At 47.7% G+C, this 144179-nt stretch overlaps 1 protein-coding gene across 1 annotated transcript; it reads left to right on the top strand.

The window, feature by feature from the left end:
* Positions 1-9438: 9438 nt before the first annotated feature.
* CFAP70 (cilia and flagella associated protein 70) lies at positions 9439-98233 on the top strand. The gene is made up of 28 exons (XM_066576725.1): positions 9439-9544; positions 31213-31300; positions 33007-33193; positions 33470-33568; positions 35029-35108; positions 36623-36790; positions 37821-38003; positions 38465-38559; positions 41354-41453; positions 42910-43044; positions 45071-45235; positions 64806-64892; positions 65693-65784; positions 66554-66614; positions 66697-66888; positions 71695-71826; positions 72315-72440; positions 77398-77531; positions 78741-78856; positions 80529-80693; positions 80828-80992; positions 83199-83293; positions 85380-85532; positions 85608-85769; positions 94837-94926; positions 95114-95215; positions 95653-95700; positions 97906-98233. The coding sequence occupies exons 2-28, from the start codon at positions 31223-31225 to the stop codon at positions 97984-97986; spliced, it is 3291 nt and encodes a 1096-aa protein (XP_066432822.1). The 5' UTR covers positions 9439-9544; positions 31213-31222; the 3' UTR covers positions 97987-98233.
* Positions 98234-144179: the final 45946 nt, after the last annotated feature.

The raw sequence follows: 144179 nt of genomic DNA on the forward strand, positions 1-144179 counted from the left end.
TAATATCTTCTGCTTGTCCAGGCGGCCTATAATAAATGCCTACAATGGTGTCCTTTCTGTTGTTCTCTCCTTGTATTCTTACCCAAACAGTTTCTACAGAACTACCATGTTCGGAAGCTTGAATCTCTGTGTTTTCCTAACATACAACATAATACTTCCTCCCCATTTATTAGTTCTTTTTCTTATAAATAAGTTGTATCCTTCAAGCTTTGTATCCCAATCATGTGAATCATTCCACCAAGTTTCCATGATGTCTATGACATCATATTTCTCTTCCAGTGTTAGGAGCTCCAGTTCTCCTCTTTTGTTTCCCATGATCTGTGCATTTGTGTAAAAACATTTAGTTTGTGATCGGTGTCTCTTGCTCCTCTACTTTCCTTCAGAATTTTTTGTCTCTTCTTTTTTTCCATTTCTAATAGCAAGGATCTCAATTGCATTCATTAGCTGTATATTTTTGCCTGGCATTTCACTTCCCTTCCCATATTGTTCATGTTTAAAGGTCTTCTGATGAGTGTAGCTAAGTGCCTTTCAAATATATGCTTACTTGCTTTTGTAAGATGCCACCCGTCTCTAGCAAGAAGTCTATCATATAGGTAATTCACTTCATGGTCTAGAAATCCAAATCTTTGTTGATGGCACCATCGACGTAGCCAGTTGTTCACCTCTAGAATCCTGTTCCATCTCCTTATTCCATGGCCTTCCCCTAGAAGGATGGATGAGAAGACCACCTCTGCTCCTAGTTCCTTCATCTTCTTTCCGAGGTCTTCAAAGTCTCTGCAGATAATTGCAAAGTTCTTTTTTGCAGTGTCATTTGTTCCTACATGTATTAGTAGGAATGGGTGGTGTTCTGTAGGACTGAAGAGTCTTGACAGCCTATCAGACACATGATTTGTGCCCCTGGAAGACAGCACACCTCTCATGAGGTTATGTCAGGTGTGCAGACAGCGGCCTCTGTTCCTCTCAATAGGGAATTCCCCACAACCACTACCCTTCTCTTCTTCTTCACAACAGCACTCCTTTTTCTCCATCGAAGAGGATTCTGAGTGCTTACTAGACAGTTCTTTGTGAATAAAGCCATTTCTTGCTGTATCTCTTCATTGTTCTCCTGTGTGTGTCTGGTACCGGTTCTTGAGCAGTATGGTTGCTGGCTGACTCCTGATCCTCCTTCTTTGGGTCACATGCTTCCATTCCTCAGCTTCTGCAGGTTCACTGAAAATTTATTTTCATTCAATATTCTGAAGAGTCATTTCTGCTCTGTCAAGGAAATCTTCAATTTCCTTAATGAGTTTCAATATAGCTATTCTCTCCTGAAGACTTTGCACCTTTTCCTCCAATAGACACAAAAGTTTGCATTTCTGGCAGGTATAGTTTGACTTTTCCTCTGGTAGGTCCGTAAACATATAGCATACATTGCAGCTCACCATATGGCTACTCTACCCTCCCGTGTTGATATCCACTTCCGAACTTCTAAAAGAAATCTTGTTATAATATATAACCTATAACATGTTACTAAGTGTCACCCAAGCAGCCAGACCCGACTAAGTAATCGTCCCACTTACAGCGACTCTTTGCTTTTCCTAGAATGCACCGGCGGGAATATGCAAATTACCTTCCTGGAGTTCAAATGGCATCTAGCCCCTTGGCATAAGCTTTGCAAACATGCCTCATTTTCTGGACTACGTGAACATTTGTTTGTAGCCCCTTTGGTTGTGTTGATGTTTTTTGTTGCACTTTTGAACCATAATTAAAAAACACATTTAAAAAAGTGATTGCGATATTCAAAAACCACATGCATTTTTATCTGCATACACTATTAAAAACTGCATGTGGATTTAAACAACACATACATTTTTTAAACCGAATGCAGGTTTTTGATGCATTTTTTAATTGTGTATGAAATGTGCAACCATATATAGGAGATGCCCAGGTTATACCAGCATGGTGTATAACACTGTATAAAGGATGTAGAACTTATACCAACTTTACATATATAATTATATCCAGGGGATACCCAAGTTATACCATCATAGTTTATATCACTAGAGGAGATACCCAGCTGATCCCAGTGTGAGGGAAACTACCCTGTTTCCCTGAAAATAAGACGCATCTTATATTAATTTTTGCTCCCAAATATGCGCTACGTCTTATTTTCAGGGGGTGTCTTATTTCGCCGCGGCAAATCCATCTGTGGCCGCTAATCCCTCAATTGGCCAGCTTTGTGGACACATGGGACAGCAAATCTGTCACGGCAAAGCTGGGAGAAGCCGGTGTTGTGGTGCGGATTCACCGGCCACAGAAACGGAAAAGCGTGCAGCCAGGTCGCTTCAAAAACAAGCGGCTGAGTGCCGTGGGTTTTGAAGCAGCACATTACCGGCGGAAATCTCGCTGTTTATCGCTGTGGCCAAACTGCGAGATTTCCGCTGGAAATACACTGTGTGAGAACCCAGCCTTAAGAATCACACACAGGTTGCCTGACTCACACACAGAGCCATAAAAAAATAAGGGCTGTAAAGTAACGTACCTGTCTGCAGACAGAAGTTCCTGTACCACTTGTAAGCAGGGATGGTATTGCAGCTTCCGGCCACCAGGGGAGCTCATCCCAGCAGACATGTACAGCAGGAACAGAACGTACAGTATGGACCTTTCCAGCCAGCAAGGGGAGCTCACAACAGCACACTCGTACAGCACAGCAGGGACAGGATAACAGCAGACTGTCTGCAGATCTACCTATACATCTGGAGGTAGGAGACAACGGGGATGGTAGCAGGGGACAGGCCTCTTGACTTGCCTGCACACTTTACTATGCCTTACTATCGGGGGGTGCCTTATATTTGGGACTTCTAAAAATTTCAGGGGTGCCTTATTTTCAGGGAAACACGGTATAAGATTTCCTGTACTCCATTTTGTGTTGTAACCTGCTCTTCTTACAGCTATTCATTGTCTTTCTTTAGCTCATATTACGGTTATAAGAATGTGAGGCCATCTTCAAGGCCATTTTACAGAGAAATAGTTCTAATCAGCCTGAGAGAAGTCCTGCCGCAAACTAAGATGTCATTGTTCTTGTTGAATTTTAATAACCAATTATAATAAATTATAATTCTTACTAGTTAAAGCTGCGTTTCAAATGCCTATATATATATATATATATATATATATATATATATATATATATATATATACTTCTGCTTCTTAATTGAATAAACAGATGACTTCAAATCACATCCAATGTGCGTGTGATTTGTAAGCTTCCTCGATGCTCGAGTATGAACTAACTGAATTTGGATACCTGAAAACATACCAATTAGTAATATTTCACTAACACCAGCATGCTCAAGATAAGTATATACAAGGAGATGTATAACGTATACCAGCTGTAGATAATTATAAACAGGAGGTACCCAGGTTGTACCAGCATGGTGCATATCACTATGTACAGGAGATGTACAACTTATACTGCAGCGTCCAAGGAGCAGGCCCACAGCCGAGGAGATGGCGGGGTAGAAAAGGATTATTATGTCATGGTGGCTCTACCATCTCCGCTGGGGGTAGCTCGGGACCCATTCAAGTTACTGCTGGGGAGGTCTCAGGGAAAAGCAGCTGGAAGCTACATTGAGTCTCTTTTGTCACTCGTGATGCTACCGTTCCGTACTCTGCAGTGAAACTGGATGTGTAGTGTCCTAGAATGTCATCCTGGTCCCCTGCATAAGTGTCATACAATGTCTGTCTCATGTGAATGCACGGTGCAAAACTGTCGTGTCTATTTTCTGTATGTATGTTGCACAGCTGCGGCATCTGAAGGGTTAACTTCCCTAAAATCATTGCCTGTCAGCTCTGCTGCTGAATGTATCTATCCTACTATGTCATGTGGTACAAGTGGGGTTATAAACGTGAGTGTCTGAGAGCGGGAAGAAGTCTTCTTCAATCTGTGTTAGAGTAGGGTTCCATCTTACCTGCTATGGGGACTAACACAGAGCCGCATGGAAGCACATCTAGCTAACAAGTTAGTGAAGATGGAGATAGAGGAACGACTACCCGTAGCGCATGGAGAGTGGATGTAATAGGAGTGAGTCCATGCCAGAGAGAGCGCACTAAAACAAGTACCCTGCAATACAGGCATTGTTTTTCCTGTGTGGCCGTCCGCCATTAGGATCACCACACAGAGGTACGTGATTGTGACACCTATGCTGAGAATGTGCGGGGTGCTTCTAGGCTAAGCCTTTTTCTTCAGTAATTTTCTTGCCAAAGACTATGTGAAGTGATTCCTGTCTTCTACCTCCTCCGGAGTATAGTTAATGTCCAGGACCGGTGACATATAGATAACGTGGACTATAGAGCTGTATTGATCGTGTGTATTTTTCCTCCTAACCTCTGAGCTTTTGCCTGTAACTGCTACCGTGAATGATACCTGTAATTACCTGTTTATTCAAGTTTTTCTAAGCAAAGTTTACCGGGTCTCAACCGTTCCTGAGGTCCCGAGGTACGATACACAAGTCTCAGTGTTTATTACTCTGCCCTATAGAGTAATGGTGTGGGAACGGTGGTGTCATGACGTGATATATGTATATACTTCCATAAACATTCCCCCTCGTGTTACCACTTGGCTACACTGTGACAAGGACTAGGCCTCCGGCCATACCCAAGTCCTGTGTTCATAATCCCACAGCATTACAAGATTTGGCGTCTCTCGCAGGACATTACAGATGTTGTCATAAAACAGTCAACACACACAGGGAAACTTTCATGGACAAACAAGGAACGGACAGTAATGTCTGTTTACTTTAACTTCTTGAAAATAACAATTTAACACAACAGTTCTGTACAAAGGAAGCGTGACAGCAGTGGAGGCTCTTGGGGCATGCATACAATCCACAGTCCCAGTTATCTGTGTGATCACGTTCTCCCGGCACAAATCTCTCTACACTGTAAAATCACTCACTTTTTCCTTACTCGCTATGACGCAGTTCCATTCTCTCGGCACTCAGAAGTAGCACCGAGGATCCTGGGGGTTTTCACTGGCCCTGGCTTAGCATCAGACAATCGCTTGCTCTCTTCCAATCTCCACACACAGACCGATCAGTGTCTGTAGTGTGGCTTTCTAAGACTTTTGCAAGGCTACTCTAGACTAGACTAACTTCCATCCACCTAGCAAACACATATATAAATCACAGTCACATGACACACAGCATGATACATTTCTCTGACATAACCCAGACATTAACCGATTCAGTGTTGCATAAGTGCATTACACATCAAATGCACACTACAAATAAGACACTGACAAGACAGTTAGCACGAGACAGACATATAACATTATGGAGGGGCCCCACTAACTCTGAGCCAGTACAATACCAGCTGTACATATATAATTATATACAGCATGTTCTATATCACTATATACAGGATGCATAATTTATACCAGCTGTACATATATAATTATATACAGTAGATACCCAAGTTATACCAGCATGGTTTATATCACAATGTATAGAGAATGTATAACTTATACCAGAGGTACATATATAATTATATACAGGAGATACCCAGATTATACCAGCATGCTCAATATCACATTTATGTCAGAATCTCTAGTCGGAGGTTTTGTCACTGATCCGACTCAAAATAGAAAAAGTGCTAAAAAATATGTATAGCTGGTAAAGGTTATATATCTCCCTGTATATTGTGATATGGACCATACTCGTATAACCTGGGTATCTAATGTATGTAATTATAAATGTACAGCTGCTATAAGTTATACATCTCCCTGTTAAGGCCCCCTGTCCATGGCCGTTGCGGAATATTGCCTGCAATATTCCGACGAGGGGGGAGCGCTGACAGGTCTTAGCGGTGAGCCTATGTAACAGATAGGCTCACCGCGGAGAATCGCAGCAAATTGCGGCATGCCCCGATTTAGATCCCGCAAGCAGAGAATCACTATGATTCTCCACTCGTGGACGCCGCAGCTGCACTTTTCATAGCAACGCTATGCAAAGCTTCACACAGCGTGATTTGCCAGCGATGGACATGCAGCCTAATACTGATATGGAGCATGCTGGTATACCATGGGTATCTTCTGTATATAAATATATATGTATAGCTGCTATAAGTTATACATCTCACATTTAATACTTATATGGAGCATGCTGGTATACCATGGATATCTTCTGTATATAATTATATATGTACAGCTGGCATAAGTTATACATTCTGTATATAGGGATATGGACCATGCTGGTATAACCTGGACATCTTCTCTATATAATCATATATGTATAGCTGATGAAAGTTATACATCTCCCTGTATATAGTGATATGGACCATGCTGGTATAACCTGGATATCTCCTTATACAATTATATATGTACAGCTGGTATAAGTTATACATCTCCCTGTATAAAGTGATATGGACCATGCCGGTATAACCTGGATATCTCCTTATATCATTATATATATACAGCTGGTATAAATTATATATTCTGTATATAGTTATATAGACCATACTGGTATAGCCTGGGTATCTCCTGTATAAAATGTTATATATACAGCTGCTATAAGTCATACAGTACAATTTACAACAGATACATCTATAATTATGTACAGAAAATACCCAGGTTATACCAGCATGCTTCATGTAACTATATACAGGATGTATAGCTTATACCAGTTGTACATATATAATTATATACAGGAGATACCCAGATTATACCAGCATGCTCCATATCACTATATACAGGAGATGTATAACTTATACCAGCTATACATATATAATTATATACAGGAGATACCCATGTTATACCAGCATGCTCCATATCACTATATACAGGAGATGTATAACTTATACCAGCTATACATATATAATTATACATCCCCTTGTATATAGTGATATGAACGATGCTGTTAAAACTTGGGTATCGCCTGTATATAATTATATATGTATAGCTGATATAACACACCATCTATACATGTATAAATATATGCGGTACATGCCTCGTTACACCGCTTGGTCCACTCTCCTCCTTCGCTATCATACACCACTGGCTGAACCAATCACACAGCTGGCAGTGCACTAATAAATTGCACTTGTGACGAATCGCAACTGCAGTCTCCCAATGGAAGGGAGGACCTAGATCCGGGGGAGTCTGCAGCATGGCTGCCAGCTGCCATGGGTAAGAACCCTCCTGTTCCTTAGTGTTACCCATAACCGGCCTTGATGACATATATGGCAGTGATGACATATATGGTGAGGGACCTTGGGCCCCCGTTCGCTAAGGGTTTGGGTCGCAATTGTGACCCCTGCATCTCCTAGTAGCATGCCAGTGGGAGAAAGGGAGCCTTACACAGTTCTCATTGAACTCAATGGCTGGTCGGTGCCCAGTCCTCCAGAGTGAGAGGCGCTGTGTCTAGATGGAGGTGGAGATGACGGGGTAGATAAGGATTATTATGTCACGATGGCTCTACCATCACCTCCCCTGGGGGTAGCTCGGGACCCATCCAAGTAACTGCTGGGAGAGGTCACAGGGAACAGCAACTGGAAGCTACCTTGAGTCTCTTTTGTCATTCGTGACGCCACCATTCCTTACACAGTTCTCACTGAACTCAATGTCTGGTCGGTGCCCAGTCCTCCAGAGTGAGAGGCGCTGTGTCTGGATGGAGGTCGCCATCACACTTGTTTACAGACTTGGGTTCAGTGACATCTTATGGTCCAGAGTTCTGTCCTGCTACAGAGATTGGACGATGATTATACATAATGTTACATCACTATGGCAGAGTTCCCCCATAACAGGCCTAACAAGAGTGCCCAGCTGAGTATTGCCAATGTTCCCCCATCATTATTCAATCAGAGTGCCCCCATTAATTATACCGGTCAGAGTGCCCCCATTATGGGAACCAGTCCTAGTGACCCTCAGATTATAACCGCCAAAGATTTATCATTACTATTCCAGCGGGATGCGCCGTGAAACTGAAATAAGACAGGAAGAAAATGGATGTTTTTTATTTTCCCATTGATTTCAGTGGTATTTCAAAAAAATGGAAAGCAAGCAGAAAGGCTTCAGTTTTATTCGATTTCGTCAGGATAACTTTTTTTTTTTTTTTTACAGAAAAATGGCGCAGTCTGCAGCATTTTTTTCTGCTAAAAGAAACACGAAAACCTGACGGCGTGGAAACAAACGGAAGTCTTCCTGGTTGCTTTTGGTTTTTTTCAAGCTCCATTGAAATCCGTAGAGAAAAAAACAAAACAGATCGGCTTTATTTCAGTATCCCTGAACTGACCCGACGCAGGTGTGAGAGGGGCCTTATCCGGTAACATGCTGGAGGGCGTGACAGCAGCAGGACGGACCCACGATAGTCAGTAGGGTCTGTCCGGCGCCTGACTCCGTCATTCCGTTGTTAATGCATCCGTAACAGAGCAGGTAAGCGGACTGGCGGTGATGTGAGCGCAACCTCATTGTTTGTCGCCATATTACCCTAAGGTCGGCTTCACACAAACGTGACGGGCTCCGCCGCGTAATATTCCGCAGTGAAGCCCGTCACGGCGCCCCCCAGAGACCCCATACTTACCAGCGGAAGATAGCGTGAAGACGCTTCCCTGCCCACCGCCGTCACGTCATGTGACACGCCCACCGCGTCACGTGACGCGGCCGGCCGTGTCACGTGACGCGCCGGCGGTAGGCGGGGAAGCGTTTTCACGCTATCTTCCGCTCGTTACAGCGGGAGATAGCTTGAACGGACGGCTTCCATTGACTGCAATGGAAGCCGTCAGCGCGTACACCCGCGGCAAATAGAGCATGCCGCGGGTGAGGACGGGAGATTTCACGGTGCGGAATTCCGCGGTGGAAGTAGGCATCGTGAGCATTGTGCTATTAGGTTCAATAGAACCTAATAGCAGGGGGCAACGCAGTGGATTTTTGCCGCGAATTTACGCGGCGTAAATCCGTTCGTGGGAAGGAGGCCTAAGGCCTATTAAGGGAAGGCAGATAAGGGTCTGCAATCATATCTGGCGCTGGAATGAAATTTGTATTTATTTGTAAAATTGTTCCACTTTTATTAAAACAATATCTGCAGAATTGTGGATCGCGGCTACAACAGCGACTCAACCGTGAGAAGACGCATCCGATGAGCTGTCGCCTGGAGGCACAGATATGGGTATAGGAGGTCAGCACAAGCTGAGAGCGAAGAGGAGGACAGACACCGGTATCATCCACAGTCACCCACTCGCAGTTGCCTGATTCACGGTGATTGGTTGTTTTGGGTTGGCGAAGTGAGGAGTAAAAAGCTAATATGCCACCCACTCTAACAGCCAACTTCACATCGGACTACAAGTCCCAGAACTCCTCACTCTGAGTCTGGAGGAGGAAGGCTTCTGGGAAATGTAGTCTAATGTGAAGCTGGCTGTGCTTCGGATAAGGAAGTGCAGGGTAACCCTAGCAACCAGCAGTGCGGCCACTAAGCATTCTGGGAAAGCAGAGCTGGTTGCCAGGAGACAAGAACGCTTTACTGTACAGAGAGGGAGATCTACAGGGCAGAAGTCCAATCCACAGAGACATCAGGTTGGTGCATAGGAGCAGTAAACAGGGGGAGAGCGGCGGACATAACTGCTGTGTGATCCTGGAGCATAGGAGAGCTGTGTGCTTCCTTTATTTATCATGTATTATACTGCAGAGCTGCACTCACTATGCTGCTGGTGGAGTCACTGTGTACATACATTACTTATCCTGTACTGATCCTGAGGTACATCCTGTATTATACTCCAGAGCTGCACTCACTATGCTGCTGGTGGAGTCACTGTGCACATACATTACTTATCCTGTACTGATCCTGAGGTACATCCTGTATTATACCCCTGAGCTGCACTCACTATTCTGCTGGAGGAGTCACTGTGTACATACATTACTTATCCTGTACTGATCCTGAGTTACATCCTGTATTATACTCCAGAGCTGCACTCACTATTCTGCTGGTGGGGTTACTGTGTACATACATTACTTATCCTGTACTGATCCTGAGGTACATCCTGTATTATACTCCAGAGCTGCACTCACTATGCTGCTGGTGGAGTCACTGTGCACATACATTACTTATCCTGTACTGATCCTGAGGTACATCCTGTATTATACCCCTGAGCTGTACTCACTATTCTGCTGGTGGAGTCACTGTGTACATACATTACTTATCCTGTACTGATCCTGAGTTACATCCTGTATTATACTCCAGAGCTGCACTCACTATTCTGCTGGTGGGGTTACTGTGTACATACATTACTTATCCTGTACTGATCCTGAGGTACATCCTGTAGATCTTTTATTATAAAAGTAAAAAACACAACAAAGACAAACTGTAACAATAAGAATAACCATATAAAGCAATATAAGGCCCTTCCCCCACAGTCCGTGATCCATAAACAAAGTAAAAGTCCATATCCGGGCTTCCCCCGCCGTACACACCCACACACATACACACTCTACATATAACACAATATACGACTATAACACAATATACACGTATATACCTAAAATATAAAACAAAGGAAACTAACTACATAAACCCTGTAAACTATAACTCCAGGTCCAGCCGTGTCGCACTGTACCCACACAGAACAAAACTTAAGCAATAACATAAACAGCATAAATAACTGAAATAGCAACATAAATAACCAAATTCAAACAGAAAGACCGAGCCAACTGGCATAAAAAACTAACTAAAAATATATATATTTTTTTTTTTTGTTTTTTTTTTTTTTGGTCCCCAGTGCAGCTTGGGGGCCAAGCCTGCTCCACCAGTCCGTACCCAGAGTTCTTAGTTCAGGACGTGCCAAGCCACACCAGGGTTTTCTTTTTTTATTAATACCACACTGTGCCCGCCGCAGCCTGGGGGCCATGCCCGCTCCACCAGTCCGTGCCCAGAGTTCAATGTTCGGGACGTGCCAGGCTACGGCTCAAGGCGTGAATCCCACTCCCCCCAACTCCCCACCCAACCTACCTACCACCCAAAACGTGAATATATACAATATACAATATATACAATAACCATAATACACTCCAATACCAACATACATAATATATACTATATACATAACCCGAAAGCCTAAGGTCGGCTCACCTGCAGCCCTACTTCATTCCATTTTGCCCAAATCAAAACAAAAAGCTTCATGGTGCCCTCACAGCCCCCCACCAGGATTGGAGGTAATAAGCCGGGCACAGACATCACAATGTTCTATCCCTTTAATTTAAAAAAAAGGTCTCCCTATTCTCTCCCTAATTTGCACTAGACTGTCCTTAATCTGCCCCTCAGTCTGACCCTTCATGGAAAACTGTCCCTGCCCTATCCCTCCTCTCTCCCTATCCTGTCCCTCCTCTCTCCTTACTCTGCCCCTAGAAGATTAAGAAAAGACTGTCCCTAATGAAAAACAAGCCCTCTCCATAGGAGAGAAGCCTTAGATGTGCCCAGCCTCTCATACTCCAAAGAACGCACCTTCACCAGGTCACCCAGGATGTTCCTACATACCGTATCCACGGGGAGGACTTTCAGTTCCGTCGAAATCAGGCACCGTGCACTCCAGATGTGGAACCTGACCACTAGGCTAACTAGAAATAAAGTGCAGCGGTCCCTGCCACCAAGGCCTCTGAAGGCTCCATAAGCCCACTCCGCATAGGAGAGGTGTGCCAGCTGACGCCAGCCTATGGAGACCCCTACCCGTTGGTATACCTCTGTATTAACCCCTTAACGACCAATGACGTACCTGGTACGTCATGGAGCGTCGGGGTATGTATGAAGAGAGGTTGCGATGCAACCTCTCTTCATACAGTGCGGGTATCAGCTGTTTATAACAGCTGACATCCGCGGGCAATAGCCGCGAGCGGCCGCGCGGCCGATCGCGGCTATTAACCATTTAAATGCCGCTGTCAATTCTGACAGCGGCATTTAAATCCCCCGAACGATGTTCGGGGGTCCCGCACGGCCCCCCCGCGGTGAGATCGGGAGAGCCGTGCATGTGTCATGGCAGCCGGGGGCCTAATGAAAGGCCCCAGGGCTGCCTTAGCAGACTGCCTATCAAGCCGTCCCCGTGGGGTGGCTTCATAGGTTGCCTGTCAAAAAGCAATATGACGTAATGCTATAGCATTACGTCATACTGCAGGAGCGATCAAAGCATCGCATCTTAAAGTCCCCCAGGGGGACTTCAAAGTAAAGTAAAAAAAAAAATCAATAAAGTTTTTTTTTAATTGAAAAAAAAAAAAAGTTGTAAAAGTTTAAATCACCCCCCTTTTGCCATATCTATTATTAAAAAATCTAAATAATAAATTAAAAATATGTATTTGGTATCACCGCGTCCGTAAAAGTCCGAACTATCAAAGTACCACATAATTTTCCCCGCACGGTGAACGTCGTTCGAAAAAAGAAATGAAGAACGCCAGAAATGCATTTTTTTAGTTACCCTGTCTCCCAGAAAAAACGCAATAAAAAGCGATCAAAAAGTCGTATGTATTCCAAAACGGTACTATCAGAAACTACAGGACATCCCGCAAAAAATGCAACCTTGCTCAACTACGTTGACAGAAAAATAAAAAAGTTATTGTGCGCACAAAATGACCGCAGAAAATAATTGAAAAAATTTTTATGTCTTTAAAAAAAAAAAAGAGGAGTATAGTAAAAAAAATCTATACAAGTTTGGCATCGTAGTAATCGTACCGACCCATAGAATAAAGTTATCATGTCGTTTTTGTTGCCATTTGTGCGCCGTAGAAGCAAGACGCACTAAAAGATGGCAAAATGTCATTTTTTTTTCATTTTACTCCACTTAGAATTTTTTAAAAGTTTTTCAGTACATTATATGGTACTTTAAATAGCACCATTGAAAAATACAACTCGTCCCGCAAAAAACAAGCCCTCATACAGCGACGTGGATGGATAAATAAAGGAGTTATGATTTTTTTAAAGGGGGGAGGAAAAAACGAAAATGGAAAAAGAAAAATGCCCGCGTCATTAAGGGGTTAAAGGGGCACTGAAGCAGGAAATGTTCCATGCTTTCCAGCACATTGCTGCACTCCTGACGGGGGCAACCCCTGTCAATCAGAGGCCTGCTCTTCAAGTTACCCCTTACATACAGTCTCCCGTGAAAGCAGCGCCAAGCCAAGTCCCAAAACTTCAAGGGGACCCGGGTTGAATTCAGTAAACGTAACCCTCCCTCCAGGTCCCGACTTGGGCAGTCCTTGAGCGCCAGGGGCTTCTGGAAACGGGTCAACAGGACTCTTTCGTCGAGGAGCCTCCTCGTCAGAGTCCTGATCTCCCACATCCCCAGACCCCACCGGCGTATCACCTTCAGAACCAAGGTAGCGTAAGCCGGGAGATATCCATGCTGCGTGCGAAGGTCCTTCACTCGCCCTCCTGTCTCCCATTCCTGGAAGAAGGGCCGAAACCATCCCCGGCAGGAGTAGACCCACAGAGGAGCCCTTTCTTGCCAGAGGTTGCCTATGTTGATCTTAAAAAAGGTGTCTACAAGAAACACCACGGGGTTGACCATAGATAACCCCCCTAGTCTCCTCGTGCGGTATGTAACATCTCTCCTGATCAGGTTCAACCTATTCCCCCACAACATTAGGAAGAACAGGTTGTAGACCCGGGTCCAGAGAGGTTCTGGCAAAATGCATACGCTGCCCAGGTAGATGAATAAAGGGAGCAGGTATGTTTTGATCAGGCTAACTCTTTCCCGAAGGGTCAAAGACCAACCCTTCCACTGGTTTACCTTCTGAGTGGCACCATCCAGCCTGTCTACCCAATTTTGCATGGGGTAATCCCCCTGGCCAAATTTGATGCCAAGAACTTTTGCTGAAGTCTGGGGCACCGGAAGAGTGTCCGGGAGATCAAACACAGGATCCCCCCTTCCTAACCAGAGACTTTCGCACTTATCCCAGTTGACTCTGGACCCGAATGCCTCTGAGTAGGCATCCACCTCCGACACCACAAACTCCGCCTCCTCCCTTGAGGATACGAAGAGCGTGACATCATCGGCGTATGCCACTGCCCTCAGGGTAGCCTCCGGCACCGCCCGGTCCATCCCGACCCCTGCTATAGGTCCACGATCAACCCTCCTAAGAAAGGGATCTATCGCAAACACATACAACAGGGGACTTAGAGGACAGCCCTGACGGACGCCGGACCCCACCTCAAAAGGGCGGCCAAGCCAACCGTTCACCAGCGGGAAAGTCTCAGCCCCTGCATACAATGTTCGCAGCCAATCAACAAACCCCACTGGCAGGCCATATCTCAGAAGGACTGACCAGAGGTACTCGTGATTAACCCGATCAAACGCTTTGGCCTGATCCAAGGACAGCAAGTACCCCTCCCAGTGACCAGCCCTACCCTGCTCCACTGCCTCCCGGACACCAAGAACAGCGCTAAAGGTGCTACGGCCTGGAACAGAGCAATGCTGGGCCCCCGAGAGGAGCTGGGGTGCAAACTTGACCAACCGATTAAACAGCACTTTTGCCAGAACCTTCCTGTCCGTATTGAGAAGTGCTATGGGACGCCAGTTCTCAATACGGCTCGAGTCTTTACCCTTTGACAGAAGGATCAAAGCTGACCTCCTCATTGACTTTGGCAGAGTGCCCGAGGAAAGACACTCATTTAATACTTCCGTCAAGAGGGGACTCAAGAGGTCCTTGAAGGTCTTATAATACTCGGATGTTAGTCCATCCGGTCCTGGCGATTTTTTGAGCCGGAGCCCATCAATCGCCAGTTTAACTTCCTCTATTCTGATCTCTCCTGTCAAAACATCGAGAGGTGTCTACCCCCGGCTCAGGGACAGTTTTAGCCAGGAAAGCCGACATCACTTCCGAATCTAGATCCCTCTTTCCCAACAGTTGCGAGTAGTAGGATCTGACGACCTCCAGAATCCCTGATCTGGATCGATTCAGGGATCCTGTACTATCGATCAGTCCAGTGACCACTTTACTATTCACTGACATCCTACAGTTTCTGTAAGGGTCGGGCGAGCGGTACTTCCCGAAATCCCTCTCAAAAACCAAGGATGCGTGTCTATCGTACTGGCACTTCTTGAGCAAAGATTTCACTCTGGAGATCTCCTCGCGGCTACCTCCAGTCGAAACGAGATGTTCGAGTTTCCTCCTCAGGCCGTTGTACAGGCGGTACCTGTCCAGGCATCTGAGGTTGGAGAGCTCTCGGAAGAACCTTGCCACCCTCCTCTTGAACATCTCCCACCACTCTGACTTACTGCTACAGAGATCCAGTAATGGTACCTGGCTCTGCAGAAAATCCTCAAAGGACTGTCTTATCTCTGCTTCCTCCAGGAGTGATGAATTCAGTCTCCAAAAACCTCTGCCCATCCGGGGGGTTTCTGCAACATTCAGAGAAAACAATATTAGACAGTGATCGGAGAATTCCACCTCAACAACGGACACTGGTGAAGAGATGGCTTCCTCCTTCAAATAAAACCTGTCTATTCTAGACCTGCTCTGACCTCTATAATAGGTGAACCCCTCGTGGCCTGGGGTGTGCCGGATGTGGACATCCACCAGGCGAGCCTCGCTAGCTATACTATTAAGTGCTACGCTGTCAAAAGTCAACCGCCTGTCTCCAGAGCCTCCCCTATCGCGGGCTCTTGTGACTGCATTAAAGTCACCTCCAAAGACAACTTGGCGGCTGGTAAAAAGGTAGGGCTTGATCCTCATAAAGAGACTCTTCCTGTCCTTTTTTGACTGGGGACCATAGATGTTGACAAGTCTTAATTCTTGTCCCTTCATGAGGACATCTAAGATCAGGCACCTTCCCATTTCTAATTCAATAACTCGTCGGCATTCAACCGCTGCGGTAAAAAGTACCGCCACTCCACTATACGGCTCGGCCGCAAGAGACCAGTAGGAAGGGCCTGACCTCCACTCCCTTTTTGCCTTATGTATGGCTGCCAAATCAGACAGCCTGGTCTCCTGCAAAAATAAAATGTCGGCTTCAACGCGGCCGAGAAAATCAAAGGCCGCAAATCTAGCCGTATCAGACTTAATGCTGGCAACGTTAATTGATGCCAGAGTCAGCGGAGTGGGTGCCGCCATCATGAGTGATTAAATTAGACGGCTTTCTTCCTCACACCCGCTTCCTCGGGGTCAGAGGAAAGCCCCTTGCTTCTTTTTTTGGACACAGATGTGTCCATAGCAGGGGATCCCCTGACCCCGTCGTCCTTGTTTCCAGGTTCCAGAGTAGCCTCCACCCCGGAAGGAACTATGCCTTCACGAGGTGAAGACTCAGCGCCCCCTGTTGACCCTTCCTTTGCCCTAGGAACCTTGCCCTCCGCCTCCCCCTCAGAAGAGGAGGAAGAGATGTCTCGGAGGGCTCGGAACCTATTGGAGAGTCCAACTGGAGGTGAGCAGGCTTTTCCTTCCAGTACTTGGCCCGGGGTGGGAGAAGATCTTGAATCCCCCCTTCGTTTCCTCCTCGTGGCACCTAGCTTACGCCGTTTCTCTAGCCACCTCTTGCCTTCCTCATCCACACTTTCGCAGTGAGAGGAATCTGCAGAGTTGGTCTCCTCCCTCTGGATCCTCCTGTCCTCCTCATCTAAATCGCTGTCCCTCAAAGCCTCAGCCGCGAGATTTGCTTCTGGAACAGGGGCCACCATTGACCCACCTGCTGTGGGTGCTCCTGTCAGCTCCCTGCTCCGTCGGCGTTTCTCCTGACGCCTCTGCTCCGCAGGCGTCTTTTGCCGGTTCTTCCCTGGCTCCTGAGCTCCTCCACCTCTGCTGGTCCCCTCACCCCCGGAGGCCACATCATGACCCCCATCCGTAGGTGCTGAGACCGCATTGGCAAAGGAGCGCGGACAGCGACTAAATGGGTGACCGAGGTCACCACACAGGTTACACCTAATCTCCGCACAGGAGGTGGCTAGATGACCCAGACCCCCACACAGGGCGCACTTCAAGGTCTTACAAGCGGCGCTCAAGTGTGAGGGGTCGCCGCACCTGTGGCAGAGCTTCGGCTGCCCCTGGTAAAAGGCCAAGATACGATCCCTGCTGAGGAAGGCTGCAGAAGGTATGTGTGCCACTGAGTTACCTGAACGTTTCAGCTGGACCATGAACGTCCAGGCCCCAGACCATATGCCGTGCTCATCCCTGTTCTTTTTTGGCATCTCCGTCACCTCTCCATACCTACTGAGCCACGTCATGATGTCAAAGCAAGAAAGTGACTCGTTACGAGTCAAAACGGTCACCTTCTTGATACCGTTCTGGCGAGACACCACCTGGATGGCAAAGTCTCGCCAGCCGGGCTCGTTTTTCACCAGCTCGTAATTCCCCCAGAAGATTTCTAAGCCCTCTGGGCGAACGAAGCTGATGTCAAACTCAGACGTGCCGTAAGGATGGATCAGGGCAAAGATGTCAACTGCCCTGAAGCCCATCTTCAGCAGAAGCTCCACTACCCTTGCCCTCGGGGGGGCATGTATCATTGCCTCTCCAACGAAGACGGACCACATTCCTACGACCTGCGTCCTGCCCGGGTGTCGGTAGGGACCATATGGTCTCCCCCCTTTGCTCTCGGAAGGCACCCAAGCCATGTCTCTCTTTCCAGAGAGATAGATCCACCTCTCTTCCTCCAACTGTGATTGTACTCTCCCCCATCCGTAAAGCCTCCAGGAGACGCTGTTGCAAAGCGCCCTCCCTAGAGTCTGGAGACAAGGAGGACCCCTCCCCTCCAGCGGCGACACTGGCATAACTCCTGCCAGTTGTTGTCGCCACTGGAGGGGCGACTGGAACCTGTGACCCCCCTGGCCTATCCACCTTATCCCCTGGGCCTCCAGATCCCCGGCTGCCAGGGGGGCCCGAGGTGCCCGAAGGCCCAGAACCTGCAGAGAATTGTTTACTCTCGGCGTTGTCCCTCACATCCACCACACGCTCTCGCACATCCATACCCGGATCTACCACTTTTTTCCTTGGATCATGTGGTCCGTGGGTCCTGGCCTCTCCGGAGGTAGATGGTAAAGCCTCCGGACTTTTGCTTGTGTTTTTACTTTTTCCTTTTTTCTTTTTTGCCTCCGCATCACTGGAGGCGCGGGATCCGGCCTGACTTACTCCCAGATTATGGGAGACCCCTGATTTTAGGTCCGCAGGCCCCTCCGCATCACAGGCAGCACTTGCTGCATTAGTGCCACCCTCCTTGCTGTTACCGCGACCTGCATCTGTACTGGCCTTTACTGCGCCTTTCTTACTGACCTCCTTGCTCCTGTTACCAACTAACACAGGGACAGGGGGTCTGACCAGCTGGGCCCTTTTCTCCCCAACTCCCTGCTCCAGGCCCACCACAGAGTCCGAGCCAGGGGGGTTTTTGGGGTCAGAACTCTGATCCGACTTTGCAGCCAGGTCAGTCCTCACGGGAATTTTGACAAACACAAGCTTTTCCTGCAGCTTAACAGGTTTCTTTTTCTTTTTCTTTATCTCTACATCCTCCTCCGGCATCTCATTGCCAAACATGAAGCCCCAAATATGCAGAGAGGCTTCTGGCTGTGGGGTCTTCTGCACTTGTAGCCTTCCTGCGTTTCCCTCCACCTCTGATTCCCCTGAGGTAGATGGCAGTCCAATTTCCTCAGGCAACAGCTCTCTGGAACTTGTAGTGCCACTGGGTGTTGGTACTAGCTCTTGTGAGCATACGGGCTGCTCCTCCAGGGTCTCCTGCACATCCTCAAACAATTCCTCATCTGAGGCTTCATCATTGCTTGACTCGCTTTGCTCCTGGCCACTGCACCTTGCCGCCATCTTTGCAAACCGGTCATCATTTATTATTTTTTCCTTAAAGGGACCGCTCTCCTCCAGTATTTTCTCCCTCACCGCTTCCCACATTCTAATGCAGTCCTTGCATTTCTTTATTGCCCTTCTGGCTTCTGCCTTTCTGTCCTTAGAAGCATTTTGCTCCATGATCAGCTTGGCATCGCGCACCTTCCCTTTTTGCATGACCAACATTTTTCCAGCAAAGTTATAGTCATTAATACTCTTAGCCAGCCTGGAGGCCAGCTCAATCACTGATTCCTCCTTCTTTCTTTCGCTCCACTTACCCATACTTGCCAGGGTCTGCTGCTCACCTGCTCTCCTGCGGGTCTGGCTGCGGGTCACAATCTCACTCCCTGCGCTATCAGAAGCCGCCGTGCTGACAAATGGTGCCACGCTGCTGCAGCCACGACCAGGTCCAAGTCTCTTCTTACCTCCAGCAGAAGCTCCTGTTTTCCTGCGTGCTGCTGGCTTCTCCGGCACCAGTGGCAAACTTTCTTTCGGCATTGCTGATGCCAGCAATGCCTTCACTTCCCTCCCTCCCCCCGAGTGGCCCCGGGGGGAGGAGGTGCGGGACTCCATATCCAACAAAGCCCAGAAAAGTGCACCTTCTCTGGGATCCAAGCTCAGCAAACCTTCCTTCTCAGACCACACCCTGGAAGTTGCAGAGCTTAACCAGCACACACCCAACTCCAGAAGCTGCACTCACTATGCTGCTGGTGGAGTCACTGTGCACATACATTACTTATCCTGTACTGATCCTGAGGTACATCCTGTATTATACTCCAGAGCTGCACTCACTATTCTGCTGGAGGAGTCACTGTGTACATACATTACTTATACTGTACTGATCCTGAGGTACATCCTGTACTATACTCCAGAGCTGTACTCACTATTCTGCTGGTGGAGTCACTGTATACATACATTACTTATCCTGTACTGATCCTGAGTTACATCCTGTATTATACTCCAGAGCTGCACTCACTATTCTGCTGGTGGAGTCACTGCGTACATACAGTACTTAGCCTGTACTGATGCTGAGTTACATCCTGTATTATACTCTAGAGCTGTACTCACTATTCTGCTGGTGGAGTCACTGTATACATTACTTATCCTGTACTGATCGTGAGTTACATTGTGCATTATACTCCAGAGCTGCACTCACTATGCTGCTGGTGGAGTCACTGTGCACATACATTACTTATCCTGTACTGATCCTGAGGTACATCCTGTATTATACTCCAGAGCTGCACTCACTATTCTGCTGGAGGAGTCACTGTGTACATACATTACTTATACTGTACTGATCCTGAGGTACATCCTGTACTATACTCCAGAGCTGTACTCACTATTCTGCTGGTGGAGTCACTGTATACATACATTACTTATCCTGTACTGATCCTGAGTTACATCCTGTATTATACTCCAGAGCTGCACTCACTATTCTGCTGGTGGAGTCACTGTGCACATACATGACTTATCCTGTACTGATCCTGAGTTACATCCTGTATTATACTCCAGAGCTGCGCTCACTATTCTGCTGGTGGAGTCACTGTGTACATACATTCCTTATCCTGTAGTTATTCTCAGTTACATCCTGTATTATACTGCAGAGCTGCACTCACTATTCTGCTGGTGGAGTCACTGTGTACATACATTACTTATCCTGTACTGATACTGAGTTACATCCTCTGTTGTGCTCCAGAGCTGCACTCACTATTCTGCTGGTGGAGTCACTGTGTACATACATTACTTATCCTGTACTGATCCTGAGTTACATCCTGTATTATACTCCAGAGCTGCACTCACTATTCTGCTGGTGGAGTCACTGTGTACATACATTACTTATCCTGTACTGCTCCTGAGTTACATCCTGTATTATACTCCAGAGCTGCACTCACTCTTCTGGTGGTGGAGTCACTGTGTACATACGTTACTTATCCTGTACTGATCCTGAGTTACATCCTGTAGATCTTTTATTATAAAAGTAAAAAACACAACAAAGACAAACTGTAACAATAAGAATAACCATATAAAGCAATATAAGGCCCTTCCCCCACAGTCCGTGATCCATAAACAAAGTAAATGTCCATATCCGGGTTTCCTCCCCGCCGTACACACCCACACACATACACACTCAGCATATAGCACAATATACAAGTATATACCTAAAATATAAAACTAAGGAAACTATAACTACATAAACCCTGTAAACTATAACTCCAGGTCCAGCCGTACCGCACTGTACCCACACAGAACAAATGGAAGCAATAACATAAACAGCATAAATAACTGAAATAGCAACATAAATAAGCAAATTCAAACAGAAAGACTGAGCCAACTGGCATAAAACTAACTAAAAAATTTTTTTTTTTTTTTTGGGTCCCCAGTGCAGCTTGGGGGCCAAGCCTGCTCCATCAGTCCGTGCCCAGAGTTCTAAAGTTCAGGACGTGCCAAGCCACACCAGGGTTTTTTTTTTTTTTTTTTTAATAAATACCACACAGTGCCCGCCGCAGCCTGGGGGCCATGCCCGCTCCACCAGTCCGTGCCCAGAGTTCAATGTTCGAGACGTGCCAGGCTACGGCTCAAGGCGTGAATCCCACTCCCCCCAACTCCCCCACCCAACCTACCTACCACCCAAAACGTGAATATATACAATATATACAAAACCATAATACACTACAATAACTAACATACATAATATATACTATATACATAACCCGAAAGCCTAAGGTCGGCTCTCCTGCAGCCCTACTTCATTCCATTTTGCCCAAATCAAAACAAAAAGCTTCATGGTGCACTCACAGCCCGCCACCGGGATTGGAGGTGATAAGCCGGGCACAGACATCACAATGTACTATCCCTTGCATTTTCTCCCTATTCTCTCCCTAATTTGCCCTACACTGTCCTTAGTCTGCCCCTCAGTCTGACCCTTCATGGAAACCTGTCCCTGCCCTATCCCTCCTCTCTCCCTATCCTGTCCCTTCTCTCTCCCTACTCTTCCCCTAGAAAATTAAGAAAACACTGTCCCTAACGAAATACAAGCCCTCTCCATAGGAGAGAAGCCTTAGATGTGCCCAGCCTCTCATACTCCAAAGAACGCACCTTCACCAGGTCACCCAGGATGTTCCTACATACCGTATCCACGGGGAGGACTTTCAGCTCCGTCGAGATTAGACACCGTGCACTCCAGATGTGGAACCTGACCACTAGGCTAACTAGGAATAAAGTGCAGCGGTCCCTGCCACCAAGGCCTCTGAAGGCTCCATAAGCCCACTCCGCATAGGAGAGGTGTGCCAGCTGAGGCCAGCCTATGGAGACCCCTACCCGTTGATATACCTCTGTATTAAAGGGGCACTGAAGCAGGAAATGCTCCATGCTTTCCAGCACGTCGCTGCACTCCTGACGGTGGCAACCCCTGTCAATCAGAGGCCTGCTCTTCAAGTTACCCCTTACATACAGTCTCCCGTGAAAGCAGCGCCAAGCCAAGTCCCAAAACTTCACGGGGACCCGGGTTGAATTCAGTAAACGTAACCCTCCCTCCAGGTCCCGACTTGGGCAGTCCTTGAGCGCCAGGGGCTTCTGGAAACGGGTCAACAGGACTCTTTCGTCGAGGAGCCTCCTCGTCAGAGTCCTGATCTCCCACATCCCCAGACCCCACCGGCGTATCACCTTCAGAACCAAGGTAGCGTAAGCCGGGAGATATCCATGCTGCGTGCGAAGGTCCTTCACTCGCCCTCCTGTCTCCCATTCCTGGAAGAAGGGCCGAAACCATCCCCGGCAGGAGTAGACCCACAGAGGAGCCCTTTCTTGCCAGAGGTTGCCTATGTTGATCTTAAAAAAGGTGTCTACAAGAAACACCACGGGGTTGACCATAGATAACCCCCCTAGTCTCCTCGTGCGGTATGTAACATCTCTCCTGATCAGGTTCAACCTATTCCCCCACAACATTAGGAAGAACAGGTTGTAGACCCGGGTCCAGAGAGGTTCTGGCAAAATGCATACGCTGCCCAGGTAGATGAATAACGGGAGCAGGTATGTTTTGATCAGGCTAACTCTTTCCCGAAGGGTCAAAGACCAACCCTTCCACTGGTTTACCTTCTGAGTGGCACCATCCAGCCTGTCTACCCAATTTTGCATGGGGTAATCCCCCTGGCCAAATTTGATGCCAAGAACTTTTGCTGAAGTCTGGGGCACCGGAAGAGTGTCCGGGAGATCAAACACAGGATCCCCCCTTCCTAACCAGAGACTTTCGCACTTATCCCAGTTGACTCTGGACCCGGATGCCTCTGAGTAGGCATCCACCTCCGACACCACAAACTCCGCCTCCTCCCTTGAGGATACGAAGAGCGTGACATCATCGGCGTATGCCACTGCCCTCAGGGTAGCCTCCGGCACCGCCCGGTCCATCCCGACCCCTGCTATAGGTCCACGATCAACCCTCCTAAGAAAGGGATCTATCGCAAACACGTACAACAGGGGACTTAGAGGACAGCCCTGACGGACACCGGAACCCACCTCAAAAGGGCGGCCAAGCCAACCGTTCACCAGCGGGAAAGTCTCAGCCCCTGCATACAATGTTCGCAGCCAATCAACAAACCCCACTGGCAGGCCATATCTCAGAAGGACTGACCAGAGGTACTCGTGATTAACCCGATCAAACGCTTTGGCCTGATCCAAGGACAGCAAGTACCCCTCCCAGTGACCAGCCCTACCCTGCTCCACTGCCTCCCGGACACCAAGAACAGCGCTAAAGGTGCTACGGCCTGGAACAGAGCAATGCTGGGCCCCCGAGAGGAGCTGGGGTGCAAACTTGACCAACCGATTAAACAGCACTTTTGCCAGAACCTTCCTGTCCGTATTGAGAAGTGCTATGGGACGCCAGTTCTCAATACGGCTCGAGTCTTTACCCTTTGACAGAAGGATCAAAGCTGACCTCCTCATTGACTTTGGCAGAGTGCCCGAGGAAAGACACTCATTTAATACCTCCGTCAAGAGGGGACTCAAGAGGTCCTTGAAGGTCTTATAATACTCGGATGTTAGTCCATCCGGTCCTGGCGATTTTTTGAGCCGGAGCCCATCAATCGCCAGTTTAACTTCCTCTATTCTGATCTCTCCTGTCAAAACATCAAGAGAGGTGTCTACCCCCGGCTCAGGGACAGTTTCAGCCAGGAAAGCCGACATCACTTCCGAATCTAAATCCCTCTTTCCCAAGAGTTGCGAGTAGTAGGATCTGACGACCTCCAGAATCCCTGATCTGGATCGATTCAGGGATCCTGTACTGTCGATCAGTCCAGTGACCACTTTACTATTCACTGACATCCTACAGTTTCTGTAAGGGTCGGGCGAGCGGTACTTCCCGAAATCCCTCTCAAAAACCAAGGATGCGTGTCTATCGTACTGGCACTTCTTGAGCAAAGATTTCACTCTGGAGATCTCCTCGCGGCTACCTCCAGTCGAAACGAGATGTTCGAGTTTCCTCCTCAGGCCGTTGTACAGGCGGTACCTGTCCAGGCATCTGAGGTTGGAGAGCTCTCGGAAGAACCTTGCCACCCTCCTCTTGAACATCTCCCACCACTCTGACTTACTGCTACAGAGATCCAGTAATGGTACCTGGCTCTGCAGAAAATCCTCAAAGGACTGTCTTATCTCTGCTTCCTCCAGGAGTGATGAATTCAGTCTCCACAAACCTCTGCCCATCCGGGGGGTCTCTGCAACATTCAGAGAAAACAATATTAGACAGTGATCGGAGAATTCCACCTCAACAACGGACACTGGTGAAGAGATGGCTTCCTCCTTCAAATAAAACCTGTCTATTCTAGACCTGCTCTGACCTCTATAATAGGTGAACCCCTCGTGGCCTGGGGTGTGCCGGATGTGGACATCCACCAGGCGAGCCTCGCTAGCTATACTATTAAGTGCGACGCTGTCAAAAGTCAACCGCCTGTCTCCAGAGCCTCCCCTATCGCGGGCTCTTGTGACTGCATTAAAGTCACCTCCAAAGACAACTTGGCGGCTGGTAAAAAGGTAGGGCTTGATCCTCATAAAGAGACTCTTCCTGTCCTTTTTTGACTGGGGACCATAGATGTTGACAAGTCTTAATTCTTGTCCCTTCATGAGGACATCTAAGATCAGGCACCTTCCCATTTCTAATTCAATAACTCGTCGGCATTCAACCGCTGCGGTAAAAAGTACCGCCACTCCACTATACGGCTCGGCCGCAAGAGACCAGTAGGAAGGGCCTGACCTCCACTCCCTTTTTGCCTTATGTATGGCTGCCAAATCAGACAGCCTGGTCTCCTGCAAAAATAAAATGTCGGCTTCAACGCGGCCGAGAAAATCAAAGGCCGCAAATCTAGCCGTATCAGACTTAATGCTGGCAACGTTAATTGATGCCAGAGTCAGCGGAGTGGGTGCCGCCATCATGAGTGATTAAATTAGACGGCTTTCTTCCTCACACCCGCTTCCTCGGGGTCAGAGGAAAGCCCCTTGCTTCTTTTTTTGGACACAGATGTGTCCATAGCAGGGGATCCCCTGACCCCGTCGTCCTTGTTTCCAGGTTCCAGAGTAGCCTCCACCCCGGAAGGAACTATGCCTTCACGAGGTGGAGACTCAGCGCCCCCTGTTGACCCTTCCTTTGCCCTAGGAACCTTGCCCTCCGCCTCCGCCTCAGAAGAGGAGGAAGAGATGTCTCGGAGGGCTCGGAACCTATTGGAGAGTCCAACTGGAGGTGAGCAGGCTTTTCCTTCCAGTACTTGGCCCGGGGTGGGAGAAGATCTTGAATCCCCCCTTCGTTTCCTCCTCGTGGCACCTAGCTTACGCCGTTTCTCTAGCCACCTCTTGCCTTCCTCATCCACACTTTCGCAGTGAGAGGAATCTGCAGAGTTGGTCTCCTCCCTCTGGATCCTCCTGTCCTCCTCATCTAAATCGCTGTCCCTCAAAGCCTCAGCCGCGAGATTTGCTTCTGGAACAGGGGCCACCATCGACCCACCTGCTGTGGGTGCTCCTGTCAGCTCCCTGCTCCGTCTGCGTTTCTCCTGACGCCTCTGCTCCGCAAACGTCTTTTGCCGGTTCTTCCCTGGCTCCTGAGCTCCTCCACCTCTGCTGGTCCCCTCACCCCCGGAGGCCACATCATGACCCCCATCCGTAGGTGCTGAGACCGCATTGGCAAAGGAGCGCGGACAGCGACTAAATGGGTGACCGAGGTCACCACACAGGTTACACCTAATCTCCGCACAGGAGGCGGCTAGATGACCCAGACCCCCACACAGGGCGCACTTCAAGGTCTTACAAGCGGCGCTCAAGTGTGAGGGGTCGCCGCACCTGTGGCAGAGCTTCGGCTGCCCCTGGTAAAAGGCCAAGATACGATCCCTGCCGAGGAAGGCTGCAGAAGGTATGTGTGCCACTGAGTTACCTGAACGTTTCAGCTGGACCATGAACGTCCAGGCCCCAGACCATATGCCGTGCTCATCCCTGTTCTTTTTTGGCATCTCCGTCTCCTCTCCGTACCTACTGAGCCACGTCATGATGTCAAAGCAAGAAAGTGACTCGTTACGAGTCAAAACGGTCACCTTCTTGATTCCGTTCTGGCGAGACACCACCTGGATGGCAAAGTCTCGCCAGCCGGGCTCGTTTTTCACCAGCTCGTAATTCCCCCAGAAGATTTCTAAGCCCTCTGGGCGAACAAAGCTGATGTCAAACTCAGACGTGCCGTAAGGATGGATCAGGGCAAAGATGTCAACTGCCCTGAAGCCCATCTTCAGCAGAAGCTCCACTACCCTTGCCCTCGGGGGGCATGTATCATTGCCTCTCCAACGAAGACGGACCACATTCCTACGACCTGCGTCCTGCCCGGCTGTCGGTAGGGACCATACGGTCTCCCCCCTTTGCTCTCGGAAGGCACCCAAGCCATGTCTCTCTTTCCAGAGAGATAGATCCACCTCTCTTCCTCCAACTGTGATTGTACTCTCCCCCTTCCGTAAAGCCTCCAGGAGACGCTGTTGCAAAGCGCCCTCCCTAGAGCCTGGAGACAAGGAGGACCCCTCCCCTCCAGCGGCGACACTGGCATAACTCCTGCCAGTTGTTGTCGCCGCTGGAGGGGCGACTGGAACCTGTGACCCCCCCGGCCTATCCACCTTATCCCCTGGGCCTCCAGATCCCCGGCTGCCAGGGGGGCCCGAGGTGCCCGAAGGCCCAGAACCTGCAGAGAATTGTTTACTCTCGGCGTTGTCCCTCACATCCACCACACGCTCTCGCACATCCATACCCGGATCTACCACTTTTATCCTTGGATCATGTGGTCCATGGGTCCTGGCCTCTCCGGAAGTAGATGGTAAAGCCTCCGGACTTTTGCTTGTGTTTTTACTTTTTCCTTTTTTCTTTTTTGCCTCCGCATCACTGGAGGCGCGGGATCCGGCCTGACTTACTCCCAGATTATGGGAGACCCCTGATTTTAGGTCCGCAGCCCCCTCCGCATCACAGGCAGCACTTGCTGCATTAGTGGCACCGCTGCCACCCTCCTTGCTGTTACCGCGACCTGCATCTGTACTGGCCTTTACTGCGCCTTTCTTACTGACCTCCTTGCTCCTGTTACCAACTAACACAGGGACAGGGGGTCTGACCAGCTGGGCCCTTTTCTCCCCAACTCCCTGCTCCAGGCCCACCACAGAGCCCGAGCCAGGGGGGTTTTTGGGGTCAGAACTCTGATCTGACTTTGCAGCCAGATCAGTCCTCACGGGAACTTTGACAAACACAAGCTTTTCCTGCAGCTTAACAGGTTTCTTTTTCTTTTTCTTTATCTCTACATCCTCCTCCGGCATCTCATTGCCAAACATGAAGCCCCCAATATGCAGAGAGGCTTCTGGCTGTGGGGTCTTCTGCACTTGTAGCCTTCCTGCGTTTCCCTCCACCTCTGATTCCCCTGAGGTAGATGGCAGTCCAATTTCCTCAGGCAACAGCTCTCTGGAACTTGTAGTGCCACTGGGTGTTGGTACTAGCTCTTGTGAGCATACGGGCTGCTCCTCCAGGGTCTCCTGCACATCCTCAAACAATTCCTCATCTGAGGCTTCATCATTGCTTGACTCGCTTTGCTCCTGGCCACTGCACCTTGCCGCCATCTTTGCAAACCGGTCATCATTTATGATTTTTTCCTTAAAGGGCCCGCTCTCCTCCAGTATTTTCTCCCTCACCGCTTCCCACATTCTAATGCAGTCCTTGCATTTCTTTATTGCCCTTCTGGCTTCTGCCTTTCTGTCCTTAGAAGCATTTTGCTCCATGATCAGCTTGGCATCGCGCACCTTCCCTTTTTGCATGACTAACATTTTTCCAGCAAAGTTATAGTCATTAATACTCTTCGCCAGCCTGGAGGCCAGCTCAATCACTGATTCCTCCTTCTTTCTTTCGCTCCACTTACCCATACTTGCCAGGGTCTGCGGCTCACCTGCTCTCCTGCGGGTCTGGCTGCGGGTCACAATCTCACTCCCTGCGCTATCAGAAGCCGCCGTGCTGACAAATGGTGCCACGCTGCTGCAGCCACGACCAGGTCCAAGTCTCTTCTTACCTCCAGCAGAAGCTCCTGTTTTCCTGCGTGCTGCTGGCTTCTCCGGCACCAGTGGCAAACTTTCTTTCGGCATTGCTGATGCCAGCAATGCCTTCACTTCCCTCCCTCCCCCCGAGTGGCCCCGGGGAGAGGAGGTGCGGGACTCCATATCCAACAAAGCCCAGAAAAGTGCACCTTCTCTGGGATCCAAGCTCAGCAAACCTTCCTTCTCTGACCACACCCTGGAAGTTGCAGAGCTTAACCAGCACACACCCAACTCCAGAAGCTGCACTCACTCTTCTGGTGGTGGAGTCACTGTGTACATACGTTACTTATCCTGTACTGATCCTGAGTTACATCCTGTATTATACTCCAGAGCTGCGCTCACTATTCTGCTGGTGGAGTCACTGTGCACATACATTACTTATCCTGTACTGATCCTGAGTTACATCCTGTATTATACTTCAGAGCTGCACTCACTATTCTGCTGGTGGAGTCACTGTGTACATACATTACTTATCCTGTACTGACCCTGAGTTACATCCTGTATTATACCCCAGAGCTGTACTCACTATTCTGCTGGTGGAGTCACCGTGTACATACATTACTTATACTGTACTGCTACTGAGTTACATCCTGTGTTATCCTCCAGAGCTGTACTCACTATTCTGTATGACAGCAGACCTTCTCAGTAGATTGTGTAGGGCATGAGTTCTCCTGCTGCGCTAAGGTTGGGATATTGAAAACCGATATATTGAAATATCACTAATGCTTTGGCGATACTGTTCATCAATATTGTTATGTCCGATATATCGGTAATATCGATAGTTTAAGGCGTTATAATATGGATTTTCGTAAAGAAGAGGCGTGTCTTGTGGTCCGGTGACCATGCTTTCTTTCTTTCCTTTGTGTTGTACAGGATGTAGTTTTGCTCGAGGCACTAATGAACTTACAAACAAGTTCTAGAAACTTTTGGAAAGTGTCAGTCAGGTGACTCTTTGTCACCAATAAGGTTTGCTCCAGGCCAAACGACTCTCAGAATAGTGGGGTCTTCGGCCCCTCCTCCACATGCGTTTGTTCATGGCGTTAGACGCAGGCTCTGAACACTTGCATCTAATGGATGGCTGTGGGCGATGCTCTCTAAACGAAAGCATTTCCACATGCAGATGGAGGGCTGCGCTGAACACACGAAGGTCGCGTCCAGAAAAGGAGACGCAACATGTCGTGCGTTCAGCATCTAATACAAACGCAGTGTGCATAGAAAAGATAGGAGATCCATCGAAGGCAATTACAATTGCGTTCGGGGCGCTGCGTTCGTGTTACCAGGTCCTGCATTGTTTACAAGTTGCCATGGAGACCGTTGGTCCCTCAGCGGCAACTTGAAAAAATGTAGGGCACGCAGCCCCACAAACACACACACAGAAAGATCGTGGTCACATCCCGTCAGGATGTGTTGCTTTATTAACCCTCGACCTGTTCTATTTTTATACAGCATTTAAAAAAGTCGAAATATTGAAATATCGATAGTTTCCCACCGATATTTTACAATAATTGATATTTTTGTGTCCATGTCCCAACCCTATGCTACGCTCAGTACTAGCAGTATAGTTTTAATGAGTTTGTCTTCATAAATTATAGCTATCTGCTGCCACCTGGTGTTCATCAGAGATAATGATCAGCTCAGTCAATTAGTGTCCCTGTCATCACGTCTGCTCATAGTGATTCAGTAGGTGCGCTAATTACAGTTCCTCTCATTCCCACAGGCTGTGATGTGCAGCAGTCAGCGTATATCATGCACTGTTGTACAGCGCCCCCTCCTAGAGCACAGGGCTATTACATCCTATAGAAAACTGTCCAGTGATAGATTACCCTTAACCACAGTAGGGAATTGCATTGTGAGCTGCTCCCTACTGTCACCTTATCATTGGAATATCTTTCTTTACAAGTAACCCTGCAGGCAGTGAGGGGCACAACTGATACCCCGCTGCCCTGTGGACATAGGGTAGAGGCTTCTGGATCTCCCTGTTTGGCACATACATAACCTGACAGAATATAGGATTTCCGCACTTTCAGAGCTTGTGTAGGAGACCTGCAATTTCCCCGCAGCCTCGGCTACTATTGGAATAGTTTGCCATGATGTAATTACCCCGCTAGGTCATCCAGTGTAAAAGGATCCTCAGTCATCCAATTGTCTATTACAAGTGACGTGAAATGCGGAAATAAATGTAAATACGGGAAACGGGGGTTTTAAACTTTTTAATATCCTTTATTTTTTACAATAACGGAAAAAAAAAATTTCACTTATGTTTACTTAGTTTTTTTTTTTAGTCCCCATAGGAGAGTTGAACTTGCAATTGTTTGATTGCTTATACAATATACTGCAATACGGAAGTATTGCAGTCTATGGTATTTGTGCAGGCAATCTATTAAGACAGCCCACAGACCTGTTTTAATAGCCAAAAAGGGGCCCTCAGAAGACTTTCAGCTGCCATGACGCCTGGACACAAGCTTGCAATCTCATCATGAGAGGGCTGTTTGGAATCCCCAAATGCCGATCCGGGCATTTAAAGAGTTACCTGCAGCGATCAGTGTGAACGATGAGCCGGATCGGCTTGTGATCTCGCTCCATACTGACCCTGCACACCCAGGACGTAGAAGGGGTTAACGTGCATCCAGTCACTGACTTTCCCGCAGCGCTGCCAAATCACTCTCACTTGTAAAGGGGTCGATGAGAAGGTGATATTAGGGAGTTGCTAGTTCTGCAACACTGGGATAACTGCGAGCTCCTGTATCTGCCCCCATATCCGCGTGTTTGATACATCACGCCTGGCGTTGCTTTTACTATCCCTCTGGTCCACGAGATAAAGTATGATAATAAGTCAGCGGGACTTACATCCTTCATCTCACGCTTATCTCTCCTCAGACCCGTAGCTATGGAGACGGCGCTGGAAGACGTGAAGACTCGACCCCCCGCACCGGTGCACATCACGGTTCTCAGAGCACATGATCTGGTAACACCTCATAAATAGCGCCTCGTCTGATGAGTTAACCATTTGCAGCTTTGAGGTTTTTGTCACGCAGAATAGAAATTAAATCCTGTAGGAGTAGCGAGCCGCGAGCAGGAGATGCAGGGACAGCAGACCTTAGTGCAGCGTGATATTGACATGGCCGGAAAGTCAGCGTTCTTCTCACACCTAAATATGAAAAAAAAAATGTAGTACTCCCCGCCACCTTCTGTAGTCAGGGGCACACCCAGAAATTTTAATGGTAGAGGTATCCTGGGTGTCTAATATTCCTGAGGCTCTAGCATGGCTTAGAGGTTGACCCTGAGTATTCCTGGTGGCCTACTGTAGGATGGCTTAGGTTGGGTCTAACGATAATATTCCAGTAAAATGATGGTGATTTAGAGGTTATTACGGGTCTAAGGGTCTAAGAAGTAGTTAATAGCAATACCACTGATGCTCTAGGGTAAGTGAAGATTTATAGTAGCATCCCTAATGTGCTAGGGGGCTGAAGGGGCTAAGAGTAAGTGCCTTGATTGCCCTAGCTATTGAAAGGGTTAATGGTGATTGAGTAGTGAAGGCTTAAGGGTAACATCCTTGGTGACCTGGTGTTGTGGAGGTGTTAATGACAGTCTTCCTGGTTTTGTAGGGTAGTGTAGGTGTTAATAATAATCTGCCTGGTGGTCTAGGGTTGTGGAGGTGTTAATAATAATCTCCCTGGTGGTCTAGGGTTGTGGATTTGTTAATGATAAGCTCACTGGTTGTCTAGGATAGTGGAGGTGTTATTGTTAATGTGAGGGCGCGGTCACACGAGCGTAGGCGTATTTACGTTCGCACGTGCGCAGCGTTTAATCGCCAGAAAGAACGTTTTTCGGCGATCATGACCAGAGCTAGAAAGCGTATTATCGTTTGTTCCTACTTTGCAAACTATCTTTTCGGCCATCGAATATGCGTTGGCGCGTATTTCGGTCGCATATGTTCCGTGTTTTTTTCGGGTTGCCGTTTTTACGTGCCGTAAAATCGCCCGTGCGAACGAATACATTGGAAACCAATGCCTCAGATGGTCACGTTTATACGATTGGGCGCAAAAACGCGCCGTTTATGCGCTCGTGTGAACGCACCCTTAGGGTAGTGGAGGTTTTAATGACAGTCTTCCTGGTTTTGTAGAGTAGTGAAGGTGTTAATGATAATCTCCCTGGTGGTCTAGGGTTGTGAAGATATTAATGATAATCTCTTTGGTGGTCTAGGGTAGTGAAGATGTTAATGACAGTCTTCCTGGTTTTGCAGAGTAGTGAAAATGTTAATGATAATCTCTTTGGTGGTCTAGGGTTGTGAAGATATTAATGATAATCTCTTTGGTGGTCTAGGGTAGTGAAGATGTTAATGACAGTCTTCCTGGTTTTGTAGAGTAGTCAAGGTGTTAATGATAATCTCCCTGGTGGTCTAGGGTTGTGAAGATATTAATGATAATCTCCTTGGTGGTCTAGGGTAGTGAAGATGTTAATGACAGTCTTCCTGGTTTTGTAGAGTAGTGCTGGTGTTAATGATAATCTCCCTGGTGGTCTAGGGTTGTGAAGATGTTAATGATAATCTCCCTGGTGGTCTGGGGTAGTTCAGCAGATAATTCTTCTACTATAGGGAGGGGTGGCATTGTGCACCCAGTTCGGGGAGCCCTTCCATAGTGTAATGTACTGAATGTCATTTCTCTCTCACAGAAAGGAGTGAAAGGAGACTCCCCGGTCACCTACGTGAGGGCTGAATTTAATAACATCCTCTTGGGAGATTCCCCCAAACTCGAAACGACACCCAATGAGCCCATCGAGTACAACTTCACTGCCAGCTTTGACATTGGTGGTGAAAGTCCTCACAGCCTGGATGATATGGCGCACAGACCCGTCCTATGTAAGTAGTCTCCACCCTGCAGGTGCCCACACAGGGCAGCATTACGGCATGCTTACAAGCGGGGGTGTAGCTATAGTGGGTGCAGGGGTAGTTGATGCCCCCGGGACGTGGTGTCTGAGGCCCTCAGTACTATAAATGGCACATGGTAAGTGGGGCCGTGTTATAGATTTTGCATTAATGTCCAGCAGTTGCAGGTTATGCCTCTTAGTGGCAGACCCCGGTATTGCTGGCTGTGCACAGAATACGTCCCGACCTCTCACTCTTCGCTTTCTCTAGTGACTGTCATCGAGATCTTACCCAAGGAGAAAAAGCAGAAGGAGGAGAAAACCAGCGTCTTGGGGCAAACCGCTGTGGATCTGCTGCCCTTACTGCGAGGTGAGGGGGATTCCTCTGATTGTGGTGACCGCTGCCCTTTAATTCTGAGAGTCTTTTGCTTTTCTGACTATTTTCGGTTCCCAGGAATTGCCCTGACTACATGGCGAGGCTCAGCACTCTTGGCAGGGGTATTTAGCAGGTGATGGAGATTTGGCGGCACTCCTTGTGACCGGACGCTGAACTCTCACCGCTGATCCTCAGATCTGGGATACTTTACAGTCTAGCAGCTGCAGCGCCCCTGCAGAGCAGAAGATTTACCAACCTGCCCGACTTCTGCCCCCCTGTGTGTTTTCTCAGTGTAATCCTTAGTTGGTACATACTGAGAATACAGAGACTTTATAGCAGAGGCTTAAGTGGTTTTATAAACCCCTCACAACGGGATCTTCTGTCCGTTACCGCTTTTCACTCTGCAGATCAGTGAAGACCATTATACACTGATCGGCCACTTTATTAGAGACCCCATCTAGTAACGGGTTTGATTCCTTTGGCCTTCAGAACTGCAGAAATTCGTTAAGGTGAAGATTCTGTCAGGCGATGAAATCCTCCTGCAGAAATATCGGCCCCTGCGGACAGGAAGCTTCTTGTAGTTGCTGCAGATTAGATGAAGGTGCTGACATGTTCCGATCAGCAGACAGGAAGGGGTCATCAGTTCACACTGCTTGCGCCAAATTCTGACCTCCCATCAGCACGGAGCAACAGAAATCTGGATCCATCTGAGCAGGAGATGTTTCTCCGCTGCTCAGGGATACAAGTTTTGTGCTCTTTTGCCCCCGGAGTCTCACCTTTGTTTCTCTTAGACTTAATGGTGCCGGAAGTGATCGTCTGCTGTTATAGTCCATCCGTGCGGAGGAACGTCGAGTTGTGCGTTCAGACATGTTGTATTTGGCTGCTCATGACTGTGCAGTGCCTGTTGGTCAGCATGATTCCTGACATCCTCCTCTGACCCCTTTCAGTGATGAGTTGTTTCCATCCACAGGCTCCCCTTACACTGGATGTTTTCCTTGATCACACCATTCTCTGTATACTCTCCCCACCATTACATGAGAGAACCCCACGCGGTTGGCAGTGACATCCCGGCCCCGACTAGTCTAGTACCGATGACCGAACCGCGTTGGAAGTCACACAGATTGCTGAATCTTCCCAACTAATCTGGATTCACTCTGAAACTGATCCCCATGATTTTACGCTGCACTCCACAGTCATGGAGATAATCTCCATACAGGGCAGCACCAATTATGAGAGGGGCGGGGGCTCCAGTAAAGGCGTCATTTAGGGTAGATGATCATATCGGTGGTGACTTGTTACTTTATCTTCCAGCAACTCAGGTAAACTAGTCGCTCTCCTGTGGGCACTACAAGTGCCAGGCTGCTCTCAGGAAAACTCTGACCTGAAGTCTCTTACAGCTTCATCTTCAGCCTCAGACATTGTCTTCGTTCTACATCCTCCCCTTGTCTCTTTAGGTGAATGTAATTTCGTGGTGACCGTCCCCCTGCACCCGCTCCATGGGTCTCCCCTGGAAACTCTTCACCCAGACGCCAAGGTAGTTATCAAACAAGGGTCTAAAAGTTTTGCGTAAAAAGTTCTGTAACTTTCTAATATACTTTGTATTTCGATTCACGCACATCTCCAAGATCTATGCTTGCTGTCAGTGAATTGGAGCATTATTCTTTACATTCAGACCTATTGCTTTAGGTTTACCAAAAATGCAGTTTTTTTGTTACCATCTATGCAGTTTAGAGGATCCATCCCTCAATCCTGGGGAAGCTGCTAAGGCTACTTGTACACAGGATGACTGTCGCGCTCTTAAGCATCTGACAGCCATCACAACGATTATTGCTTCTGTCCTTTTACACTAGGGTGATAATCTTTCACTAAATGGAGGCGAAGTGCGCCGGAGGTCGCTTCTGCTGGCCTACCGGAGGCCGCCTCTGCTGGGGCCACTGGAGTCCGCCTCTGCCAGGCGGCTGGATGCTGCTTCTGCCGGGCCACCGGAAGCCGCTTCTGCCGGGCTGTCGGAGTAACGGGGGCCATAAGAGCGTCCTTTTGGCATCTATAGGGCAGTATACATCAATACACCATTTTTCCTACATGGAACAGTGCGTCATACTGACTGTTCCATACGGACGCATCCAATTAAAAAGCCGTATGTTGCGCAGTATACATTTTCTCTTTCCAATGGGAGCCTATGGCTAACAGATAAGACCTAACTTGGTATATCCTCCCGCTGTATACCTCCACATGGTGTGACAGTGGCCTCGGGTGGGTTTACATGTGTTGAATCCACTGTAGATTTTCCACAGCGGCAAAATCCGCACAGAAAGTTGCAAATTTTGGTACGGAATCGCCACGGATTTTAATCCCTCACCCGATCTACAATGAAAACCCGCAGCATATACAGACATGTATAGATTTGGGCCATATTCACATGAGCGAGTTTGATCTTGGTCTGTGAAACAGACTGATTTTAATCCCTGTGCGTCCGTGTTGTATCTGTACGTGTTATGTGTGTGTTTTTAAATTCCGCGCGTCATTCAATTTTCTCATGTGCGAAAAAAAAAACGGTAGACTGTCTATTTTTCTCTAGGATTGCTTAGCAATGAACGTACATTATCTAGGTGTGCTCCGTTTTTTTTGCACCCATTGCATTGAATGGGTGACGGTTGTACATGAAATTGGACCAGAATAGGACATTTTTTCCGCAGACCATCGAATCGCCCCAGTGACTGTAATGGAGCACTGTGCAGTCTGTGGCATGCATAGACAACGCACCGATGACAATTACACCCATGTGAATAAGCCCCCACTGTGAGGCAACGTATGCAGCAGATGGACGGGATTTCATGATGTTTCATCTACAATGCCTTTACTGTAAAACGCTGCCGATTTTCCAGGGAACAGGATGTAAGTTAGAATGTTTCCATTCACTGACAGCAAGCAAAGATATGGAGATTGTGAAGCCATTGAACCACAAGCAGTATTAGATAGAGGTAGCTTGCATGTAGATTTATACTATGATGTGACCCTTCATCAGCTCTTCATGTCTGTATTTTTCAGCCGAGGCTGGAGGTGGCAGTGTCCGTCGCGGTGCCCTTACTCACTGAGTCACAGATAAACCAGGGGAACCTGCTCCGAGTGACCATGGAAGCCGCTTACTGTGTCCCCGACTCCTGGACACCCACTGGGCCGCAGTATAATTATGTGGCCAGCCTCCAGATCCCATCGGTAGGAGATAACGCTATACCCAGGGTTAATCCCCAGTCTGTGGAAGCCCCAGTACAGACCCCCAATATGGACCACCGCCTCCCTTCAGAACATCTGAATGGCTGAAAATGGCCAGAGCTTGTACAGATTGTAGATTACACTTAAAGCGACTCTCCACTCCAAGACAAGCCAAGATGGCGGCACCGTTTCTCTGACTTCCTAATGCACACTGCGCATTACTATGCATCGGAAGTCTAACACATGCGTAGCACCGGCCAATCAAAGCAGTGTCTTAACCCCTTAAGGAAGCAGCCTATTTTCAAAAGCCATAACTTTTTTGTTGAAATGGCCGTATGAAGGCTCGTTCTTTGCGTAGGAAAATGTGTTTTTTATTGGTACCATTTTTGGGTACATATAACGCATTGTAAAACTTGAATTCATTTTTTTGGGAGGGGAGGGAGAGAAAACACAACAATTCTGCCAGATTTATTTTCTTTACAGTGTTAATCATGCAGCATAAATGACATGATACATTATTTCTAGTAATTAATAGATTTAAAATTTATTTTTACATTTTTTAGAACTTGTGATCATTTGATCACTCCTGCAGTATAATGTACCGTAATACCCTAGTATTACATTATACCACGATCTGACAGGTATTCCATCAAGCCATGCCACAGGTAGAGCTTGATGGGCAATCAGCCACCGCAGAGCTGGGGGGCTTTCAGGAGGCCACAGGCTGCCATTGCAACCAAATCTCATTTAAGACCCCACAAAACGGATCAGGGGATTAAATTGCTGCCAGTGGCATTTACAAGGTGCGATCAATGTCCGAGTGGTTTGATCTGGGGTCTGAATATATTTAGGGGTTGGATTTGGAACCAATAATAATTCAGGTAGTCTGAATATATCTAGCCTCACCCTTTTATATAAGCCACACCCCTTTGCCGCTCCCATTTTGCCTCAACCCCCTCTTCCCGACTTACTTCCCTGATATATTGTAGCTGCAGATTATCACATAGTGAATCCTGTCCCTCTTTTGGCGTAGAGAGATTCCACGTTGATCTTTTCCAACGGCATTCTGAAAACCGGCGGGGAAAGCGAGCCAGTGCCACGGCAGAGGAGGTGGCCCACGAGCGGTATCTCAGCTCCGGAAGCTCAGCATATCCCAGAATCCTTCATTCTCTCAGGGGCCTATGAAGAAGAAGATGGAGAAATGAATCGGAAAGAGGTAAAATAGCTGCAGGAGTTTCCTGTAGCGGCCAATCAGGTTTCTAGTTTCTTTGTAATGAGCACCAGCCACATGAGAGCCGGATTCTGATTGGTTGTGATGTGGAGTATCACTGGTCTTTCCTGTTAGGCCCCATATCCATGGGGAAAATCAGGCCGGCGCGGACTTCTGCTGCAGATGCACTATAATTGTCTTTTTTTCATGCGGGAAATCAATTGAAATAGAGCTCCCACATCCATGATCTGCGTTAAAATGGAGCATGCCACGTTTTTTTCCCCGCGCAGGAAATCCGCAAATCACTTAAAATACCATCCGCGGCTATTTAATTAACCGCAGATGGACAATACATTCCTATTGGAAACGGATGTGCATTTTTTCTTCTGCGCGGATTTGCTAAATATAATTTCCCCGTGGTCATGAGGCACTTCTGTAATCTGCTCACCCGCCATGTTTTGCTGCAGGACAAGGAGTTCCGCATCGAAGCAGAGACCCACAAAAAGAGAGTGACGTGGGACATAGAGAGACGCTGCTACCTCGATCAATCCGCGCTCATCAGGTGACCAGTAATCTGCAAACGTATTAAACTGTCCCTATAGATATCCAGTATCTGACCAAACGGACACTCCTTGTCAGTGAAGATCCCCCAGAAGAAGTTTTTGTTTTGTGTTTTGCTGCAAAATCCAGCATGCAGTTCCATCTCAGGCAGATATGGCAGTAATTAGTTGGGGTGATTAGATGGACGGCCTTGTCATCGGAGGCCCTAATAGTGGTTCCCCCTTTGGCCTATAAAAGGCTCTCGGAGGCTCCTTGTGTGTAGTGACCCCTTCTTCCACTTGTGTAGAGCTTGTTGACCACTAGACGCCTCTACGATGTAGAGAAGAGATTTCACCCCGTTACCAGAGTCTGAGAAGGGTGCATTATTGGGATGTGAGAAGCTGGATGGTCGTATCGACGAATTGTCCCCTACCAGACGTTCTGACCAGACTGTTAGCAGGTGCTGGGCGCCTCAGTTCTGCCTTTGATGTGGAGGGGCACATTGCCCCCTGCTGGTGTGATGGTCTGGGGGGGGGGGGGCATTGCATACGACCGTCGGTTTCCACTAGTAGCAGTATGATGGTCAATGACAGCTCAGCGATATGTTCAGGACATCCTGCAGCCACGTGTTCCTTTAATGCTCGGCCGCACACACAAGGGGGTCACAGGAAGCCCCCACAACATTGTCACACCTCTGTGGCTGCCCACGAGTTTGCACCATCTAGAGGCTCAGTTACAGCAAATATGGAGTGGTACCATGCAGAACCTGCATGGCGGTCCATATAACATCTTGTATCCAAGCTAGAGGTGGTACAACAGGGTACTAGAGCCTCCATGCCCCCTGTATCACATCTTGTATCTGAGCTAGAGGCAGTACAACAGAGTACTAGAGCCTCCATGCCCGCCCATATCACATCTTGTATCCGAGCTAGAGGTGGTACAACAGGATGCTAGAGCCTCCATGACTGACTGTATCACATCTTACATCCAAGCTAGAGGTGGTACAACAGGGTACTAGAGCCCCCATGCCCTCTTTATCACATCTTGTATCCAAGCTTGAGGCAGTAGAACAGGGTAGTAGAGCCTCCATGCCCATCCATATAACATCTTGTATCCAAACTAGAGGCGGTTCAACAGGGTACTAGAGCCTCCATGCCCCCTCCGTATCACATGTTGTACCTACGCTAAAGCTGTACTACAGGGTACTAGAGCCTCCATACCTGCTGGTATCACATCTTGTATCCAAGGTAGAGGCAGTACTACAGGATACTAGAGCCTCCATACCTCCCCCTATCACAACTTGTATCCAAGCTAGAGGTGGTACAACAGGGTACTAGAGACTCCATGCCTGCCTGTATCACATTTGTAGCCAAGGTAGGGGCGGTACAACAGGGTACTAGAGCTTCCATGCCCACTCGTATCACATCTTGTATCCAAGCTAGAGGCGGTACAACAGGGTACTAGAGCCTCCATGCCCACCTGTATCACATCTTGTATCCAAGCTAGAGGCGGTACAGCAGGGTACTAGAGCCTCCAGCATGCCTATATCACATCTTGTATCCAGACTAGAGGAGGTACAACAGGGTACTAGAGCCTCCCTACAAGGGGTCAGTTCTCCACAATAAATTCTCCTTTTGCTCTGATATTGTAATCTTACTTCTATCGATATTGCAATCACACAGAGAATGTTTCATTCTGACAACTTCTAGGGGAGGGATTTGTTTTGACAAAAAGTGTAATTGGACACCTGAGGAAGAAACAGAAGTAGTATGTTTTTCCATATGTTAATTCTTAGTGGGGCTCCTTTGGCCTTAATGACATCGGATACTCTCTTTGGTACACTTTCTACTAATGTCTGATACACTTCAGCTGGTATTTCCCTTTATTCATCCTGCCAACATCTGGTAAACACTCTCAGAAGATGGATGCTGTTCGTATTTCCTGACCAGACGTTCCAGTTCCTCCCACGGATGTTCAGTTGGGTTCAGGCCAATCATGGTACATCTATAGCCTCAAACCAATGTAAAGCAGCGTTGGATGTGTGACAAGGCACGTTGTCTTGTTGGAAGTATGGCCGACCATTCCCAGAGTATTACCACATTGTCAGCAGCACATTATTGTCAGGGTCACCTCGGTGGTCATGGCTCGTCACTACAACCAACAGACCGAGACCATGCCATGTAACACATCCCCGACCATAACTGAACCTCCGCTGTACTTAACTGTTGGCACAACACAATCGGGCAGAAGGCATTCCTCATCATCCTTCACACCCAGGTACCTCCATCTAAATTGTAGATGTAGCCGCGTGATTCATCACTCCACAGAACATTCTTCCATCGCTCAACTGTCCAATGACAACACTCCTTGCATCATTGCAGATGGCGGATGCATCTTCTTTGAGAGAACCCATTAGATGTTTGCAGGATGAATGGAGGGAAATACCAACTCAAGTGTACTAGACATTAGTAGAAAACATGCCACAGAGGATATTCAATGTCATTAGGGCCAAAGGAGCCCCGCTAAGTATTAACATAAGGAAATAAATACTTTGATTCTTGCTGAGGTGTACAATTACTTTTGGTAGGTCAGTGTATAGTCATAACGTAGGGGGTCTTTCTAGTAGCAGGAACCCCCTCATTCAGCACATGGTGAGGAGCCATATCTAGCAAACAAATGCCCACAAACCAGACTCCCACTAGCTCAGCCAATCAGAAGAACAATTTGCCTCCAGTATATAGTCACAGCAGTAAAACTGCTTGCTGTCATCGTGGTTTGTACTAGTTATGTATCATTAGACCTCTCACTTTCCATAGTTTACAGAAGCGGATTGCAGAGTGCCGTTACTGGCCGGTGGAGATCATGAGAGCACCGATGTCCCTTGCTGGTAAATCTAAGTCAGGAAAAGCAGAAAAGGTAAGTGTGCTGAGCAGTGGGTATATACACTGACTGACCCCTTTAATAGACCCTGGCGCATAATTTCCTGTATGGAAATTAGAGCCATGACCCTGGAGTTCAATATAAAATCACATGGAAGGTTTTTCCCATGGACTTGTGTGGAGAGTATACAGAGAAAACAAGATCCTGTGGATGGAAACAACTCATCAGCAAAAGGGGTCAGAGGAGGATGTCCGGAATGGTTCAGACCAACAGGCAGGGGCAGCTGAATACAACACTGGAGCCCCAACAAAGCTATTTGAGGATACAACTCGCCATTCCTTAGCACGGACGGGCTATAACAGCAGACGACCAGTTTCAGCACCATTATGTCCAAGAGAAACAGAAGATTCCGGGGGGGGGGGGGGGGGGGGGCAAAAGAGGACAAACTAGTATCACTGAGCAGCAGAAAAACATCACCTGGTCAGGTGGATGCAGATTCCTGTTGCCCCATGATGATGGGAGGTCAGAATTTGAAGTAAGCAGCATGAACTGATGACCCCTTCCTGTCATCTGATCACAACATGTCAGCACCTCCATCTAATCTGCAGCGACTACAAGAAGCTTCCTGTCCGCGGAGGCCGATATTCCTGCAGGAGGATTTCATGACCGAGTAGAATCTACACCACAACGAATGACTGCAGTTCTGAACGAGGTCCAACATGCTGCCACATGGGGGGTTCCAATGATGGGGCCAGTCAGTGTATGCACATAACAGCAGGTTAACTACAGATAATCTTAGCACTAGCTCTTCTTTTATTTAAGATAACTCATTTTGTAATTTATCATTGCAGTTTTTTTATCTTTATATACAAAGATCCCCATCCCCCACTTCCCTCAATAGTGCCATAGAGTTAAATAATAAAATGCTCTTTACCTGTGATCACCACTGGGGGGCACTCACTGCATACAAATTCATACAGCTCTCATTGAACCCCATAGTAAATCCATCTGCAGTGATCTGCCTCTAGCAGCAGCTACAATGAGCACAGTTATAGATACTGCATCATGGGGCGCCCCCTAGCAATACTCTAAAGGATTTCAGCTCTGTTTGAACAAGTTTTACATCTTACTCATAGAGGTTGGCTTATGGCAGTATATGTAGGAACAGTCTATGGAGTCACCTGTCTATAGAGCCGCCTCATGAGCACGGCACCTATAAATTCACAATCCACCAGGAGACATCAAGAACTTGCTAATGGTGGGATGTCCGGAGAACATATATTGTGGTGGTCATTACTGGTATGGTAGTCAGAATAAGCCTACTAGAATCATTATCCTCAATTATTTCTATGCCACCATGATATTCTGAATGGAGGGTGCAAGAGCCTTGACCACAAGAGCTTGCAATCTAGATGTAGTGAGTCTATCTATGAGTTTACAGATCTGAGCACCCAGAGCTGAAGCCTTGCCTTTCGTTTCCCCCTTCCTGCAGGGTGACGAGGACACACCGATCTCTTTCCATGGAGTGGCATATATAAACATGGTGCCCCTGCTGTACCCAGGAGTCAAACGCCTGCGCGGCGCCTACCGGGTTCTGGCCTATCAGGACGCAGAGGTGCTGGAGAAGGTAGGACAGGGGGAGCAATAAACTACCCCTTGTGTAGTCAGAACTTTACCCCAAATGAGCCGGCACCTGCTTATCACCCCGGTGTCTTCACATCGCACACTGTAGTTTTGGTTTCTCTAGGGCGTAAGGCTATGTTCACACGTAGAGGACTTTGGTGCAGATCTGCAACAAAATTCGCAGACCATCATAACCTTTTAATTGAATTGGTTGAAGTCTGTTACGGATCCGCGCCAAAATACACAATAATATAAGCCCCGCCCCCTCCCGAACATAAGACACTGTGCCTCTTTTGGGGCAAAAATTAATAAGACATTGTCTTACTTTCGGGGAAACACTGTAGTAACAGTGTGTTAGGCTGAATGAAGACAAATGTCCATGTAGTTCAGCCTGTTTCCAAACCCCCTTACTTGTTGATCCAGAGGAAGGCAAAAAAAAACACAATGAGGCAGAAGCCAATTTGGCCCATGTGGGGGAAAAGATTCCTTCCCGACTCCATGATGGCAGTCAGAATAATCCCTGGATCAACGTTTTGAAAGTGCCTACCTGACTCCGAGACCCGGACCAACAACCCCGCTGGTTATTATCCTGTAATATTTGCCACCGTAGACGTTAAAATGTAACTATTCTGTTAAATAACGTTTAATATTTCATAGTGAAATGTTAGAAGTTTTGATTGATGGCAGTCAGGGTGCTGGGACCACTTCCGTTTGCTAAAGTGAAGGGGCAGAAGTGCTCATCTGAGCACTCTGCCTGATCGTCTCTTCTCTGAGTTGTTTATGGGCTCAGTGGAAAGTCTTTGAGTCCATACACCATTCGTCGATCACAGCCGAAAGGGACAGCACTTGGCTAAACACTTCTGCTCCTTTATTTTAGCAATTGACGGGGGTCTCAGCACCTTGATCCTCACAATCAGGAGGATGAGCTGTGATCTCCTCTATTATTCCTGTATGACAGAAGCCTCTAATCATCAGCAGTAACTGTGGTAGGAGTGTCTGTGTCCTCCTCTAGGCAGGTTCAGTGGTAGATCCACATAACAGCATCAAACACATTGAGAATTTGACTAGAAAATGAATCCATAACGAGTGTTGAGCAATTATTGAAATAATCGGGTCAGAAGTGACCAACCTGATTTTTAAAAAATAATTGTCTCCTGCTTCTGACTTCCATTAAAATCAATAGGAGTAAAAATGGAGTGGTGGAGATCAAGGTTCAAGTCCCCATCAAGGAAAAATTCAAACCGAAAACTCCAGCAGTGCTACGTCAACACACCTGTCCTTTCTGCTCAAAGCAGAAAGACGATATTTTGGTGATTTCTGCTTAAAATCAGATTGGCATGATCCCATCTGATTTAGCAAAAATTTCCCTGATTTCATCATCCGTCCGATCATGACGAACAACACTATCCATAACCCCACTGGATGGATGAAAACTGATAGATGGGTGGCCCGATTGCTGGGACCCTGACCGATCCTGAGAAGGGGGGTCCTCTATCTCCTACCCCCCTCACTTCTATATGGCTCCTCCCACCCACAGTGATGTCATTGAAAGGTGTGCAGTTGGCACTTGCGCAACCCCTGCTCCATTCATTTCAGTGGGATTGACAGATATTGCCGAACCCTTTGTACTCTGCTATGTATGGCAGTTCCATTGAAAATGAATGGGGCAGCACTGTGCAAGCCCAACCTGCACTCCATGCAATATCTATCTCACTGTGGGGACTGGGGCAAGGAGAACAGGGAACACAGGACCACCGTTCTCAGGATTAGTGGGGGTCCCAGTGGATGGATGAAAACTTGAACAAACTTCCTGGAATGCCACTTTTATGCACAGCAAAATGGGAAGGGGCATTTCAATTGGCGCTATTATCATATAATATTAACTATTGCAGGATATGAGCAAACTGAGTTGTCAGAAGATGCTGATGGCGCGACCCCCCCCCCCCCCGAAGATATCTGCAGACATGTCTGGATATAATATTACTTCATTACGTCTTCCATCACTGATCAGCCGGTGTCTCTTCTTCTAGACGAAGTGTCATCACAGCGTCCTGCGTGACGTCGCCCTTCAGAACAGTCTGATGAATAAACCGACAGCGGCCCCGCCGGGCCTCAACTCTGCGTATGTGAAACCAACAGCCAGTCGCTTAGCCAAAGACGAGAAGGGCGCCAAGGACAAAGAGGGCGGCAGACGGGTGAGTGCAGGGCGGTAATGCACATCTGTGACCAATCCCGTCCTATAGTACAGCAGTGGTGTCACCCAGAGTAACCAATCGGGCTGCTGCCTTCATTTACTAACATGCTCTACATGAGTGCTGTAATCTAATTGGTTGCTATTAGTGACGTCACTGTTTATCCAGATTTGTGCAAAGAAAAGATTCTGCAACTCTCCAATGTACTTTGTGTATGAATTTTTCATAGATTCCAAGATCTCTGCTTGCTGTCAGTGAATCGGCGCCTTCTTGTTTATGCTTTGTATGTATAAACCTGTCCTGATGTTTAACTAGCACATGTGGACACAGTGAGAATGGGGTTACAGACATATATGTTCCCATTCACTGATAACTAGCAGAGATCTTGAAACTGGTAAGGAACTGGAACAAAATTATTCCATGACAGCAAACGACTGCAGGCAGAAATATTGATTATCAGAGAATATCATAGAGGTGAAGCAGAGCGAGTCCTCCGTCTCTAGAGGTGGCAGTCATTTAGGTTCTTTATTATCAGGCTCCATGACTTTATATGCATCCTTATAGCTACCAAGAGGAGCCTTCTGAGATGAGAGGTGACTGCTAGACATCAAAGTCAATACATCTATACATTACTTATCCTGCCCTGATTCTGAGTTATATCCTGTAGATCTTTTTATTATAAAAGTGAAAAACATAACAATAAACAGAACATAAATATCGCTCACTTGGCATAAGACAAACATAAACATAAAACCAAAACAGAAACAAATTATCACTTGTGTTATCCGTACTTTGCCTTACTGCAGGACAAAAGCAAAAGGTCCATCTGGTCCAAATAATACACACCGCACACTACACCAACCTGCACTCCAAACTACACTCACTCATCCTCACCAATACATATAACAATATACACTACATACTACATATAACAATATACACACATGTGAGAAAACATCCCTAACTCACAGGATCCAGCCCGAAATCCCCAAAAAGAAGAAAGAAAACGACTAATAACCAAAGCAATTATATAATAACAATAATGCAAATAACAAAAGTAGTAACAATAAGAACAACCCAATACCTTTTTTTTTTCTTGCAAATTTTTTTTTTTTAATTTTTTTTACATTTTTATTTTTAATTTTTTTTTTTTTTTTTTTTTTTTTTTAATGCCCGCCACCTAAAGAATAAAACCTTACATAATCCTAAACTAACCCTATATCCAGACCAAACCACCACACACCCCAAACAACCCCCTACGGTGCAGCCACGGGAGCCACGCCTGCATCCCAAGTCCGTGCTCAATGTCTATGTCCAGGACGAGCCGAGCTGCACCGCATACACACACCCTGCCCGCCGCAGCCTGAGGGCCACGCCCGCACCAACAGTCCGTGCCCAGTGTTCATTGTCCGGGACGTGTCAAGCTACGGCTGAGGCATAAATCCCCCCCCCTCCCCCCAATAAACCCCCACCCAACCTATCTATAACCCCTCACCCTATATACAAAACCAAACATAACATAACATATAACATCTCTTATACTACACAACTACAAACCAACACTACATATTAATACCCGAAAGCCTAAGGTTCAGTTACCTGCAGCCGTACATACTTTATCTTTGACCGAAAAACAAAAAACTCTACTAGTGTCACACACAGCCCTCCACCAGGACTGGATATGATAAGCCGGGCACCGACCAAATAGAAAAACTATCCCTATAGTTAATCTGTCCCTACATTGTCCCTACTCCTTCCCTAAAACTTACCCTCAGAGAAAACTGTCCCTACCTCTCCCTATTCTGTCCCTACAAAGACCCTAACAATAAGAAGACTGTCCCTAACGAAAGACAAACCCTCTCCATAGGAGAGAGGCCTTAGTCGTGCCCAACCTCTCATAATCCAGAGAGCGCACCTTCACCAGGTCACCAAGGATGTTTCTATTCACCTCATCCACGGGGAGGATTTTCTCTTCCGTCGAAACTAGACACCGTGCGTTCCAAATGTGAAACCTGACCACTAGGCTGACTAAGAATAAAGTGCACCGGTCCCTGCCACCAAGGTCCCCGAATGCCCCATAGACCCATTCCGCATACGAGAGGCGTGCCAACCTGGGCCAACCAATGGAGGCTCCCACCCGTTTGTACACCTCTGTATTAAAGGGACACTGAAGCAGGAAATGCTCCATGCTTTCCAGTACGTTGCTGCACTCCTGGCGGGGGCAACCCCTATCCACCAGTGGCCTGCTCTTCAAGTTGCCCCTTACATACAGTCTCCCGTGGAAACAGCGCCAAGTCAAGTCCCAAAACTTCAAGGGGATCCTGTCAGAATTCAATAAACGTAACCCTCCCTCCAGGTCCCGACTTGGGCAGTCCTTGAGCGCCAGGGGCTTCTGGAAATGGGTCAACAGAACCCTCTTATCGAGGAGTTTTCTCGACAGAGTTCTGATCTCCCACATCCCCAGACCCCACCGACGTATCATCTTCAGAACCACGGTAGCGTAAGCCGGAAGATGCCCGTGCGGCGTGCGAAGATCCTTCACTCGCCCTCCTGTCTCCCATTCCTGGAAGAAAGGCCGAAGCCATCCCCAACAGGAGAATACCCACGGAGGAGCCCTCTCTTGCCAGAGGTTGCCTATATTGATCTTAACAAAGGTGTTTACGAGAAACACCACAGGGTTGACCATAGATAACCCCCCTAGTCTCCTCGTGCGGTATGTGACATCTCTCCTAATTAGGTTCAACCTGTTCCCCCACAACATTAGGAAGAACAGGTTGTAGACCCGGGTCCAGAGAGGTTCTGGCAAAATGCATACGCTGCCCAGGTAGATGAATAAAGGGAGCAGGTATGTTTTGATCAGGTTAACCCTTTCCCGAAGGGTCAAAGACCAACCCTTCCACTGGGCCACCTTCTGAGTGGCACCATCGAGCCTGACCACCCAATTTTGCATGGGGTAATCTCCCCGGCCAAATTTGATGCCGAGAACTTTAGCCGAGTCCTGGGGCACTGGAAGAGTGTCCGGGAGACTAAATGTAGGATCTCCCCTTCCTAACCAGAGACTTTCGCACTTATCCCAGTTGATGCCGGACCCGGATGCTTCCGAGTAGCGATCCACCTCTGCCATCACGTACTCTGCCTCCCCCCTCGAGGACACAAAGACGGTGACGTCATCAGCGTACGCTGCCACCCTGAGGGAGGCTTCCGGCACCGCCCGATCCATCCCGACCCCCGCCATAGGCCCACCATCAATCATCCTAAGGAAAGGATCAATGGCAAACACGTACAGCAAGGGGCTCAGAGGACAACCCTGACGGACGCCAGACCCAACCTCAAATGGGTGGCCGACCCAACCGTTCACTAGCGGGAAAGTCTCAGCCCCCGCGTACAATGTCTTGAGCCAATTGACAAACCCCACTGGCAGGCCATATCTCAGAAGAACAGACCAGAGGTACTCGTGATTAACCCGATCAAACGCTTTGGCCTGATCCAAGGACAGCAAGTACCCCTCCCAGTGACCAGCCCTACCCTGCTCCACTGCCTCCCGGACACCTAGAACAGCACTAAAGGTGCTACGGCCTGGAACAGAGCAATGCTGGGCGCCCGAGAGGAGCCGGGGTGCAAACTTGACCAGCCGATTAAACAGCACTTTTGCCAGAACCTTCCTGTCCGCATTGAGAAGCGCTATGGGACGCCAGTTCTCAATACGGCTCGAGTCTTTACCCTTTGACAGAAGGATCAAAGCCGACCTCCTCATTGACTTTGGGAGAGTGTCCGAGGAAAGACACTCATTGAAAACCTCAGTCAAGAGGGGACTCAAGAGGTCCTTAAAGGTCTTATAGTACTCAGATGTTAAGCCATCCGGTCCTGGCGATTTTTTGAGCGCAAGCCCATCAATCGCCAGTTTAACTTCCTCTATGTTGATCTCCTCTGTCAAAACATTAAGGGAGATGTCATCCCCTGGCTCAGGAACAGCTTCAGCCAGGAAAGCCGACATCACATCTCGATCTAGATCCCTCTTTCCCAAAAGGTGCGAGTAGAAGGATCTGATGACTTCCAGAATCCCTGATCTGGACCTGTTCAGAGATCCCGTATCGTCGATCAGTCCAGTGACCACTTTACGATTCACTGACATCTTGCAGTTTCTGTAAGGGTCGGGCGAGTGGTACTTCCCGAAGTCCCTCTCAAAAACCAAAGATGCGTGCCTATTATACTGGCACCCTTTGAGCAAAGACTTCACTCTGGAGATCTCCTCGCGGCTACCTCCAGTCGAGACGAGATGCTCGAGTTTCCTCCTCAGGCCCTGATAAAGACGGTACTTACTCAGGCTCCTGAGGCTAGAGAGCTGGCGGAAGAATCTCGCCGCCCTGATCTTGAACATCTCCCACCACTCTGACTTACTGCTACAAAGATCCAGTAATGGTACCTGGCTCTGCAGAAAATCCTCAAAGGACTGTCTTATCTCTGCTTCCTCCAGGAGTGATGAATTCAGCCTCCATAAGCCTCTACCCATCCGGGGGGTCTCTGCAACATTCAGGGAAAACAAAATCAGACAGTGGTCGGAGAATTCCACCTCAACAACAGAAACTGGTGAAGAGATGGCTTCCTCCTTCAAATAAAACCTATCTATTCTAGACCTGCACTCGCCTCTATAATAGGTGAAACCCGCGTGGCCTGGGGTGTGCCGGATGTGGACATCCACCAGGCGAGCTTCGCTAGCTATGCTATTAAGCGCGACGCTATCATAAGTCAGCTTGCCTAGGGAGCCTCCCCTGTCACGGGTCCTCGTGACTGCGTTAAAGTCACCCCCAAAGATCACCTGCCGACTGGTAAAAAGGTACGGCTTGATCCTCATAAAGAGATCTTTGCGGTCCCGCTTGGTTTGGGGACCGTAGATGTTGATTAGCCGAAGCTCTTGTCCCTTCATGAGAACATCCAGGATCAGGCACCTCCCTATTTCTAACTCGATAACCCGTCGGCATTCAACCGCTGCGGTAAAAAGTACCGCCACTCCGCTATATGGCTCGGCCGCAAGAGACCAGTAAGATGGACCAGACCTCCATTCCCTCCTTGCCTTATGCACAGCTGCCAAATTTGGCAGCCTGGTCTCTTGCAAAAACAAAATGTCAGCTTCAACGCGGCCGAGAAAATCAAAGGCCGCAAATCTAGCCATATCAGATTTAATGCTGGCAACATTAATGGATGCCAGCGTCAACGGAGCGGGTGCCGCCATCATTGGTGATTGAGTTAGATGGCTTTCTTCTTCCCACCCCCCTTCTCATCCGGGTCTGAGGATGACCCCTTGCCACGTTTCTTGGACACTGAAAGGTCCATGGCAAGGGGCTCCTCGACCTCGTCCTCCTTGTCACTGGGCTCTGAGCCAGCCCTCCCCCTGGAGGTCACCAAACCCCCATAAGAGGAAGGCTCAGCACCCCCTGTAGGCCCCACGCTTGTCCTAGGCATCTCTTCCTCCGAGGACGAGAGAGCTTGGTACCTGTTGGAGAGCCCAACAAGAGGAGAGTTTGGATTGCCTTCCTGCACCTGGCCCGTTGCAGGGGAAGATTTCCCTTCCCTTTTTTTCATTTTCTTGGAGCCCTGCTTGCGCTTTTTCTTTTGCCACTCATCCTTGCCCTCACCCACACTTTCATAGTGGGAAGAATCTGAATAAGTGGCATCCTCTTCCCTTTGGATCCTCCTGACCTCCTCATCCAGCTCCCTGTCCCCTGGAGCCTCAGCCACATGATTTGCGTCCGGAGCAGGGGCCAGCATTGACCCACCTGCCACCTGGGTTTCCACCAGCTCCCTGCCCCTTCCGCGCTTCTCTTGGCGCCTTAGCTTGGCTGCCCCAGCATGTTTGTTCTTCCTTGGCTCCTGGGCTCCATCGCCTCTGCTGGTCCCCTCCCCTGCAGAAGCAACCTCACGGCTCTCCTCCGCTGGGGCCCTGACCGCATTGGCAAAAGAGCGTGGACAGCGACTGAATGGGTGACCGAGGTCACCACACAGGTGACACCTAATCTCTGTACAAGATGCCGCAAGATGACCTACCTCGCCACACAGAGCGCACTTGATGACGTTACAGGCTGCACTCAAATGTGTGGGGTCGCCGCACTTGTGACAGAGCTTCGGCTGCCCCTGGTAGAAGGCCAAGATACGATCCCTGCCAAGGAAAGCCGCGGATGGTATGTGGGCCACCGAATTCCCTGAACGCTTAAGTTTCACCATAAACGTCCAGGCTCCGGACCAGATGCCGTGTTCGTCCCGGTTCTTATTGGGCATATCCACCACCTCTCCATACCGACTTATCCAAGTCATGATATCATAACAAGAGAGGGACTCGTTACGAGTCAAAACGGTCACTCTCTTGACTCCAGTCTGGCGGGTTACCACTTGTGCAGCGAAACCGCGCCAGCCGGGCTCGTCCTTCATCAGCTCATAATTCCCCCAGAAGAGCTCCAGGCCCTCCGGGCGAGCAAAGCTGATGTCGAACTCAGACGTGCCATAAGGATGGATCAGGGCATAGATGTCATTTGCCCTGAAACCCATCTTCAGCAGAAGCTCCACCACCTTACTCCTGGATGGGCACGCGTCATTGCCTCTCCACTGAAGACGAGCCACATTCCTACGGCCAATGTCCTGCCCGGTTGTCGGCAGGGACCAGACGGTCTCCCCCCTTTGTTCTCGGAAGGCACCAAGACCATGTCTCTCCACCCAGAGAGACAAATCCACAACTCTGCCCCCTACATTCATCGAGCTCTCCCCCCTCCTCAAGGCTTCCAGGAGGCGCTGTTGCAAAACGCCGTCCCCAGAGCCCAAAGACGAGGAGGACGCATCCCCCCTCCCTCCAGCGGCGACACTGGCATAACTTCTACCAGATGTTGTCGCCGCTGGAGGGGCGACTGGATCCTGACCCACCCCCTGACTACCCTCCAAAGCCCCACCCTCCCGTACAAAAGGTGGCATACCAGCCGGGGAATCGGGGACACCTGTTCCTGCAGGAACAGGGGCAGCAGGAACAGGGGCAGCAGGGGTACCAACAGCCGCATCCATTACCGCACTCACTTCTCCATTCGCTGCTGGACCAGGACCCATGTTACCTTTACTCTTAATTTTCTCTTTATGCCCTGAGGGCAAGTCCATGGCACCTTTGGTGGGTGGCTGAAGATGTACTTCAACATTTCTTTTGACATTGGTGGCTGTAGCTCCGCCCACCTTAGCCACTCTTGGATTTGCAGTTCCCCCAGCTTTCCTTCCAGCAGCAGAAGGATGTTTACCATGTGTGGGAGGATCGGCAGACCCAGCCACCACCCCCTGCACCCCCTCTGCACCGGAAAGGCGCTTTAGGGACACAGGGGGGACAGCTAAGCTACCACCGGTGGGACCTGGCGCCGGATCACGCCCCCCTCCCACTGGGACGTGACCAACAGCGCCAGCACCTCTGGACTGGCCGCGACTCTTCGCTTTCCGAACGCTCTTCTCCACCTCCTTTACTCCTCCATTCCCACTACTAGCACAAGTGGGCTTGGAGTTTTGGGCCGCATTAACCCTCTCTTCCCCAGTCCCCTGCACCGGACCCACCATAGAGCCCGGGACTAGGAGCTCAGGGTTACCACCCTGGTCTGACTTTTCAGCCAAACCAGAGTGCTTGGTGACATAAACAAACTTTTCTTGAATATACGTTTTCTCCTTTTTCCTCCTCTTTTTGCTTGAGGTTTCTGGGGGCAAATCCTTTCCAAAGTAGCAGGATTGTAGCCTCTCTGGGGACTCCTGCAGCTGTATCTGCCGCATTATCAGCGCCCCCTCTCCACTGCTGCTGCAGCTGTCGTCGGTGTCCTCCTGGTCAGATTCGCCTGACGTGGGGGGCAGGCTGACCTGTTCAGCTGGGATGCTGGGCCCAGTAGTCCCACCTGGCAGCGACGATTGCTGCTCACCAGAGCACCCAGCTCGCCCATCCTCAGCACTGTCTGATTCGCCTGTGCTGCTGCTTGAGCACCTGGCAGAGCGCTCTTTAATAGCAGTGCTGCTCACCGACGCCATTTTGCTAAACCTTTCGTCGTTTAACAGTTTTTCTTTGAAAGGCCCGCTTCTTTGCAGAATCCTTTCCCTCTCCTCCTCATAAAACTCAATGGCCTCCTCACAGGCTTCAATCTGCCGCGATATGGCTAACTTCCTGGTGCGGGATCTGGCCCGCTCCGCATCATAGCGGGCAACGTGCAGCTCCTGCTTATATTTATTCAGCTGCCTCCCGACATGCCCAAAGTCCTTCATATACTTGGCAATGCGTGATGCCACATCCGTTACAGACTCGCCCTCCTTGCGATCAGCCCAACTTGCCTGCAAACGTTGTTTTGCCGCATGGTCCTCCACTCTCTTCCTCTGGCTGCGGGTCCTCTTGGGCTCCTCCAGGGGAGTCAGGGTGACATTGCTGCCACTCCGACCAGGTGTTCTCCCCTCCTGGGGTGCAGTCCTCCCTCCCCCCGACCGAGGCCAGAGGGAGGAGGTCTGGGACTCCATGGCTGGAGCAAGCCCAGCACCTGTAGACTTGGCTGGGTAAGCTTTCCTCTTACTGGTGACCACACCCTGGATCCTGCAGAGCTCTCACACACCCAACCTTCTCCAGAGATGCACTCACTATTCTGCTGGTGAAGTCACTGTGTACATACATTACTTATCCTGCCCTGATCCTGAGTTATATCCTGTATTATACTCCAGAGCTGCACTCACTATTCTGCTGGTGGAGTCACTGTGTACATACATTACTTATCCTGCCCTGATCCTGAGTTATATCCTGTATTATACTCCAGAGCTGCACTCACTATTCTGCTGGTGGAGTCACTGTGTACATACATTACTTATCCTGTACTGATCCTGAGTTACATCCTGTATTATACTCCAGAGCTGCACTCACTATTCTGCTGATGGAGTCACTGTGTACATACATTACTTATCCTGCCCTGATCCTGAGTTATATCCTGTATTATACTCCAGAGCTGCACTCACTATTCTGCTGGTGGAGTCACTGTGTACATACATTACTTATCCTGTACTGATCCTGAGTTACATCCTGTATTATACTCCAGGGCTGCACTCACCATTCTGCTGGTGGAGTCACTGTGTACATACATTACCTATGCTGTACTGATCCTGAGTTACATCCTGTATTATACCCCAGAGCTGCACTCACTATTTTTCTGGTGGAATCACTGTGTACATACAGTACTTATCGTGTACTGATCCTGAGTTACATCCTGTATTATACCCCAGAGCTGTACTCACTATTCTGCTGGTGGAATCACTGTGTACATACATTACTTATCCTGTACTGATCCTGAGTTACATCCTGTATTATACTCCAGAGCTGCGCTCACTATTCTGCTGGTGGAGTCACTGTGTACATACATTACTTATCCTGTACTGATCCTGAGTTACATCCTGTATTATACTCCAGAGCTGCACTCACTATTCTGCTGGCGGAGTCACTGTGTACATACATTACTTATCCTGTACTGATCCCCAGATTCATCCTGTATTATACTCCAGAGCTGCACTCACTATTCTGCTGGCGGAGTCACTGTGTACATACATTACTTATCCTGTACTGCTCCTGTGTTACATCCTGTATTATACTACAGAGCTGCACTCACTATTCTGCTGGTGGAGTCACTATGTACATACATTACTTATCCTTTACTGATCCCGAGTTATATCCTGTATTGTACTCCAGAGCTGCACTCACTATTCTGCTGGTGGAGTCACTGTGTACATACATTACTTATCCTGTACTGATCCTGAGTTACATCCTGTATTATACTCCAGGGCTGCACTCACCATTCTGCTGGTGGAGTCACTGTGTACATACATTACCTATGCTGTACTGATCCTGAGTTACATCCTGTATTATACCCCAGAGCTGCACTCACTATTTTTCTGGTGGAATCACTGTGTACATACAGTACTTATCGTGTACTGATCCTGAGTTACATCCTGTATTATACCCCAGAGCTGTACTCACTATTCTGCTGGTGGAATCACTGTGTACATACATTACTTATCCTGTACTGATCCTGAGTTACATCCTGTATTATACTCCAGAGCTGCGCTCACTATTCTGCTGGTGGAGTCACTGTGTACATACATTACTTATCCTGTACTGATCCTGAGTTACATCCTGTATTATACTCCAGAGCTGCACTCACTATTCTGCTGGCGGAGTCACTGTGTACATACATTACTTATTCTGTACTGATCCCGAGATACATCCTGTATTATACTCCAGAGCTGCACTCACTATTCTGCTGGCGGAGTCACTGTGTACATACATTACTTATCCTGTACTGATCCCGAGATACATCCTGTATTATACTCCAGAGCTGCACTCACTATTCTGCTGGTGGAGTCACTGTGTACATACATTACTTATCCTGTACTGCTCCTGTGTTACATCCTGTATTATACTACAGAGCTGCACTCACTATTCTGCTGGTGGAGTCACTGTGTACATACATTACTTATCCTGTACTGCTCCTGAGTTATATCCTGTATTATACTCCAGAGCTGCACTCACTATTCTGCTGGTGGAGTCACTGTGTACATACATTACTTATCCTTTACTGATCCCGAGTTACATCCTGTAGATCTTTTTTTATTATAAAAGTGAAAAACATAACAATGACAAGAACATAAATATCGCTCACTTGGCATAAGACATAAACATAAAACAGAAACAGATTATCACTTATATTAACTGTACTTTGCCTTACTGCAGGACAAAGGGACAAAAGCAAAAGGTCCATCTGGTCCAAATAATACACACCGCACACTACACCAACCTGCACTCCAAAACTACACTCACTCATCCTCACCAATACATATACGCTACATACTACATATAACAATATACCCACATGTGAGAAAACATCCCTAACTCACAGGATCCAGCCAGAAATCCCAAAAAGAAGAAAGAAAATATAACTAATAACCGAAATTGCAGCCAAAACAATTATATAATAATAACAATAATACTAACAACCAAAAGTAATAATAATAACCAGAACAACCCAATACCCTTTTTTTGGTCCTTTTTTTTTTTAAATTTATTTATTTATTTTTCGTGATGCCCACCACCTAAAGAATAGAACCTTACATAATCCTAAACTAACCCTACAACCAGACCAAACCACCACACACCCCCCCCCAACCCCCCCCATTCCCCGTTGCAGCCTGGGAGCCACGCCTGCATCCCAAGTCCGTGCTCAATGTCTATGTCCAGGACGAGCCAAGCTGCACCAGAATACACGCCCTGCCCGCCGCAGCCTGAGGGCCACGCCCGCACCAACAGTCCGTGCCCAATGTTCATTGTCCGGGACGTGTCAAGCTACGGCTGAGGCATAAATCCCCCCCCCTCCCCCCAATAAGCCCCCACCCAACCTATCTATAACCCCTAACCCTATATACAAAACAAAACATATAACATCTCATACTACATAACTACAAACCAACACTACACATTAATACCCGAAAGCCTAAGGTTCAGTTACCTGCAGCCGTACATACTTTATCTTTGACCGAAAACAAAACTCTACTAGTGTCACACTCAGCCCTCCACCAGGACTGGATATGATAAGCCGGGCACCGACCAAATAGAGAAAAACTATCCCTATAGTTAATCTGTCCCTACAATGTCCCTACTCCTTCCCTAAAACTTACCCTCAGAGAAAACTGTCCCTACCTCTCCCTATTCTGTCCCTAAAAAGACCCTAACAATAAGAAAACTGTCCCTAACGAAAGACAAACCCTCTCCATAGGAGAGAGGCCTTAGTCCTGCCCAACCTCTCATAATCCAGAGAGCGCACCTTCACCAGGTCACCCAGGATGTTCCTATTCACCTCATCCGCGGGGAGGATTTTCTCTTCCGTCGAAACTAGACACCGTGCGTTCCAAATGTGAAACCTGACCACTAGGCTGACTAAGAATAAAGTGCACCGGTCCCTGCCACCAAGGTCCCCGAATGCCCCATAGACCCATTCCACATACGAGAGGCGTGCCAACCTGGGCCAACCAATGGAGGCTCCCACCCGATTGTATACCTCTGTATTAAAGGGACACTGAAGCAGGAAATGCTCCATGCTTTCCAGCACGTTGCTGCACTCCTGGCGGGGACAACCCCTATCCACCAGCGGCCTGCTCTTCAAGTTGCCCCTTACATACAGTCTCCCATGGAAACAGCGCCAAGTCAAGTCCCAAAACTTCAAGCGGATCCTGTCAGAATTCAATAAACGTAACCCTCCCTCCAGATCCCGACTTGGGCAGTCCTTGAGCGCCAGGGTCTTCTGGAAATGGGTCAAGAGAACCCTCTTATCGAGGAGTTTCCTCAACAGAGTTCTGATCTCCCACATCCCCAGACCCCACCGACGTATCATCTTCAGAACAACGGTAGCGTAAGCCGGAAGATGCCCGTGCGGCGTGCGAAGATCCTTCACTCGCCCTCCTGTCTCCCATTCCTGGAAGAAAGGCCGAAGCCATCCCCAACAGGAGAATACCCACGGAGGAGCCCTCTCTTGCCAGAGGTTGCCTATATTGATCTTAAAGGTGTTTACGAGAAACACCACGGGGTTGACCATAGATAACCCCCCTAGTCTCCTCGTGCGATATGTGACATCTCTCCTAATTAGGTTGAACCTGTTCCCCCACAACATTAGGAAGAACAGGTTGTAGACCCGGGCCCAGAGAGGCTCTGGCAAAATGCAAACGCTGCCCAGGTACATGAATAAAGGGAGTAGGTATGTTTTGATCAGGTTAACCCTTTCCCGAAGGGTCAAAGACAAACCCTTCCACTGGGCCACCTTCTGAGTGGCACCATCGAGCCTGACCACCCAATTTTGCATGGGGTAATCTCCCCGGCCAAATTTGATGCCGAAAACTTTAGTCGAGTCCTGGGGCACTGGAAGGGTGTCCGAGAGACTAAATGTAGGATCTCCCCTTCCTAACCAGAGACTTTCGCACTTATCCCAGTTGATGCCGGACCCGGATGCTTCCGAGTAGCGATCCACCTCTGCCATCACGTACTCTGCCTCCCCCTTCGAGGACACAAAGACGGTGACGTCATCAGCGTATGCTGCCACCCTGAGGGTGGCTTCCGGCACCGCCCGATCCATCCCGACCCCCGCCATAGGCCCACCATCAATCCTCCTAAGGAAAGGATCAATGGCAAACACATACAGCAAGAGGCTCAGAGGACAACCCTGACGGACGCCAGACCCAACCTCTAATGGGTGGCCGACTCAACCGTTCACTAGCGGGAAAGTCTCAGCCCCCGCGTGCAATGTTCTGAGCCAATTGACAAACCCCACTGGCAGGCCATAGCTCAGAAGAACAGACCAGAGGTACTCGTGATTAACCCGATCAAACGCTTTGGCCTGATCCAAGGACAGCAGGTACCCCTCCCAGTGACCAGCCCTACCATGCTCCACTGCCTCCCGGACACCGAGAACAGCACTAAAGGTGCTACGGCCTGAAACAGAGCAATGCTGGGCGCCCGAGAGGAGCCGGGGTGCAAACTTGACCAGCTGATTAAATAGCACTTTTGCCAGAACCTTCCTGTCCGTATTGAGAAGCGCTATGGGACGCCAGTTCTCAATACGGCTTGAGTCTTTACCTTTTGACAGAAGGATCAAAGCCGACCTTCTCATTGACCTAGGCAGAGTGCCCGAGGAAAGACACTCATTGAATACCTCAGTCAAGAGGGGACTCAAGAGGTCCTTGAAGGTCTTATAATACTCGGATGTTAGTCCATCCGGTCCTGGCGATTTTTTGAGCGCAAGCCCATCAATCGCCAGTTTAACTTTCTCAAAAGGTGCGAGTAGAAGGATCTGACGACTTCCAGAATCCCTGATCTGGACCTGTTCAGAGATCCCATACCGTCGGTCAGTCCAGTGACAACTTTACGATTCACTGACATCTTGCAGTTTCTGTAAGGGTCAGGCGAGTGGTACTTCCCGAAATCCCTCTCAAAAACCAAAGATGTGTGCCTATTATACTGGCACCCTTTGAGCAAAGACTTCACTCTGGAGATATCCTCTCGGCTACCTCCAGTCGAGACGAGATGTTCGAGTTTCCTCCTCAGGCCTTGATAAAGACGGTACTTACTCAGGCTCCTGAGGCTAGAGAGCTGGCGGAAGAACCTCGCCGCCCTGATCTTGAGCATCTCCCACCACTCTGACTTACTGCTACAAAGATCCAGTAATGGTACCTGGCTCTGCAGAAAATCCTCAAAGGACTGTCTTATCTCTGCTTCCTCCAGGAGTGATGAATTCAGCCTCCATAAGCCTCTACCCATCTGGGGGGTCTCTGCAACATTCAGGGAAAACAAAATCAGACAGTGGTCGGAGAATTCCACCTCAACAACAGAAACTGGTGAAGAGATGGCTTCCTCCTTCAAATAAAACCTATCTATTCTAGACCTGCACTCGCCTCTATAATAGGTGAAACCCGCGTGGCCTGGGGTGTGCCGGATGTGGACATCCACCAGGCGAGCTTCGCTAGCTATGCTATTAAGCGCGACGCTATCATAAGTCAGCTTGCCTAAGGAGCCTCCCCTGTCACGGGTCCTCGTGACTGCGTTAAAGTCACCCCCAAAGATCACCTGCCGACTGGTAAAAAGGTACGGCTTGATCCTCATAAAGAGATCCTTGCGGTCCCGCTTGGTTTGGGGACCATAGATGTTGATTAGCCGAAGCTCTTGTCCCTTCATGAGAACATCCAGGATCAGGCACCTACCTATTTCTAACTCGATAACCCGTCGGCATTCAACCGCTGCGGTAAAAAGTACCGCCACTCCGCTATATGGCTCGGCCGCAAGAGACCAGTAAGATGGACCAGACCTCCATTCCCTCCTTGCCTTATGCACGGCTGCCAAATTTGGCAGCCTGGTCTCTTGCAAAAACAAAATGTCGGCTTCAACGCGGCCGAGAAAATCAAAGGCCTCGAATCTAGCCATATCAGATTTAATGCTGGCAACATTAATGGATGCCAGCGTCAACGGAGCGGGTGCCGCCATCATTGGTGATTGAGTTAGATGGCTTTCTTCTTCCCACCCCTTTTCTCATCAGGGTCTGAGGATGACCCCTTGCCACGTTTCTTGGACACTGAAAGGTCCATGGCAAGGGGCTCCTCAACCTCGTCCTCCTTGCCACTGGGCTCTGGGCCAGCCCTCCCCTGGAGGTCACCAAACCCCCACAAGAGGAAGTCTCAGCACCCCCTGTAGGCCCCACGCTTGTCCTAGACACCTCTCCCTCTGCCTCCTCCGAGGACGAGAGAGCTTGGTACCTGTTGGAGAGCCCAACAAGAGGAGAGTTTGGATTGCCTTCCTGCACCTGGCCCGTTGCAGGGTAAGATTTCCCTTTTTTTCTTTTTCTTGGAGCCCTGCTTGCGCTTTTTCTTTTGCCACTCAACCTTGCCCTCACCCACACTTTCATAGTGGGAAGAATCTGAATAAGTGGCATCCTCTTCCCTTTGGATCCTCCTGACCTCCTCATCCAGCTCCCTGTCCCCTGGAGCCTCAGCCACATGATTTGCGTCCGGAGCAGGGGCCAGCATTGACCCACCTGCCACCTGGGTTTCCACCAGCTCCCTGCCCCTTCCGCGCTTTTCTTGGCGCCTTAGCTTGGCTGCCCCAGCATGTTTGTTCTTCCTTGGCTCCTGGGCTCCATCACCTCTGCTGGTCCCCTCCCCTGCAGAAGCAACCTCACGGCTCTCCTCCGCTGGGGCCATGACCGCATTGGCGAAAGAGCGCGGACAGCGACTGAATGGGTGACCGAGGTCACCACACAGGTGACACCTAATCTCTGTACAAGATGCCGCAAGATGACCTACCTCGCCACACAGAGCGCACTTGATGACATTACAGGCGGCACTCAAATGTGTGGGGTCGCCGCACTTGTGACAGAGCTTCGGCTGCCCCTGGTAGAAGGCCAAGATACGATCCCTGCCAAGGAAGGCCCCGGATGATATGTCGGCCACCGAATTCCCTGAATGCTTAAGTTTCACCATAAATGTCCAGGCTCCGGACCAGATGCCGTGTTCATCCCAGTTCTTATTGGGCATATCCACCACCTCTCCGTACCGACTTATCCAAGTCATGATATCGTAACAAGAGAGTGACTCGGTACGAGTCAAAACGGTCACTCTCTTGACCCCTGTCTGGCGGGTTACGACTTGTGCAGCAAAACCACGCCAGCCGGGCTCGTCCTTCATCAACTCGTAGTTCCCCCAAAAGAGCTCAAGGCCCTCTGGGCGAACAAAGCTGATGTTGAACTCAGACGTGCCGTAAGGATGGATCAGGGCATAGATGTCATTTGCCCTGAAACCCATCTTCAGCAGAAGCTCCACCACCTTACTCCTGGATGGGCACGCGTCATTGCCTCTCCACTGAAGACGAGCCACATTCCTACGGCCAATGTCCTGCCCGGTTGTCGGCAGGGACCAAACTGTCTCCCCCCCTTGTTCTCGGAAGGCACCAAGATCATGTCTCTCCACCCAGAGAGACAAATCCACAACTCTGCCCCCTACATTCATCGAGCTCTCCCCCCTCCTCAAGGCCTCCAGGAGGCGCCGTTGCAAAACGCCGTCCCCAGAGCCCAAAGACAAGGAGGACGCATCCCCCCTCCCTCCAGCGGCGACACTGGCATAACTTCTACCAGCTGTTGTCGCCGCTGGAGAGGTGACTGGATCCCGGCCCATCCCCTGACTATTACCCGAATCCCCACCCTCCTGTACAGCTGATGGCATACCTCCCACGGGGTTGGGGGCATCCCTAGCCTCCACGGGAGCAGGGGCAGCGGTAGTACTAGCAGTTACATTCATTACACCACTCATACCTTCCTTTCCTTTCGCCGGACCAGGTCCTGATTCACTTTTGTTTTTAACATTACACTTGCTAGATGGTATGTCCTGGGAGCCTCCAGCAGGCTGAAGCTGGAGACCCACAGAATCCGTCCCGAGTCCTGCATTAGTCTTGGTAGGAGCTGTCTCTGCAGCCCCAGCTCCGCCTATTTTCCCAGCCATTCTGGGACTTGTGGTACTCTTCACTTGCTTAGTTGTAACTGCATTACTGTCCTGATGGGTGGGAGGATTGGCAGGCTTGGCTACCACCCACTGCGCCCCCTCTACACCTGACAGGCGCTTTAGGGACACAGGAGGGACAGCCAAGCCGCCACTGATGGAACCTGACACTGGACTGCCCCCCCTCCCACTGGGGGGCAGCCATCAGCGCCAGCACCTCCAGATTGGCCGCGACCCCTCATTCCATCTTTCCCACGGACCTTCTCTGCCTCCTTATCGCCTCCATTCCCACTACTGGCACAAGCAGAAATGGAGTTTTGGGCCGCATTAACCCTCTCTTCCCCAGTCCCCTGCACCGGACCCACTGCAGAGCCCGGGACTAGCACCCCGATCTGACTTTGCAGCCGGACCGGAGTGCTTGGTGACGTACACAAACCTCTCCTGCACGGTGGTCTTCATCTTTTTTTTCTGTTTCTTTTTGCCTGCCGATGTTTCAGGCACGTCGTCACCAAAATACATGTTCTGCATTCTTTCTGGGGACTCCTGCAGCATGATTTGCTGCATTATGAGGGCCCCCTCACCGCTGCTGCTGTCGCTGTCGTCGTCTGCGTCCTCAGCACTGGACTCCTCCGATGTGGGGGGCAGGCTGACCTGCTCAGCAGGAATGCTGCTCCCTGCAGTTCCCCTCTGCTGTAGGGACGGCTGCTCCCCAGAGCATACTGGCATCCCATCCTGCGCATCCTCCGACTCGTCTGAGCTGCAGTCGCTGCTTGCGTGCGCCATTCCGGAGAATCGCTCGTCGTTTAAGAGCTTTTCTTTAACCCCTTAAGGACCAGGCTGTTTTGTACCTTAAGGACCAGACAGTTTTTAGGGATTTTACCCATGTGGCGGTTTTACTGCTCCATTTTTTTTCCTTTAGCTACCAAAATTATTTTTGCTGCGTTTTTTTTTCCGTGACATATAGGACTATTTTTTAAATATCTTTTTCACTGACTTTTTTTTCCGTTTTTTAGTTTTATTGGGGGTAAAATGCTAAAACAAATGATTTTTTTAACATTCATAGTTTTTTTAAAATTATTTTTATATTTACAATAAAATAAAGTATGGGAATGGGTTCCTCTATTTATTTCGGACGTTTTGATATATAGTATGTATGGTTTTGGTTTACAGGGCACATACGGCGACGGTTTTTGTTGGCGTCTGCTTTCTGTTATTCTCTTTCTTATGTATGTATTGTTGTTTTATTCTGTTGTTTTGTTTTACTGATGTATGTAATTGTGTTTTTTACTATCTGTGTCCCCCATGACGTCATATAAGACTTCTGGGGGACATTCACTTTTTTTTTTTTTAACTTTATTTGACACTTTCCCATTGTAGCTGGGGCGTCCATAGAAGCCCTAATTATAGGGGAAAGCAACCCCTGTGGAGACATTAGTCACCTGCAGAGCTGCCAGGGTCTAAGTCTAAGTAAATGTTACTTTCACTTTCCCCATACAGTGCTCATTGAGCACTGTATATCGGGGAAGCAGAAGGCAGGAAGGGTTAAAACCCCCTCCTGCCTTCTGCTCCGGGGTATCAGCTGTCACTGACAGCTGATAACCCATTCCTGCCCTCTGACTGATTGCAGAGGCAGGAGGCTTAGAGCACCGCCGTATTTTTACTATCGGTGGTCCTCTAAGCCCAGGACCAGCCGCCGTATATATACAGTGGCTGGTCCTTAATGGGTTAAACGGGCCGCTGGCTTGGAGTAGTCTATACCTCTCCTCCTTGTAAAAGTCCACAGCCTCCTTGCAGGATTTAACTCTTTCTGCTGCTGTAATTTTTTCTTTCCCTTTGGGGCTTTATCTAGATCACTCAGGGCAGTTTGTAGTTCCCTGCGGTATTTCTGCAGCTGCCTACCAACCTCCTTATAGTCTTTTATATTGGTGGCTATCCGAGACGCCATGGCAGTCACAGCCTCACCCCTCTTGCGCTCTTCACCAGCTGACACTTGCAGGTGCTTTTGCAGCACTCACCTTGCCTTTGGTTTGGCTTCTGGTCTTCCTGTGCTCCATGTCCTCTCGGGGAGTCTGGGTGACACTGCTTGCGCCCCGACTGGATCCTCTCCCCTCCTGGGGTTCATTCCTCCCCCCTCCCGACCGAAGCCGGGGGGGGGGGGGGGGGGGGGGAGCACGGGACTCCATAGCAAACAAGTCCAGAAACAGTGCACTGCTCCTGGGATTCAGCAAGAGCTACACCTGCCTCTTGTGACCACACCCTGGAACCAGCAGAGCTCTCCAACACACAACTTACTCCAGAGATGCACTCACTATTCTGCTAGTTGTTATGAAACTTCTTGACAGATACTTCTGTTTTAGGTTAGGTAAGCTGTTAAAATGCAGGAGGATAAAAAAGGGAATGTTGACTGATTTCAGCACTGAAGCCGCATAATTCTGCATACTAAGTTATAAGCTCACATTCCATGTTGTGGATTATGTATCGGGGCAGAGAATTAAGTAAAGATTCCTATTTCTTCCTGCAGGTGTCGGCTGTGTTGCGATCGTCAGAGGTGGCAGACACTGACTCCGCAGGGATACATCAGACAGTGACGCCTAACATCGAGGGACAGGTATAGGAAATAAAGCTGATAACGTCATATACGAGGAGCGCACACATCTGATCAGTGGGCGCAGGCATACAATCAGGGGGCGCAGGCATACAATCAGGGGGCGCAGGCATACAATTAGGGGGAGCAGGCATACAATCAGTGGGCGCAGGCATACAATCAGGGGGCGCAGGCATACAAGCAGGAAGCGCTCGCATACAATCAGGGAGCGCTCGCATACAATCAGGCAGCACTCGCATACAATCAGGGAGTATATTGAGAGAGTGCGCATGAATAATCAGGGAACACATACGTGTAATGAGGGAGTGCATACGTGTAAGTCATACAGTAAGGCGGCGGTTAGAATAACGGGGACTTCACCAGAAACTAGTAAGGATCTGTTGTATCCTTGACCATACTGCCCTCTTGTGGTCATGTGTGATAATGCACTGTGCTGCAATACTTCCCCATATTATCTGATTTTATTTTTTTTCCATTTTTTTTTTTCTAGCAAGAAAGTTCTTTAAAGAAAAGAGCTGGGTATTTTAGTTGCTGCTTAGTTTTATAAGGTCCCTACCTCCCCTCCCTCATTTAGTTCTCCTTGTCAGTAAATTACCTCCCTCCAGTCTCCGTTTCTATACCGTTTTTGGTGATCTATAGACAGACCGCCGCTACAGAAAGGCTGAGCCTACGCCTAAACGTGGTGTGAACGCGGGATTAGGCGAGGGGAGTAGCAGTTCTATTGTCCTCGTGGAACATATTTTATCAGAATCACGCCCGTTATCTGCGGCACATGTTACATGACTCGCCTCATCTCCCTGCAGCAATATGTGGACGCCGGGACCTACCTGCTACTGGAGCTGACATTGGAGAAGCCATTAGTCCCCAAACGGATGGCTGAAGAGATGGCGTTAAAGTGAGTGACACATTACTGACTAATCAGAGCAAGAAAGTCATTAACTAGAAGCGCAGACCGATCCTAAATGGAGGTGCCACATATCAGCTAATACTGGCTTTGACTGTTGGGGGAGCCCAGGGTGCCGGCGCCAGTGCTGGTGTACCTGTGGGGCGCCAGTGCTGGTGTACCTGTGGGGTCCAGGGCAGCCCGGTGGATTCAAAGATGGCCTGCATGGTGCACTACATGTACCATGTGGTCTGACACCCTCCATGAACAGTCTGGCTGTCTGCATGCTGGGGGTGAGTGGTGGATTTGCCTGCCCTCTTGTATTAGTATATCAGGGAGTATACGGCCCGTGGCTGCGATCTCTGAATACTGGGGTGTGATCCAGAGGCGTCGCCAACTTCCCTTCCATATTCCCAATAGGTACGGACAACTATGATGGGAGTTGTAGTTTTGCAACATCTGGAGATCCTCAGCTCAGAGACCACTGATCTGAATCAGCTGATCAGCGGACCCCACTGATCTGATATTGATGACTTCTCCTGAGGAACCCCTTTAAGAGTGCGCTCATGCGTTACGGAAACGCTACAGAAAAAAAAAACAGATCCCATTTACATGTAGAGAAAAAAAAAGATGCTGCGGATTTTCTGCTGCACTAGAACCCTAACCTGCGGAAATTCCACAACGCATCCACAGCACTTCGGCGAGGTGCGATCGCACCCTCCGTCTCCTGCAGCGTCGGTAGAAGATGTACGACTTCCCCTCTTTGTCTCGCCCTCTGCAGGGTGAAGGAGCTGGTACCCGACCGGCCTCAGCTGGGGCGACGCACGGCGGGGGCACAGAAGGTGAGAGCCCGCCTGTCATGCCTTGTCCGCTCTTATGGGGTAACATAAGAGTTACTCACCCATATCTGTATTTTCTCCCCAGGCGGTCTCCGATTACCACAGCCAGGTCACCAGTATAACCAGCGCCATCCTAGATGAGTACTGCCAGCTGTTCGGGCAACAAGAGACCAATGTCATAGATGTCGATCCACATGTCCTGGAGGAACAGAAGTGCCAACTGAACTACGAGCTGAACTGCTCCGGGAAGTACTTCGCCTTCAAGGAGCAGCTGAAGGTGCTCGCAACTCTTGCAAAGTTTAACTTTTGCACTGCGCTAAAAGTTCCCAGTATTAGGCCTCCTTCACACGGGCGGATGTGGATTTGCACAAGACTCAACGCAACATTTTTGTGCACTGAACGAGGCTTTTTTGCGTGCGTATTTCACTGCACTTTTTGCACCCGCCAGTATGTTCATTTACACGCGACAGATAAAGACGCACTGATGTAAATGGCTAATTAGTCTAATGAGTTTCAGGCCTCGGTCAGACGACCGTTTTTTGCCGCGATTTGCGGATCGCATGACGGATGCGCATCTGCAAATCGCGTGACCAGGGCCGATGATTCGCCGAAAAATCTGCAGCTAGCAGCGTTTTTGGCAAAACGGCCCAGACACGAGGAATCGCAGATCGCGCCTATCTGCGATCTGTGATTCCTTATGTTTTATATATGCACTCAATGGGGCCGGCGGCAGCAGCGCCGACCCCATTGATAACATATACTACAAAGATCATTCTCCTCTGCCACAGCTGTAACAACTGTGCAGAGAAGAACGATGTTCGCCCATTGAATTCAAGGGAGCCGGCGATACAGCTGGCTCCATTGAAAGCAATGGGCTGCCGGCGAGCGCGGGATGAATTTTCGGGAAGGGCTTAAAAATATAAGCCCTTCCCTGAAAATCATCCTAAAATGTGTAAAAAAAAAAAAATATATATATATATATACTCACCTTGTCCCTGCAGCCGGAGTTCAGCCGCGGCCGGCCGGCAGTTCTCCTGAACTGCTCTGTGTAGTATTCAGCAGCCGGGGATTTAAAATCCCCACCTGCTGAATGGGCTGCCTCTGATTGGTCACAGCTAGAGATGAGCGAACACCAAAATGTTCGGGTGTTCGTTATCCGGAACGAACTTCCCGCGATGCTCGAGGGTTCGTTTCGAACAACGAACCCCATTGAAGTCAATGGGCGACCAGAACATTTTTGTATTTCGCCGATGCTCGCTAAGGTTTTCATGTGTGAAAATCTGGGCAATTCAAGAAAGTGATGGGAATGACACAGTGACAGATAGGGCAGGCGAGGGGCTACATGGTGGGCTGCATCTCAAGTTCCCAGGTCCCACTATTAAGCCACAATAGCGGCAAGAGTGCCCCCCCCCCCCCCCTTTACTGTCAGCATAAAGATCGTTCTCCTCTGCCACAGCTGTAACAGCTGTAGCAGAGAAGAACGATGTTTGCCCATTGAATTCAATGGAGCGGCAATACAGCAGGTTCCACTGAATGCAATGGGCTGCCCGCGATCGCAGGATGAATGGTCGGAAAGGGGTTAAATATATAACCCCTTTCCTGCAATTCATCCAGAAATGTGTTACACTAAAAATATATACCGGCGTATAAGACGACCCCCCAACTGTCACCTTATACGCCGGTAATACAGTGGAGCAAAGAATAAAAAGCATTACTTACGTTTTTAGATGATCTGCGGCGCTCCTGCAGGCTGTCACTCCCTCCTAATCCACGGCAGACAAGCTTTCTCTATGAAAGGCTTTAAATCCCTGCCTCCAGAAAGACACGTGCCTTCAGCCAATCACAGCCAATGACAATGATGTCATTGAATGGCTGTGATTGGCTGTGTTTCTGGAGGCGGGGATTTCAAGCCTTTCGTGGAGAAAGGAATACTTTGCCGTGGATTAGGAGGGAGCGACAGCCTGCAGGAGCGCCGCAGATCATCTAAAAACGTAAGTAATGATTTTTATTCTTTGCTCCACTGTATTACCGGCGTATAAGGTGACAGTTGGGGGGTCGTCTTATACGCCCGGTCGCCTTATACGCCGGTATATATTTTTATTGTAACACATTTCTGGATGAATTGCAGGAAAGGGGTTATATATTTAACCCCTTTCCGACCATTCATCCTGCGATCGCCGGCAGCCCATTGCATTCAGTGGAACATGCTGTATTGCCGCTCCATTGAATTCAATGGGCAAACATCGTTCTTCTCTGCTACAGCTGTTACAGCTGTGCCAGAGAAGAAGGATTTGTCTTCTATATGTTCTCAATGGGGTCAGCTCTGCTGCCGCTGGCCCCATTGAGCGCATATAGAATGCATCCATAGCGAACCGCGGGAGGGGCAGACTTTTATATCAGGCGGACACCTTATCTCCCCAGCCACTCACAGCAGGGGGGTGGTATAGGGCTTAAACGTTGCAGGGGGAAGTTGTAATGCCTTCCCTGTCTTTATATTGGCCAAAAAAAAGCGCTAACGTCTCAGGGAAGAAAGTTAAAGTAACCCGGACACCGCATGGTGTTCGTTACGGATAACGAACATACCGAACACCCTAATATTCGCACGAATATCAAGCTCGGAAGAACACGTTCGCTCATCTCTAGTCACAGCCCTCACCAATCAGAGGCAGCTCTCACTCACCCATTCATGAATTCATGAATGGGTGAGTGAGTGCTGCCTCTGATTGGCTCAGCGCAGGGACCAATCAGGGGCAGCTCTCAGCTGTCATTCAATAGCTAAGAGCTGCCTCTGATTGGTCCCTGCACTCAGCCAATCAGAGGCAGCACTCACTCACCCATTCATGAATTTTTACACATTTTTGGATTGTTTTCAGGAAAGGGCTTATATATTTAAGCCCTTCCCGAAAATTCATTCTGCGCTCGCCGGCAGCCCATTGCTTTCAATGGAGCCAGCTGCATTGCCGACTCCCCTGAATTCAATGGGTGAACATCGTTCTTCTCTGCCACAGCTGTTACAGCTGTGGCAGAGGAGAATGATCTTTGTAGTATATGTTCTCAATGGGGTCGGCGCTGCTGCCGCCGGCCCCATTGAGCGCATATATAGAACACAAGGAATTGCAGATAGGCGCGATCTGCGATTCCTCGTGTCCTATAATTTATCGGATAAAAAGCAGCCATGTGACCGATCCCATTGCGGAGCAATGGTTCTATATATGCGCAGATCGCATGCGCAAATCGCGCGAAAAAACGCCCGTCTGACCGAGGCCTCAGATGGGTTCTTTTTCCTGCATAATTCCGCAGTGTATCACGCATCTCCTTGGTATTGCTCATGCATTTGCGGACCCCTGATTAACTTCTATGGGGACATTTGGCGCACAAATGCACAACCGAAATACACAGACAGAAATACGCGCATGTGAATGAACCCATTGAAACCAATGAGTCCTATTCTCTGCGCATTGCAGCTCAAATACGGCCTTGTGAAGGCGGCCTTAAAATCCCATTTAGTCATTCCTGAGTTAGGATAGTTTCGAACGGGCGAATACGAGAAAATCGTGGCAATATCGCATATTTCTCATTCGATGTCTGAGTTGCAATGATGCTTTTTCCTAGAAGTCACGGTTTTGCTTCCACACCACATCGCACCGCATGCGCCTACTATGTGGTGCGCTGCTGCCGCTGACCCCATTGCAAACTATGGGGCTGTGGTGCGAGATCACGCAGGAAGATAGAACGTGCCGCGATTTGTTTCCCGCATTGCATCACATCGCTCGTGTGTATGACTCCATTCAAAAGAATGGGGTTCATATTTGTCCGCACAGATCTCACACGATTTTCTCGGCCCCGTGGAGCCAGCCTAAAATGTTTCATTCATTTGCGTAAGCATATATACGCGCCTTAGCAAAGAGTTTTTGTGGAACGAACAATGCTTTTTTGCGCGCGCATCTGTGTATTTTATTGTACTTTTTGCACCCACAAGGCGTGCTCATTTGCGTGCGGCAAGCAAAGATGCATCAATTGAAACGACTAATTAGTCTTAATGCGCTCCAGATGTGTTCTTGTTCCTGCACAATTACGCAGTGTTTCACACATCTTCTTGCATATTGTGGGCACATTTGCGCACCTCCCATTGACTTCTATGGAGACTTTTGGTGCGCAAATACGCAGAAAAATAGATACGGAAATGTGAACAAATCCATTGAAAACAACGGGTTCTATTCTCTGCGTATTGCGCAAGCAAATACATCCGTGTGAAGCCGTCCTTAGGCTCAGGCGCAACTCACATCGAACCCCACACGTCCTATACATGGACCACCTGTACATTGACATGTATTTGCATGCTTTAATTCTCATCCGTGATGCGGACATGAATAAGGACGTGCAATGAGTTTTTTCAGGTCTGCATGAAAAAAATTAAAGGGGTTGTCCCGCGAAAGCAAGTGGGGTTCAGCACTTCTGTATGGCCATATTAATGCACTTTGTAATGTACATTGTGCATTAATTATGAGCCATACAGAAGTTATTCACTTACCTGTTCCGTTGCTAGCGTCCTCGTCTCCATGGTGCCGTCTAATTTCAGCGTCTAATCTCCCGATTAGACGCGCTTGCGCAGTCCGGTCTTTTCCCTTCTGAATGGGGCCGCTCGTGCCGGAGAGCTGCTCCTCGTAGCTCCGCCCCGTCACGCGTGCCGATTCCAGCCAATCAGGAGGCTGGAATCGGCAATGGAACGCACAGAGCCCACGGTGCACCATGGGAGAAGACCTGCGGTCCACCGTGGGTGAAGATCCCGGCGGCCATCTTCGCAAGGTAAGTAAGAAGTCACCGGAGCGCGGGGATTCGGGTAAGTACTATCCGTTTTTTTTTTTTAACCCCTGCATCGGGTTTGTCTCGCGCCGAACGAGGGGGCTATTGAAAAAAAAAAAAAACCCGTTTCGGCGCGGGACAACCCCTTTAATTATTGAATACTATGGATTCGTATACTGTTTGCTCGTCTTCCGTTTTTTCACATCTGACGCACTGATGAAAAAACGGCTAGTGTGTTGGAGGGCTAAGATGAACACATGGCTTATGTGTCTGTGTGCAGCATTCAGTGGTGAAGATCGTGCGGGAGAAGTACCTGAAAACCACCGCCTTCCAGGACCGCGACCAGCTGCAGGCGTTCTTGAGCGAGCTGTACGTTTACCTGGTGGATCAGATGCACACGGCTCTTAACAAGGTACCTAATGCACAGAGACACCGAGGAAGATAGTTAGGGGTTGTGCCAGGATCCCAAGTTATAACTTACTGTTCAATGGGGATCCCACCAATCCCAAGAACCGGGGTCCTGTGCCTTCTGTTCCCCCGCTGTGTTTACAGCTCCTATGCAGTCAAACGCTTTTCCATGGTAACGAACTACAGACCACATTTGTGTGCCTCATTTCTTGCCAACTTACCGAATATATATATAATATATATATATAGATAGAGAACGAGAACTGACAGAAGGCAGTAAAACTACAGGATCCGACTACACTGGGTGTGTCCGTAGTCTGTAACCATGGAAACACAGGTCTGTATAGGAGCTGGAGACAGAAAAATGATAGGAAACGATACAATTTGCAAAGTTGCTTCATATTTCATTTCAGATGCATAGCGAGGTGGACATAACCTGTACAGAGTATAACGTTAGTCATGTAATGATCCCAGGGTTCATCTTATCCACAGACCCTGTTTGATGAAGGCGAGGAGGCGCCACCAGCCCCCATGACAGACACTGAGCAACTTCTGCGATTCGCCAAGGAGGCCGAGATGATGGAAGATTATAGTCTTGCAGAAATGTATTACCAGGAGGTGAGGAAACGCTGCTTGGCACAGAGTCGATGATTATCATCGTTCTCATTAAGACTCTCACAAGCGGCAACCATTAGCACTTGTGGTCTCCTGACAATTGTCAGGCAGCACCAGTACTCACAGGTGCCGCTCAGCAGTTGTCGGAAAAACAGGAGGCCTAGTGGAGGGGGCCACAATCTGATCCATTCCTGTTCACACAGCTTGTTACTATATATCAGGGCCCTGTCTTGTAACAGTCCCTACAGCTGTGTCAGCTGAATACGGTCAGGAAGGGTTTTCAGCCTCGGAATTGAGAGAACGATATTTCTGTTCACTGACAACAAGCAGATCTCTTGCAAACAGTGAGAATCTGAACCACAAAGTTTATTAGGAAGTCGCAGAACTTTCTATTAGCTGAGTTTCATTGACAGAAACGCCCCTAGCGAGGCAGGACTGCACTATTCTGTTTCCATAACTCCCATTCACTTCTATGGGAGTTATAGAAACAGCGTAGCACAGCATACTCTGCAGTTTACTTAATTCTCAACCACCTACAGCTGCTGCTTATAGCCAGGCTGGAGGCCACAACTCGGGGTACACCTCTGGCACCTATCAAACTTTTTGGGCATATTCTGTAAATACGCCATAAATTTGGGATTGGATTGCCCCTTTAAGGCCTCTTAAAAGCATCAGCTTCTGAATTGTCTTTGAAGTCGGTGGCTCAGCCCTGAGTGGATACATGGGACATGCATTCAGATTTCTCCTTGATGCATCTAAAATAATGAGAAATGTGATCAAAGGAAGAGCCTGCGGAAGAGAACACGCCGGGCGGCTGAAAATGACGACAGGTGCTGGCTCTATCCCTGGGGGCGTAGTAGCTCAGAGTTAATAGGGCCTCTCCATAATGTTATATGTCTGTCTCATGTCAGTGTCTTGTTTGTACAGTGCATTTGATGTATGTGTGTTGGATGGTTGCAGGATTGAGAGGGTTAATGTCTGGTATGTTCTGTCCTGTCTAGGAATGTATCATTTTGTGAGTCATGTGCCTACGTTTTATATATATGTTTGCAAGAATGCAGAGAAGAGCAGATGTTTGCCAATGAATGAGCAGAGCAGTTAGTTAGTCTTGATCTGGACACCAATTTCTCCAGCAGGTTCTGGGGTATTCTGTAGCTTCCTAATTATGTAGTATGGCATGCGCAGACGACCTGTGCGGCGCGAGCATGCTGGAGCGGCGCGTCCACGGGACAGAAGAGGCAGACTGCGCAAGCGCGTCTATTCGAGCCAGGAGAAGGATTTGGTCGGCGCCAGGGAGACGGGGACGCCAACACAAGGGGGGGGGGGGGGGGGGGGGTAGGGGACCCCCTGTAGGTAAGTATATAACTTCTGTATGGCCAATATTTAATGCACGATGTATATTACAAAGTGCATGTATATGGCCATACAGAAGTGTTTAACTTTACTTTGATTTGCGGTACAACCCCTTTAAGTCTGGAGGGATTTCTGAAATGTGGCTTTTGAAAGGGGAGTGACAGAAGAGTGATGGGCATGACAGAGGTGTGTAGGGTTTATTAGGCTGCATTCATAATTGGCATTTTTGGTGCGTTTCTGGACCACAGTAAAAAAACAAAGGAAAAAACCCACTGCTGCATTCTTTTGCTGGGGTTTAGAAATGCACCAAAAGTGCCAGGTGGGAATATAGCCTTATACAGTGGCCAACACGGACAACAGAGGGGCCATGTGCCAGCGCGGATGTGCAGTCCTACAATAAATTAAAGGGTTTTTCCATTATTTAAAATTGCTGCGCAGCTGCTCTGTCCTTACTGGTTACTGCTGACCAGGACATGTGACTGCCACAGCCAATCACTGGCTATAGAAGGTCACTGATTGGACCTCCTGGCAGCTGCTGACCAGGACATGTGACTGCTACAGCCAAAGTGGCTGTACAGCAATTTCAAGTAGTGGAAAAATCCCTTTAACCCCTTGAGTGGCACGCCTGGAAATTTTCCGGGATGAGCTCCACTGCCGATAGTGATATAGCCCGGAAGATTTCCGGGCTATGTATCACTATGGGAGCTGCAGAGCACAATGCAATAAGCTGTGACAGTGTGCTCTGCCTGCACAGACCCACACAGAGCAGTTCAGGATTTTGAAATAAGAAGCTGAGAGATACTGCCGATCTGCCGGCAATCTACTGCTTTTAATTTTAAACTCCTGCACTGCTATGTTTATAGTTGCCATATAGACCATCGGCTTGTCAGAAGCAAGCCGATGATCTCTGTGGCAGGGAGAGCTGGTGCTTGGCTGTTAGAGGACAGCCAGGCACCAGCTCTTACAGCAGAGATCAGAGAAAACCTCAGATCTCTGCTGTGTTAACCCTTTACATGCTGCAGTCTATGTGACTGCAGCATATAAAGGGCTGACAGAGGGAGGGGGCTCCCTCTGTCAGAGGACAGCCAGGCACCAGCTCTTATAGCAGAGATCAGAGAAAACCTCTGATCTCTGCTGTGTTAACCCTTTACATGCTGCAGTCTATGTGACTGCAGCATGTAAAGAGCTGTCACTATTGGACTCCCTGAATGTGATCAGGGGGTCCTGATGGGTCTCTGTGGAAGTCCCCTAAAGGGACAAAAAAAAGTTAAAAAATAAAAAACAAAAACACTTGTCTCCCTTTTACTTTGTAAAAAATTAAAAATAATATTACACATATGGTATCCATGCGTCATAATGACACAGAGAAGGAAGTTAGTACATTATTTAACCCCTTAATGAGACGGCCCCCTTTTTCCCCATTTCTTTTTTCCTCCCCCTGTTTAAAAAATCGTAACTCCTTTATTTACCCATCGCCCTCGCTGTATGAGGGCTTTTTTTTTTTGCGGGACGAGTTGGATTTTTCAATGGTGCTATTTAATGTACCATATAATGTACTGAAAAACTTTTACAAAATTTTACAGTGGAGTAAAATGAAAAAAAAATGACATTCCACCAATCTTTCAGTGCGTTTTGTTTCTATGGTACACAAACTGCAACATAAACGACATGATAACTTTATTCTACAGGTCGGTACGATTACTACGATACCAAACTTTTATAGTTTTTTTTTTGCTGTAGTACTTGTATTTTTTTTCAAAGACATTTAATTTTTTAAAAATTATTTTCTGCTGCATCTTCTGCGCGCAAGAACTTTTTTATTTTTCCATCAACGTACTTGAGCAAGGGCTCATTTTTTGCGAGATGTCCTGTAGTTTATGTTAGTACTAACTTAGAATACATGAGACTTTTTGATCGCTTTTTATTGCATTTTTCTAGGAGACTGGGTGACTGAAAAAGTGCATTTGTGGTGTTCTTTATTTTTTTTTCGGACTACGTTCACTGTACGGGGCAAATAATGCACTACTTTGATAGATCGGTCATTTACGGACACGGAGATACCAAATATGTATTTTTCTTTTATGATTTAGATTTTTTATTATAGATATGGCAAAAGGAGGGTGATTTTAACTTTTATTATTTTTTTTTTTTTAAGTGTGAAAAAGTAGTGAAAAAGAAAAAAAATTATTACAATTTGGTATTGGCATAATTGTACCGGCCTGTAGAATTACTTCAATACATTATTTATACTGCTCAGAGAATGCAGTGAAAAATAAAAATAAAAAACATGCCAGAATTACAGGTTTTGTTAATCTTGCCCCTAGAAAAAATGGAATAAAAAACTATCACAATTTTACATGTTCCAAAAAAATTTGATAAATGAAGACTAGAGTTCATCCTGCAAAAAACACGGCCTTCTAGAGCTCTGGCAATGGAAAATAACATGAATACGGCTCTTGGAATGTGGCGACACAAAAGCAAACCTTTAAGAAAAAAAATGTTTTAAATGTACAAAAATAGCAAAAGATGAAAAAACTGTATAAACTTGGTATCACCGGAATCGTACTGACTCAGAGAATAACGTTATCACAGTATTTCTTCTGCACGCTGAACGCTGTGAAAATGAAATAAAAAAAACAAATGGCAGAATTTATTTTCCCCCCCCCCAATCTCCCTACAAATTTTTTTACAAAAGTTATGCAATACATTATATATACCCCAAAATGATGCCATCAAAAAGTACAACTTGTCCTGTAAAAATCAAGGAAATGAAAAAGTTATGGTTCTTGGAACGCGACTGGAAAATTAGTTGAAATTAAACGATTAGACCATTTAAAAAACCTGCCCTGGTGGGTCCGACAGGGGGGAAAGAAACCCGCCATTCAAGGGGTTAAGAGGCTTTAAAGTGGCAATCCAATTCCAACTTTATGGCGTATTCACATAATATGCCAAAAAAGCCTGATAGATGCCAGAGGTGTCCTTCGAATGACCCCTTTAACTCAGAGGTCCAGTCTGGGGTCTGAATAAACGTCTCATGTGGAGCCTCAATAAATTTAGGGGTCTCATCAGAGTTTCGATGCCTCCCATGCCCCATCCTGCATTTTCTACACCTCTGGCCGATAGAGTGATAGGAAGTTTCCCCAGAACTTTTGTTTTTTCTTATGTGACTTGTCCAACAAGTGAGCCCTCGCCCGTTCGTTCAAACAGAGCTGATGAATGACGGGGGGATTTCAAGGTTTGGTTTGGGGTCCTGCTCTTTCTAGTTTTGCCCCTTGCTGTCCATCATAAAGCACCCCTTATATCGCCATATGTGTACATGAAATATTTCGTCTCTGCGAAGAATGAGTGTGAACAATTTTTGTGCAAGTATCTCAAATCGCTAATTTGTGCAAAATGGCATGTAAAATACCGCAATGAGAGAAAACAAAATTTAGTCAGGGCATTCACCTAGTTCCTTCTCACCGCTGTGTGATGACGTTGCGAGGGCGCTCCAGCCCTGATGGATGGTTGGACGGTCATTCTCGTTGGATCGTCATGCGTAAAATATTGTATTACACTCGCAGTCTTGCGTCCGCCATTCCCCTCTCTCCTCATCCTTCCTCTCCAGAGACTGGCTCGTGACCGTCAGCGCGTTGACCACTGGTTGGACTACGGCTGTTTTAAGCTATTGGTCGGTGACTACATCAAAGCGCAGGAATGTTTCCACGAGGCCTTGGTCTTAAACCGGGAACATTCACGCAGGTAAGGAGCTCAGATCCCCCGGTGTGCACAGAGCTGAGCTGTATGACCACATGGATCACAGGCACGCAGATCTGCCTTTAAGGGTCCTTGGAAAGTTTGGTGACATGTCTGCTGGAGCTAAAAAGCTGATGCCAATTGGCACCCAACTTTCTCAGAAACAAAAGCACTGAATGGCCCCTTTATTACAGCCCCGTCTCTCTCATTATTGGCGCTTCCCTGTATGGAGATTCTCCCCGTAACCCCGGAGTGCAGCATAAAATCACGTGTCAAGTTCTCCATAGATCAGTTTCAGTGTAAATCCAGATTAGTTGGGAAGATCCAGCGATCTGAGTGACTTCCAACGGGCTATGGTCATCGGTGCTGGACTAGCCGGGGCCGGGATGTCACTGCCAACTGCGTGGGGTTTTCTCATGTAACGGTATGAAGAGTATACAGAGAATGGCGCGATCAAGGAAAACATCCAGTGTAAGGGGATCCTGTGGATGGAAACAACTCATCACTGAAAGGGGTCAGAGGAGGATGTCAGGAATCATGCTGACCAACAGGCGCTGCACAGTCAGCTGATTACAATGCTGGGGCTCTGACTAATGTGTCTAAATGCACAATTTGTCGTTCCTTACCACGGACATGCTATAACAGCAGATGGACAATTGCAGCGCCTAAGACAAACAGTAAGGTGAGACCCCTGGGGCAAAAGGGCGCAAAGCTCGTATCACTAAGTAGCGGAAAACCATCTCCTGGTCAGATGGACCCAGATTTCTGTTGCTGATGGGAGGTCAGAATGTGGCACAAGCAGCATGAATCGATGACCCCTTCCTGTCAGCTGATCAGAACATGTCAGCACCGCCATCTAATCTGCAGCAACTACAAGAAGCTTCCTGTCCGCAGGGGCCGATATTCCTGCAGGAGGATTTCATCACCGAGTGGACCCTATGCCACGGCGAATTACTGCAGATCTGAAGGCTAAAGGAGTCCAACGTATTACTGGATGGGCTCTAATAAAGGGGCCCTTCAGTATAGAACTAAGAATAGAAGTAACAAGGCAAAGGAAGGGGAAAGGACACGCAGGGCAGAGTAAAAGCCCTAATATCCCCCTCCCATGTAAGAGCTCTCCCGCTGGTGGTGGTCCTGCTGGTGGTGGTCGCGGTGCAGCCCGTGTATGTACTGACGTGTATACATGTAGTAATGCTGTTCTCCTGCCGTGTGCAGCCTCCTCCTATGCGGTATAGCAGCTGCTATTACGGACAATAACGAGGACGCGGAGGTGTTCTGTGAAGATGCTACATGTGTGGCCCCTGACAGCGCCCTGGCATGGACTATACTGGGTAAGTAGCTCCGCACCCCTGCCAGCTCCCATCATAGCTGCCCTATCTAGATACTTAAAGGGGTATTCCGGTTGTGAAGCAAATGTTCCAACATTCCAGATATATAAGGTGTGTGCGCCATGTTTATATACACCTGCTAATGCGTATAAATCACACAGCTGTTACCTTCCTATCTTGTCCCCCATTTCTGGTGTTTCCCCACATCATTATTTTCCAAGATGGCCGCTGCATCCCTGCTGACATGCAGCTTAGGCCTCGTTAACACGGGCTACCAAATCTCACTACTAAATCATCACTATGTTTTGTAGCCTAAAAGAACCCATAGGAAACCATGGGCTTCACATATATGCATCATGTAGCGATGATTTTGTAGCCCGTGTGAACAAGCCCTTAAAACTACATTTCCCACAATCCCCTGCTCTGCACTTCCTTCCTGTGTGCTTCCCTGCTAACCGCTGGCCTGCTGCTGGTCAGCAATCCGGTCCCGAAGCACCACAGTCTTATAGAAGCTGTCTAAAAGAAATGTGCGTCTTTGTGGCCCGTAGCAACCAATCACAGCACAGCTTTCATTTTACCTCAGCAGTGTAAGGAATGAAAGCTGCGCTGTGATTGGTTACTAGGGGCAACAAAGACAGGTTTTCTTTTAGACAGCTTTCATCAGAGTGCGGTGCCGGGATCAGAGGCGGGCTACTTTCCCATCGCCCATCCTGTATAACCTATCTAAAGGACACCCGCGGATCACGCGAACAGCACACCCTTACTCCGCCAGTGAATGAAGCAGTGGCTGTTGTGTGACTGCCTGTTCATTCACTGTCTGTGGAGATAACACAATGGCCTCGGCAATCTCCCTTAGTTCCCAAGAAGTGAATGGAGTGTTGGTCACATATCTGCCCCTCCACCTCATTCACTACGGGGGCTCGGAGGAGCATCATTCCTGTAATCATTGGGGGTCCCAGCAGTCAGATATTTATCCCCTAATATGTGGATATGTCATATTTTTTTATGGTAAAACCTCTTTAAGGGGTCGTTCACTGATATCAGCGTTGACGGTTCGGAGCGCTAATTACTGCTAGAAAACCGGACAAAATAACGCAGCAAGCTACGCTATTTCATGCTGTGAGGTCCGGCAAAATGCCGCAGTGCTGGCTGGAAATCGAACTCCACTATAGTTAATGGGGGCTATTCGCTGCCATTTTGTTTCGTCATAAGACGGATCCGTTCGGCCAGGGAGGGCGTTTTACTACTCCGGAAATGGCATCCCCTAACGCTGATGTGACGCACCCTTATCTGGCCATACATGTTAGCTGTGAGCCGCATGCTCATTCAGCCCACCGCTATCCCTCCGCATACGCATGTACACTGGGGTCGGCCGAGCTTATATACGTGTTCTCAGTGCGGAGAGCTGGCACGCACTTCTGGCGGTGACTTATCTCCTCTGAGTACATAAGGCTTTGGGGAGATAAGTCATGTAAAATCCCAACAGCCTGATCTTCTCTCCCCGACATGTGCTGCCAGGGTAGAGCCAGGACCACCATATACATTACATGGCTGACTGGCCCGTCATAATTGGCAGGTTTGACCAACTGTAATCCAGTGTGCGGCCAGCTTTAGCGATAGACTATGCCATAGAAGGTGCGGCAGCTCACCCATCTCCTCCACATCTGTCCTACAGGCCTGTTCTATGAGATGCAAGGAAACGACATCAGGATGGAGATGGCGTTCTCGGAGGCGGGAAAACTGCACCAGGCTGCGCTAACTGCGGACAAAGCGGCGGCCCAGTCCGACTCCGGAATATCGGGCAGTGGAAAGACTCTGTGCGGGGAGGCCTGTGACAACAGTAAGAGGGGTGGTGGGATATAGTATGTTATATCACACGAGAAGGTACCGTGTCCTGAAGTACTCAGTACTGCGGTGCCTTCGGACCCCCATGAGCAGATCTTCCATATTTATACCTTATTCCTGCTTCTGAAGGGGGGACTGAAGTCTCAAATAGGACTGCGCCTACATCCCCCCGAGGATATCCTGACTCCGGAGAACCTTCCAGGGGCAGCCGATCCCCAGCGGAGAAGACCTCACGTACCGCCCCAAAGTCTGCGCCATCGGTGGTCTCCAAAAGCAAAGCTGAAAGTCATAGAGGTGGGAGTCCTGTGTAATCAGGTTATGGGGGCCATATAACACGAGGACTGTGGGTCCGAGGATCACCTTAAAGGGGTTGTGCCAAATTCTAAAGTTATATCTCCGCAGGACATAGGATAACTTTATGATCAGTGGGGTCTGACCGCTGCTACCCCGCGATCTCTGTTCGGACCCCAAGTGAAAGGAGCAGAGGTCCTGCGGGGGGCGTTGCTGCTCCAGTCACTTCAATGACCGCATCAGAGATTGTGGAAATGCTTGACCTCCATAATCTCCAGCGCTGAATGAAGCAACTAGACCACCTTCTCAGGATCGCTGGGAGCCCCAGCAGTTGGACCCTCACCAGTCATAAAGTGATCCACTGTACCGTAGGCCCTCTTTATAGGGGATAACTTGGCACATCCCCTTTAAAACTATGTGCACACGGAGGATGGCACTATGGATTGGACTCAGAATCCGCGTTGATTCCACATGTAATCCCTGCCGAAGCCTGCATCCTAAAAGGGTCCAGTTCCTTTGAGTGGAAAACTCCGACATAGCGTCTATGTTGCGGATTTGAAATACACACGTGAATAAAAAAAAAGTCGTGACATATCATTATTTGACGCGGAATTAATGTCAGGAAATCCTCATTGAAAAGAGCTGATCTGTGTGCGCCGGCAGCAGCGCAGCCAAACTGCCGTTTTCTTCAGTGAATTATAATGTGGTGGCTCTGATATTTTATTATATACTAGCTGATTACCCGGCGTTGCCCGTGTATTTTATTTTTAGGCACGAAAAGAATTTAAATATGTGTGTGTATATATGCGTGTACTGATTTAATATATTAGTATATGAGGAGGAGGTCGTCTGTGTAATATCTTACTGCATGAGGAGAAGGTTGTAATATATTGGTGTATGAGGAGGAGGTCGTCTATGTAATATTAGTATTTGAGCAGGAGAAAGTTGTCTGTGTGAGATATTATTATGTGAGGAGCAGGAGGTCTGTGTAATATATTAGTATATAAGGAGGAGGTTGTTTATGTAATATTAGTATTAGAGGAGGAGGAAGATGTCTGTAAGATATTATTATCTGATAAGCAGGAGGTCTGTGTAATATATTGGTATATGAGGAGGAGGTCGTCTATGTAATATTAGTATTTGAGCAGGAGGAAGTTGTCTGTGTGAGATATTATTATGTGAGGAGCAGGAGGTCTGTGTAATATATTGGTATATAAGGAGGAGGTCGTTTATGTAATATTAGTATTAGAGGAGGAGGAGGATGTCTGTGTAAGATATTATCTGATGAGCAGGAGGTCTGTGTAATATATTGGTATATGAGGAGGAGGTCGTCTATGTAATATTAGTATTAGAGGAGGAGGCAGTTGTCTGTGTAAGATATTATTATCTGATGAGCAGGAGGTCTGTGTAATATATTGTTATATGAGGAGGAGGCCGTCTGTGTAATAATATTTGAGGAGGAGGAAGTTGTCTGTGTGAGATATTATTATGTGAGGAGCAGGAGGTCTGTGTAATATATTGGTATATAAGGAGGAGGTCGTCTATGTAATATTAGTATTAGAGGAGGAGGAAATTGTCTGTGTAAGATATTATTATGGGAGGAGCAGGAGGTCTGTGTAATACTGACGTTATTAAAAATCCCAAACTCACCGACTTCCCCTGTAATTTTTGTTGCCAATAGCAACCAATAACAGCGCAGCTTTCACTTGGTATACTGCTGAGGTAAAATGAAAGCTGCGCTGTCATTGGTTGCTATGGGCAACACAGTTTTCTTTTTGGCCAGCTTTCCTAAGAGTGGGTGCTGGGCTCATTTCTGTGTGGTACGTAGTGGCTTATGCTGGTGGGAAGCTGTGTGGTAGTTGGAGCAGAGGAGGAGGTTGTCTGTGTAAGATATTATTATCTGAATAGGATGAGGTGGTCTGTGTAATATATTAGTGTATGATGATGAGGTGGTTGTCTGTGTTAGATAAGACTGTGAAATAAAAACCATCTACTCATGTGCAATTCAGGCATCCGCCCACCTCTCCCCCAGGGGTAGTGGGGCTGTCCTATCTCCCCCAAATCTGTCCCCATGGGATGAGTTACATATTTACCAAGTTTGGTTGAAATTGCTCCAGGCGCTCATGAGTTATGGTGGCACACACATACATACACACATACATTCTATTTTATATATGTAGATTATCTACTTGCTCTTACCTTCTTACAGGCGTAGACCCCCGGGATAACCACGACCCCCCAGCAAGTGCCGGAAGCATCTACATGGAAGCTGCTAAGTTCCTGGCACAGGTCAATGCTACGCAGGTGTGTATGATAAACGGGTATTAGTACTAATAACAGTGCAGGGGGACAAAAACCGCCCCAAAGTGTGCCATTACCGCAGATCAGCGCGGCTCCCAAATAATGGCTTATTTTGCACATTTTTGCAGGTTGGGCTTCGCTCACATTTCCATTCGGGCATTATGTTTTTTTTTCCGTCATAGGAACAGGAAATGGGGACGCCAGCTAGGGACGCATCCGTCACATGACGGCCCCCGCTGACTATAATGGGGTCTGTCAGGCCACCCTTGTTTTTCCAGACAAAATAGCGAAGCACTCTACCCTAATTTGTCCAGAATTTGGCGCCAGAGCCTCCAACACTGATGTGAACAAAGCCTAGAGCTGCAAAAACCGCAGACATTATCAGTCACTGGAAAACTGCGCCATTTTGCAGTAAAACCGACGTCTTCATTTGTAATTTAGGGGTTCCTGTTTAAAGTAGATAAAACTCATTCACTGTAACGTAAAAAGTTCTGCAACCTCCTACTATACTTTGTGCTTCACTTTCACCCCATTTTCAAGATCTCTGCTTGCTGTTAATAAGTGAAAATTGCATCCAGTGGCTGAAAATAATAGCTATCACTTCTCACAGCTGAGGTTTTGTTACAGTGTATCAGTGCAGCAATCCCCTGTGAGGTAAATACATCAGCAGCACAAATCTCTCTCCTATCTAGATAGTTTGTTACATGGGATCTTACGCTTTATTAAAACCTTACCAAACTCTTATAAATAACCGACACAGACACCAATATTGGATAAATAAGGCCGCGGTGTTTATTAACGGGGTTACAAACATTGGGGAGAAATGTAACCAATAATAACCATAACACTTCCTGTAAACTCTGTTTTACAGACCCAAGTTTATTAACCAATCAATAACCATAACAGTTCATGTAAACTCTGTCTTACAGACACGAGTTTACCACCACCAAACTCTCCCCAAATTTACCTGCCCACCCGCCTAATGCGGGTGACAATCCCCCATTAACTACACCGCGACAAACCTAAGGGAGGGAGGGCGGGATGCTGCTTCCTTTCCAGATGATGATGGCCCACATCTCTGCACCTCCATATCTCACTGCTGCTCCTCTCAGCTTGTTCCTATGGACCAATCACCAGCCACTGTCAGGCCACCAGATTCTGCCTGACTACCACAGGCATTTCCCGCCATTTTTCTACAGCCAATCAGCTGCTGCTGCCAACCAGTCCATCACTGGGCAGAACTCACTCTCTGCCATCTAATCTGACCCAGTAATGGCCTTTGTAACATATCATAGTTAACCAGAAAACCTCCTCCATAGAAGGTGACATATCATCCATCCATCATGTACATAAAGCTCCCAGATCCCATGAGGCTCCATAGAAGGTGACATATCATCCATCCATCATGTACATAAAGCTCCCAGATCCCATGAGGCTCCATAGAAGGTGACATATCATCCATCCATCATGTACATAAAGCTCCCAGATCCCATGAGGCTCCATAGAAGGTGACATAGCATCCATCCATCATGTACATAAAGCTCCCAGATCCCATGAGGCTCCATAGAGGGTGACATATCATCCATCCATCATGTACATAAAGCTCCCAGATCCCATGAGGCTCCATAGAAGGTGACATATCATCCATCCATCATGTACATAAAGCTCCCAGATCCTATGAGGCTTTCCCTCCTAACTGTCCCTCAAGCCTTACATTGTATCAGTCTTCAGCCACAGATGACTGTATAGACTTAGTACAACTGTAACAACACCTCAGCTGTGAATGTGGTCAGGATTAGTTTCCAATTTCTGGTTGCAAACAAGAATGTTCTCATTCACGGAGAGCAAGCAGAGATGTTGAGAATTCAGAAGAATGGAAACATGAAGTATGTCCTGAAGTTGCCCCTGTTTTCACTGTGCAGTGACTAAGCTGAATTCACGTTAACGTAGCAGCCGTCTTCCGGCCGTGTCCTCGTGACCTTAAGGGATCATGAATGGTGTTTTCCTGTCTCAGAATTAAGGGTCATTGTGTTATTTTTTCACGTCGCCCATAGTTACACCATATACTACTTTTTTTTTCTGGATTTAGTTTGTCCCGAGGGCGCTGTCACATGACCTCCTGAGCCCGGATGGAGGCCCCAGCTGTCAGTACCACCTCATGTGTGCCCAAGGGCATCTGCTAAGGAAAGAGTTTGATGCGGCCAATGAGAGCCTGCAGGAGGCGTCACAGGTGGACCACCAGGTAGGTCTTTATCATGGGATTGTATGGGTAGTACGGAGTAGAAGTGCCAGCTATACATCCTGTCCCCCCTTACAGAACCCTGACGTCTGGGCTCTCACCGGTCACCTGCGTTACCTGAGCGGCAGAAAGGGGGAGGCGCGCCAATCTTATGAACATGCACTCAGCTTGGTGGCTGATGCCTCAGAGATGCACTCTGTCTACCTCCGACTCGGATCCATCTATCTCCAGGAGGGAGAGGTAATTACCGGCCACCTACTGTATGTCAGGATGAGTAATGTATGTACACAGTGACTCCACCAGCAGCAGAATAGTGAGTGCAGCTCTGGAGTATAACACAGAATGTATGTACACAGTGACTCTACCAGCAGAATAGTGAGTGCAGCTCTGGAGTATAATACAGGATGTAACTCAGGATTAGTACAGGATAAGTAATGTATGTACACAGTGACTCCACCAGCAGAATAGTAAGTACAGCTCTGGAGTATAATACAGGATGTAACTCAGGATCAGTACAGGATAAGTAATGTATGTACACAGTGACTCTACCAGCAGAATAGTGAGTGCAGCTCTGGAGTATAATACAGGATGTAGCTCAGGATTAGTACAGGATAAGTAATGTATGTACACAGTGACTCCACCAGCAGAATAGTAAGTACAGCTCTGGAGTATAATACAGGATGTAACTCAGGATTAGTACAGGATAAGTAATGTATGTACACAGTGACTCCACTAGCAGAATAGTAAGTACAGCTCTGGAGTATAATACAGGATGTAACTGAGCTAGAATATGTTTTTCTCCAGCAGGCTTCAGGGTATTCTGTAGCTTCCAAATTGTATAGTGTGCACACATCATCGACCAGATCAGACACAAGTGCGAGTCTAAGCTGAGTCTGCCCTACAATGTGTAGAGCCTCAGGCTTTATTGTAACACATGATACCTGCCCTTTTATGGGCGTGCAGATTACATCAGTAACATATAGGATTCTCATTTGTCGGATCATATAGAATCCCCCCTCCTTCCTGCCCACCTTCTCTCAAGTCCAGTGTATAAGCAAGTCTTTTCTATCAACATGTGGCCAATCTGAAGGAATTTCTTTGTTGAAGTTTCAGTGTGGGGGCAGGGCTGGGGAAACATCCAAGATAAACACAAGCAATACATATAGCACTGTGATTTAACTCTTTCCTTATGCAGCAGAGTTCCACATTAGGCTGAAGTCACAAAACACACATCTTTCACCATGCCATTGTCCAGCAACTACCATAATGAAATTATGCAACTATTAGCCTCCAAGAGTTAAAGTCACTACAGCTGCGCAATACTTCTAGTTTATTACAAATCAATAGACATTTTACGCTGACTAATAATCATGTCTATCACAATCCCCCCTTAAAATGTCTATCCTCTAACTCTCCATCTAATTTTCACAGTTCTCTGCGCGTGAGCCTATAATCGGAGCGCGTTGAAGGTTCGATTTAGGGTCTTCAAGGGGGTGTAGGACTTGTCCACTCCTTCTGGGGATGCATCCAGCAATCTCATTGTGGGAGTGGCTTTTCCAGCATCCGTTTCACAGGTCTCTCTGACACAGGGGATAACACGGCAGACTAGAACGGAAAAGATAATCAGTTCACATACAACAGCGACGCCCATCTGTGCCAGGATCCTTTACCACCCGCTCATCCATGGCGAGTACTGGTCCCAAAGGTTAGCTCTGTTTAGTTAGTGCGGTCAGCTTCTTAAAGGGGTTGTCCCGCGAAAGCAGGTGGGTCTATACACTTCTGTATGGCCATATTAATGCACTTTGTAATGTACATTGTGCATTAATTATGAGCCATACAGAAGTTATAAGAAATTTTTCACTTACCTGTTCCGTTGCTAGCGTCCTCGTTTCCATGGAGCCGTCTAATTTTCAGCGTCTAATCGCCAGATTAGATGCGCTTGCGCAGTCCGGGTCTTCTTCTTTTATGAATGGGGTCGCTCGTGCCGGAGAGCGGCTCCGTGTAGCTCCGCCCCGTCACGTGCCGATTCCAGCCAATCAGGAGGCTGGAATCGGCAATGGACCGCACAGAAGCCCTGCGGTCCACCGAGGGAGAAGATCCCGGCAGCCATCTTCAGCAGGTAAGTAAGAAGTCACCGGAGCGCGGGGATTCAGGTAAGCGCTGTCCGGTGTTCTTGTTTAACCCCTGCATCGGGGTTGTCTCGCGCCGAACGGGGGGGGGTTTGAAAAAAAAACAAAAAACGTTTCGGCGCGGGACAACCCCTTTAACGGCAACTGCGTTTTTACACGCGGGTCACGTGTTGTCTGGGATGTAGGTACAACAAGTCTCCCCTATCATCTTACAGACACCCCCCTTTTTAGCTAAAATCATATCTAAGGCCATTCTATTTTTAAAAAGTCATAGTCAAGGTAGGTCCTATTGGTCTCGACTAGTCCCTATAAGGCATCTCTAGTATAATTTATAAACCACTGTTAATTATAATAAACATAATTCATCCAGTCAACATTTATTTACCATAATAATCAGAAAAATGGACTCGAATCTAACTTTAACTTGGTCTCTAATTTTTAAAACTCGTCAGGTACCCCCCTTGGCTGTCCTATGACGTCAATGTACACGTGTAGATCAAAACTACCACCAGGAGTCTCTCTTCTCGCTCTAGTATAATGTTACAATACTAGTAGTGTGCACAGGTACGCACGGCGCGGGACTCCCTGATCTTCACCCACACCAATGTCCCTCCTGGAGATAGCCCTGAAGGTGGACAGGTCCAGGCCGCCAACACTGACCCTACACTGCCTAGTGACAAGACTGGAAGGAACCGCCGTACCTATGCAGAAAACAAGGATAGACCAACATGACAGGATAACCACAGAACACAGACAGAGTTGGATCGAGATAAAGTAACTATTGGGGGTAACCTCATTATCCTCAATGCTGTCTGACAGGATGTGGAGGAGCATAAGGGCTTTACTAAGGCACACTCCCCTGCCCAATTACCTTCCAGGCGGGTTCTCCACCTCATTTCTCCACAAAGCCAGTAAACGTCTCCTAAGGACTGGACCTGATTCTGCATTCATTCCCCTCCTATCGTACCGTAGGAGGAGCAATACCCGTTAGTGAGTTCCCCAAAAATCTCCCTCCATCCTGCCCATTTGCCTGGCAGGTGTAGATTCCAGGGTAGTCAGTAATACTCTCTCCGGTACAAAACACTTAAGTAGTTATAGAGTATTCCTTCTTCCATTTCTCACAGTGTAATTACCGGAAATGTTCGTGAAGAGACTAAGAAACCACTCTTCAGCATCTACAGGGAGATTTAAGGGGACCATCCCCGAGTGTGGTCGAGCACTACCGCACACGCAACAGTTAGACTTGTTGCTCCTGTTAGCACTGTACCTCATCAACTCCACCCAGAGATTCTGGTCAGAGTAGCCAGTCGCTACTGTCAAGGTGTCCTCAAAGGTAGGGTCGGCTATGATCATCATGTTCGTCAAGGTCTTTATCTTACGGCGGAGGGGGCACGGGACTAAGTGAAGGCTTCCATTCGGGTGCATCTACCATATCCCTTATTTTAAACTTCCCTAAGGGATCTGTCCTCGCGTACCGGTATGTCCCCAAACTGTAAGCCCCCCCGTCCCCCGGGCTTGGATTTCCCATGGTTAGCGTAAGAACCGTATTAAAACCAAGCAACATACTAAGTTCAGCCTTCCAATATCTGCTGTCCTTATTATTCTCAAGGAGGGTTATACGACTAATTAGGGATTTCCCGCTCTTATCTTTCTTATTTAAGGCACTTCGCGGTTTATAGGACCAGTCTGCTCCTGCGTTCCATCCCACTAATCCCCAATAACGGCAGTCTTCTCCCCAGACATTATCAGTGGCGCAAACATATTGTATTCCCTGGGTATATAAGTCATATAACCAGCTGGACTGGGCTAAATCTAGTCTGCGGTGGGATCTTGCGCCTAGACACGGGACCACAGTACAATAGTCGAAGGAATATGCATCTACTTGAGTATTGCACGAGTTATACCAGAAGGTACCCATACCCACATATTCTTCCGACTGAGGGTTCCAGTTGCCACCCTCCTCTCTCACTAGCCCTAACCAGAGTAATGTCCTCGGCACAACTAAGACTGGTCTCCCGGATCTGAGGCTTTCTTACAGTATGAAGAGTGGATCCATGTAAGTCTTTCGGCTAGTTTCACAGCTGTGGCAGTAGTCAGAAGCACCTGGTAGGGACCATCAAATCGGGGCTCAGGAGGGTGCTTTCTGAGGAACTTCTTGACGCACACCCAATCCCCAGGCTGCAAGTTATGTGTCCCAGTGTCTGCCTCTGAGTCTGGAAGAGAACACCTGTGCATAGGCTTTGGTTAGTGCTTTAACAACGGAAATCACATACTTAGTCAACACATCAGATTGTAATTGTAACTACCGAGGATAGTAGCAACCTAGCCTTGGGGCTAGCCCAAACAATCTCGTAGGGAGATAATGTATGATCCCCCCTGGGTTCATATCTAACACTGTATAAGGCTATTGGATGACAGTCTTTTCAAAGTGGAGTCATTTTTAAGTATCTTACTTTTTAGCGTGCCACTACGTCTCTCCACCTTTCCACTACTCTAAAGGTGGTACAGTATGTAAAAGGCCTGGGATACACCCAGAGCAGACATGACATGTTACATTCACCTGCGAAGTTTATACCTCTGTCTGACTCTGAATCACTTCTGGTACCCCATATTCACAGTTTACCTCGTTTATAAGCTTCTTTGCGGTTACCTACTTGTTTGCCTTGGTAACAGGGTCGGCCTCCAACCTGCAAAGACATCAACAACAACAAGCACATATTCATACTTCCCAACAAGTGGGAGCTGAATGTAGTCAATTTGCAATCCCTGAAATGGGTAGAGTGGTCCCGGCAAGTGTGATGTGGCAAATTTACTTCTGCCCTGACTCACCTATGGCATAGATCATGCTAAACTGGACAAATGATGCAGCAGCTACAGAGAACCCAGGAGTTGCCCGTCCTCTTTCAAGTGTCGACGTCATTGCTGCTTTACTAGGTGCGTCTTTTCGTGCGTCAGCTGGGCCATCATGGGATACAGGAACTGTGATAGGCAAGTGCTGTTGACTGTTCACCATACACGGTCCTGTTTCTGCTGCTCCCATTTTAGTCCATTTATTCTTTCCTTCCTTGCTGGCTTGTAACTGTAAAGTCTTTAGCATATCAAAGTCCAAATTTTGTCAATGTCCAAAGTTTTTGCCACTGACTCATGCTGTCAGTATCTTTCTTCTTTCTTCCATGGCTTGAGGGCCGCTGCCTTTGCTGTGCTGTCGGCAAGGGTGTCGTCTCTCGCATCTCCAGTGTAGGAATCGGTGCAAACTCTCCACTTTGTCAGGTAGAAGTAGGGCCTCCATGAGACTCTGCACCGCTGCACCATTGCACCATTCTCAATTGGTTGTCCTGCTAAGGTAAAACACTGTCTGGCCTTCCATATTGGGCCGTAATCATGAGCTATGCCAAATGCATACCAGGAGTCAGTGTAAAGGGTTACCGTCTTACCTTTCTCCACTCTACTCGCCTCAGTGAGGGCCTTCAGTTCTGCTTCTTGTGTTGAGACATGCGTAGGCAGAGCTTCTGCTTCTAGGACATCTTGTTGTGTGACTACTGCATATCCGATGTGGAGTCATCAATCCTCACCCTGTTACCATCTGCAAAAAGCTCAACATATACATTGTCAACAGAGGTTCCAGTAACTGTTTGCATACCTGCAGTTTCTTACTGTATCAGTACTAAATAATCATGTTGATGTTCTATTTCACATGGATCAGAATCTTATAGCACAAAATCATTTATTTCCATTTTATTTTATTTTATTTATTTATTTATTTTTTAAACCCAATAGCTGATCTACAACACCTAGATCATCTATGACCCAGATCACCTATGCCTTCCCCCTTTTGAACCGGAATACTCAATGGTAAAAGAGTAATCGCATTCAAACTAGTACAATATTGAAAAAGGAAACCAAGAGGCACAAAAACAAGCACTTTGTAGGTCAAGGTGGCATTGTGTGCAGCGAAGCCTGAGCGAAAATATACTTTAGATTTTATTTTTTTTTTTTTTCCCCTTTTCCCCAGGTCGCAGTTAGCATTTCTAACGCAAGGGGGCGCAACACAAGCAAAATTTACAATCACCCAGTGTAATAGTATTAGAATTTCAGCGTTTAACTTTCACTCTCCTGTCGGAATATAATCATAGCTTCAGTGTAGACTGACACTAGAATATACAAAGACATAAGGAAAAAAACTAAAGAATACGGATGAATTGACATCCTACTCTGAGCAATTCAGTCCCTCTTTCTCACATAACAACTAAAATTACTTCATCAAATTGCGTGAGAAAGTTTGCTGGGTGACTATAGGGAAATTATTCCATCTGTAGGAGCCTTCCTTAACATCATCTGTCTGAGCATCCATTGGAGAAGCAGGCAGTGGAAAACAGAGCCCCTGGGAACACACCATGAGAGGGCGTCCCCTGCCCATGGGTCCCTGGCCTCTGTCCCCCATGTATCAACTCCAATCTTCCATACACTATAAACCAGCTTAGTCGTCTACTATGTCCCAAGCTGCATCTTCACAAAGGTTTGTTTCCCTGAACTTATCACACATCCAAGGTGGCCACATTTTGGAGTGTAACAAAGTCTGGTCAAACAGGACCTTACTTCAGACAATCATGATGTTAGCACTGGATACAGTGGCATTGGGGAATGTAGGCCTCCCAAGTGCAGCAAGATGGCCGCCAGAGGCAGAAAGGGGCGAGGCTACAAATCTCCCAGGTGAGGCAAGATGGCTGCTGGAGGAGGTAGGGGCGGGGCTTAGTCCTATTCCGGATTGGAATGGCCGGAAGTAACATCACACACCCTGAAAGTGAGCACATGGGGGGGGGGGGAAGTAATTTCAGGGTGGGGGCAGGGCTCACCACACTTGCTGCAGAGTCACACTATGTGGGGTTTTAAACATTGAAAGTGCGGCCGCCATTATAGGGAGGGGCTGTAGTCAACACAAAGGCATTACATTGTTCACAATACAGGCAATACACATCCCCCACTCATAGCAATCTAAAACACCTTTCCTGTCTGCTGGGCCTCCTGCTTATCTTCTGAAAACTTTCTGCAGTCTATCTTACAATATTCATTTCTTTCAAAAAAACTTTCCTGATCCTTTTCATTGTAAAACATTTCTACATGTTTTGCATATTCCAAAACATCCTGCACTGATCCCGTATTCTATTCTGCCTGCTTATTCTATCCTATTTGAAATTTCTGGACACAGTGAAACTCCTTTACCAAATTCCACCTCTTCTTATATCCCTCGTAAATCACAATGCACATTAACACTATAAACACAAGACAAAGGGAACAAACGGGTTGACTGGGAAATGCTCTCAGTGGCTTAACTTCAGCCCACTCTCTTATCATTAACCCTTCCCCCAATAATCAACACTGCACATTCTTTAAACAAGACCTCTGACTACACATAAAGACTGACGATTATATTCAATGACCAAGAGCTCTGGAGCTATAATTCCAGCGTATACCTTTTCACATATGAGAACATAAGACACTCAATCATACAGGTAAATACGCCGTTTTCAAAACCCTGCATATCCCTCCTCACGTATGAGAGCACATAACACGCTCAATCATACTGGTGAATACACGTATTTTAAATTTTTCTGACCTCACACTAGTTACCTAGGAGTATGCGTCCCTCTGGCGCATGCCCTCAAAGCGTATAGGAACACAGACTATGTCCTGCTATACACTCAAGTCCGCCTCTCTACGCACATTAACCCTCACAGAATTTCTCTTTTGGTCTTGTATACACAATCTGTAACCGTCTCAGACACAACATACCTAGCATACAGAATACCCCTAGGCAGTTTAAAACGGTGTTTTTTTTCCGAGTAGAAAGAACTATATTACCTGCCTTTCATTGATTTATCACTCTGGATTAGATATAGGCAGATTAACAGTTAGAAATCATCTCACATCGGTAGATTTACATAAAGCAATCTTACCGTGTTCTGTAGATTTTCGGGCCCCTGAGTTCTACGTGTTATCTGCCGATCTCTGTATTTTTCCAGAATGAAAGAAATAAAAAATCTCTACTCGGCTCACCCAGGAGACGCCAATTGAGCTAGAATATGTTTTTCTCCAGCAGGCTTCAGGGTATTCTGTAGCTTTCAAATTGTATAGTGTGCACACATCATCGACCAGATCAGACACAAGTGCGGGTCTAAGCTGAGTCTGCCCTACAATGTGTAGAGCCTCAGGCTTTATTGTAACACGTGATACCTGCCCTTTTATGGGCGTGCAACAGATTACATCAGTAACATATAGGATTCTCATTTGTCAGATCATATAGAATCCCCCCTCCTTCCTGCCCACCTTCTCTCAAGTCCAGTGTATAAGCAAGTCTTTTGTTCTTTCAGCATGTGGCCAATCTGAAGGAATTTCGTTGTTGAAGTTTCAGTGTGGGGGCAGGGCTGGGGAAACATCCAAGATAAACACAAGCAATACATATAGCACTGTGATTTAACTCTTTCCTTATGCAGTAGAGTTCCACATTAGGCTGAAGTCACAAAACACACATCTTTCACCATGCCATTGTCCAGCAACTACCATAATGAAATTATGCAACCATTAGCCTCTAAGAGTTAAAGTCACTACAGCTGCGTAATACAACTAGTTTAGTACAAATCAATAGACATTTTACACTGACTAATCATCATGTCTATCACATAACTCAGGATTAGTATAGGATAAGTAATGTATGCACACAGTGACTCCACCAGCAGAATAGTGAGTGCAGCTCTGGAGTATAAGACAGGATGTAACTCATGATCAGTACAGGATAAGTAATGTATGTACACAGTGACTCTACTAGCAGAATAGTGAATGCAGCTCTGGAGTATAATGAGTGACTCAACTTGACCAAGAAGTCACTCTGCCTTGGCTAGGGCATTTAGATATAGGGCTGGTGCAGAAAACTGACTCTCTGCTGGAGGTGGTGGAAAGCCTGACTACATCTCCAGGCCAGACAGAAACTACCAGTTAGAATCTACCTCCAGGCCTCATTGTCTCTAAGAGATCTAGTGCTCCACCATGAGAACCTACCTGAGGCCACGTAGCTTTCTGTATAGAACAAACTGGCTGCCCTTAATACCGAGTAAACATTTCCACCTTCTGGCCGTGCAGCCAGCTTTATGTTAACCACCATCTCTTGGTTCTTCATATTTCAGTTTGAAAAGGCGAAGAATACTTACCTGCTGGCCTGTAAACGCTCTCCCACCTGCCTGACATGGCTGGGTGCCGGCATCGCTTGTTACAGAGTAAGGTCTTATCATGACATATTATACATGTGATCATTCTCTCTGCTTGCTGTAATTGACTGGGAACATCCAGAGGCTAAAGACTTTGAGAGACGATATTAGAACAGGACTGCTGGATGTAAACAAGAATGTTTCCAATCACTGACAGCAAGCAGAGTATTTCTGAGACTGCACCTTTCATTCACAGCTGGAGGAGCTGCAGGAAGCGGAGGACGCTCTCTCTGAGGCCAACTCTTTAAATAATAGCAACGTGGAGGTGTGGGGCTACCTGACCCTCGTCTGCCTCAAGGTGAGTGATACCCAACAGGAGGCAAGAAGAGGATGGGGTCAAGGAATCTTGTGCTGGGTCCATATACACTACTTTTGGGCATGAGGATGGCTGTAGAGATATTCCATGCCAGTGTTTGGGCTCTGGGGGACAATGCCTGCCAGTGGTTGGGCTCTGGGGGACAATGCCCGCCAGTGGTTGGGCTCTGGGGGACAATGCCCGCCAGTGGTTGGGCTCTGGGGGACAATGCCCGCCAGTGGTTGGGCTCTGGGGGACAATGCCCGCCAGTACTCTGGCTGTGGGGGGCGGTCCCCTCCAGTGGTCAGGCTGTGGGGGTGGTCCCCTCCAGTGGTCGGGGAGTGGGGGGCGATGCCCGCCAGTACTCGGGCTGTAGTCAGTGTGGGGTCAGACGCTGATGGGGAGAAGTTCACCTTACTGACCTGTGATGTTTCTTGTAGAGTGGAAGACAATTGGAGGCCGAGCAGTCGTACAAGTACACCCGGAAGGTGAGCGCGTGTTCATGCGTACACTGCCCCATCTGTAGTATAACCCTCAGCATTGTCAGCAGTTATTAGGAGCCATTCAGACTTCCTGATATGGGGTAACAATGGGGAAATGGAAAGGATGACGGGCATAATGTGTTCTCAGAGATTATACTTAGTGCTGACTATTCGGGTTCTTCTCATCCCTTCTAGACTAAACCCATAGTCATTCTAGCGTGCCAGCCCTTCTCCTAATCCCACAGTGCCCACCATGTTTGTAGCCCATTAGACCTTTTTACTGATTCCTATTGTTGGGATGGACACTGCCAGAGACACAGCCCTAACCGCAATGCCATGCGCCGTCTCTCAGTAATGACATATCTCCTGTGCGATTAGTCAGGGGTATGTGATGGAGGCAGGGCTGGTCAGATATATGATACAGAAGACATGCAGGTATATATAGGTGGTATACACTTGGAACTTACTACATTAACATGCCAAAAGTCATGGGACACAAGTATTTAAATTTATCATGAAGTGGTGTTACCGCAGCGGACGACCTGGGAACACCCCACCTATATAAGTCGTGACGTGTTATCTTGTGAGAGGGGTTGGACACTGACCAGCATACTCATGGGAAGGCGACGTGAATTATCAGTGTTCAAACAAGGTGTCATAGTGAGTGCCAGATAGATGGGGTGTTCGGGTTCTGAAGCTGTGGGGGCATTTAATATTCCTCAACTCATAGTGTCACGTATGTAATAGGAATATGCCATAGAAGGCGTTATTATCCGCATTGGACCCTGCAGTGGCCGGCCTTGGGCGTGTAGTGATCGTGACCGGTGACGTCTGGCTAGTACTGTCCGTGCGAACAGACCAGCGACTAGCAGAAATCACATCCACATTCAGTGCAGGAGCACCAGACATATATCCCGCAGGGCCGAGCAGCGCTTTTTAGCCTCCATGGGATATGGGAGCAGAAGACCACCATAGCATCTCTGTTATCACCACAACACCGGACACAGCACCTCATCTGGGCTCATGAGGTTGCTAACTGAACCCTAGATGACTGGCAACATGTGGCACGGTCTGACGAGTCAGGGTACCAACAGCTTCGGTACTGATGGTAGGGTTCATGTGTGACACAGACCCCATGAAGCCATGGACCCCAGTTGTTAACCAGGCACTGTGCAGGCTGGTGTTTCCATACTGGTGTGGGTTCTCTTGGCATGGGTTGGCTCCACTGCTCCACCTAAACACATTATTGACTGATGCCCACTACGCTTCACTACTTGGTGATCATTTGTAGCCCTTCATGGACTTCATGTACCACAATGATGGGATATTCCAGCTGGATAATGCACCGTGCCATCGGGCCTAAATTGTGCAGAATTGGTTCAAGGGGCATTCTGGAGAGTTTCTATGGATGGTAGGGCTGCATGTTTATCCGACAAGACCCCAGTTGAGCTTTTATGGGATGTGGCTGAGAGGTCCATTTGTACCCAAGATCCTGCATCTACAAATACCACGGAGCTGTGGGAGGCGATCCAGAATGTTCAACATCCCTCCAGGCGTCTTCCGTCCACTTGTGGATTGATGCCATCTTGAGTTGCTTCCCTTCACTGGGCCAGAGGGTGTTCTACATGATTAGTTCCTTTCTCATGACTTTTGGCACATGAATGTCTACATGGAGGTATGTACTGTATATGGGGGGGTCTACAGGGTTAGTGAGGAGGAGACTGAATGGAGTACTGGTCGTGCTGGCGCTCCATTCACTTTCAATGTGTCTGCCAAGATACCTGAGTGATAAGAACTCAGGCCAACACTACATTCCTTCTGACGTCACTGCGGGGGTAAAAGTGACGACGCCCCTTCCATAGTGACAGGCAGAGGGGGATGTGTTACCGCAGCGGACAGCCTGGGAACACCCCACCTATATAAGTTGTGACATGTTATCTTGTGAGAGGGGTTGAACACTGACCAGCTCTTGAGATCAGCAGGGGTCTCAGTGGTGAGACCCCCACCAATCAGCAAGCCCGATCCTATAGAGAGGGAATAACTTGTAATCTTGGTACAACCCCTTTAATGGCGTTAACTGAAAAACATTTCAGTGTTTCGGCCTCATCAGTCGCACTTTGGTTTCTATAATATGAAAGTGTCTGTTTCTGTTCTAGTGACCTTATAATGGACTCTGTACTATATTAACACTTCGTCTACTGTCTCTTACAGTTAAACCTACAGGATCAGACCCTGATGACGGAGATCCAGCAGCTCCAGGAGATGGTGGGCTTCGGAGACCCGTCTTTTTGAGGACCCCAGAATCGGGGATTTAGCGGATGGCTTAAAAGAATGGCCTCCGGCTGTCAGGACACGATGGGTTATGATGCTGGAATTTTTTTTTTTTTACAATGTATTTCTTTTAGTTTCTTCCTTTTCCATTAATGAGGAGAACTCACTGTAATAATAAATGATGTTGCAGGGGGGCGCTGTGAGGGGAATGCAGCTGAAAACAGCATTAAAAAAATAAATAAATTTAAAAAAAGAGTATAAAAATGGACATCCAGGAGTGAGATTTAAAGAGTTAAATGAATGAGACCAGCCTGGCCCAAATTGGTTCTGGGCATGAAAGCTGGCATCAAAGCGTAGAGGTTTTAGGGGCCCTACCCACTGGCGTTGCCGATTTTCGCGCGTGAAAAACGCAGCGTTTTCCACGTGGTTTTTGCGCGTTTTTCGTGCATTTTTTGCAGCCCTCCATTGACAATCATGGGTGCATTAAGAGAAAAATAAGGAGACATATGCAACTGACAGTTCCTATGTGAAAAAACCCCACGAAACGGAAAAAAACCCCAGATGGACAAGAACACATTCTATACTAATTGCTCTTGAGAAAACACGCAAAACATCGCAGGAAAAAAAAAATCGCAAGTGGGTAGACACCCTTAGAGTGTTATAAAAGCTGTCTTAGGCCCTAGGCACACTACTGTATTTAGGGCTGTGTGCTGTCTGTATTAATTTATGGACAGCACACAGCCCCATTAAAGGGCTGTTAACCCCACAGTAGCACCAGTAGTAATAGCCCCCCTCCCCAACCCATATACTTACCTCCTCCTTGTAGTTAGCGCCGCTCCTCCTCTTTTCTGGCCTGATCCTGGGTGCACATGTGTGTGCCTGGAACATTTCTTCTCCTCTCCTGCGGAACTAAGGAGGAGGGGTCGGGGGAGGAGGATTCCAGGTGCACACACTGACGTCACAGTGTGCATCATGATCAGTGCAGCTGCGTGATTACCGTCTAGGGCGCTGCGGCACCCCGGCCGGTAATCACTACCGTGGTGAGCAGCCGTCGGCGTGCATGCCAACAGAGAGAGCTCTGCGTGCCCTCCCTAGTATGCGTACTTAAGTTCGCCACCATGGATCTATTGCATGGTGACTGCATTTTTTAGGGGTTTTAAAGAGCCGTCTTGGGCCCTAGGCACACTAGTGTATTTATGGCCATGTGCTGCCCGTATTAATCTATGGACAGCACCCAGCCCCACTATATGGCTATGAGGACATGCGCGTATGCACCGATTGTCCACGTGAAAATACTCATGGCGGTCTTACTCCTGCCCATAACAAGAAATAGCAAATGCATGTCAATGTGCTGCCTGTACATAACTTGGACCGCACACGGGATAGGCGTCTGTGTGATGTCCAATACAAGTTGCGGTGGAACTTCTCAGGTGTAACTTGCACAAATGGAAAGTGTGCTGAGGCCTTATATTGTCTATAATGTATGGATATAGAATTTGGAGGGAAAGGGGGTAAAAGATACCGCTAGCATCATCCCTGGCTGCTAGTGCTGCATCAATGGCTCACTTAAGATAACCCGGCGATGCAGCGTAAAGTTCTTCAGAGGTTTTTTTGGCAGCCGTGAAGCGTAGCTGTAAAGGGGCCCATGGTTCTTTAGCTTTAGCCCTGACAACAGTACAGCGTATAGGGGCATCAACAGAATGGACTACAAGGGGCACGGTCCAGTGTAAGCCAGCCTTGCCTTTAGGAGTACTTGATTGTCCCAGTAAGTATAGATACCATGCAGTGTGACATCATCATACAGCAGCTTATGTCATCAGCAGTGCGGTGAAGGGCCCAGCAAAATACGAAAATACATATCTGAGTCTTGTGCGATAGTCTATGACTGAACCATAGCGTCATAACACCGCACACAAAAGGGAGGGCAGGATCTGTCTTTCTGCTTTTTTTGGACATTTAAAAATCTGAACGTTTAAAATAAAAAGACTATTGACGGTACTTTGTAGCGGTGAGCGTAGTAGCGCATATGTCTGTATGAAGAAGCCCTAAAGTAAGGCCTATGCATTCTGTCTGGGAGCGGCATTACTAGGTGGTTATTTCCTCCGCACATGCGCTTTTTCTTCATATGCATGTACTATTGAGCGCTGAGGTCGGACTACGGCCTCATGTCCGCGGCCGGATCGGGCTCCACATGTGGAAGCCCGCAGCTGAGAACCTGGGTTCTGGTCGGGGTCTTCTTCTATATATCTATTGGGGTCTTTTTCTATATTGCGGAAGTGTTTGGAAGCGCCGGCCGGCACGCCAATGTACATGCGCAGTACAGTTTTGTATTTTTAAAAACTCCTGCTTTCCTGCGGAATTCGCGGCCTATCTGCAATTGAATTGCAGATGGCCCGCGGATCGGTTGGCTTCCATTGGCTTTCATTGTGTGGGAACTGCACTGAAATGGAGCATGCTGGGATTTGTTTTCTGGACCAAAATGGGCAGCTTGAATTGTGGATCACCCACGTGGATTCCGCAATTCAAATCCGCCCGTGAACATTGGGCCTAATATGGGACACATACACACATATTACATACGTGCGCAGAGCTCTTGTTCATTGGTGGTGAGAGCGCTACGGACAGCGCAGGCTCCTATTTCTCGTGCAAGCATTCTGCCTTGTTACAGGCGCCGCTTCCGGTCTGCGCCGTGTGTCCTTGGATGACGAGCCTCCTGTGTGACTATTACTCTATACATATATACTGTTGCACTCCGGTGGATTATCGCCAATAGTTTGTCGCTATACACGTGGCTCATCTCGCCCGCCCGCGCTTCACATGGATTGGCTTAACCTTTTCCAGATTCCTCTTTTTTGCTATTGTATCTCAGAGGCCATATATTAGGATCTGATGCCCCCACTTTACTCCCCCGATGTCGCTCTTCTATGGGGGTCTTTGGTGACATCTGTACTATATTATGTATATTTCTGCTCTAGTAGCTCGTGTTCTTTCTTCTTATACGGGTTGTTCATCTGTCCGTGGTTCCTGTGGATCTTGCAGGTTACATCTGAGTAGTTCTGCTTCTTTATCTCTCCGTCTCTACATCTTACCAACTGCTCTTCTGTCTTCTATGTATCTGCTGGTTTTTCTCTGGCTGTAATATGCCGCTTTTAACACAGTTTCTGATGCGTTACATCATGTGACAGTGGTCACGTGATTCTGTGATGTCACCAGCTCGCATTTACCTGCAGCTTTTAAATACTTTCTTTATTATGCTGAGTTGTTTAACCCCTTAAGGACCAAATATATGGCTCTTGGTCCTGGGCTTTAATCCCCACCGATAGTAAAAGTACAGCGTGGGATTAAAGGGGTTGTCCCGAGAAAGCAAGTGGCGGTAAGCACTTCTGTATGGCCATATTAATGCACTTTGTAATATACATCGTGCATTAAATATGAGCCATACAGAAGTTATTCACTCACTTGTCTCCGTCCTCGCGCTGTCTCTGCGTCCCCGTCGCCATGGTGCCGTCTAATTTCTTCCTCAGCAGTCTGTTTTAGACGCGCTTGCGCAGTCTGCACTCTCCCCGCTGTGAACGAGCCGCGACAGCGTGCCCGCGCGATACAGCTCATCTGCGCATGCGCAGACGAACTATCACTGCATGGGAGCGCGCAGGGGGTGGCCATTCAACTCCCGGCCTCCCTTTAAATACTGGTGAAGGAGCAGTCAAGGCTTTCACCCAGAACCAGCAGCAGCCAGCCGGGATCATCAGCCAGCAGCCGCCATCCATACGGGACCAGCAGCCGCCAGCCATACGGGACCAGCAGCCGGGAGCCATACGGGACCAGCAGCCGCCAGCCATACGGGACCAGCAGCCGCCAGCCATACGGGACCAGCAGCCGCCAGCCATACGGGACCAGCAGCCGCCAGCCGGGACGAACACAATCCAAGCCGTGCAGCCGCCTGGGTAAGTGAGGTGTCTAGGGTGCTGTGGGTGCTGGGGGGGGGGGGGGGACTGTCTTTGCCCGGGACTCAGAATCTGGGTCCCCTGCTGTATTTATGGTTCGCCTACCACTGTGCCCCGGGCACTACCGCAGCGTCCCTGGGGCCAGTTCTGTGGGGCCGAGGGGCCAGTTTTCTGCGGCCTGCTGGACGGATGGATTGATGGATGAACGGATGTATGAGGCTGCACTTACCTGCGCTTCTGTGTGGTCAAGAGAAGGGAGAAACAGCTGTTTGCTGTATTCTCTGGCAGACTCCACCTCCCGCTGTGATGCGTTCTGCCGACCAGCCAATGGGGTGGCTGGATCGGCGTTTCATTCATTACAAGTGCACGCCTCCACCGATGACGTCAGTCACCTGCTCACGTGACCGGCGTCTCGGGAGCGCGCATGAAGGCCTCCTGGAAGCGCGATGCACCGTGGGACGGGACAACACAGGCGCCATCTTAGATGAAGAACTTTATAAGTTATTATTTCTTCTAAACAGTAAGTAGGAAGCGGTTTATAACCACTTTAAAGGGCTGCTTTATGCCGGGGGGGTGACAGGGGGAATGGGCTAATTGAAAATTTTGAGGTTTTGGCTCGGGACAACCCCTTTAAAGCCTCTGCTGCTACAATTAAGCAGAAGCAGATCAGGTCCTAGGCAGTCAGACACATCAGAGTACCCGGAGGAGAAGGGAGATGCATTTTTTAACATCTTCTGCCTTTCCCGGCAAATAGTGCTCAATGAGTGCTATGTACTAAGAATTGAATGTGGAAGCATAACTTCCACTACGCGAGCCGACAATCACATAACTACCAGGTCATCCTGTTACAGCAGAGCTACAGGGTCCTAGCACACCCTGATCAGCTCTGCCAGGGACTATTTTCACTACAGGGGATGTTTATCCCTGTAACTAGAGCTCCTATGGATGCCACAGCTACAGTGGAAAAGTGTGTAATAAAAAAAAGACCATGTGAATGACCCCCAGAGGTCTTATATGACGTCACAGGGGACAAAAATGTTGAAAAAATAGTTACATAAATAAGTAAATAAAAATTACAAAATAAAATAAAAATATATACATAAAGAAAATAACCCAAAGCCAACGCCAACCAAAACCATCGCCGTATGCGTCCTGTAATCCAAAACCATACATATTATATATCTATATCAAAACAACCAAAACAAAATGAGGAAGCCATTCCCATACTTTATTTTAGCGTAAATTTACCAGTTGAAAAAAAAACAACTATAAATGTTTTTTAAAAAAATTTAGTCATTTGCCCCCAATAAAACAAAAAAATGGGGGAAAAAAATCAGTGAATAAGATATTAGAAAAAGGAACCCTATATGTCACGGGGGAGAAAAACGCAGCAACAATAATTTTGGTAGCTGAAGGAAAAAAAGAATAGGGCAGTAAAGCCACCACATGGGTAAAATCCCTAAAAAGTGTCTGGTCCTTAAGGAGTTAAACAGCCAGATGAAACGTGTAGCCTCATGGCAATAAAGCTTGTGTATTGGGATCCTGGGCCTCCTGTCCAATCATGCCTGTTGTTCTCTGTATTGCCTTAAGGTCATTAAGGGGGCCGGGAACAGGAAGCGTCTCAAACAGGTAGAGTAACTCGGAAGGATGGCCATCTTAATTGCCACAATAGGCCAACAAAGGAAACTGGTAAATTCTGTGGCTATCGGTGTCGTATCATGAAATAATGATGCAATGCATTGTAATGAATATATAAAAGTTTATAAAGGGTGATTTTATGATGGATGGGGGAGGATTGGTCCAGAATAGGGTTTTCGGCTTCTTCCGGGGTAACAAGCACTGGAGATGCAACAGTACATGCACAGGATATCAGACACAAAGTGTTAGGGCTGCTACTCATGTCTGCTGCCCTCTTGCGGTTCCAGGTAACCGCAAGCATCTTTCTGCTTTTCCTGTGCATTTGGGTCCTTGTCTTTGTCCAGAGCTGAGGGGGTTAAAAAGCCCAATGGCTCTCAGCTCAGCTGCGGAGTTAATGAGCAATTGCTTTGCTATTTAAGCTGAGCTGGCCCACTTCTGGGTTGCCTCAGTATTGGTGTTTCCTCTGGTCACTCCACTGCTAGGTCCTCTGTTTCTGGACTTCTAGTCTTTCTCTGTTTGTCTGCTTGTAGTATTTGCATCTTTGTCTTATTGATGTCCATTTCCCTTCAGTTTGTCCATCTTGCTCCTCTCGGTAGTTGTCGGTTCTGCGCAGTGTTCCCATTTTTTGTCAGGGATAGTCAGGGCTGAGGTTCCAGTGAGGGGCTGCCCTTATCGAGGCGATCGCTCTGCATATAGGTTGGGTCCCTTTCACATTCTTGCTTAACTTAGGGCCAGCTTCTCTCCTGTAGGTATCCCTGTCTTCTGGGGTCAGCTGCTAGTCTCCCGCTCTGATGTAATTCCAGGCTGGTTGGTTAGTCCAGTGGGTCCACTTTCCATAAATCCATAACACAAAGGAGGTTGATCTGGGCTTGTCATTCATGGTTAAATGGCACATACTGGAAGCAACGCCTGTAACAAGTCAGAATGCTTGCACGAGATATGGGAGCATGCACCTTCATTGGCCGTAGCCACTCACTACCGCACGTGAAAGAGCATCTAGGTAGTATGTTTGTATGCGTCCCGTATTATTATTAATTTAGGACGCAAGAAAGTGATTATCTGATGGGTATGGGGTGGGGGAATGATGGGGGTGGGGAGTGGGATAGGATTATCGGGGAGGGGGGGTGGGAGGATTGGGGAAGCCAGTGGATTTACTGGTCCTCAGTTGTTGGCATGCAGCCGCAGCATAATCTTCTGCAGAATCTAAAAGAAAAAAAGAAGAAGTGTGAGATTTCCTGAGAGGAGACGAGTCTTGTGGGAACAGTAGTGGCTGGGGAATAGGCTTCATACTAGAGGATGGAGGGTCGGTCGGGGAGGTTTAGTGGGGGCTGAGGTGTGGGGTCAGAGAAGCAGGGATGTATATCGGGCTTCATCTCCAGGTTATACAATAGACTAATGTGAGGGTTCAGGGGGCTCTTGCCCCCATTATCCTTCCCTACACGGACTAGATGTACTTTTCATTGTCTCAGGGGGTTGTGGTTTTATCTACTGAACATGAACGTGGTCATTATATGTTTGTATACCGCACAACATACAGCGCACAGTATACAGTAATTTACACTGAGCACAACACAGGCGTCCAATGGGAAGCTGAGAAGTGCGGCTATTCATGGCACTGAGGGTCCCCTTGATGTCAGAGGGGGCACAGCTGTGTATTCTGTGCATCGCTCTCTACATATGGCTGGTAACACTGGTTAATGGCTAGTAACTATTGGATCCCCATTACGTTGAATCTGTACATAGATGAACAGAGGGGAGAAAATAGGATTTTTTTCTCCGGCATGAAATGTTGGACAAAACAGGACAGGATGACAAAGGAGGCGGAAGGGCGTCTATCCTGCACTGAAGGGTTGAGGAAGAGTCCTGCCATGTATTGAGCATCTCTTTACCTTTAAATGGGACACCTTTTGGGCACGCAGGCGCCCTGACAGCTGTCCCAGGGAATATCGCTCCGGTGCTTTCCCACAGCGATGGTCATTTAGTGAATGAAGGTGGAGCGCACCGCGGATCTCTTTCGGCCACTCGCCTCCAATCACTGTGAACAGTCTTTCATGGATGAAGTGTTTCCATGGGCTGATAGTTACTATGTTGACTGAGTGATTTCTCCCTCAGTGCCCTGTCATTGGCCATGAGCGCATACGCCGATTATCGCCCAAATCACTATTTCCAGCGACTATTCAGCCGATGATCACCCAGTGTAAAATACCTTTAGGCTCCGTTCTGAGCCTCCAGCGCAGATCCAGCAAGAAAAGCCGGGTCAAAATGTCCTGAATAGAGGACTTATTCTTTTGGTGAAATGTTGGGCAGGATGGCAGGAAGCAAACCGACTTCATTATAGTCCACATTCAGCGCCGTTAGCCTCCGCCATAAAATAAACCATCCGGCAGGCGATTCTGTCTTCCTGCTCTTATAATGGTGCAGGAAAATGGAATCCCTAACACAAATGTGAACATCGCATAAGCTGCCCTAAAAACCAGAGGTAGAAAGAAATCTTGTATTTACCTCGTAAAGCTGGACCATGCTCTCCTAATACGGCTGCCTCGTCTGCTGGAAAAGATATACATGATCAGAAACCAAACGACCAAAAACACAACTAAAACAACAATCATCAATTAAATACCTCTCCGGCTACTCGCACTTGGGCAAATTTAAAGGTTGCACCCAAGATTCTTGGGCAAAACTGACATCCGACAGCCCAGGCCATCCCGACTATGTGCGGTCCTATGTGCGGGACGCTGCACATTTATGTATATTACTCACGCTCAAAAATCAGACAAGAATAGGACATGTGATTGTTTTTTACTAGGGCCGTTCATCTGAGTCCAAGTATAAAACCGCCCTGTGATCACACCCATTCACAGGCATCTCTTCTATTGCCAGTGGGTTAAAATGGGAAGGAAATATTGTCTGTGCGCAAGTAGCTGAAGGGCGGTTCCAGACAAGCGTGGGCGTAACTATGCTCAGCAACACGGAGCGCAGTTGTGCCTGAATGAGGGGAAATTCTTCCCCTTTGCGAGCTTTTCAAACTCCGTGCCAGGGATAGTTGTCACCCAATCTTCTCCGCATGTAGTATTCACTAGGGCAGATCCTATCTATTCTCACTAATACAATTAACAGGCGAGAATCCCGATAGTGAAAACAAAACCATTTAAATCCATTGATATGAGTGGTCTAGTTTTATCCGGTTATGTGGCCGTGATTATCACACCCGCATAGGGGGTTAGAACTGCGCTAAGGGCAGATTCAGACCAGTGTGGGTTTCCCTGTGATTTGTACGGCTGGGAAAAGATACGACCTGCCCTATCTGTCCTGCTTGTCGGTAGCTCTGTGTGGGGAAGATCCGGCAGCCGCTATCTACCCGCCTCTTTATTAAAACTCCTGCGCTCTGGCCTGGAGTTTAAACTGCCGCCGAGGGAGAAGAAATGTCCCTGGTTCAGGCGCAGCTCCCTCCGTACCGCTGAGCGTAGTTGTGCCTACGGCCGTGTGAGTGGGCCCTAATGTGTAATATCTGGTGTCTGCAGGTGATTCTGTACTTACACAGTGATGGTCTGTACTTCTTCCATAATGGTGTCATTGCTTGTGGTATTAACACCTTCCATAATGGTGTTATTCTCTGTTGTATTAATAACACCTTCCTCTTCCTCCATGACGTCTTCTTCTTCCACGACGTCTTCTTCTCTGTTGGACAACACATAATATATATAATAATGTAGCAGCTAATAGGACCAGAGGACAATATGGTAACTAAGTGTAAAAGGACATCTCTATAGATAGTTGGGTTAGCCTCATGCAGGACCGGCTCATTTTGAACTTTAAGGACGCAGCAATTCTTCTAGTATCGCTTTTACATTCAGCCATCACAACAATCATATGACGGCTCATTTTTTTGTGGGATCATTTTTTAATTGCACCATTTTGGGGTACCTGGGATTTAATGACCAACTGCCATTCCTTTCATTCCTTTTTATAGGAGGAGAATGAAACAATCAAACAACAATTCCCATAACAGGCCTATTGGAGCACATGGTCTGCATGAGGCTGTATTTACTCCGGGGAGTGTGATGTCGGTCCTAGACAATTGCACTGATATCGCACTCGTAAACCTGCTATTCTTCTGTCATTGCGATGCATTCTGATACTTACATTTCGTGGTCTGACTCATGGTCATCGTAGTAATCTAGCGGGACCCAATCCGCTTCCTCGTCCTGCGGGATCCTGTTGGAGAGTAAACAAGATGGTGACAATCTCGGACATCGTCTCTACTATACAATACCGATACAAGCAGCACTTCTGACAATGGGGATGAATAGATGTCGTCTATCAGAACCATCCGCACCCCGTACCCGCCCCACAAGACTGACAGGCCCCCGCAATGTGTTTCACCAGGACTCTGGCGTCATCAGGGGTATAGGGGCTATGGTAGCCGTACCAGCTGTAGTGTGTTATAGGCATGACCCTGATATCTGTGTATCATCACCAAGGCAGGATATGGTTCCTCGTAGACGGGTTTGGTCTATTGTATTACATTCACTCACACTATATTGTGACTCTGATCTTTTTAATTCATTGCTACTCTAATATATTTTATTACATATCGATGAAAGTTACTTTCTAAGGGGACCCGACTGTGGGTTTCAGCTTATGGCAAAGGCTGTGGTGGGATTGGTTATATATTACTGCCAGTGCGGATAATAGAAGTCATTATCATGAACTGTCTCTAATGTGGTGTGATATATGGTGTGTAGAATGATGCATTGTAGAGGGTTCTGTACTTACAGAATGAAGTTGTTATCCTTTCTCAAGTTTTCTAGTCTGATGGCCGCAGCGCCATCCTCCTGGCTGATGGCCGCAGCGCCGTCTTCCTGTCTGATCGCCGCAGCGCCTTCCTCCTGTCTGATAACACATAACATATATATTAATGTAGTTCTGGCAGCTAATAGGACAATATGATAACATAAAAAACAGTAATTCTAGAATACATTTTTGCCTTTTCTCTGTGGGGTTTACTGTGTGGCATAAATGAACTTTTCTCTTCATTCTGAGGGTCAATATGATTGCAGCCGTTCACAATTTATGCAGTTTTTAACTTTTGTTTCTGATAGGCTGAGATACCGGGCAGACATGAAGGTTTCCTGCTGCCATGGTAACCTATCAGCACCTCTTGATTGCATTGGGGGTTGATGGGTGACAGGAGCCCACCCATCTCCTGCTTCCATGCCACAGTAGATGGGGGGTACAGTAGCAGCTGGGTTGTCAGTAGACAGTCGAGCACCCAAAGGGCGGGTTTAAATCCCAGGACCAAGCATTGTATATTTAGGGTACTTGGTCACTAAAGGGTTAAACAGCATGGTCTGCATCATTGTGAATATAAACCTGCTACTTCTATATACTTACGGAAACAACTGTTGGGTGAGGTGAAAGTATGTGGGGTCTCCAAATGCAGTAGGTCTGGAAGAGAAAACATTGAATCAGTTATAATGGAAGAAACGACGGCTACCAAAATATCCTGTATAATGTGCGGCCGGAGGGTCTGCGATCTATAAGTATTCCCGTAGATGATAGGAGTGATTGTCCTTTATGTGGACATACTAGTGCTCACCCCAGGAATACTCCGACCCGTGTAACAGCGCTAACTCATCTCGCTAACGCAGCGCGGCTACGCTATTTACAGGGCATGGCTGCTATTCAGACTGAACGGCAGCGCCCGCGGTACCCAAATAGTGTAGTGGCGCCTGGAGAGTAAATGTAGCGTGCCATCCGTGAAGCATGGCGCTGCTACATCTATGTATCCTCTGCATGGAGCCCTCCTACAAGAGATCCGTTCGTGGGCATTAGCTCTTAGCCGAGCCCATAGTGACGGTGTTCACAGCTGCACTCAGGTTACAGCATGAATATAACAGGCTGATACTTTGTATCTCACAGTATTACATCTAACAAGTAACCAACGTCACCCCCGTGTGCAAAAGTCCGTCATACTCCGAAGAGCTGGAGATCGGAGCTGGAGACAGACAAGTGGATTGTAGACACTCGTTTCCCATTGTGTCTTCCATTGTTTTCACAACGCACGCTGCGCAATGTACTTTCCTGCCCCATTGAAAACATTGGGCTTTGCGTTCCGAGGAATGCGAAAATATAGGACATGGCAGAATATTGTTCCCGCACTGCATCGCTCATGTATATGACTCCATTCAAAAGAAAAGGCGAACGGACCGTCACTAAAGCCAAATTCACACAACCGCATTTGCGCTCATATTTGCGCACACAAAATATGAGCCCGCAATACGCGGTGATTAGAGCCCACTGATTTCAATGAGTTCACTCACAGGCACGTATTTTGCATGTGCGCAGCATGTCCTATTTTCCGTCACATTTGCACAAGGAAATAGAAGATATGAAACTAATTAGGGTAATAAGTAGAGATGAGCGAACGTACTCGGATAGGCACTACTCGTCCGAGTAATGTGCCTTATCCGAGTACCGCTGTACTCGTGCTCAAAGATTCGGGGCGCTCCGCTGCTGACAGGTGAGTCGGAGCGGGGAGCGGGGCAGAGCGGGCGGGAGAGAAGGAGAGAAAGATCTCCCCTCCGTTCCTCCCCGCTCTCCCCTGCAGCTCCCCGCTCCGCAGCGCGTCCCGAATCTTTGAGCACGAGTACAGCGGTACTCGGATAAGGCACATTACTCGGACAATAGTGCCTATCCGAGTACGTTCGCTCATCTCTAGTAATAAGCCATATTAATGTACAGGGCCGCAGCTGCGGGTATTGTTTTGTGCTCAAATGTGAACGATTTGCACAGGCAAGAAGTACAGTTAGAAAATGCAGTTGTGCCCGCAAATATATAATGCCCCGTGTAAAAAAATGTGGCGCAAATATGCACACGCTCATGTGAACTCGGTTAAACTAAGGCGGCTCTCACACGTCCGTTTTTTGCTGACATGACATTTTAAAACGCCTCGGTAATTGCAATATAATGCTCCCATTCATTTCAATAGGGCCTCGCAGACGTGTGCAATTGCGGTGCTGGAAGGCGCTTTGAAGCACCTCGCGTTTTGTGTGTGATCTGCTCTATTTTTCACCGTTTAGCGCACCTCATCACCAATCACAATGATGGGGTGCGTTAAAACCCAATGTTGAACACGATAGTGAAATCTCGGCAAAACACCACAATCCAAATCGCAGTGTTTAGCTGCCGGTATGTGTGAGAGCGGCCTGAAAGCTTTAATGGCCCACAGAGCAGTTGAATCTGTTATAGCCTCCGTGGAGCACATATGGACTCGCCCCGTGCCTGTCAGCCCAATATCAGGCCTTCTTCCCGGCACGCCCAGGCTCTATATCTTTTCCGTAGGTTCTTGTCTCCCAGATGTTCTTTCTTAGGTCTCGTTTTGGATGAAGCAGCATTGGGTTCCCTTTCTGGGTACCCCATTAATATTCACAATACTACAACATTTGGAAGACAATGGGTTCCTGTAGGTGACGACCACAAACATCAAGGACATTGTACAACCTCACATATAATGAGACGTAACACCAGATAAGTGCGGAGAACCCTCTTTAATATATGTTGTAACATATAGCCACAACATTCAGTTTGAGTCGCTTTGTGCTCTTTTTGCGGACATTTTCCTTTATTCCATGCGTTCGCACACGTGCCGCCACATCATGTTCTACGGCACAGCTGTGGGAAGTGGCCGCTCTCTTCTCTGACGGCTTACTCTTTCTTGGCCGCTGATCCCTCTCCTCATTGTTGAGCCTTTCTTCAGCTACCAAGTCTGAACTTTACTGCAAACCAAACAAGTGCGCAAGGCAGGAAAGTTACTGTTTAATATCCGGGAAGCTGCCAATAACCACTGAAATGTGGAAGTAAGAATTGTTGTAGCAGTAAGTGGAGCATTGCAGAAAGTGACTGAGGCCCAATGCACACGGGAGGATTTGCATTGTGGAATCCGAAGCGGGCGTCCACTTTCGGATTCCGCAGCAAATACTGCCCATTGACATGCTATGTGGAATCACTTTTCTCTGTTCGCGATCGGAAATCTACTGCGATTTTCCGCTCGTAGAGGGAAAATCGCAGCATGTCCCGTTCTAGCACGGATTCTACATTGACGGCTTCTATTGAAGTCAATGGAAGCCATCCAGTCTGCAGTACAGAAAACGCTGCTCCGTCGCTAGGTAATGACGCGAATTCCATGGCCCGTCAGCAGCTGTCACTGCAAGTGGGCTGCGGAATCCACATCATCGTCTACGGACGGAGCGGCGTTTTCTGTACTGTTCATGTGCGCCGGAACACCGGCCGGCACATCCGTATTACAGATGGAGAACACAGCGGACAGGTCCGCAGGGGTCACCAGTGTCGAGGGTTAATTTGTTCAAACAGACTGGTCAGTTATGTTGTCCGGTTCCGAATTGACCTAAGCAGGAGCGCTCCTTGAGAGTCAAAGTACTGACCATTACACACGGTATATGGTGAAACAATGAACTCTATTTTATTGTCTGTATCTCTTGGCTTTTATAGCCAGCCCCTCTCGCAGGACGGGACGTGTGGCTAAACAGGGAATAACCTCGTGATTTCCATACATCTTAAACTCATGACTTTTACATCTTACAATAAACTTATGACATAATCATTCATCAAAAACTCGTGGTATATGAAAAATAGCTGATTTCACATGACTTTTAGACCTTATAACTTGACATTTAGAAAGCAAGCTGACAATTTCTTTGCGGTTAGGCCATGTCCTGCTAAATTCCGATACATCTGTTCTTAACTTCCTGATTTCCACTTAGATCAGACGTTTGGCCTATTACTCAATAGTCACGAGTCCTTCAGAGCAGAATAGAATATTTGCAGTATTCAACCTTATTGATTCAAATAGATTATTAAGCAAAATATATTAACTCCTTCAGCCCCTCTTGGCCCCTATCATTCCCCCATTTTGGACATCAGGAAGTCACACACAGGAATGACAATTATGGGGAATTTTGAGGCTGAGTTGATCCAGAGGAAGGCGAAAACCCTTTTAGGAAAAAGCCAATTATCCTTGTATAAAAGGGAAAAATTCCTTCCTGACCCCAAATATGGCGATCGGAACAAGTCCCAAGATCACAGCCGACATCTGACTTTTTAAAATGTATTATTGTTTTCATGAATCTAAACAAATCTCTTATCATTTATGTGAAACATAAAGTGTATGTTTGACCGCATCACAATGGAACAATATTCATATACATTAAGAAAGGTATTCTCCTGGAAAACATTGCTCTCCTCTACATCACTATCATTATGCACTATTGAATATATATCGCGAAGTGTCTTTACTGGGGTGGGGATAGACAGTAAGCAAGTCCGTAAAATATCTTCCCCACTCCGAAGGTTGGGCATGCACATATGGGAAATGTTCAGTACGTCCTTTGCAAAGTATTCCCACATGTTGGGGTGTCCTTCCGCCCAAACAGTCCATCTTCTTCTTACATCGACAGTTGATGAGGAATTGTCCCGAAAAGAGAGTAGTCCAAGAAAACAAAGGGTAAATAATACAACTATCCAGACTATAAATGCTGGTGTCCAGGTTGCCATCCTCCTCCCCCACCCTGGGTTGGGCTTACTCTCCACCCCCCTCGTGGTGCTGAGGCGTTGGAACTTTCTTGCAGTGTGAGGCATGGATCCAAGTGGGTTTGCCTTCTAGCTTGACCGAGGTGGGAGTGGTTAACAGCACTTGGTATGGTCCGTCAAAGCGAGGTTCCAAAGTCTTTCTGACGTGTCTCTTTACCACCACCCAATCTCCGGGATTCAGAGAGTGGGATCCTTCCAAACTATCAGGGTCTGAAATAGAAGAGAAGACTAGGTCGTGCGTTATTTTTAGCTTTTGGCATAAGTCCTGCACAAAGGAAGTAACTTTATCATGACCCAGGGATAGAGCTTGGGGGTGATACAGTCCTAACCTGGGCACGGAGCCAAAGAGAATCTCATAAGGAGACAGTCCTGTTTTCCTATTTGGCGTGGTCCGTACTGAGTAGAGGGCCAGAGGTAGGCACTCGGGCCAAGGTTTTCCTGTTTCAACCATGGCTTTCTGTATCTTAAGTTTGAGGGTGCCATTGAGTCTTTCTACTTTTCCGGAGCTCTGCGGATGGTAGGGGGTGTGAAAGGCCTGCTCTACTCCTAAGGCGGACATGACTTCCTTCATTACCTCACCAGTGAAGTGAGTACCACGGTCGCTCTCAATGGTCTCTGGTACCCCAAATCTGCACACTAACTCTGACACAAGTTTTTTTGCAGTGGCCTGGGCAGTGGCCTTCGTGACCGGGTAGGCCTCAGCCCACCCAGAAAAGAGGTCAATGCATACCAGGACATACTCATACCTTCCTGACCTGGGCAGCTGGATGTAATCTATCTGTAGTCTCTGGAAGGGGTACAAAGGTCGCGGAGTGCACTTCCGAGGGGTCTTTACTACTTGACCGGGGTTGTGTAGTGCACAGATTTCACAAGCCTTGACGTATGCCTTTGCCATCCTGTCAAATCCCGGAGCGTACCACATTTTCTCCACCAGGGCTACCATGGCATTACGAGAAGCGTGCACCTTTCCATGAGCCAAAAGGGCCATACTAGGATAGGCAGCCGCAGGTAAACACATACGGGAACCCATCATCCAACCTTCATTTCCTTTTACTGCCCCTGCACTTGCCCAGCGCTCCTGCTCTTGCCCTGAGGGGAGTAGGTCCACCTCCTTCTGTGGTGGGACAGAGAGGGTCTGGTCCTTGGCAGGGGGATCAGGATCCTCCTCCGCTGGGCAGGACCTGGTCTGAACTCTGCACACGGGTGCCCTCCAGTCCAGCAGGGCTGCAGCCTTAGCTGCTCCGTCTGCCTTCTCGTTGCCTCTGCTTTCCAAGGAGTCCCCTTGGGTGTGTGCCTTTACCTTTATTATGGCTACCTGCTTCGGGAGCATGATAGCTGACATTAAACTACTTACTGCCTCACCATTCTTTATCGGTCTGCCTTGAGCTGTTAGGAAGCTCCGCGCGCGCCAAATCGGCCCATAGTCATGCGCAACGCCAAACGCGTACCTGGAGTCCGTGTAGATATTAGCAGTGACTCCCCGGGCTAACTTGCAGGCCTCGGTCAGAGCGCACAGCTCCGCTTCCTGTGCTGACATATGTGGGGGCATGGCGCGGCCTATCAGTACTTCATTCATTGATACTACAGCAAACCCTGTCACAAATCTGCCCATCTCATTCTGGTATCGTGATCCATCCACAAACATTTCAAGGTGGGGGTTCAGGAGAGGCTTATCTGTGACATGAGCAAATCCAGCTGTCTCATGCTCCATCAGAGCAGCACAGTCATGCTGGTGCTCGGCGTCAAAAGCTTCCTCTTCGCCTAGGGAATTGACAAAAAGTTGATCCCCTGTGCTTACTCCCCCTTTTGAATCAGTGTCACCTAATGGCAGTAAGGTGGCCGGATTCAAAGTTGTGCAACGTTGAAATGAGACATTGGATGAAGAGTGTACTGCAAGTTCCATTTTAACCTGTCTAGCAAGAGAAAGATGTCTACGGCTCACCTGTGTCAGAATTCCATGTACGTCATGGGGCGTGAGGACCACAAGTGGGTAGTCTAGGACCACCTCAGAAGCTTTCTCAAGCAGTGCTTGTACGGCCAGAACTGCTCTTACACAGGAGGGTGAACCCCTGGCTACTGCGTCAAGATGTGCACTGTAGTATGCTACAGGGCGCTTTTTGTCACCATGCTCTTGTGTGAGGACGGCAGTAGCATGTCCCGCCATCTCAGTCACGAACATCTGGAAGGGTTTATCATAGTCAGGCAGACCCAGTGCTGGAGCACTGGTAATCTGTATTTTCAGCTGGTGAAAAGCTGACTCGGCTTCCAGAGACAAAGCAAATGGCTTAGAACTCAGGCAGTCGTACAGAGGCTGCATGGTCATGGAGGCAGAGCGAATCCACGGCCGACAATATGAAACTAACCCCAGAAATGTCCGCAACTGAGCATGGGAGGTAGGGAGTGGCATGTCCTCCACCACCTTGGTATGTTCTGGCGTGAGGTGTTTTGTACCAGGACCTAGGCAGTGACCAAGAAACACAACATGAGATTTGCAAAACTGTAATTTGTCTTTACTGGCTTTACACCCACTGTCTGCAAGAAAACAAAGGAGGCTGAGTGAGGCCGCAACGCAGGTAGGTCTGTCCGGTGCACAGAGTAGGAGATCATCAACATACTGAAGCAGGGCCACACCTGGTGGGACCGTCCATGCATCAAGTACAAGCCTCATACATCGGGTGAATTGATTTGGGCTGTTTTGTGCCCCTTGTGGTAGGACAGTCCAGCAGTACTGTTTTCCTCGGAACGTGAAGGCAAACAGGTACTGGCAATCGGGGTGGAGCGGGATGGACATAAATGCATTGGCGAGATCGACCAACAGGTTCCGGATGGTATGGTGGACAACAGAGTGTAAGGATTGGGGACCAGAGGTGTTTCTAGGATGGTCACCTTATTGATTTCTCTTAGATCGTGAACCATCCGGTAGGTATCAGGTTCGCCTTTCTTCCCTTTCTTTTTAACTGGGAAGAGTGGCGTGTTAGCGGGTGAGACGCAAGGTTTTAAAGCATTCAAGGCACATAACTCTGTAATAGTGGAGGCTATTGCGTCTTCCTGTGCCATGGCTAGGGGATATTGGCGAATCATGGGGGCTTTTTCCCCATCTTTGAGATATACCATGACTGGGGGTACGTGGAGATGGCCCAAGTCTGTCTTCCCTTTTGCCCAAAGGGTCTCTGGTACTGCTGAGAGAACTTGTGTATCTTCTGGGGTCAACACATATACAGTACAAGAAGGAGGCGGAGTGACCAAGTCTGCTGCCATGAGACAGAATACTTGGTGGTCGGCCGCAGAGGTACTGACATGAGCCTCACCGGAAGGATGGAGCTGAATACAGCACCCCAGGGGTCCCATCACATCGGTTCCCATGATGCAATCCCCAGCGGGTGACACCAGGAAGCGAGTGAGGACTCGTGACCCTTGAAAAGAGACTTCTATGGGCTCGGTCTCACGCATGGGTGTTGGTTCCCCGGACACTCCAACGGCTATGGCTATGGAGTCTGAGAGGGGAATACTAAGGTCATTGACTTGTGAGGTACTGACACATGATTTAGTGGCCCCTGTGTCAATTAAAAAGGGCACCTCCTTCCCCTGGATTTTTAGAGGCTGAAAAATTTGTGGCCCACGTGCGTCAGTAACTATAAGGGACATGGGGGAAGGAGTGCCAGACCTTCATTGGTAATTGGTATACCCGTTATTTCCCTGTGGGCGGGATGATGTGGTATTGGCCGTACTTCCCTGTTGCCCCCTTTCGTCTGACATGTTCTGTCTAGGGCGTTTAGGGGCTCTACAATTACGGGCCAAGTGTCCAGTCTTCCCGCAGTTATAACACTTACGGGTCTCCCGCCTGGGGTCGTTAAGTCGGACTGTGTCCCCCTCCATGGTGTAATGTTTAACCATAACACCCTTTGTGTGGTCTTCTGTATCCATGACAAATCCTACAGCTTTCTTATATAGATCACGCGGTCTGGCCTGTTGCCAATCGGGGGTACATGCTTTAACGCGTTCAGACAGGCGCTTATCTATTCCTTGCATAAAGGCTTCACAAAAAGCAGCATTACGTATGGCTTTTGGACAATCATATAAACCCAGATCTCTGCCAACTTCCTCTAAACGGCCAAAGTAACATTCAATAGACTCGCCCTTGTTCTGTCTACACTGGGTTAGGGCTGTACGTCTCTCTTGGGCTTTGTCCTTAAACCAGGCTTTAACCTTGTCCACATATTGAGTACCACTAAGTAATGTCTGGGGGGTCATCTGGGCGATCTTCAAGACCACAAAATTGAGCAATACTATTGAAAAGGCCCAGAGGACATTTTACATTCATAAGACATTCCATGTCTGTCCAAGTGGCAGAGTAGTTTTTCTGTATGACTTCCAACTTTCTATGGAAAGCTGCTGGCTCTGTCTGGGGATCGGGCAGTTGCTGACACAGTGCCATCTGGTCTGTGGCGCTCCAGGGTCGCCATGTAGTGACTGTAGACCCGGGAGATGGTCTATGTGCGTCCATGGGTCTGTCATTAGAAGACGATGGTCTGTCAGTGTCCTCTTGTCTGACCGTGCCCAATGGTGGACTCGGTCTGTTTGTTTCTCTATAATGGGTAGTGGAGGTTGTAACTGGGAACAAGGGAATCGGTTGTCTACACTGATCCCTGGGACGTGGAGTCCCACATACTGTACAGATTTCTCTAAAACAGGCATCCTGTTGACCACAACGTGGACAGTCCCAAGCTGGACCTCTATTTACTTCAGGGCCCGGGGATCCTGATTGAGGGCTGTAGGGAGGTGTATCCATCTGGGCAGTAGCCTGTGGATACGTAGGAGGCAGGGGTGGCAAATTGGGATACAGAGAATTAAAGGGATTATTTGGAGACATTGGTGGAACGGCCGGGACGACAGGAGAGACTAATGGAACCGTAGGGGTTTCCATGGGAACGTCTATTGGTGGCCGGGGCATAGGACAATAAACAAAAATGCCCTCGCCTCGGGACTCGGAGTCCCAGTGTCCGTCTTCTGCTGTTTTAGAGCAGTCCAGAATAGCCTTCATGCCTTTTTCCAAACCCTTTTTTCTTATTTCCTTTCTATGCTTATCCTCATATTGTGACCAAAATTCATAATTGAATGTTCCCGCCTTCTTAAGGCCTATACGTTTGTAAACTTTATAGGCTTGTCTGCAAATGTCCTCCCCTTCTCTATCTTTAATTATCTCAATAGGAGTCTGATATATCTTAGATTGTTCAGAACCCATCTTGACCACTTCCAACTATTCTTCACTAAGTATACAGGATGTATATTTCACACAGTAAACTAAGATAATCACTGAGACTATCTGGGAACACACAGTTCCCTGTCCCGGAATAGATTTACAGAACTAAAACGTGGTCAACTTCAAACACTAGGATTCAGGGGAGACCAGACTTCGCCTCTTAGGGAACTTTTAGTAATATTATAACAAATCCAGAGTAAGAATATGACTGCCAGAAATGAGACTATAACAATGACAATTATTTCAATCTCCAATACAGACAACATGACTCTTTAAGTCCCAATGAGTGAGTTCTTCCGTCTAGGACAGTTAAATGAACTTATTCACTCTAAAATATGGACGGGGCAGAAAATATAGGAAACAGGCAACAACATACCTCTAGTCCGTTAGAGACACAGATCAAAAGAATCCAGACTGTATAATAGTAAGATAAGCTCTTACCTCTACACCGGTGTTTTAGTCTGGGGTCTCCGAATCCAGTATCCACGTCAACGGGCCAGGAGTTTGTTTCAGTCTACTGGTTGCGATGTCCCGTAAAAATAAGCCCCGCCCCACGTTGGGCGCCAAGAACTGTCGAGGGTTAATTTGTTCAAACAGACTGGTCAGTTATGTTGTCCGGTTCCGAATTGACCTAAGCAGGAGCGCTCCTTGAGAGTCAAAGTACTGACCATTACACACGGTATATGGTGAAACAATGAACTCTATTTTATTGTCTGTATCTCTTGGCTTTTATAGCCAGCCCCTCTCGCAGGACGGGACGTGTGGCTAAACAGGGAATAACCTCGTGATTTCCATACATCTTAAACTCATGACTTTTACATCTTACAATAAACTTATGACAATCATTCATCAAAAACTCGTGGTATATGAAAAATAGCTGATTTCACATGACTTTTAGACCTTATAACTTGACATTTAGAAAGCAAGCTGACAATTTCTTTGCGGTTAGGCCATGTCCTGCTAAATTCCGATACATCTGTTCTTAACTTCCTGATTTCCACTTAGATCAGACGTTTGGCCTATTACTCAATAGTCACGAGTCCTTCAGAGCAGAATAGAATATTTGCAGTATTCAACCTTATTGATTCAAATAGATTATTAAGCAAAATATATTAACTCCTTCAGCCCCTCTTGGCCCCTATCACCAGCTGGGCACCAGGTCAGATTCTGTTGCGGGATCCCGCATGCGTAAACTGACCTGGCTGTGTGCATTCGGCTTAACATACATTTTTTTCTGCTCCCGAAGTTTATGGTCCTTCCTTATACAATAAACTCCATGTGAAATGTCTGCTACATCTGTGTATGCTATAAAGCATTTATTTACCCTCCTAAGGGTGGTCTCACACGGGCGAGAAAACCGCGCAATTTTTGCCTGATAAGTTAGTTAGTAAAAGAGAAGTTAGGAAATCAATGATTTACAAGGTTTACTTCCCATCTGTGATGTTTTCACTGATGCAATGTTGAGAGATAAAAAAAATCGAGCCGTGCGCGATCCTTCTGCGATGTGCGATTTTTAGTTATTTATTTATTTGTTTAGCTTCCATATTTCCTTATTGAGCCTGAATTTTTCATTTTTTTTTTCATTTGAATTCAATGAATGGCTGAGCGCTGCCTCTGATTGGGCACAGTGCTCAGCCAATCAGAGGCAGCCCTTTTAGCAGGTGGGGATTTTAAATTCCCAGTGAAAGCACTCCAGAGCAGTTCAGGAGCACAAGCGGCTGGACGCGCCTGAGCCCCGAAAGCGGCGGACAGGTGAGTGTGTGTGTATATATATATATAATTTTTTTTTTTTTTTTTACACATTCTAGGGATGATCAGGGAAGGGCTTATATTTTAAGGGCTTTATATTCTGCATGATATAGCAGAATCATTCACAGTCCATATAATGAAGATAAATCCGTGAAGTCTGCCACTAGGGATCCCAAACAATCAGCGACTCGCGCATCCGCTGTCAGCGTCACGACACACGGTTTACGGAGCGCACACTCTTGTGTAGTGGTCAGCGCTGGTAACTGCAGGTGCTGCTGCCATCTATTATATTGAGAGCTGCGCCTGCAGTACCATCACCGCCTACTACACAAGGGTTTTAGAGAAATCTGCTGCCATTCCATACCCTTTGTGTTTTGTACGTGAAAGTGGATTGGTCGGTGTCCCCAATGGCAGACCCCAGCCAATAAGCTATTGATGGTCTATCCTGAGCATCGCTCCTCCATAAACATTGCCTGAATAAACAATTCATTTTTACATACAAGCTGTAGGGGAAAAGGGAAAGCTGTGAGGCTATGTCACCAACATGACATCCTGGATTCAACTCTAATTTATTGCCAATTAGAGATGAGCGAGCACGCTCGTTTAAGGCTGATGCTCGAGCGAGAACCAGTCTTCTCGAGTAACTGATTACTGATCCTAGCAAATGCGGGGAGTGGCAGGAGGAAGCGGGGGGAGAGATCGATCTCTCACTCCCCCCCCCCCCCGCATTTGATCAGACCAGTAATCAGTTACTCAAGAAGACCGATGCTCGCTCAAGCATCAGCCTTAAATGAGCGTGCTCGCTCATCTCTATTGCCAATGGAAAGGTTTGTGTGTGATATGTCCCACTGGCAGAGAATTTCCCCGGAAACACAATGGTGGGCTTCATTATAACATAACCTTCTTATGTTAAAACAATGATTTTCCTACATTACAGGCAATGTGAATAATGGCATTATTTCAGGCAATGCATCTTGAGATTTTTGCTTGTGTCAGATGAATGAGGCACATGTGTCATTGCTGTAGATTGTAATCCCACCCAGAACTCCCAGAACCCAAATGCTGAATAATGAGTTCTGTAGCTGATAAACACAAAGCTGGAAGACCAAAAACTGTTGCTGTTACTTCATAAGTCTTTGTCATGCTGCTGGTCGATGGCCAACAAACCGAAACTTCTAAGTCAACCTTTTTGGTTAGTTCATTATTGGTTAGTACTTTTGTAGCTGCTGTCGTTTTCTGATATTTGCTGTGAGTTGTTTTCTAATTATATGGTCAGTGCTTAAAGACTAAAAAAATGACCAATGAGCCATCAGAACTGTAGCCAAACACTCCCCCATCACATAAACTGTGAACACGTGCCCCCACCATCATGTGAACTATATCCAGGTGCCCTTTTGACAATCTGTAGCCAGGTGGCCTCCCATCGCATAACTGTAGCCAGGTGCCCTTATCATATAAACTGTAGCCAGGTGCCTTTATCATATAAACTGTAGCCAGGTGGCCACCATCACATTAGCTGTAGCCCCCCTTTGGGACAGGAGCAACTGGCAGCATGGCTTGGGTAACTTACACGGCCTCAAACAGGAAGAACACAGCCAAACTACAGACCTACAGACAGCTCAGATGTGGATCCTTCTTCAGGTGCTGCTGGGCAGCTTGTGGTCAGGGGGCAGGTGAACTGGCAGATGTGGCTAGTGCGCTGACATCTGCTAGATGCCAAAGAATGTTTCTTCCATTATAGCTGCACAGTTGACTTATCGCAATATGGTTGAAAAATTGTCACCATTTTCAAAATTCTGGGCGCCGGGTGGATCTTTTTTGTTGCCATCTGGAGCCCAAAAATGGATTTTTTTAATGTATTTTATTCTACTGGTTATTTTCATTGTGTTTAATAATATTTTTCTCAGTTAGTAATCTGCATTCTGTATTTGAGTCCTGTGTCTTCATTTTACCAATCTGACTAAGGTATAATACGTTGATGGAACGGAGACGGCGACGCGTTCTGTGGAACCAAATGCTTTGCTAAAAAGATTAGAGGTCCAAAAATGACAGAAAACAAACTGCAAGAAAAGGATCTGCGAAGAAAACGGACACCAACACAAGCGGTGCGCCTCCTAAAATGACGTATTGTACATCATCTATAATATCCCTTTTCAGAACATTCTTCGCATATCTTCTGCATCTGTTAAGAGATTTTCCTTATGTTGCTTGGAAAATCTCCACACCCTTAATGCCAAGACGTCTTTAATTAATTTCATCTAATGCGCCTCATATCTTCCAGGATATTGTGCAAATAGTCGTACATTTTGGCCTCATACTGCTCTTTGGCAAGCCATGCTCTTCTTCTCTTGGAGGATTCTACTTGATGACAAACAGTCTTCACAATTTACACATTCCTATTGGGATCCGGAGCAGGAAGCTAGCCATGTGCCGTCAGATCAGCCATGGAGCATTGTGCTCTTTCTGGTCTGTATTTCCAACAAACTCTATGATAATGTAGATTTCTAATTCCCCCAAATGGTGATAGTCGTTGATTTGTTTTGAGATTCTCTAGCAAGTTCTTGTTCTCAACTTTGTCTTATAGCAATTCCATTATAAGGGAATCAGGATCCCGCCATGTTGTCTCTATGTATCTTCCTTCTGAGAGCGGTGGATGGGTGACACAGGGGTGTTGTTATCATCATGTACCATTGGAAAGACGGAGGCCCGACAGTTTGTGCAGGACAAAACCTTTTACTGAACATCAATAGCTATTCTCTGCTCCAATGGAGGCCACATGATAGGGGTAATGCCCCTGCAACACTTGGGCCTGAGGCCACATGATAGGTGTAATGCCCCTGCAGCACTTGGGCCTGAGGCCACATGATAGGTGTAATGCCCCTGCAACACTTGGGCCTGAAGCCACATGATAGGTGTAATGCCCCTGCAACACTTGGGCCTGAGGCCACATGATAGGTGTAATGCCCCTGCAACACTTGGGCCTGAGGCCACATGATAGGTGTAATGCCCCTGCAACACTTGGGCCTGAAGCCACATGATAGGTGTAATGCCCCTGCAACACTTGGGCCTGAGGCCACATGATAGGTGTAATGCCCCTGCAACACTTGGGCCTGAGGCCACATGATAGGTGTAATGCCCCTGCAACACTTGGGCCTGAGGCCACATGATAGTTGTAATGCCCCTGCAACACTTGGGCCTGAGGCCACATGATAGGTGTAATGCCCCTGCAACACTTGGGCCTGAGGCCACATGATAGGTGTAATGCCCCTGCAACACTTGGGCCTGAGGCCACATGATAGGTGTAATGCCCCTGCAACACTTGGGCCTGAGGCCACATGATAGGTGTAATGCCCCTGCAACACTTGGGCCTGAGGCCACATGATAGGTGTAATGCCCCTGCAACACTTGGGCCTGAGGCCACATGATAGGTGTAATGCCCCTGCAACACTTGGGCCTGAGGCCACATGATAGGTGTAATGCCCCTGCAACACTTGGGCCTGAGGCCACATGATAGGTGTAATGCCCCTGCAACACTTGGGCCTGAGGCCACATGATAGGTGTAATGCCCCTGCAACACTTGGGCCTTAGGCCACGCTCACGCAGGACGCTTTTTACGCTGTAAATCGCCTCTATTGGGGCTTCTCAGATGAATATTCCAAAGTGGTGATTATAACGGCACGGTTTTCGAATGCTGTCTGCTCTATTTTAATGCATTTCAGCACTTTTTAAGGCACCATATTACCCGTTGTAATGGTGGGGCGAGTTAAAAACGCCTTATAATGCCACATTTAGGGCGCAGCACTCGAACAGACGCCTGTGTGAGAGTAACCTCACAGTCCTGAACGTGACAACACACATTACCTAGTGCCCAGACAACCCTTTCATTCTCTCCACTTCCTGTTGTCAGTAAACAGATCATGGAGAGATCCTTGTATTGTCCCCTAATGTATTTATACACAGTGTGAGAGATTAGCGTCAGGATAAGATAGCAGCCTGGGCATCCACAACCACAGACAGTGACACAAGGAGTAAAGTTCATAGTCTAGGATTTGCCTGGGTTTATTTCAGCAAAATAAAGCAAAACAGGCCTTAACTCCAGGGCAACAGAAATGAACACCTGCTCGTCTGAGCACTCGCTATACACAGGTTAATCCTGACTACACGCTGTAAAAACACCTCTTGCTGCGCACAGCCAGTCGTTTCCTCAGACCTGCAGAGGTCTCACCACACTCTCCCCCAGATCTGCAGACTCAGCTTTTTATAAGGCCTGATACCAGCCTCACCTGGTATGTGGGAGTAGTCATCCCACCCTTCACTTTGACCACTCCAGGAAAAGCCGTCCCGGACTAGGCGGCTTGGAGCCACTTACACAACTACAACGTGTCAGTAACTTAGTGTTACTGACACACAAATGCTTGCTTCCTCCACCGAACCCAGGCTGCTCGGTCACACGTATCTGCCCAAGTACTCCCTAACGCCACATAAGAGAGCATCCTAGGAGACACATATCTGCCCTCAACAACTTCGCCAATCACTGTCTCGCATACCCTCCCACTCTGTTCGAGTCTGTGGGGTCGGACACTTTTAGCTGCCATGCAATGCGTCTTTGACAAGGCATCGGCATTGCCCTGTAGCTTTCCTGCCCTGTGTTCTACAGAGAAACTAAAGCTTTGTAGTGTCAGGAACCACCTAGCAACTCTAGCGTTTCTCTCTCTTGCCTGTGACATATAAGTTAAGGGAGAGTGGCCTGTGATTAGCCTGAAGTGCCGACCTAGAAGGTAGTACTTTAGGAATTGAAGGGCCTATTTGTTCAATAAGTATTTTATTGGGATATCAGTAACTTTACATGTCGATAACTTTACCTAACTGTTCACAGTTACAATAAATCAGTCAGTTCAAACAAATAAACCAGTGAAGGCACATTAAAGGGGTTGTCCCGCGGCAGCAAGTGGGTCTATACACTTCTGTATGGCCATATTAATGCACTTTGTAATGTACATTGTGCATTAATTATGAGCCATACAGAAGTTATCAAAAGTTTTATACTTACCTGCTCCGTTGCTGGCGTCCTCGTCTCCATGGTGCCGACTAATTTTCGGCCTCTAATGGCCAAATTAGCCGCGCTTGCCCAGTCCGGGTCTTCTGCTGTCTTCAATGGGGCCGCTCGTGCAGAATGCCGGCTCCGTGTAGCTCCACCCCGTCACGTGCCGATTCCAGCCAATCAGGAGGCTGGAATCGGCAATGGATCGCACAGAAGCCCTGCGGTCCACAGAGAGAGAGGATCCCGGCGGCCATCTTCAGCAGGTGAGTATGAAGACGCCGGACCGCCGGGATTCGGGTAAGTACTACCCGGTTTGTTTTTTTAACCCCTGCATCGGGGTTGTCTCGCGCCGAACGGGGGGGGGGGGGGGGGGGGGTTAAAAAAAAACAAAAAACGTTTCGGCGCGGGACAACCCCTTTAACTTGTTAAATGTTATCATCTTGTAACCAAATAAAGAAACTTAAATAAACTTATAAGCAGCGGCGAGAGTATAGTGCGGCGAGAGTATAGTGCGTAACTCGCCTCTGTGCTGTAGATCGTATCAGCGTTGTCTAAGCAAAGCGTTAGTTTTAACTGGTGAATAGAAGAATGGAAAGTAGAAAGTAGAGGAGAAGCAGTCGGGAGGGAAGAATGAGAGGGTGGAGAGGGATTAGAGAGGGGGTGAGAAAGGGCTGGGAAGGCTATATAAGCCCTAGGTGTTAGGATACTGGGGGGGGGCTAACCCATCCGGCGGCCGCCATCTGAGTGTTGTTGTTATCGATTATCGCTGTTCTTTGTATGTATATTTAGGGTTGTTGCACATCATTAGTTATCCAAGAGTTAAATTTAGCAGAGGAGCGAAAACTTAACCAGGTCGCCCATACGGTATAATGACTCGAGAATTTAGTTTCATCTCTGGCCCTTAATTCCTCCATATGCATAATATCGTCTAGTGCCTTTACCCACATTGTGCGTGTGGGGGTTGTTGTGGTATCACTTGCCTTGCTGCAAAAAACCTGAGGACCCCTTTCTTAATTGTCTTGATGGGGCCTGGAATAATAGATAGGAGTGCCATCTCGGGTGAGAAGGTAACTCTTCCCGCAGTAAGGGTGTTGTATAAAGTGTTTATGTCGTTCCAGAAGGGGGACACCCCTGGACAGGTCCACCATATGTGTGTCATCGACCCTGGGCTATTTTGACATCTCCAACAGCTGTCACTGGTATTCGGGTACATCCTAGCTAAACGGGTTGGTATACGATACCATCTAGATAAAATTTTGTAGTTCAGTTCATGGTGTCTGCCTGAGACAGACATTTTATGGGTCATGATTAGCGCTTTTGACCAGTCGTTGTCTTTGATTTGTTGACCTAGCTCTCTCTTCCATCTACCTCTGAATGCCGTACCCGTGTCTCGCGTGTCCCCGGCCGCCAGCACGCCGTACAACACGGAGATCTCTCCCTTCCGTTCGGGGGGTCCCCCACACATCTCCTCAAAAGGAGTGGACTGTCGCAGATCCTCTGAGACCTGGCCCTGTGCTCGGATATAGTGATTCAGTTGTAGGTGTTGGAGCCACGCATCGGCCACTGGGCCTCCCTCTCCTAGTAGTGTTTCCAGTGACTTGATTCCAGACTCTGTCAAAACATCCCGGATTCGAGGGAGTGTTGTCCCCCATCCTGTCCAATAGTGGTAGGCCCCTCATTCCCATCGGGAAGTCTGGGTTGCCCACTAGGGGTGTCCAGGGGCCAGGCACCGACACCAGACCCGACCTCGTTGCAAACCCATCCCATTGTTTCAATATGAGTCCCAGTAATGGGGGCACTGTCATTCCCCTGCGTCCTAGGGCCCCTTTTAGCCAGAACAGGCCTTGTGCGCTAAATGGGACCGCGTCCTGCTCGAGCTCGACCCAACGTTTTGACGTTCTCCTGAGCATTAGGTCTAGTACGCATTTGCATATTGCCGCTTTGTGATATCTTGCAAGGTCTGGAAGCCCCACTCCACCCACCTCTTTTCTTTGCGTTAAGATTTTGTAGCTCAGCCTCGGCCTAGCGCCATTCCAGACAAATTTTATCAAGGCTCTTCTAATTCGCATGAAAAATTTTTTTGGTACCTGGATTGCTAGGGTCTGGAAGAGGTAGAGGAACCTGGGGAGTGCGTTCATTTTTAATGTGTTGATCCTGCCAAACCATGACAGGTTCAAAGATCGCCACCTCTCCAGGTCCCTCTCCAGTGAGGCACCAAGGGGCCCATGGTTGAGGTCAAACAGGTCTTCTAGTTTAGAGGGAATTTGGACTCCCAGATATTTGATATAATCGTCTTTCCACCTCAGCGGGAATCGAGATTTCAGTTGGGCAACTTCCGTGGGGGAGATGTTTAAAATTTAGGTTTAAAATTTCGGACTTGGGGATATTTACTTTAAAATTACTAAGCTTACTGTATCTTTTGAACTCTTTTAGTATCACTGGGAGACTAGTTTGTGGACTGGTCAGGTAGATGAGCAGATCATCCGCAAATGAGGCCAGTTTGTGCTCTGCTTGTGGGGTTTGGTAACCTCTTATGCGTGGGTTTCGTCTTATTGCATTTGCAATAAGCCCTGCCTCGTGCCGTTACAGATGTCCACTGGGGAAGAGAGTCTGCCATTAACTCTTACTCGTGCAGTGGGGCCCTTGTATAGAGCCATGATCCAGCTACACAGCCTGGGACCAAATCCTATTTTTTGTAAGGTGGCTTCCAGGAAACCCCAGTCCACCCGGTCGAATGCCTTTTCAGCATCCACCGAGAGGAGGCATAGGGGTCTCTTTTCTTGTTGGGCCCTTCCAATCAGGGATAAGGTCTGTATGGTGTTATCCCTTGCCTCTCGGTTCGGGACAAACCCCACCTGATCCCCGTGGATCAGTCCCGCCACGAGGGGCTGCAGCCGAGACGCGATTGTTTTGGCAAATATCTTTGTATCAACATTTAGGAGGGAAATGGGTCTATAGTTTCCACAATAGAGTGGATCTTTTCCTGGTTTTGGGATCACAGTTATTGTCGCTTGTAATGCTTGAGGGGGAAATGGGCATGACCTGGAAATAGCGTTGAAAGATTGGCAAAGCAGAGGGGTCAGTAGGTCTCCACATGTCTTGTAAAATCTGGGGAAGAAGCCGTCAGGGCCCGGGCTTTTGCCAATTTTTAGTTTCTTGATCCCCTCTAATATTTCCTGTTCTGTTATGTTAGTCTCTAGTGCCCTCGATTCCTCCACAGAGACGGGGCCCGGTGCATAATCCTCCAAGTAGGACTCGATTTCCGTGTCCCCAGGTCCTCTAGGCTCCCCATCGGCCTCACGAATATTATAAAGCTCTTTATAATATTTATGGAAGCATTTTACTATTTCTGTAGTGGCATGTACCTTCCCTTCCCCGGGCCGGGCCATTGCAAAGACATATGATTGCGTTTCTGATGGGTTGAGCGCTCTTGCCAACCAGGAGCTACATTTATTTCCGTACTCTTAGTACCCGCCTCTCATTCTGTCTCTAGCACAGAGGGAGGTTTGGTCCATGACTGTTAGGATCTGTTGTCTTAGTAATGAGATTTCTGTGCCTAGGGATGGTGTTGCTTTTTCTTTATTGGACTGTTCTGCAGTGTCTAGCTTTTTTAGTAAGTCAGTCAATTTGCCTGACCTCTCTCTCTTAAAGGGGTTGTCCCGCGCCGAAACGGGTTTTTTTTTTTTTAACCCCCCCCCCCCCGTTCGGCGCGAGACAACCCCGATGCAGGGGTTAAAAAAACAACCCGCACAGCGCTTACCTGAATCCCGGCGGTCCGGCGTCTTCATACTTACCTGCTGAAGATGGCCGCCGGGATCCTCTGTCTCCGTGGACCGCAGGGCTTCTGTGCGGTCCATTGCCGATTCCAGCCTCCTGATTGGCTGGAATCGGCACGTGACGGGGCGGAGCTACACGGAGCCGGCATTCTACACGAGCGGCCCCATAGAAGACTGCAGAAGACCCGGACTGCGCAAGCGCGGCTAATTTGGCCATCGGAGGGCGAAAATTAGTCGGCTCCATGGGAACGAGGACGCCAGCAACGGAGCAGGTAAGTATAAAACTTTTTATAACTTCTGTATGGCTCATAATTAATGCACAATGTACATTACAAAGTGCATTATTATGGCCATACAGAAGTGTATAGACCCACTTGCTGCCGCGGGACAACCCCTTTAAGTCTAGTGCCGTGCGAGATCAGAACCCCACGAATGACACATTTCAAAGCCTCCCACTTGATAGGTGGGGCTGTGTCGTCTGTTTCGTGGATTTCTATGAATTTTTGATGGTTTGGCGTATATCGTTTAGGCAACAGGAATCTCCGAGGAGATTGTCGTTCAGGCGCCAGTATCGCTGCCCAGCCTCCGCAGCCCCTCCTGTTAGTGACCCGTAGACCGGTGCGTGGTCCGACCAGACTATCCTACCTATTGAGCTTTTGGGCGCTAGGTCTAGTAGGTTGTGCGATATAAATAAGTAGTCCAGTCTGCTGTAGCTGTTGTGTGGGAGAGAGTAGTGGCTAAAGTCCTTGACCTCCGGGTGCAAAATCCTCCAAAGGTTAACGAGTTTAAGGGAGGCTAACTGTCTCTGTGGTCTACGCATGGCGGCGAGGGACACGCCAGACCTACCTGACAACGAGTCGAGATGTGGGTCCATGTGAAGATTTAGGTCCCCTCCGAGGACGATCGAGGATCCAGCTGCAAATTGGGCTAGTTCTCCCAGCACTTGAATCCCGAAGGTAGTCTGGCCTGTATTAGGGAAATAAACATTGGCTATAGTAAATATTTTTGTTCCAATTTCCACTTTTAAGAAAAGGTATCTTCCCTCTGTGTCCGCCTCGGAGGAGATAAAATTGTGGGGGAGATTTTTATGTATAGCTATGGATACTCCGCATACTTTTTTGTCGGGGTGGGCACTGTGGTGCCATTGGGAGTAGTGTCTATTGCTACATTTCGGGATTTGGTCACTTTTAAAGTGGGTTTCCTGGAACATGACGATAAGAATGTGTTTTTTATGCATATGCGACAGGATCTGGCCTCTTTTGGAGGGGCAATTTAATCCTCTGGCGTTATAGGTGCAAAAGGATGTGCTTGTCATTTTGGTGTGTTGTTGGTGTTGGTCGCCGCCAGATGGGGTAAGGGAGTTAAGGGATAGGATAGAAAGATAGACATACTGTAAAGGAGTCAGTAAGGTGACAGATGTTTGGAAGTCTGTCGGTCAGGGAATAGCGTCCCAGACCCTTTTGGGTAGGTGCTCTTCTGGTGTACACCAGAGATTAGACGCCACTACGTGGCGTCTAGGCCTAGTGGGGGAGATAGGAAGGGACACCACCCGCTTCGCCCACCAGTTAACTTAATGCGAAAAAGAACAAAGAAAGAAGATGCCCCAACAGGGCAACTCTGTTAAACCCGCAACTCTTGAGTATGAAAAGTTCAGTGTGCAGACAATTTCCTTGTAACTTGGACCGAACCAACCTCTCGTTCTGGCTTACTTAAAGGGGTTGTCCCGCGAAACAAAGTGGGGGTATACACTTCTGTATGGCCATATTAATGCACTTTGTAATGTACATTGTGCATTAATTATGAGCCAAACAGAAGTTATTCACTTACCTGTTCCGTTGCTAGCATCCTCGTCTCCATGGTGCCGTCTAATTTTCAGCGTCTAATCGCCGGATTAGACACGCTTGCGCAGTCCGGTCTTCTTCTTTTCTGAATGGGGCCGCTCGTGTCAGAGAGCGGCTCCTCGTAGCTCCGCCCCGTCACGTGCCGATTCCAGCCAATCAGGAGGCTGGAATCGGCAATGGACCGCACAGAAGACCTGTGGTCCACCGAGGGAGAAGATCCCGGCGGCCATCTTCACCAGGTAAGTAAGAAGTCACCGGAGCGCGGGGATTCAGGTAAGCACTATCCGGTTTTCTATTTTAACCCCTGCATCGGGTTTGTCTCGCGCCGAACGGGGGGGCTATTGAAAGAAAAAAAAACCCGTTTCGGCGCGGGACAACCCCTTTAAATCAGATCACAAATCAAAGTCTGGTGAAAAAACATGTATAGCCATTAAAGTCATACCACATATGTTAGGGTAAGGGAGGGAAAAGTGAGGAGGAGAGAGAGGGGAGAGTGGAGGAGAGGACAAAAACAAAGAGAGAGGAGAGAGAAGAAAAAGAGAGAAATAAAAAATAAATAAATAAATAAAATAAAAATAAAAATAGATAAATAAATAAATAAAAAAATAAACACACTACAGCAACGGGGGAAGGGGTGGGGGGAGGGGCGATAGAGCTGGGAAGAAGGATTGAAGTCGTTCGTTCTTCGGTTGGGTTCTTTAGGTAGGGTCCAGGTATTCAGGAGGCTCCATCAGGGCTCGCTTGGTCGGAGCTTGGCCTTGTCTTTCAGGTGGGAGGAGCGTTTCTAGTATGACCCGTGCTCCTTCTCTTTCCGTGTCGAACTTCTCGCCAGGTCTCTCTGGGGGCTGTTACTGGTAGTGAAGGTTGAGCAGGCCAGTCTGGTAGCGCTATCATGGGGAGCTCTAAGGCTCCCAGGAATCTTGGTAGATCTGCTGGACTTTTAAATATTGCCGTTTTGCCATTCTTGGTGGCTGTCAGTTGAAATGGGTAGCCCCACCTGTACAGTATATTTCTTTCGCGTAGAGCTTGAAGCAGTGGTCTCACTGCCCTGCGTAATTGCAGGGTGCGCCTGGCTAGGTCTGGATAAATTGTAATAGGGGATCCGTTGTGAGTGAGCGCTGGCTTGTTGTCTCGTGCTTGTTTCAGGATAGCTTCTTTGTCCTTATAGAAATGGCTACGGCATATTACATCACGTGGTTTCTCGGGGTCCTCGGGTCTGGGTCTTAGGCTTCTGTGAATGCGGTCGATTTCTATCGGGCTGGAGCGGTCCCGTTGCAGCAGGGAGCTGAACATGTTGCGTGCCCAATTTTCTAATTGTTGAGGGGTCACTTCTTCGGATAGGCCTCGTAGGCAGATATTGTTGCGTCGATGTCTGTTCTCCAGATCATCCAGATGGGACAAAATTTCTGTTATCTGTAAGCTCTGGGCATTGATGACTTGACTATGCTCTTCTAGGCGTGAAAAAACTTCTTCTTGAGATTCTTCTACTGTTTGCAGCCTGTGACCCACGTGTTTCAGCTCCTGTTGCAATAGGGTAAGAGCTTGTTTGTGCGAGTCTTCCAATCTCTGAAAGTCTCTTTTCTAAAACTTTAACTGCCCCAAGGAAGTTTGGAGGCCCAAATCTCCATAGGCCTGCAAACCTTCCTTTCCGTCTCCGGCATGGGAAAATCCCGGCCTAACCTTTGCTGTGACAACTTCCTAAACTAACAAAAAAAACAAAACAAACTCACTCCTCTCCCTATCCCCCTACCCTCCAGGGCGGGTGGGTGTGTGTCTTCTGCTGCTCCGTCTGTCTTCCACTACACACTGCCTCCTTCTAACTCTCTTCCTCCTTCTGCTCCCTTCCTGTCTAAGCTCCACCCCCTAAGCTCACTGTTAACTCTTACTATACCCAACTCCCCCCCCCCCTTTTGTCTCCAGTCACCTGCCACTTCATTAAACATTTTGTGGCATACTAGACTGGCGACAAAACAACTTGATTGTTCGCTTACCTTAACAAATAAAACCCTCTACAACTTCTTGCTGTAAACATGTGGGGTAGGCCACAGCTTTATTCATATTTAACTTTAAATAACTTTATATAAAATTACGAATCCTTCCCATGCCTAGCTGTACTAAAACTTTAACTGCCCCAAGGAAGTTTGGAGGCCCAAATCTCCATAGGCCTGCAAACCTTGCTTTCCGTCTCCGGCATGGGAAAATCCCGTCCACGCGGGATGTGCCTTATTACCTACGGCACTTACCGCCCCACCCCACTAACCCTACGTAACGCCGACTCAACCCCGTCTTGCAAACCTGAAAGGGAAGTGTCCAAACCTACTTCATTGAGGTGAACCCCATCCTCCCTCAATGCTCCTCATTCTTTGTCCTCCAGCTCCCAATGGCGCACCGCGATACCCTCCATTGCCTTTTCGATAGCCTCCATGTTTTCTGCACCTCTCCAACAGCGTCTTGCTATGATATCTGATCACACCAGTATAGAGTCTTGGAAACAGTCCCGAAATCGTAGTAAATCTTGCTTCATCAGCACAATAAGCTCGTTCATTTTGACTTTTCCTAGGTCGTTCCCCCCTGCGTGCACGACCAGAATTACCTTATGGGGGGTCCACCTGCTTAGGCGCATAACCACTTGCAACAACCTGTGCCATTGTAGTCGCCGAATTCCCAGCCACCTTACTTCCATCCCGGCCAGGCCTAGATTTTGTCCCAATGGCCGTACAGCTGCCCTCTTTTCTGCCCAGTACACAAACGAATGTTCAATTATCCACACTTTCCACGGCTCCGGGGCTGAAACGAAAACAGACAACAGGAAAAACCTACCATTCTGACTACCATCTGAAACAATCTAAGCCTTAACCAGGGCCTTAATGGCCTATACCGTAATTAGATCTGGTCTGACATACGACTTATAGGCTTGCGACTTCCACCTGCCTAAACGTTTTAAGCCTATCTTCGCTCATACCATGTGCTTCAGCCGTGGTTGTCGCTCCAATTCTAAAGGAATGGGTGCCGAACTCGTTTGGGACCAAACCAGAAAAATTTAACGCCGACCGTAACACCGCTGAGAATTGAAAACGGGTTAAGGGGGGGCCCGCTGAATGGGCCAGGAACTGGCCACTGGCTTCACGGGTGGCCATGTACCGGCGGACCATATCCACTGGGTTCATTTGGTGCCCAATCTACTGATCGCGATCCATTCCCCTCGCCCATAAATGTCCGTTTTTGATTTTTTAACCCGCACTCGTAACCCGTCGCCATATACTATAACGTCGCTTGTTAGCAGGCCTCCTTGCTTGTTCTTACTGGCAGGGACCAACTCGCCAACGCGCAATGCCGCAAAAAACGCTAATGAAAAAGCCATTTGGAATAGCAACGTTTCCGAACCGTTCGAACAAATGGCCTCTAAGGCCTCTAACAGTTTTACCAGCAGCTCAAACTGTGAGGGTATATATATACCTTGCCATATGTTTTTTTTTATGCTTTTATACCTGTATGCAAGTTTTATTCAATTCCAAATGAGAGAAAAAACTTATATGTCGCCTTACATCAGATATTCCAAGAGGCCTTGCCCGGCGAAGACAAAAACGTATCTTGAACAAAATGTATCTTAAACACAGCAAAGAAGAACCAGACATGAAGGACGCATGTACTTGGCTGTTTTCCCAGAAGCCCATATCAAGATGTTCCACTATGTATATAATTTTCACTGTCTCAGGCCCGAAAGCCGCTTTCTTAGAATTGAGTGGGTGATTCTTTGCACTGGAGTTAATTGAATACGTGATTTTCTGTACGTAAGCCAGAGGCGCCAGTATCAAGATAATGACTGTTATATGATTTTCACTGTCTCAGTCCGCAAATCCGGACTTCCCATATATGGTTATGAGCCCATCACCCCCTTGGGGATGGGACAAAGGGTATAAGATCTCATGTAATCTGTAATAAAGCACGTCGACGTCGGCAGCCGCAGCCATGTCCCGTGTGAGAAATTATACCAGACCTCTGTGTGGTGTCTCTTCTTACGGCCGGCAACGGGGCAAGTGGGGTGGGCCTGATTGGTGTTGCACTTAGAATTTTAACCCTCATAAATGGCGCCCGAACGTGCGGCGACAAAACCGGAGCTTACAACGCATTCCACCCGGATCCACGCCACTGAGAAACCGTCCTGCTGCAAACCGAGCCTGATCAACTCACTTAGAACTCCAGGTAAGACAAACATATATTTACACTGCGAGTCTTGCAGCAGGAGGGACTATCTGTGGTTTGTGACCGGATGGGTTGGGTTAAGAGTTCTACACGGTAACTCGTGTGGGCTCCGGGTTTGCCGTCATGGACCACTGACCGTGATATGCGCACCAATAGCTCACCCAGAAACTAGTCTGTAGTCTATTTGTTGTTGAAGTCCGTAGCGTTTTAGCGATAGTGGAGATTGTTTGATTGTTTGGTGTATCTGCAGAAGTTTTTTTTTCTCTTTATTTTCATTTAATCTCACAAGAGAAGGGACCCTCAGTTTAGTTTAGTTAGTTGTTAATGGTTTAGCAGAGAGGGATGCATTTTGTGAGATAAGTCTCATAGAAAAAAGGGACTCTCGGTCGGTTTGCCTTATATATGGGGCTAACGATTTGATTTCAGAGAGATGCATTTTTATGGGACTGGTTCCATAAGGAGAAGGGACCCTCGGTTGTTCTGCCGGTATATAAGGGCCTGACAATTTGAAAATTAAGAGGGATGCATTCTATAGAGCGTGTTATTTTTATTATTGTTGATGTTCTAATATGCGTAAGATCTTATTAAAGAAGATAGAGCCCCTCAAGGGCTGCCGCCGTGTGGATGAATCTGTAAAATGTAAGAAAACTCTAATGAAAATGTGTGACACCGACCCGCATGGCAGATTACAAAATGGTGTCTGGGAGGGAGGTCTTTAGGACCGAGAGGTGCCTTGGAAGACCAAGGTTTGCTAGAAGCAGAGAGACAGTCAGAGTAAGTTAGGTATGTACACATTATTTGTTTAAGAAAGTATCCGTAAGTGAAATGTTGAAAAGTACAGTAAGTGATCAAGAGGGCGTCAGGAGAGTGTCTATTAAAGGTTATATTGGCAGTTAGGTAGGGGAGAGAAATAAGGGGAGCAAGCAAGTCGATAAGTAAGTTACAATGCATGTGATTTGTTGGCAAAGAAAGAGATGAAAATGTGTATAATACAAGATAGATAATAGATAATATGTATAATCCATACTAGGTGGATATATATGTGTATATGTATATACTGTAAGTGCAAATAGTTAACTGAGCTTGCTTTTAGGGGAGAAGAGTTTGTTGACATGTAGCTGCGAGCTTGTGTTTAGTCTTCAAGGTCAAGAGATAACGAAGCGAGAGAAAGAATGCAATAATAACCCTGGATAATATCTCTGCTTGCGTAAATGGAATGGAGGCTTGAAATGAATTTAATTAGTTATACTGTCTTAGTAGGCAGGGAAATATAGTAATTTCTAATGTATATTCTTACTTATACAGGGGTTGAAAATGAATGTTGCAAGGTCCCAGGATATGTGTTAATTATGATTTCAAAATGCAGGCAATAGTTTAAGCTAAAACTTATTCAGTCTGTGTTTCATATTCGCGGAGAGATAACAGTCAGGGTCACAAGGGGGGCTGAAAAATACCCAGAGATTCTAAAACACTTCAGCGTTTAATACAGCATATAATAGCTTCAGTAGATAAGAAATATAGAATGTATCAGCAAACTTTTTCACATAATTTGTCAAAGATAGCGCTCATTCACAATCTCATCTCAATAGAATTATGTACTTTATAAAATTATAGCACTCACCTCGGTGTTTTTCAGCTGATGTATGTATGTTTGTCAAACTTTTTTTTGTCCGTGCATCTGCATGGACTGGTACGCCTTCAATAGGGGGGTGACGGAGCAGACTTGAGAGCATGGATGGATGGGAGTTGGTGACCCGTGTTCGAGCTGTGGTGGAATGTGTGATGTGGATAATTGACTGGGGATAAAAGTCCTCCCCATGCATGGGACTTTGCTTGGTTGAGATGTGGACGTGTGGACGGTTAAGCTGAAATGGAGCTGAGAAGACGGATGCACGGAGCCAATATCGAAGGGGTGGAGCTAGATGATGTAATAGTACGTAGTAATGTTTCATCCTTCTTGTCCAAGGGAGGGGTGAGGATCTTGAACAGCTAGTAAAAGTTTTTTGTTTTGTTTTGTTTTTTTTTCTCCTGTCTGAAATTTGATAAAGATATTGCATGCAGGATCAGACTAATAATGAATTCACTTAATGGGATATCACATTTCAAATATGAGTAGATGTTTTATAGATTATTCTGCCCCGATGTAACTCATGTTTCTGCTATTGGTGTTAACTTCTTACAGGCCTTATCTGCATCCATCAAATCTTTTTACAATGTTGTACTAACTTAAACCCGGCTACTATTGTTCCAATTGAGTACCCTGGTTTAAAGGGGGGGAGGAGAAGGCATAGGTGATCTAGGTATTGCAAGTCAGCCATTTTTAAATTCAGCCATTTTAAAATTTTTTGCAAGTCATTTTTTAATTTTTTAATTTTTTGCAACAAGGTTCTGATCTTTTTGAAATACAATACCAGCCTGATTGTCTAGCATTGATGCAACAAGAAAATTAAAGTTTTAAAAAGTTACTGAAGCCCTTGTTAATAATGCATATTTTGAGTTGTTTTTTATAGATGGTACCCAGGGTGATTGACGACTCCACACTGGATATACGGTGGTTACACAACAAGATGTCCTAAAAAGCAGAATGCCTCCGCATGTCGCAGTACAAGAAGCGGAATTAAAAGCACTCACGGAGGCGTGTAGAGTGGAGGAAGGTAAGACGGCAAACATTTACACTGACTCCCGGTATGCATTTGGCATAGCTCATGATTAAGGCCCAACATGGAAGGCCAGACAGTTTTTTACCACAGCAGGACAGCCAATTAAGAATGTTGCAGCGGTGCAGTCTCATGGAGACCCTACTTCTACCTGACAAAGTGGAAAGCTCACACCAATTCCTACACCGGAGAAGCAAGAGGCAACGCCATCACAGACCACACAGCAAAAGCAGCGGCCCTCAAGCCGTGGAAGAAAAGAAGAAAAGAAGAATTTGATAATAACTTTGGACTTTGACTACTTTGATATGAACTTGGACTTTGACTACACTTGGACTTTGATAAAAACTTGGACTTTGATAAAAACTTGGACTTTGATAAAAACTTGGACTTTAATAAAAAATTGGCCTTTGATATGCTAAAGACTTTACAGTTAAGAAAAAGACAAATGGACTAAAAAGGGACGGTGTATGGTGAACAGTCAACAGCACTTGCTTACCATAGTCCCTGTGCCTCATGATGGCCCAGCTGACGCACGAAAAGACGCACCTCTCAAAGCAGTAATGATGTCAACGCTTGAACAAGGACGGGTGGCTCCTTGGTTTTCTGTAGCTGCTGCATCATTTGTCCAGTTTTGCATGATCTTTGCCGTAAGCAACAGGGCAGAAGTAAAATTTGCCACATCACACTTGCCTAGACCACCCTACCCATTTCAGGGATTGCAAATTGGCTACACTCAGCTCCTACTTGTTGGAAAGCATGAAAATGTGCTTGTTGTTGATGTCTTTTCAGGTTGGAGACCTAACCTGTTACCAAAGTAAATAAGCAGGTAACCGCACAGAAGCTCATGAATGAGGTAATCCGCAGATATGGGGTATCGGAAGTGATTGAGTCAAACAAAGGTACACACTTCACAGGTGAAATAATGCAACACATCATGTCTGTTTTGGGTATTTTCCAGGCTTTTCACACACCCTACCATCCGCGGAGTAGTGAGAAAGTAGATAAGATAAAAAGGCAATGGAGGAAATGGGCAAATTTTGAATTGAGTGTCTTCCATTAGTTTTTCTTTTTCTTAGGAGGGTACATGTCACAGTAGCAGAGTTTGGGGAATGATTTTCTTGTTAATTTTGTCATAGGTCTCTCCAAGGAATTGTTAATAATGTATTCTGTAGTCTCTGCTTTTCTCCCAGGTCCTACAGATGAGTGTCACAATCTAAAACCAGGTGACAGGGTCTATGTGGAAAAAGTTGAGAGAGAAACCCGGTTTAAAGGTCCTTACCAGATGTTGTTCACCCAACTGCAGTCAAGCTCGAAGGAAAACCCACTTGGATCCACACTTCGCACTGAAAGAACTAATGATCCTGCATATCCTTTACATGCTATAATGTGGTCCAATTCCTCTAACACACACCTTTGACTACTGTACACTAGCCCCTGTTTCAGAACAAATTAATACAATCAAATGTGCAATATGAAGCCTACACTGAGGGTGAGAATCCAACAACACATCGTGCTAAGAGAGAAGTTGACGCTCCAGGTGGTAACTTTGATCCACATGTATACATAGATACAATAGGAGTGCCAAGGGGGGTGCCAGATTAATTTAATTCTAGACATCAGGTTAAAGCAGGTTTTGAGTCCTTATTTGCTATTGTCACTGTTAATAATAATGTAGATTGGATGAATTATTATTATTACAATCAGCAGAGGTTTGTAAACTACACCAGAGATGCTTCGCAAGGGTTAGCTGACCAATTAGGGCCCACTGCATCCATGGCGTTCCAAAATAGAGTGGCCCTGGATATGGTTTTAGCAGAAAGAGGTGGGGTATGTAATTTTTTGTATGTGTATTTTCCCTTTGATCAAAGAGTATGAGTAAGGGACTGGATAATATGACACCAATGTTTCCCTTGTTTGAAAAAGATGAAGAGCCAGTTCCAATAATGCCAACCACGTATGTTACCAGAAGAATGGAGAGATGGACTAGTACTGTGTCTGCCTCAGTCTCATAAGATGGACTGTCAGTGGACTTCCCATTTGCCTAGGGAAAGTGCAGAAGACCTTAGGTTCCGGCGAGGGCGCACCCTGCGGGGTGTTAACTTGTACAGATAGAGGGTATGGATGCCCGGAAATAAGCCCAGGGAATCCATGGCCTCCTTCTGAGGTGAGGTAGGGATCCCTCCCTTTTAGGAGTAGGGACTTACGGGCAGTGGAGAAACCCTGACGCAAGGGAGAGACGACCGAGGAAGAGTGCAAAGTCTGATGCTTGATCTCCATATTAAGTTTTTTAGGGGGGTTTGTGAGGGTATATATATACCTTGCCATATGTTTTTTTTATGCTTTTATACCTGTATGCAAGTTTTATTCAATTCCAAATGAGAGAAAAAACTTATATGTCGCCTTACATCAGATATTCCAAGAGGCCTTGCCCGGCGAAGACAAAAACGTATCTTGAACAAAATGTATCTTAAACACAGCAAAGAAGAACCAGACATGAAGGACGCATGTACTTGGCTGTTTTCCCAGAAGCCCATATCAAGATGTTCCACTATGTATATAATTTTCACTGTCTCAGGCCCGAAAGCCGCTTTCTTAGAATTGAGTGGGTGATTCTTTGCACTGGAGTTAATTGAATACGTGATTTTCTGTACGTAAGCCAGAGGCGCCAGTATCAAGATAATGACTGTTATATGATTTTCACTGTCTCAGTCCGCAAATCTGGACTTCCCATATATGGTTATGAGCCCATCACCCCCTTGGGGATGGGACAAAGGGTATAAGATCTCATGTAATCTGTAATAAAGCACGTCGACGTCGGCAGCCGCAGCCATGTCCCGTGTGAGAAACTATACCAGACCTCTGTGTGGTGTCTCTTCTTACGGCCGGCAACGGGGCAAGTGGAGTGGGCCTGATTGGTGTTGCATTTAGAATTTTAACCCTGATAAAACGTAATAGGCCGCCGGTTATCCTTATTCGTCACATCTTTTTTCCACCCGCGGATGATTTGTCTGAACACAAAATCCTTGGTGATATCATTAATGTTATGCAACCTTAATAAAAAAGCCACTCCCGATAAATGCTTTTTCGCTAACCCGACCGATGCCTGTTTTGCCCGCAAGCCAGTTAACATGTCCAGCGTGGCTGAGCGAGCTCTGTTGCCTCCCACCACACGATTACCCGTGAATGACAGCCACGTCGCCCAGATCGCATTGTAACTCCTCCATGTCGTGCCAGCCACTGATTTTTCCACCAGCTTTAGCAACTCTCTTCTGCCAGACTCCACAAGAAAGGAGGGCAGCATACCCCCTCGACGTCCGCTCCCGGGTGCCGCTCCCTGAACAACTCCATCTGTGAACGAGAGAGTGCATCAGCCGCGCCATTTCTGTGACCTGGGACATGTCTCGCTCTCAAATAAATATTCCTTTGAAGGCATATCAACACTACATGCCTCACCAAGGCTAACACTGGTTGTGAACTTGACGATTGTTGATCGTATTGACTACAGCCACGTTGTCCGACCAAAAACACAATTTACAATCCCGTAACTCGGAGCTCCAGAGCGACCACCAACGGAAAAAATTCCAGTAACGTAATGTTCCGTGTCCATTGCTTTTCACACCATAAACTTGGCCAGGGCTCCCTGCACCAATGATTTTTAAAGATAACACCGAAACCTCCTGATCCCGCCGCATCCGCAAACACACTGAGGTCCGTGCCCGCCCAATCATCCCTCGGGCACATGACCTGCCCGTTGAATGATTGTAAGAACACGTTCCATATGTGTAGGTCAGCCTTAATACCCCGCGTTACCCTGACGAAATGGTGAGGTTCCCGCACTCCCTCCGTTGCCAGGGACAGCCATCTTGAGAAGGCTCGCCCCATGGGGATGACTTTACACGCAAAGTTCAGTAGACCTAACAGCACTTGGATCTGGTGCAACGTGGCCTTTTTGCACACCGCTGTTTCGCTGACCGCTCGGCGCAGGCGGTCAACCTTGTCCGCCGGCAGCCTGAAAACCATGTCGACTGTGTCGATTTCGATAGCGAGGAACGTCAAACATGTAACCGGGCCCAAGGTTTTTTCTTCCGACAACGGAATACCTGCCCGGAGCATGAGTCTACGAAAAGTGTTAAGCAAAAACGCGCAATCGCCGGAAGTTTGGGAACCGATGAACAAGAAATCGTCCAGGTAATGTATTACCGATGAGATGCCTGTCTGGTATCTGAGCATCCATTCCAGGAATGAGCTGAATAACTCAAAGAAGAAACAAGAGATAGAGCATCCCATGGGAAAACACATGTCTATGAAAAAACGGTTATCAACTCTGCACCCCAGCAAATGAAAGCAATCTGGGTGAACGGGTAACAGGCGGAAAGCGGACTCGATATCCGCCTTAGCCAAATGCACGTTCTTGCCCGCTAATCTGACTAGCCGAATAGCGCAATCAAACGACGTGTACGCGACCGCCGCTTGCTCTTTTGATATTCCGTCATTCCTTGACAAGCCGTGAGGAAAGGATAAATGGTGTATTAAGCGGAACTTGATGGTTTCTTTCTTGGGTACGAGCCCCAATGGAGACACCCGCAAATTCGCAAATGGCGGCTCTTCAAACGGGCCGGCCATTCGGCCTAGTTCCACTTCTTTGAAGAGTTTTTCGAGTACTAACTCAATGTTGTCTGTAGCGGATTTTAAATTGGGGCAAAAAATTGATGCTGGTTGGTGCGAGAATGGGATCACGAAACCCTCCAAAAAACCCAACTTAAGGATTTTTGCTGCCTGTTTCTTGTGGTACTTGCCTAACCACAGATCTAGGTACTGACTTCTCACCGGTGTTCGACGCTCCACTGGCACCACCCACCGCGGTAGCAGCTCTCTGCTTGCGGAAGCAGCGGACTGCCGCATGTTGCCCTCCGCATATGGAGCATTCGTGTCTAAATTTACAGGTGGCATAAAATCTACAATGCCCTTCATTATAGAGCCAACATGATCCGTTTGGACGCTGGGCTGCCGCAGGCGGCTGTTGACTGCCACCCACGGCTCCCCCTGGAAAGGATGATTTAGCAGGACGTTGCGCAAGGATAAGTTGGATCCACACATCTGTGGCCTTGGTAGCCCAGCTTATGTGTTCCATTCCCGATACCCGATGATGAAAATCCTCGTCGTATCTCCACCAAGCCGAACCGCCGTGTAACTTATACGCACTGAAAATGGTGTTCATATACACCATCAGCTCCGGGCCCTTATTGGGCTGCTGTTGACACACCACATGCGACACTATTAGAAAAGCTTGCAACCAATTGCCAAATGTTTTGGCAATTTTCGCTTTTTTATCAGGTCCGCGTTCCTTATCCACCATCACATGCTCGACCGATAGCAAAGACCAGATGTCAATGTAAATACTTTTTCTAATCTTTTCCAACAGCTCTTCGGACACACCGACCCCAAAGGGGCAACCCCACAAAAAAGTGAATCTGCATATTTTAAACCTTCAACCGGGTCACTTTCCGCACTCGCTGTTGAACCAGCCCTTTCTTTGCTGGCTATCTGACCCTGATGCTGTTAGCTCCTCATGCATTTCCGCGCCCCCTGAACTATCCCCCCTGCTGCTGGCCCTACTCTCCCCGCTAGTTTCAGTGCAGTACTGGTCTTCCCTCCCCTCTGTACCGCTTCTGCTATCTGAGCTTGCCCCCCTTCCTTGCTGCTTACTCACCCTTCTCCCTCCCCTTCTACCCGTCTGCCTAGCTTCACTCTGGCGTGTGCGGCCGCCATCTTGCGACCATGTGCGACCGCCATCTTGCGGGAGCATGTTGACGCCTGCCTGCGGGAGCGCCCGACCGCCATCTTGTCGGTGCGCGCGGCCGCCATCTTGTTGGTGCACGCGGCCGCCATCTTGTTGGTGCATGCGGCCGCCATCTTGTGAGAGCACTCGGCTATCCCGCGTGTTCCCCCGTACCTCTTTCCTAAGGTGCCGCTGTCTCTTTGTGTCCCTCTGCAAGCTCCTGCTTGCTCTCTCCTGCCGCTCGTTTGAATCGGGGCCCGGAGGGGCTGCCGCGCGGCTGCTAGTTCCCACCGGACCACCGGCTGGTGGTGACCGCTGCAATGTCCCTTGTCCTCTTCCGGCGGCTTGCTTCCTTGCTGCCGCCCTGCTGTGTCTTTGGGTCTCTTCCGATCCCCTGGCGTCTGTCATCTGGGCTGATCTTCTGCCCCCCCGCTTTGCGACCGGGCTTGGGCTCAAGCGCGCTGGCGGCTGCTTCCTCCTCTGCGGTCGTCCCCGCGGTGCCTCGCTCCCGATGCCGTCCTCGGTTCCCTGCTGCTGCGCCTCTTGTTCTTCGCTTCTCTGTGCTGCTGCGCCGTCTCTGCAGCTGGACAGGATCTCCTCAAGCCAGCCTGTCCCGTCCTGGCGTACTGCTTGCTGGACTCTTTCACGCAGGGCTTCCATCTCCATCGTCATTTCTGTGCTCTGCATCTTCACCTGCTGACTCCACACTCCCGATCT

This window comes from Eleutherodactylus coqui, chromosome 8 (genome assembly GCF_035609145.1).
Source record: "Eleutherodactylus coqui strain aEleCoq1 chromosome 8, aEleCoq1.hap1, whole genome shotgun sequence".
Taxonomy (NCBI): domain Eukaryota; kingdom Metazoa; phylum Chordata; class Amphibia; order Anura; family Eleutherodactylidae; genus Eleutherodactylus; species Eleutherodactylus coqui.

What these genes read in the sequence shown, in the direction of transcription:
- CFAP70 (XM_066576725.1), top strand. Translation starts at nt 31,223, where the DNA reads ATGGAGACGGCGCTGGAAGACGTGAAGACTCGACCCCCCGCACCGGTG. An exon ending in CCTTCAAGGAGCAGCTGAAG is followed by an intron (nt 66,889 to 71,694) that starts GTGCTCGCAACT and finishes GTCTGTGTGCAG; the next exon opens with CATTCAGTGGTGAAGATCGT. An exon ending in CAGAAATGTATTACCAGGAG is followed by an intron (nt 72,441 to 77,397) that starts GTGAGGAAACGC and finishes CTTCCTCTCCAG; the next exon opens with AGACTGGCTCGTGACCGTCA.